The following is a 140,798-nucleotide window of genomic DNA, read 5'->3' on the forward strand; positions in this document are numbered from 1 at the left end:
GGGGGGGGCAGCAAGAAGAATTCGTCACCTCATGGTTCACCTTTATATCTGTAAAGTTAGCAAAACTCACTCTAGTATTATAGTGACAGACTCACACAGTCTGTCACTGTTTATCCCCTGGCCTTGTCTAGCTTGAGAGGGCCTATAATGTTTTATACTCTGCTATCATAGCCCTCAAGAGCCTGGAATCCCAGAATCCATCCTGTGATGAGGCACTAAGACTTTAGTGGAAGATTATTATTATCATTGGGGCAGCCAGGTGGTGCAACAGAGTCAGGAAGATTCATCTTCCTGAGTTCCAGTCTGGCCTCAGACACTTCCTAGCTGTGTGGCCCAGGATAAGCCCCTTAACTCCGTTTGCCTCAGTTCCCACTTCTGTAAAATTGGGGAAGGAAATGGAAAACCACACCACTACCTTTGCCCAGAAAACCCTAAATGGGGTCATGAAAAGTTGGACATGACTGAACAACAAAAACTCTTCTTCTTCTTTTTTTTGGGGGGGGGGGGCTAGGCAATGGGGTTAAATGACTTGCCCAGAGTCACACAGCTAGTAAGTGTCAAGTGTCTGAGGCCGGATTTGAACTCAGGTCCTCTTAAATCCAGGGCTGGTGCCCTATCCACTGCGTCACCTAGCTGCCCCTTATTGTCTTCATATCCTTTTCATTTGCTTTCGAATTGAAACCCTTCTAGATCCCAGGATTACAGATCTGTTGAGGGGACCTCAGAAGTCACATAATTCAATGCTCTCATTTTATAGATGAGAAAACTCAAACCTAGGGAGATTAAGCTACTTATCACACAGTTGATAAGTATTAGAAGTAAGATTTGAACCTAGAACAACAAAGATTATTATCATTAGTGTTAGGATAATACTTATTACAAATGTGTATCCATACCTAAGCACAGAAAAGCATCGTGGCATAGTGGATTAGAGAGTAGGCCTCAGCACCAGGAAGACCCGTGTTTAAGTCCCACTTCTGACACATGCTGGCTACGTCATCTGAGGCACATTCCTTTAGTGCTGCCTTTCTAAAACTATAAGCTGCAGAGGACGAGCTGTCTTACATTGGTAGAGGGAGTTTCCTCATCCAGAGGGCTCCATGTACCCAAGAAAACACAGGTCCACTCCCTCTCCTTATCCATGCTACAGATGGAAATCTTTCAGATAGGCCTAGGTATTCCCTTCCAGGATACCTGTCCTGCAGTGGACACTTTGTAATTGCTGAAAGTAGTGATAGGGAAAGAGAATTGGCCTCATATAATATCCTCTGTGAAGAATCCCTGGATGGTACAGCTAGAGGAGAAGTTTCCAATGCCCTTTCCCCACCCCCATTGAATAGCTACCATATGCATCCTTTCCTTCAGCAACAGGAAATGGTTTCAAAATCTGACAGAAAACTCCCCTCAGAGGAGGAGACAATGAGAAAAAATGAGCCTGAGTGCTCTTAAAAAAAACAAACCCAACAATAACACCTCTTTCTCCCTTTTCCCAAACAAACCATTTACCAATAGTTCATATAATCAGGGCTGACCTATATGTTATAATTGCAAAAGCCCAGCAAAGCCTGTGTACATATGTACAGCAAAATACCTTGCTGTACCTGTCACAGGGGCTGGAATTCAGTCCAGAAGACTTAATTTTTTAAGGATTATCTATTAAAATGTCCTTAGGAGAGGAGTGCCTCATCAGAGATTGGCAGGCAGCAAAGTGATGAGGGAGTGGAGCTCTCAGGGATGTAGAACTTGAGAGATGGGAGGGTGTCAGTTTTGTGCCTTCTGTTGTTCAGTAATTTCAGTTGGGTCTGACTCTTTGTGACCCCATTTGGTTTGCCATTTCCTTCTCTAGCCCATTTTACAGATGAGGAAACTGAGGCAAATAGGATTAAGTGACTTGCCCAGGATCACACAGCTAGTAAATGTCTGAGGCCAAATTTGAACTCTAAGATGAGTCTTCCTGACTCCAGGCCCAATGCTCTAGCCACTATGCCACCTAGCTGCCCATTTAGGGTGAAGGTGGTTAAACCTTTACCTACTTTATATGATGGAGTACTCTTTTCTTCCTTCCCCCAGTGCCTTGAGGTAGCTGATGTCTGTACAAGGGTGTGATGGCAGTGCTGAGAATTCAAGTTGTTGATACTGGCAGCTATTAGCTGTGCTCTAACAGTGGAGAGTATGGCATGATGCCAAAGACTGGCGAGGCTATCAGCCAACCAAGGCTTCAAGATCCGTGGCATCTCTGTCTCTGGTTGGGGAGTTCTCTAGGGCCATGGTACCTTTGATCACAAGGGAGTTATTGTTTATTCTTCTTTTCTTTTCTTTTCTTTTCTTTTCTTACGTAACCATTGGTCACTATCTTACTGTGTGACCTTGGGCAAACCACTTTCACTTTCTTGGTCTCGGTGTTATCAGCAAAATGAATGAGGTAAATTTGGCGATTTCTTCTCGCTCTAACAGTCTGTGATCTCTTTAGGAAATAATCATTCTTCAGATACAAGTTATAAGAAATAATGAGAAGTCAAAGAAAAGAGACTTCTCTGGAAATAGAATCACAACCAATAATCTTTCCTTTTGAATCCTAGATCACATGTGGCTTGTAATATTCACCCTCCCTATTTCTCAGGGTGTTAGAAGTACTTTATAAACCTAAAAATAGCATTGCAATGTGGTATAATGATAACAATAATAATAGTAATAATTACTATTATTTGTTTGAAATTAATCTTATGTGGACTTGTATCGCTTTGAACTGGAATACTAGATAGAGCCCTGGACTTGGAGACAGAAAGATCTGTGTTCAGATCTTGTCTGACACCTGCCTATTGTGTCACACTGGAAAGTCACTTGACCTCTTTCAGGCTGGGTTTCCCAAACAGTAAAATGAGATTAATGAGTACCTCAGTCACAGGGTTTCAATATGTTCAAGGAGATAACACATGTAAAGTGCTTTGCAAACCTTAAAGCAGTCTTAAGTCTGAGCTCTTGTTATCATCTAAACCTTACATTTTTAAAATTTTGCACGTTTAGGTTTTTTTCTCTTCAACTAGACTGTAAGCTCTTTGAAGGCAGGAGCCATATCTTATATTTTTATGGTATCTTCTTCAGTGCCTTGCATATAGTAGATGCTCAATAAAAATATGTTGATCAATAGGCTGAACAGAGTTTCTCATTAGCATAGGGTGGTTTTAATATTCTGTCTAGTAGATAGTGAATTATATCCCTCTAATCTTTCATAGATTCTCTCAAAATGAAATGGGGAGAGTGTTAGAGGATGAATGACTGTAAGAAACAAGATGAGAAAAGGAAAGTGATGGGGTGGCAGTGTGGTACAGTGGAAAGAGCATGGGTTCTGAGGACAGGAGTTCATATCCTTATTTGATGATGTAACCTCAGAAGCAAGTCACTTAACCTCTCTGGCTCTCAGTTTCCTCATCTGTAAAACTAGGAGATCAATTAGGTGGCTTCTGAGGTCCTTTTTTTTAGCTCCAGGTCTAAGAATTATATAAAACTGGCCCTTTTTGCTACATGTGGTAAAAATGAATCAGCTCATTCTCTTCCAGCGGGTACTCAGGTGGTAAAAGGAAGAAAAGTAGAGCCAACATTTATGTATATAATAATGGAAGGTTTGCAATGTGCTTTACACGTACAGGGTAACACAAAAATTTTAGAGCAGTTTAACCTATTAAAGCTTATATCAAGCACAGCTATGTTCCATTTACAAAAAGACTAGTCATTAGATGATAATATTTTATTTTGTTTTGTTTTGGGTCATGGTGGTAGAGTAATGGAAAAGGAGCTAGAAGTCTAAGAATTTCACAGTTATTAGACTGTCTATAGCTTTAAGTTTAATTATTGGTGCTCTTAAGGTATGATCTTAATTCAATGACCAATTAGTTCACATGCCATTGGAAGAACTGAACCATATCCACATTGACCCATTATCACTAAAAATGAAAGCAGAAATTGCAACTGAATGAAAGAATGGTCTTTGAGATCCCTTCAGTGGTTTCACTGAAAGCACAAAAATAATAAGAAACATCATTTAATGGGACAATTCTTCACCTCATCTTTCAGGGTTCACAATGAGAGTAACCAAAAAGCCTAGCAGGAAGATAATTGCAATTTATGTGTCAACATCTGTTTTAGATGATACAGAAATAAAGAAATTTTATGAGGAACTTGACGAGATCCGAAATTGTCAACATGTAATTTAATATATGATAACTTCATTGCAAAAGTAGATGCTATGTTAGGACAATTCTCAATTCAACTAACAGTTTATGTTAGTTATGTTAGCCTATTTTTTCACAGCCTCTTCAGCGTTGACTGCTCCCATTTCTTGTCATTTCTATCAGTTTTAAGGGTGTGAGGTGAAATGTTGGAGTTATTTTAATTTACGTTTCTCTTATTATTAGCCATTTGGAACTTTTCTCATTATGGTTGTTATGACTTGTGTTTCTTCTGAAAACTCTTCATATCCTTTGCTTACATATTTGTTAAGGAATACCTTGAGTATTTTTTGTTTCATTTTTGTTAGCTTCTATTCCCCCTTGCCCTTAAAAAAAAAGAATACAGTATGTGTGAATGTATTTCATCTTTTCCCAAATAACTTATCATTACATGACCATTAGTTCCAAAATTATAGCACTTTTGTTTCTCCAGAGATTGAATCCTTTTTTCAAAATGAATTATAAGGCTCTGGACATGGCAATTGTTGAACAAATCAATAAAATATTAAATTGATATAGCTTAGTGAACAGGAAATGATGAGTTTCAGGCATAGTAGTCATTTCAGAATCAGCTGTTTGTGAGCAGTTACATCAACGACTGGTTAAAGTGAAGGTCAAAGTCAACACCAAGTGAGAGGAAAGAATAAAGATGAATCTAGGTTATTTGTAATTACAGTTTAAAATTTGACCTACTAAAGCAAGTTTGGAAAATGGAAAATGAACAACAACACAGGCAAACTATGACCATCAAATAGTTTCTGGAGAAATTTAACTCATGTGAAAACAGGCACAACAACTGAACCAGTCAGCACCATACTTTATCACCAGGCCAAAGCAGGACGACATGGCAGCCAAGGTCAGTCTTATTTTAGGGTAGCATTTCTTAAATGTTTTGGCATTAAGATTCCTTTGTAGGATCCCCAAAGAGCTTTTGTTTATGTGGGTTTTAGCTATCAATATTTGTGTATTAGAAATTCAAATGTCTTAGTTTTATTATGAAAATAGTTTTGACCTTGTAGACCCAGTTAAAGGGTCTTAGGGCCCCCAGTTTTCCCTAGACCACACTGAGAACCACTGGTTTAGAGCAGAAGTTCAGTTGCTAATCAATCAGTAAAGATTTATTAAGTACCTGCTATGTGCCAGTCACTGTGCTAAGCACTGGGGACATAAAAAGAGGCAAAAGACATTCTTTGCCCTCAAGGAGTTTACAATTGAATGAAGGAGACAACATGCAAACAAATACATACATAACAATCTATATACAGGATAAGGAGGAAATAATTAATAGGAGAAGGCACTAGAATTAATTTTTTTACATATTAATATAGTTTATTTCCGTTTCTAGTCTGTAAAACTTAAAACAAAAACATCGTCAATGCCCATTCATAGTGCATGAACAAACACAGAAAGGACAATTTGCCAAATAAATTATTTATTCCTAAGAGCATCAAAAGTGCAAAATATTCACCTCCTTTTCAGAACTAACTCCTAGGTACAATCATCCTCTCTGCAAACTTTAACTGAACTGACAAGCCTATCCAACAACTATAGGATACTTCTGGCTATGCCATAGTCAGTCTACACTCAATGGAAAACATTAGGATTTGGATGACAGCTACATTTCTCTTTGTTGCAAAGATGTTTTGCATCAGCTTCTAAGAATTTTTATGAAAACCAAACTAAACCAAATAATAGGATCTGTGTATTTCCCTTCTCTATTTCCAAAACAGTCACATTTCCAACATAATGCAAGTCTACTGCTTTTTCAACCAGGGGAGCACTTACATACAAATGGCAGCAATAAATGGATTCAGATGGCGTCGGTGAGATGAGGAGGACTATGTGTAGCTTGCTGTTGCCAGGTAACACTTTTCCAGTCTCAAAGGGAGTATGCTATGATATTTTATAGATGACAGGGTAGCTGTGATCAAGATATTATTGCTCAGGTGAAGTTCATGTCTTTGAAGACTGTGTGTGCAGCAGAAATAAGTGTTTTTTCTTTTGAAATGGAATAATATTCTACACTGGCTTGTTTTAAATTAGTTGTCATGTTCTTATGCATCCATTCTTGGCAGTAGACATATTTACATATAGAACAGAAAAAAGAACCCAACTTTATAATTTGCTTCATCAACTTGGTCATGCTTCAAAATTCAACTAAAGTTAGAAAGCTGGTTTGAATAAACAATTCATCTTTTCTATTGGTATATCTAATACCAGGGCAAATTATATCATATTTGGATGAAAGGCTTAGACTGTCAAAGGGTTCGGTTTGAAAAGAAAAAAGTAAAATCCATATTGTAACAAAAGGAATCACAAAACCGTAAACACAGAATGGTAGGAGTATCCTAATGACCTTAGAACTCAGAATGTCAGAGATAGAGGAACCCCTAGAACATGGGACTCTCAGGAGCTTTAGAACACAGAGTGTCAGAGTTGGAAGGAACCCCTGAAAAACAAACTGTGAAGAGCTGGGAGATTCCTTAGAGATAATTTAGTAAGCTGCTCATTTAAGATATGTGTATATTTTTTTAACTTGACAAAACCTCTCTTCTCAAAAGAGACTTCTGAGGGAGATGTCAGGACTAGCACCTTTCCCGTCAGTAACAGAGGCTTTGTATTAGCAGGGGGACTGGAAGTACATTTGGCCACTTGGTTTGCACTATCTTTGCACCCCAGGCAAAGTGTGAAAAAATGAAACAGCAAGTTTAGGATGAGGTTTTTTGGTTTTTAGAACTTACAGTGAGGAAGCCCATGAGAAAAGAAATTAAAAACAGATTATCTAACCCTGTGCTAGAAGACCATGTGAATGAGCAAGCTTATCTTCTGTAGCACCAGTCAGGTTGGCCCCAGTAGACAATGCTGAACATTGCTGAATCAGAATCAAAATGATTACTTGATTGTTTCTATTCACTAGTTATGAATCAGGTGGGTCCAAAGAAATGGACTGCCAAGACTACTCAAGCATTTCTGGAGGATCAGGGTGAGAATAAGGTCTGCCAGTTTTTTCCTCCTTAATGAATAATATCAGAAGAACCTTGGTTTAAATCATTCACCACTTTACCCCTGTAGGCATTCAGGATGTAACTAACTAGTTCTGGGTTATTTCTAGCCAAATGCTTTACTCTAAACTGACGACAACAAAAAATTATTAAACATTATATAATAATAAGATGAAAAACTACAAGCAGCATTGCTTCACAAAACAGCCATTCTCAAAGAAGAAAATGAGCTTATGAAGGGTTTGGCATAAGAGTCAGTTAAACCATATTTTTCCAAGGCCATTTATACATGAAACTAGTAGAACAAACAGATGTGGAATGAAAGAGAGCTGTTGTTTTTATACTGTTCTCTTCTCACCAACAGCAGTAGGGGAGCCATGACATTTGGACTGTATTACCTTCAAAAGCAGTGTATGGAAGGAAACAATAGAATTTAAGATGATTAAGTTGGGAAGAGCATCTGGACCTGACCAAATACACATGGAAAAGCTCCATGCCAGATGTGACATGATTTTTTTTATTCTTTTTTAAAAATAAATTTTTTTGTTACATTTTAAGCTCCAAACTGTGTCCTTTCCTCCCTCTCCACCCCACACTAGAGAAGGCCACCATTTGACACAGATTCATAAATATATGTAAAACCATACTATATGTACTTCTATTTATCAGTTTTTCCTCTGGAGGTGGATTGTATTTTCCTTCTTAGGTCCTTTGTAGTTAATTTGAATATTTATAATACTCAGAATAACTTGGTTGTTCATGATTATTCTTTGAACAATATTGCTGTTACTGTATGCAGTATTCTCTTGGTTTCTTTCATTTCACTTTTCATTATTTCATGCAAGTCTTTCCATGTTTTTCTAAAGTCAATGAGCTCATCATTTCTTACAACACAGTGGTATTCCACCACAATCATATACCGCAACTGACTTTGCCATTACCTAGTTGATGGACATCCTTTCAATTTCCATTTCTTTGTCACTACAAAGAGAGCAGCTATAAATATTTTAGCACATATAGATTATTTTCCTCTTTCATTGATCACCTTGGCAAACAAAACTAATAGTGATATTACTGGGTCAAAGAGTATACACAATTTTATAACTCTTTGGACATAATTCCAGATTGCTCTCCAAAATGGTTGGATCAGTTCACAGTTCTACCAATAGTGTCCCAAATTTTCCATATCTCCTCTAACATTTGTCATTTTCCCTTTCTATCATTTTAATAAATCTGATAAGTGTAAGATGATATCTCAAAGTTGTTTTAATTTGCATTTCTATAATCAATAATGATTTAGAGCATTTTATATGACTATGTATAGTTTTGATTTCTTCATTGAAAAACTGCCCATTCATATCCTTTGACCATTTATCAATTGGGGAATGACTCATATTCTTATGAATTTGACAGAGTTCTCTATACAGTTGAGATATGAGACCTTTATCTGAGAAACTATTTGTAAAATATTTTTCCCTTTTATATTTTCCTTCTAATCTTGGCTACATTGGTTTTATTTGTGTAAAACCTTTTTAATTTAATGTAATCAAAATTATCCATTTTACGTCTCCCAATGCTCTCTATTTCTTGTTGATTCATAAATTCTTCTCCTATCCATAAATCTGAAAGGTAATGTGTTCGATGTTCTTCTAATTTTCTTATGTTATCTTATATCTAGGTCATGTATCTATTTTTACCTTATCTTGGTAAATGGTGTAAGATATTGGTGTGTACCCAATTTCTGCCAGACTGCTTTCCATTTTTCCCAACAATTTTTTTTACCAAATGGTGTATTTTTATCCCAAAAGCTTAAATCTTTACATTTGTCAAACACAAGATTACTATAATCATTTATTACTGTGTATTGTATGTTTGTTTTGTTCTACTGATCCACCTTTCTATTTCTTGGCCAGTACCAGATAGTTTTAATAATTAATGTCTTATAATATAGTTTAATATCTGGTACTGCTACACAGCCTTCCGTCACATTTTTTTCATTAATTCCCTTGATATTTGACTTTTTGTTCTTCCAGATGAATTTTGTTATTATTTTTCCTAGCTCAATAAAATAATTTTTTTTTGTAATTTAATTGGGATGGCACTGAATAAGTAGATTAGTTTAGGTAGAATTGTTATTTTTATTATATTGGCTCTGTCCATCCATGAACAATAGTATTTCTCCAATTATTTCAATCTGACTTTATTTGTGCAAAAAGTATTTTTTACTTATTTTTATGTAGTTCCTGGATTTGTCTTGGCAGGTATGCTCCCAGGTATTTTATACTGTTTACAAATTATTTTAAATGAGATATCTCTTATTATCTCTTCTTGCAAGGTGTTGTTGGTGATATATAGAAATGCTGATGATTTATGTGGGTTTATTTTATATCCTGCTACTCTACTAAAATTATTGTTTCAAATAACTTTTTGGTTGAATCTTCTTCTTTTTTTTTTTTTTGCAAGGTAATCGGAGTTAAGTGACTTGCCCAGGTTAACACAGCTAGTGTCAAGTGTCTGAGGCTGGATTTGAGCTCAGGTCCACCTGGCTCCAGGGCTAGTGCTGTACCCATTGTGTCATTTGGCTACCCTATGGTTGCCTCTTTAGTATTTTCCAAGCATATCATCTGCAAAAAGAGATAATTTTGTTTCCTCATTGCCCATTCTGATCCCTTCAGTTTCCTTTTTTTTTCTCCTTTTGCTATTGCTAGTATTTCTAATACAATACTGAACAATATTAGTGATAACTAGTTTATCCTCATTACAAATAATGCTTGCTGATGGTTTTAGGCAGATACTTCTTATCATTTTAAGGAAAAATCCATTTATACCTGTGCTTTCAAGTGTTTGTGACATGATTTTAAAGGTACCCACAGACCAGTTCTAAAAATACTGTGTCTCAACTGGGGAAGATGCTGAAGGAATGAAAAAATATCCCAGACAGAACTTAACCAAAGGGAAAAAAAGTGGCTTCATTGATTAGTAACCAAAATGTCTGCCTCTTCAGTTCCCATTCTTCATGAGAATTGTCTATATACAAATTAAATGTAAAACATGAGATGAGAAGAGGCAGACTTTTGCAAATAATTTTATATAGCACAATACATCTTCAGGGTTGTACACCTAGTTCAAAGGTGTAAAAAGTCTAAGATGATATTGGACTTATTGTTTATTTTAAGAAAGCATTTGATTTGATAAAAATCATGTGGCATGAGTGCTGTATTTGGGATTGGGAGAGACCTGGGTTCAAATCCTGCCTCAGATACCTACTAGCTATTAACTATGGACCAGTAAAGCAACTACAAGTATACATTGTTGTTTGTCTTTTGTTTTGGAAGAGGACCAATGACGTCATGGGGTGACATCTTGACTTGTACATGAATTGGATTTAAGTGAGGCAGAGTTGCACAAAGTTGTCAGCCTCACTCTCTCTTCCAGAGTCATTGAAGCCCAGTACAAGTCTTTCCAGGATTTTCTGAAATCTGCTTGTTCATCGTTTCTTTTTGCACAATAGTATTCCGTTACATTCATATACCACAGCTTATTCAGCCATTCCCCAGTTGATAGGCATCCCCTCAGTTTCCAATATTTTGCCACCATGAAAAGGGCTGCTATAAATATTAAAAGGAAACTTTGAAGGCCCTCACCAGACAAGGTGTTTCTCATGCTTACATTAAAATCAATGGCGAATTAAGATGACTTTGTTCAATAATCTGCTGAAGATTGACATCAAGTAATGTCAACATATTCAATGATGTTTAATACAAACATGGAGACATTACAAGAGATTTAGCCCTGTATCTTTTTTTTTTTTAATGGTGAGGCAATCAGGGTTAAGTGACTGGCCCAGGGTCGCACAGCTAGTGAGTATCTTGTGTCTGAGGCTGAATCTGAACTCAGGTCCTCCTGACTCCAGTGCTCTATCCACTGCACCACCTAGCTGCCCCTTAACCCTTTATGTTGAAGGATGTGCTTCAATCCCAAAACAACGGGCTGAATTTTGAAGGAAATTAGATAGACACTCAATAAAAATTTGTGGAATTGAATTGAACTGGATCAAACTAAACCTAGTGCCGTCTTTGAGTCAATTCTCTAGCTATTTAGCTAGTTCGACTAACAGCAGATTCCGTTCCCCTTTTGATTTTGTTTCCACATAATAATAGCAATGCTTTACTACAGGAACACTGACCGACATCTATGGGCTCTCTGCCAGGTTTCAGGGAGGTTCTGAAAGTGACCTCTTGTAACACACTATCCGGTCCCCTTGCTCCTTCTTCTATGGGTTGGAAGAAGTCTTGGATTGTTACATCACTAGGCCGGTGCAAAATGTTTTACTCCGTGCTCTGGAGAACTAAGTTCCTTCCAACAAGCATTTATTTAGCACCTACTCTATGCCAGGTGTTAGGTGCTTAATAATTAAGAGATGCAAAAATAAAAGTGAAACCATCCCTGCTCTTGAGGAGTTTATATTCTTTTGAGAGAAATTATGCAAATGAGGCGAGCAATTATAAGATGTATATAAAGTGGATGCAAAGTAATTGTGTGTGTGTGTGTGTGTGTGTGTGTGTGTAAGCACTAACAGCTGGGGGTGGGAGGAGTAGTGGTGGGAAAAACAAGGAGGAAATAGCTTTGGAGTTGGATTAGAGGATGCCAGGGATTCCAGGAGAGGTAGGTGCGGATGGAGTGCATTCTGGGTTTGAGGCACAGCCTGTGCAAAGACATGGGAGATGCCATATTGTGTGTGAGGAATAGCAAGTAGGTAAGTTTGTCTCTGCTACACTGGGTGAAGGAGATTGATCGATATAAGCCTGGTGATAAACCTGGAAAGGTAGGCTGGAGCCAGGTTGTGAAGGGATTTAAATGTCCAATGGAGGAGTGTGAGTGTGTATTTTGTGCAGAGGCAATGATGAGCTATTGGAGATGAATGATCAGGGGAGTGGCATGGTCACACCTGTGCTTTAGGAATATCAGTTGGTAACTGTGCAGGATGAATTGGTATGGGGAGAGACCTGAAGCTGGGAGACTGATTAGGATGCCGGTGCAATCATCCAGGCAAGAGGTTGGTTACCAGGGCTTGAACTAGAGAGACTGTTGGATGAGTGGAGAAAAGGGAAGAGAGAGGTGAGAGATATTATGGAGGTAGAATCAAGACCAGAAAACAGATTGGAAGTGGGGAGGAGGGAGGGGGAGGAGTCAAAGATGATTTTCAGAATGTGAGCCTGGGTGACTGGAAGGCTAAACATAGGGCTGAACATGTGGCAAAGAATCAAATCAATAAGCATTTATTTATTTATTTTCTTTTAGATGAGGCAACCGGGGTTAAGTGACTTGCCCAGGGTCACACAGCTAGTAAGTGTTGTGTGTCTGAAGCTGGATTTGAACTCAGGTCCTCCTCACTCCAAGGCCAGAGCTCTATCTACTGCACCACCTAGCTGCCCCCTCAATAAGCCTTTATTAAGTGATAAAGACTGTGCTAATCACTGGGGATGTTGTTTGTCCTTCATTCTCAAAGAGAACCAATGACATCACAAAGGAGATGTCTTGACTTACTTGTAAATTGGATTTAAGTGAGGCAGAGCACCGGCCAGGAGAATGGTGCACACCTCTCCTTGAATCATGCCAACTTGGAAGAACTGAGGGCTTGCAGACCTCCAGTACTAGTCCTGAAAAAAAAGCACCTGGAAAGAATGAAAGTCTCTTTTGGAGAAGGGTGGGGGAGATGAGGCTAGGGATGCAAAGACAAAAGTGGTTACATTCTAAGTGGGACGACAACATGAGCCTTTATAAATATACACAGAATATATATACACCCATGGATACAACGTAGGTAGGGAGGACACTAGCTGCTGAGGGATGGGGAGGGCTTCATGAATGTGGTGCTTGAGCTGAGTTTTGAAGGAAATCAGGCAGATACTCAGACATTTAATTGTAGCTAAATGAATTGAACGTCGACAGAAATAGGAAAATTAGGAAGAGGGGTTTGTTTTAAAGAAAAGATAATGTGTTTTCTAATTGTGAAAGGGGGCAGCAAATGGGGTTCACTTCAAGAAGATTCTGCTGCATATAATAGTTATCCTTAGGGACTGCATTTCTACCCCTCTTCTATCCCTCACCCCCTAATTCTGCCACCACCTGCTGAGTGCAGAAGAACCAGTCAGGAGTAGCATCTCACAACCATGTGAACACCCTGTGTATACCTGACTTTGGATCTAATTCAGAAAATTCCTTTTGCCCTCTCACTTCATAGAGCATTCATGCGATTTTGTAAACTATAGTTATCTGAGATTGTGACTCATTGCACTGATAGATGGTGAACAAAATGAGGACAGGGACCCTATCTTATTTAAATTTCATATATTTCACAGTGCTCTGCTTACATTAGGTCAAGTCAAATGAACAAACATTTATTAAGTGCCTACTATGTGCCAGGCGCTGTGCTAAGCTAAGTGCTGGTGATATGCAGAAAGGCAAAAATGCAGCCCCTGCCCTCAAGGAGCTTATATTCGAATGGGTAGACAACACGTATGGAGGTACATCACAAATGTTTTCTGACTGCTGTTGAATGAATGCTTTTAACCTCAGTTACTCTCAGATCTTTTTAAAGCTGCATAGTGCTTGTCGCCCATACCTTTGGCACAAACTTGTTGACTTTCTCCCTCTACTCCCCCATCCCTAGAATATAACCACACCCTTCCCATTCACTGGCACCTTGTAGTGTCAAGGAGGAGAGAGTGATCAACAGCGTCAAAGGCTGCAGAGAGGTCAAGGAGAATGAGGGTTGAGAAAGGGCCATAGGATTTGGTAACTAAAAGATTGTTGGTAATTTTGGAGAGTGAAGTGTTGGTGGGATGATGAGGTCAGAAGCTGAATTACAAGGGGTTAAGAAGAGAGTGAGAAGAAAGAAAGTAGAAGAACTAGACAGTTTTTTCTAGGCATTTATCCACAAAGGGCAGAAGAGATATAGGACAGTAGTTGGGAATGGAAGGATTAAGTGACAGGCTTTTTATTCAGGATGGAAGAGACATGAGAACGAGCCAGTAGAAAGGAAGATATTGAAAACAAATGAAAGAGTGGGGATGACAAAGGGGACAATCTGTTGGAGGAGATTGGATGGAATGGGATTACTTGAACAAGTAGAAGCATTCACCTTGATAAGGAGTAAGGCCATCTCATCATGTAAGACAAGAGTAAAGGAGGAGAGAGGCATATGAGTGATACTGAGAGGAGGAAAAGGCGAAATGGGGAAGCTCATGGCAAATGACCTCAATTTTCTTTTTGTGTGAAATATGAGACAAAATTCTCAGCTGAGAGGAGGGAGAGCCTGGGGAAGTTTGAGGAGGGATAAAAAGGTTTAGAAGAGGGGGACGGTGAATTGATAAGGAAAGTATAGCAGGATTGCCTAGAGGCAGTGAGGACCTGGTTGAGGTTGGGTAACATAAATAGGACCCAGTCGGAACAATTGAATGATTTTCTCCACCTTCATTCAGCAGCATGTATGTAGGAGCAAACGTTGAAGAATGGTGGGAATGATCCAATGTTGAGATTTGGCTGGGCATAATTGGTGATATGTATATGTATATGTATATGCATATGCATATGCACATTTATATGTATGAGGGCTAGGGATTCAAAAGAGGAGGATAGTGTAGAGTTTAATTGGTTCACTAAGTAGTCAAGGTGGGGAGAAGAAAAGAGAAAGGCTTACAAGCCTTAAGCAAGATAGGAATTAAATATTTTTTACATTCTCTCAGTCATCTGTGTCCATGCCTGCCATGGTGCCTTGCACAAATAATATCCATATTAAATATTTCTCTATCCCAATTTGTCTCCCCAGACCTCTAGTCCTGTACTTCTATCTATTTTCTGGATAACTCCACCTACTCCAAATATGCTCTTTTCTCTAAGGGCTTTATTTCTGTTGATAGCATCAAGCCTTCCAGTCACCCAGGCTCAAAACTTCAGAATCACCTTGGATCATTCTAATTCCCCCTTCCCACTTTCTATCTGTTGCCAAATCCTGCCAATTAGATGGCCCTCCATTGCCTCCTTAATAAAGTACAAACCATTTCTCTAAATATTTAAGGTCATCCATAATCTGGTTTCAATATTCTTTTCTGACTTACTTCCTCAACCATCATATGGCATTGCTAGCCATTAATCTGATTTCTCTTTAGCAGGAAGGGCTAGGATCTGTAAAGTCCCATGCTCACCCTAGAAGTTATGGTTCTTTAACCCACTGAGCAGAGGTACCAAGCTGGAGGAAGTATTAAACACAGTATGATTCTCAGATGACCTCTTATCTTCTAATTTTGTCTTTCTCTGGGTGGCTGCACTATTTTTTTCAGTCTAGGGAGGGTGGTTAGTGTAGATTTATTCAGTCAAATTAGCTGTGAGATTCCATCCCACCTTCCTCAATCCACTATATTTCACTAAGTCCTAGTAACAACTGTGGCATAATGGAATCACTCTCAACAGAAATAAATAGAATGTGCTCAACTGTGTGCTTAGCACAGGCAATAAATAATAAAATACATACTGTTAAGCTGCAACCTAGGCTATCCTCAGATGTTAATTACATAGGCTGGTCCAAACCTGGGTATTCTAAGAAATGCATAGTTCAGTTTGATTGGTACCCCATTGTGGCTCTTCCTGCAAGCGAAGAAAAGAGTGTATCAGATGAAGAGGAGAATGTAGGGAAGAGTCTGGATCCACTCCCCCAGCCCCATTTGGAGTGTAGCGCTCCCTTCCGTGAGCTGCATTTTAAGAAGAGAATCGATAAGCTGAACAGCTTCCAGAAGATGGCCGTGCGGATGGCGGAGGCCCTGAAGATCGTGAGATGGGGGGATCAGGTCAAGGGACTCAGGACTTTTAGTCTGAAGAAGAGAATGTATTAAAGAGTCTGGATTTACTCTTCCAGAGTGAGCCCAGCTACATCTCTCCCTCAGGGTTCTAGTGGCAACCCTGAGGTGATTAGGATATTTCTTTCCTCTACCATTCCAATATATTCATCCCAGTGTTAACCACCAGTCAATAGTGCCCAGTTTCATTTAATCAATCAGCAATTAGCTTTTATTTTATTTTATTTTTTTAGGCAATTGGGGTTAAGTGACTTGCCCAGGGTCACACAGCTAGTAAGTGTCTGAGGCCAGATTTGAACTCAGGTCCTCCTGATTCCAGGGCTGATGCTCTATCCACTGCACCACCTAGCTGTCCCTAGCTTTTAAAAAGGGTCAATTACTTTGAAGAAATATTAAGGACAGAAGTTACAAAACATTTTCATCCAACAACTAGAGGCATGCTCTCCCCTGTACCACCTCAGGGACTAGAAAAAGTGGGCTCAATCTTAAAGCAGTTTACTTTATTTTTTTTCTTTTAAAAAAATTTAGATTTAAATACTAAAACTTAAATACAATAAGAAAAGAAAAAGAAATATACTATAAACTTAAATATTAAAATGAATACAAAATTACAAAAGAAAAAAAGCATGTCACGTGCATAGTAGAATGTAAGAGAAGATTCAAAACATATAGCAATAAATTTCCATTTCAAGAAAGCCTATGTCGTAAATAGTATGCATTGCGTTGGGAGTTGTCCATCTTTTCTTTGCTTCCTTGTAAGTTTTCTTTTGTTCTCTTCTGTGCACTTTTTACTTTGTTCTTTCTTCTCCCTTCCTTCCCCCCAACCCCCTGCAGAAGGTTATAATTAAATGTGGATATATTTATTTATAGATTTTTATACATACACATATACACACACACACATATATACATACATACAAACACATACAGACATAGACTTTCCCTAACAAATTCTTCTCATGATCTTTGTTTTTATATTTGTGCATATCTCTAATTTCCTATCCTTCCTGACTCAACTCCTTTACTTTACCTGCTACCTTGCCCTCCTGTTATTTTACCTATCCTCCCTCTAAGTATCCCTTCCTTATCCTCTCACTCCCATAAGTCTAAACACCTTTCCATACCAACCTTTGACCAATTCCTTCACCTTTCCCTTTAGAGATTCCTCCCTTAGCCTCTTCCACTCCCTATCCCCTTAGCGTTTTCTTTCTGGATTTAGAAGACTTTTATACTCTTCTAGATATATATGTGTTATTCCCTCTTGAACCTATTTCTGATGAAAGTAGATTTCCAGAACTAACATCCCTCCTCCTCCATCTAATTCCTCTGTGTCAATTCTTCCTTTCACCCTTCATTTGTGTAAGATAATAACTCTTTTTAGCTGTTCCTAAACAGTTTTACTTTTTAAACTCATATCATAATCAGATCTACCCTAATCTTTCTTACGAACTACCTAATTACTAATAATAATCTCAGACTTAAGTTTTACATTTTACTTACGTAAAAGGTAAACAGTCTATCCTTATTATCCTTATTGAGTCCCTTGTAATTAGTCTTTGGCATGTAACTTATATTTCTCTTGCCTCTTGTGTGTCAAATCTTCTATTAAGTTTAGTTTTTTTTAAACAAAGTCCTGAAAGTCTGACAACTCATTAAATGTCCATTTTTTCATTCAGGATTATGCTTAGCTTTGCTGGGTATGATATTTTTGGCCAGAACCCTAGTTCTTTTGCTTTTCAATATATGATGTTCCAAGACCTGAGGTCCTTTAGTGTCACTGATGCTAGGTTGATGTGATTCTAATTGTGGCACCACCATATTTATATTGTTTTTTTTCTTGTTGCTCATAATATTTTATCCTTGAGCTGGGGTTTTTGGAATTTGACTATAATATTCCTATATGTTTTCCTTACAGGATCTTTCAGGTGGTGATCAGTGGATTTTTTCTATTTCTACTTTCCTCTCTTGTTCTAATACTTCAGGATAATTTTCTTTAATTATTTCTTGTATTATTGTATTAAGATTCTTTTTTGATCATAGCTTTCAGGTGGTCTAATTGTTCTTATGTTTTCTCTCTTTTTTTTAAATTTTAAAAGATTTTTTTAATATTTTATTTCCCCCAATTACATGTAAAAATAATTTTTAACATTCATTTAAAAATTTTTTTGAGTTCCAAATTTTCTCCCTCCTTTCCCTCCTCATTGAGAAGGCAAGCAATTTGATATAGATTATATATGTACACTCATGCAAAACATATTTCCATGACAGTCATGCTATGAAAGAAAACTCAGATAAAAAAATAAAGAAAAATAAAGAAAGTAAAGAAAAAGCATGCTTCAATCTGCATTCAGACTCTGTCAGTTCTTTCTCTGGAGATGGATAAATCCTTCATAAGTCCTTCACACTGGCCCTGAAGTCAGGAGGACCTGCGTTCAAATCTGGTCACAGATATTTACTAGCTATGTGAACCTGGGCAAGTCAACCCTGATTCCCCCCCTTCCCCAAAAAAGAACATCATAAAGCCTTCAGAATTGTCTTGGATCATTGTATTGCTGAGAATAGCTGTCGTTCCCAGTTGATCATCATATAATGTTGCTTTTACTCTATATGATGTTCTCTTGTTTCTACTCATTTCACTTTGCATCACTTCATGTAAATCTTTTCAGGTTTTTATTCCTTTTTTTTAATGGTAATATTTATTTATTTTTTTGTTTTCAACATTTACTTCCACAAGATTTTGAGTTCCAAATTTTCACCCCATCTCGCTCCTCCCCCCACCCCAAGATGGCATGCATTCTAAATACTCCTTCCCCTAGTCTGCTTTCCCTTCTATCTCTCCCCCTCTTCTCTTATCCCCTTCCCCTTCAATTTTCCTGTAGGGCAGGATGGATTTCTATACCCCATTTCTTGTATTTCTTATTTCCCAGTTGCATGTGAAAACATTTTTTTAAACATGTGTTTCTAAAATTTTGAGTTCCAAATTTTTACCCTTCTTCCCTCCCCACCCACCCTCATTGATAAGGCAAGCAACTAAATATAGGTTATATATGTGCAGTTATGCAAAACACTTCCATAGTAGACATGCTGTGAAAAACTGACTCTATTTCCTTTAATCCTATCCCACCCCTCCCATTTATTCTATTCTTTCTTTTGACTCTGACCCTTCTCAGAAGTACTTGCCTCTGATTACCCCCTTTCCCAGTCTACCCTCCTCTTTATCATCCCCCTACTCTCTTGTCCCCCCCCCATTTTCTTGTAGGGTAAGATAGATTTCCATACCCAATTGAGTGTGTACGTTATTCCCTCCTAAAGTCAAATTCTATGAGAATAAGATTCACTCATTCCCTCTCACCTTCTCCCATTTCCCCTCCACTGTAAGAGCCTTTTCTTTTCTGTTTTTTTTTGGTGAGATAATTTACCCTGTTCTACCTCTCCCTTTCTCCTTCTCCTAGTATAATCCTCTCTCACCCCTTAATTTTATTCTCCAGATATAACCCCTTCATCTTCAACTTACCCTGTGCCCTCTATCTATCTATCTATCTATCTATCTCTATCTATCTATCTATCTATCTATCTATCTATCTATCTATCTATCTATATCTATATATACATACATATAATTTTTTCCTCTCCAACTACCCTAATACTGACAAAGGTCTCATGAGTTACAAATATCATCTTTCCATGCAGGAATGTAAAGAGTTCAACCATAATAAGTCTCTTATGATTTTCTCTTTCCTGTTTACCTCTTCATGTTCCACTTGAGTCTTGTATTTGAAAATCAAATTTTCTATTCAGCTCTGGTCTTTTCATCAAGAATGCCTGAAAGTTCTCTATTTCACTGAATGACCATTTTTTTCCCTTGAAGGATTATACTCAGTTTTGCTGGGTAGGTGATTCTTGGTTGTAATCCTATCTCCTTTGATCTCCAGAATATTGTATTCCATGCCCTGCGGTCCCTTAATGTAGAAGCAGCTAAATCTTGTGTTATCCTGATTGTGTTTCCACAATACTTGAATTGTTTCTTTCTGGCTGCTTGTAATATTTTCTCCTTGACCTGGGAACTCTGGAATTTGGCTACAATATTCCTAGGAGTTTTCCTTTGGGGATCTCTTTCAAGAGGTGATCGGTGGATTCTTTCAATTTCTATTTTGCCCTCTGGTTCTAAAATATCAGGGCAGTTTTCCTTGATAATTTCTTCAAAGATGATGTCTAGGCTCTTTTTTTGATCGTGGTTTTCAGATAGTCCAATAATTTTAAAATTCTCTCTCCTGGATCTATTTTCCAGGTCAGTTGTTTTTCCAATGAGGTATTTCACATTGTTTTCTAATTTTTCATTCTTTTAGATTTGTTTTACAGTGTCTTAATTTTTTCATAAAGTCACTAGCTTCCAATTGCTCTATTCTAATTTTTAAGGAAGTATTTTCTTCAGTGATCTTTTGGACTTCCTTTTCCATTTGGCCAATTTTGTTTTTTAGGGCATTCTTCTCCTCATTGGCTTTTTGGACCTCTTTTGCCATTTGGGTTAGGCTATTTTTTAAGGTGTTATTTTCTTTAGTATTTTTTTGGGTCTCCTTTAGCAAGCTGTTGACTTGTTTTTCATGATTTTCTTGCAAACGTCTCAGTTTTTCCTCTACTTCTCTCACTTGCTTCTCAAAATCCCTTTTGAGCTCTTCCATGGCCTGGGACTAATTCATATTCTTCTTGGAGGCTTTGGATGTAGGAGCTTTGACCCCAGGTGGGAAGGACCTGGAGCCTCTCTTCATATAGAGGCTTACAACATGGTTGTCTCATTCTTACATAGCCAGGGAGAAAAAGAGGAAGAGGCTTGCTTTTGTTAGTGCCTTCTGAATGAACTCCAGTTCTGGCTCAGCAGACAGTAAAAAGTCCAGAGGTTTAGATGACTGGAACCAGTTACAGAATGTCTGTGCATGGTCTAAATTGGGGAACAGGGTCCTTCCATTACATGTCATCATGCTTTTGTGGAAAGCAGGATCCCTGGTTGTTCTGGCTGCAAGCAGAGCCCACTGAACACACTCTGAAGATGGAGCTCTCATTGGCTAGTTTCCTGTTACGTGTGCAATGTAATTCCCTGTTGAGGTTTGACTCACTCTATCCAACAAAGCCAATCATTAGGGGAAAATTCAGGAACTCTAGAGCCAGGACTTAGCTTTTCTTCCTTATGTCACGGTATATCAACTTGGGATCTGGTACAGCCTATAATTTCTGATGTCTGACACTTTTCTGTTCAGTGTCCTGTTTCTGGCAGCAGTCTCTGACAGCTTCTCCCTGCTGCTAGCTAATTGCTCAGAGGGCAACACCGCAGACAAGACAGACTGGACGTGGAGAGAAACTCTGTTCTGCTTGTCATTTGCCTGTTTTCCCTTTTCCCATTTTTTTTTTGCTAGGCAATGGGGTTAAGTGAATTGCCCAGGATCATACAGCTAGTAAGTGTCAACTGTCTGGTCTGAGACTGGATTTGAATTCAGGTCCTCCTGACTCCAGGGCTGATGCTCTATCCACTGCACCATCTAGCTGTCCCCCCCTTCCCATTTCTTAAAGTCTTCTGTGCCTGAGGATGAGAAAGCTGGTCCAATAATGACCCTGGACCTGTAGCATAGGGGCTATCCTTCCCCAGGCACTAGGCATATTCTGCCAGGTGTCAAGTAGAACTCAATTCTACCTCTTTCTCTTCCAAGTTGCTGTGGGGGTTTTGTTGAAGTCAGAGGGTATAAATCTGCTGACCTAAAACTTGATAGGCTGAATTTGAAGGTGAACTTCAATGAGGAGACCCTTCTTAAGGCAAAATTAGGTTTTATAAAGAGAGGCATACTGTCCCAGCCTAGGGAAGGGTTAGCTCTGCTTTATTCTGCCTGATCAAACCACATGTAGAATATAGAACCACATTTCAAGAAGGGCATTGATGAGCTAGACAGAGTCCAGAGGATGGCTACCAGGATGGTGGAGGGCCTAAAGATCGTGTAATAGGAGGATAAGTTGAAAGACCTCAGGACTTTTACCTTGAAGAAGAGAATATTCTGGGCCATATGCAAACTGTCTTCAAAAATTTGAAAGTCTGCCACATGGAAAAGAACAGGACATATTTGAAAAGAGTCCAATTTAGGACTGACTTAAAGAACAAACGAAACAAAACAAAACAAACCTCCTAACAATTGGACCCATGTGGGATTGAGCAGCGGGTTTCCTGTCCCTAGATGTCATCTATCAAAGGTTGGGTGACTATTTGTGATGTGAGTTCTAGGCAGGATTCTTGTTTAGGTGTTCTAAATGTCCCAAGTGTCCTCTAAGATGTCCTAAATGACCTCTGAGTCTCCCACACTATTTACTTTGTAATGAGCCCAGCTGGACGAACATGAAATTTTTTTCCCCTTTTCAGGCTCACCCTCCACTACGTCCATAGTGCCTTCAACAAACTCGTCCATTACTTCCACTTCCTCACAAGTTCGGCACTGATTTAGTGCCTAGGAAGTGTTCGGGGGGTAGGAGAGCCATGTCCTTTCCTAAGCCCTGAGATCTATTTGTTCTTTGTCACAGACTAGATCGAGTTCTTAAAGAAAAACATTTGTCCCAAAGATAAAACCCAAAGATGGAGCATTGACATTGGAGTCAGGAAGACCTGGGTTCAAATCCAGCTTCATACACTTATAACTGTGTGATTCTGGGTGAGTCACTTAACCTCAGTTTTTCTCCATTTCTTCCTCTGTAAAATGGAGATAAAGATAGCACTTACCTCACAGGTATGTTATGTGCATCAATTAAGATATCATTTGTAAAATGTTTTACAAACCTTAAGGTGCTATATAAGTTCCCATCACTATCACCATCACCATCACCATCACCATCACCATCACCATCACCATCACCATCACCATCACCATCACCATCACCATCACCATCACCATCACCATCACCATCACCATCACCATCACCATCACCATCATCATCATCATCACCATCCTCCTCCTCCTCCTCGTCCTCCTCCTCTCTGAGTCTTGAGATAAAAATTCCTAAGTCTTCCAGCAGGGGGCTCTCTTCTATTATCAATAGTGTCACCTATGGTTGTAGTGGCAATATGGATGAGTGGGAAATGACCCAACAGACTTTGGCTTGACCACTGGGATTCATTGGAATGGTTTCAGAGATATAATTTAATCTGGGCCAGAAATTCAGCCAGGTCTTCTGATTGTCCAGAAGATATTTCTGCTAATTGGAAAAGCTAATCTGGGATTAGTTCCAAATGTGACCATATCTGGCCTCTCTTCCAGGGTGGCTGCCAACCAAGACCAATGGCCAGTGGCATCATTATGTTGCCACTACTCCCCAGCTGGAGAGTTGTAGTACCTTGGGATTCCTCAGCTTCCACTGAGGGCTATTCCATGAGCAAAATTATGGGGTATTATCATCTATGGGGTATGCAAGAATGGTAAGGCCAGGATGAGAACCTTGTACATGAGGAAGGTAGTGTCATGTGGTGAAAAGAGCTCTGGATTTGTTCAAATGCCAGTACTGCTACTCAGTCCCTGAATCACCATGGAAGAGTCGCTTAACTTCTCTGGACCTTGTTCCCTTATATAAAATGAAGAGCTTGGTCTCCATGACCTCTACGGTCTAGATCCTGTGAAACTATGAGGAAAGTCCACTGAATGGGACAATGGGGGTGGGGATGGGGTACAACAATTACAGGGTTGTTGATGAGGGGAATCTAGAGACTAAATTAGGGAATATAATCGAGACAAGAGGGAATCAGCTGCAGTTGGGAATCAGATTTTTTTTGCTTGCTAGTGGGTTGGTTTCCATGCTTAAAGCCAGGGATCTGAAAACAGTTCTTATGCATGTCATCCCTCCAGGCCAGTGTCTCTAGTGAGTCCTGATACCTGTTCCAGAAGTGGGGTTTGGGAACTGGCCCAGAGTGCCTGAGTAATAGTCGGTTAAAAGAGGGGTCTAGGCATTTAGGAATGGGAGCTGAGTATGACATAGTATCAAAAGTGTTAGATTTGGAATTGGAAGCCTTGGTGCCAGTACTGTTTTTTTTTTTTTTGATACTGCTCGAGTAATCTTGGGCAAATCACGTAATTAAAAGTTACATTAGATCATCTTTAGCATACTCTGTTCTACAGTTCCTTTTAGTTCTGAATCCTATGCTCTCTGATTATTGATCAAGCTGCCTGGTGGGCCTACAGGGAAACAGGGGACTCTTTGAAAGAAGGGGAAAGCTACCAGAGCTTAACCTCATCTCAGTCTCTCCCCTGCCCATCCCACCCTTTATTTCTCCCACAGACAAATGAACAGGGTAACCATCTCTTCTGGCTGATTGATGTATTACTTCCTAAGTGCCAAGTGCTCCAAATCCAGGCCCTCATTCATTCAGGAATAGAGGAACCCCATGAATATCGTCCTGACTCCATGAGAGGCAGTTCCCAGTCTGATATGCCAATAGACTGGTAGCCCTGAATGGTGACTCCCAAGAATCTTCTGCTACAAATGTGATTAGAAGAGTGACAAGAACTTGTATAATATTGGATCTTGCTAGATTTTCTACAATGAAAGAGTTGGATTGGATGACCTTTAAGACATTTTTTATCACTGTCTTTTGTTTTTGTATCACCTACATTTCTCAGTGGAGCTCTCTTGCTCCCATTACCAAAGAGCCAGACTTTGTAATAAAGAATAAAAAAGAGAAAAAAAAAGTTCATCAAAACCAACCAGTATATTGAAAAGTCTGTCATTATATGCAATGTTCTATGCTCGTAGTAGCCCATCTCTGAAAAGAATGGAGGAGGTCCCTTTTGATATCTTTTTATTTGTGGTCAAGATTGGTCATCATAATTTTAAAACATTAAGCTTCAATTACTTTAGTATTGTTTTTCTTTCCATTTACATTGTTGTAGTCATTCTGTATGCTATTTTTTATACTGATTACTTCACTTTACATACATTTTTCCACGATTCTCTGTTTTTATAGTTTCATTGTTACTTATAGCACAGTAATGTTCCACTACTTTCATGTACCACAACTTGCTTAGCCAATCTCCCGTCAAGGGACATCTATTTGGTTTCTTTGCTTCTATAAAAAGTGTTGCTATAAATATTTTAGTATATAATCAGGCCTTTCTTCTTGTTATTGACCTTTGGCAATACATTTTAGCTACCGTCTTCACATAATTTCAAATTGCTTTCCAAAATGGTTGGACCAATTTACAGTGCCATCAAAAGTACATGGATATTCCTAATTTTCTACAACTGCCAGGCATTGGCTATTCCCATCACTTGTCAATTTTGCTAATTTGCTTGCTGTGAGAAGATCCCTTACAGGTCTAAGTCTATGATTCCCTATTGCCAATGGGGGTGGAAGTACACTGTTTGGGCCTGCATAAACCATAGGTTGCCTCAAGTGCGTGGACCCTGTTGTTTAATTCAGTAGAATGTGGCCAACTCTATCTGCCAGTTGGTTAGTTGGATGGATGCTACTTGACTGGGCTCTATGGTTGAACCTAATCCAGAATTCTTGAGCTTATATAGGGATTCTTAAACTGAGACCTATGAACTTATTTTCTTTTTAAATATTTTGATAGTTATATTTCAATATAATTAATTTCCCTTGTAATCTTACATATGCTATTTTATGCTTCTTAAAACATTATTATGAGAAAAATAGGTCTATAGGCTTTACAGACCACAAAAGGGGTCCTTGACCCAAAAAAGTAGCTTCTATAGAGGGATTTTGTTTGCCTGCAGGAAGCTACAACCCTCCCCTTGCATTGAAATTTCAGTTGTGCCATTGACTTGGGGCTTGAGTGGTGTAGCTGATTGTGAAAAGTACCTATACTTCTTGGCTAGCCCTGACACTCAGACCCTATGAGGTCTTTGGTATCAGACCCTGACCATATATCTCCTTGATTGTATGTGTGTGATTCCTATATTATTCATTTAAAAAATGCAGAGTAGGTAATTCTACCTGTATAATAATTATTGAGAGCTGAACATAATTACTATCTAGGGCTGCTGCCTTTGACTTGAATTTCAGATCTACTTGACTGACTAGGGTGGGCTGTGGGATTTGATATGCTCTATTTGGAGCCTTGATCTCACCAGCCAGAGAGTTGGACATGTTATGGGTCGTTTAACTACTACATTATGCTCTTTGTACTTTAAAAATATGCCTACCCATTTCTTAAGATTTTTAATTAACATTTTTCATCTTGAATTTATGAAATGCCTAATAAAATGCACATTTCCATAAATATAAATATATGATAAGTGAAATAGGATTTTTTTATGAAACTACACATTTTTATTATGTACATCTTATTTTTCTTTATAAACATGTAACTTTCCAAACTGAACTTTTTATTTAGGATTCCTTCTGTCTTCTTTGGTGCATTTAAAAGAATGCTTCAATAACACTTTCTTTCTTTGTTCTTTGTTTTCTTACCTCACCTTAAACCTATCTCTCCCACCCATCTTGATCTGTGCTGGGAAAAAAAGAAAAAAAAATAAAAACCCTTGTAACAAATGTATGTGGTAAAACAAAATAAATCCTCTCATAAACCATGTGTAAAAATGTATTTCTTGAGGCAGCTAGGTGGTGCAGTGGATAGAACACTGGCCGTGGAGTCAGGAGGACCAGAGTTCAAATTTGGCCTCAGACACTTACTAGCCGTGTCACCGTGTGCAAGTCACTTAACCCTGATTGCCTCCAAGAAACAAAACAAAATGTATGTCTCATTTTTGCATCTTGAGTCCATCACCTCTATGTCAGGAGCTGACTAACATATTTCATTATAAGTCCTCTGGAATTGTGTTTGGTTATTGCATTGACCAGAGTTCTAAGTCTCTCAAAGTTTTCCTTTCCTTAAGTTTTCCTTACAAACTTGTTGTCATGGTATAAATTCTTCTCCTGATTCTGCTTGCTTCAGCCTGCTTTAGTTTATATAAATCTTCCCAGGTTTCCCTGAAACCTTCCCTTTCATAATTTCTTATAGTACAATAATATTCCATTACATTTATATACCACAATTTGTCCAGCTATTCTCCAATTGATAAACATGTCTACTAGTTTCCAGTGGTTTGTGGATGCCATTTTCTAGGAAGGAAGGAAACAAGCATTTATTTAAGGACCTACTATGTACCAGGCACTATGCTAAGCATTTTACAATTATCTCATTTGATCTTCACAATAAACATGGGAGGTAAATGTAATTTACTAAATTAGCCCCATTTTACAGATGGGCAAACTGAGTCAAACAGCAGTTAAATGACTGGTGCTGAATTTAAACTCAGGCCTTCCCAACTCTAGGTCCAGCTCTCATTTCCATTGTTCTACCCAGCTGCCTTAGCTGGAGTACTTAGTATGATATGAGACTGGACAAGTCTATTGGAACCAGATTATGGAGGATGTTAAAGGCCAGGATGAAGAAGATGATGATGTAGTCTGTTCATTTTAAACAAGATTTAAACAATTCTAGTCACAAACCTAATCCCATTTAATCTTAGAATAGTTTGTATAACTATTAATGATGATAAAACGGGTGATATTTCAGTAGTACTTCATATACTTTATGAAGTGCTATGTTATCTAATTTTCTATGTCATTCACCATCTCATTAGTCTCAACCCACCTCCCTCCCTGTGGAGTAGGTGGGGCTGAAATTTCTAAGCTCTCTTTTGTAGATTAAGAAAAAGGAGTTGAGAGAAATCCAGTGACTCACCTAAGGTAAGGGCATAGTTGTTTTTCTTTAAAATTAGGCCATGCCCATGACTGTAAGCCCTCCCACAATGAACTATAAAGAATAATAGCTTATGATCATCTATATTTACATATTACTTTGATTCATGAAGTGCTCATATACAGCTAGATGGCAGCTAGATGGCACAGTGGTTAGGGTCTGACTTCAAATTCTGCTTCAGACACTTTACTAGCTGTGACTCTGGGCAAGTCACTTATCCTCTCATAGCTTCAGTTTTTCTCATTTCCTCATCTGGAAAATGGAAATAACAGTAGTACCTCCCACCAAGGGCATTACAAATGTTAGTTATTATCATCTCATTTGACCCTGACAACAACCTTGAGAAGTATTTAGTATTACTATCCCTGTTCTGACAGATGTGAGAATTGAGGCACAGAGGTCATATATTGTAACCAGGAGGTGGACGAGTCGAGATTCAAACCCAGGCCTTCTGACTCAAAGTCTAGTGCTTTTTTCTCCAATAATACTCAAATAGATCTGTGATGCCATCAATGAGGGTGTTTCCTCTGTCAAGGCCTCCTTGTCTGCCCATCCCAAGTGACTCACCCTTATCCTCCTATAAAATTCATCACACAAGGCTCGCTCCATGTACTGGAGACCTTCCTCACTTTTTCCTGATATTGGAAAGAGGCCAATAGAACATTTGACCAACTCATTTTCTTCTTGACTCATCTATTTCTCTAATGATATCCTTCACTCCAGTTCTTTTTCCAAGTTTCTCATCAATGATATGGTGCAGCCTACTCACACCCACTCTAGTGTGTCTATTGCCCTCTGCTTGATAATTCATGTTCAATTCTTCTGAAACTATTGTATTCCATTACTCTTATTCATTAAACATGCTTTAATCAAGTCATCTCTTGGTAGTCCAATCAGAGATAAAACCCTTGCTCATATGGGACATTGTTCTGATCCAGTGGGTTGATTATTATGTCCTGATAAAGAGGAGAGTTTCATTTTTGGAAGAGTAATTACTGTTATCTAATTTGGGCCCTGTTGAGGGTAATTAAGCATTCGGCTCTTCTTTGTGGTAAGTGCTGTGGCTTTGAGTCACAGTGACCTCTGGTGAGTAGCTTCTCACTGGAAACATTTCTTCCTACAATCAAATGATTGTGGATAAGAATAAATAGCTCATATGTTTTGTTTAGTATTTTGAGGTTTAACAACTGCTTTCCCCACAACAACCCTGTGAAGTAGATAGTATCATTATCCCCATTTTTCAGATGAGAAAAATCAAGTCCTGGAGAAGCTATAAATATCTGAGCTGGAATTCAAACGAAGGTCTCCAACCTTCAAATTCAGTGCTATTACTATAATACTCTGCCTCTGAATGAATAATGACTTCATTTTGTGTTCTTGAAGGACAATTTCTCTCAGACTTTTGTTGTTAAATTTTTTAAGTTGTGACCACATTTAGGGTTTTTGTAACAAAAACAATGGGGTGGTTTGCTATTTCCTTCTCCAGCTCATTCTACAGGTGAGGAAACTGAAGTAAAGAGAGTCGAGTGACTTGCCCAGGGTCTCACAGCCAGTAGTAACCCTTAGTGGATTTGAACTCAGAAAAGTGAGTTTTCTTGACTTCAGGCCTGGCACTCTATCTACTGTGCCACTTAGCTGCCCTCTCTTGGATTTATTTGTTCCAAGTTTCTCTTAATATTCCTTTTTCTCCATCTTTTTTTTTTTTTTTAGCTCTTCAGGGTTTCCCTTAAACATCTAATCCAGATCAAGGAACCTTCCTATTGAGGTCCTTCGAATTTTCTCTTCCCACCCTATTCTGCCCAAATCATTCAAAGGCCACAGACAAGTGACAATTTCATTTAGGCTTTATATCTATATGTCTATATACACATGTACACACATGAAAATGTGTTTGTGGGTGTAAAACCATCAATCCATCCATTTTCAAAATTAAGAACTGTACACAAAATTTCAATAAGTACAAATACTAAAAATATATTTGATTTTTATATTATGGCCATTTAAGGGGAAGTGGGAAGGGAAAGTGATTGAAGGGAAAGATTGAAAGGATGAGGGAGAAGTGGAGGCAGAAAAAGATAGAAAGTAAGAACAACAGAGTGGGAGGGATAAAATGCATAAACAGGAGAATGACACACAGAAAGAGGAAGAGAGGGGAGAGAGGAGGAAGACTTGGGGAGAGGAAGGCAGAGAAAGAGGAAGAAAGGTTTAGGAGGTTGGATGGTGAACAGTGGAGGTCATATCCTGCTGTTTCTGTGGATTGTGAGATTCGGAGTATAATCACTTGTTATTTACTGATCTTTGATTCTGTAATTCTGTGAGCTGATTAACCATTATTCATAGGTCATCATATTGCTTAACTCTTTAAACCTTCATGCTTAGCAGGAAAGTCACAACAATTCACACTAGGTGAAAGTTATGGGATGCAGTAGCAGTAACCAAAGTAATATCACTCTGAGGACCAGATGAAATCAAGTCTACAGCCATATCTGGTTCATAGGCTAGAACTTCCCTGCTTGTACTCTAAATGCTTTCTAGTCCTAAAATTCCATTCCAAATCCAGTGCATTTGTGGTGCTATCATAGGCTTAGAGTAGAATCATTGACCCTTGGGGAGTTGTAGGTCATGTAGCTGCAGCAGGGTGAAGGTACTCCTTTCTGACAAAGCTTTGTCCATGCCCAGTAATCTCCTTAAGTAGACTGGAGGATTCATTGAAATTGCCTTGGGGGAATGTGCCTGCTACCTAGCCTATAGGATCATGGACTCATGGAATCTCACGAAGGGTCCTGCAAAGGTCATGTATTTTAATATGAACTGAATTGGAATCCACTTCCCCATGTTCCTGAAAATTTTTTTGTTTAGCATACACTGAAGGACATCTGGTGATAAGGAACTCTACTACCTCTAGAGGCAGCCCAGCCCACTCTTGGACAGCTCTAATTATTCAGAAGTTTTTCCTCACCTCTACTTTAAATCTGGCTTTCTGTAACTTCTGCCCATTTTTCCTCATTGCTTCCAGCCCTTCATAGTCAAGTAAAGCAAGTCTAATCCCTCTTCCTAGTGACACGTCACCCTTCAAACATTCTTTCTACCCCTCTTTCCTATCTCTTTTCCTGGCTAAACATCTCTACTTCCTCTAACTGATTTTCCTATGTTGTGGTTTCCAATATTCTCCACCTTCCTTTTCTTTCTTCAGCTCATCAGTGTCTTTGTAGAATGTTGTATACAGGAGACAGTATTCCAGATGAGTTCTCACCAGGTAATTATGACAGCAGAATTATCACCTTTCTTGTCGTGGACACCATATTTTAATAGTTGTTGTTCAGTCACTTTTTTGACACACTTTGTGATCCCATTGGGGGTTTTCTTGGCAAAGATACTGTAGGCCATTTCCTTCTTCAGGTCATTTTACAGATGAAGAAACTGAGGCAAACAGGGTTAAATGACTTTGACAGGGTCACACAGCTAGTAAGTGTCTGAGGCTAGATTTGAACTCGGGAAGATGAGTCTTCTTGACTCCAGGCCCGGTATTTTATCTGCTGCATCATCTAGCTGCCCATATTTTAATTAGTGTCCTCCCCAAATCTAAGCAAATCTGTTTTTGGTTATTGTGGATTACTGCTGACTCACATTGAGTCTGTAATCTATTAAAACACAAGTCTATTTCATATGACTTATTCACATGACTATGCAAATATCAAACCTACTTGTACAGCTGATTTTTTGGGAACCCAAATATAGCACTAACATATCACTATTATCCTTCCTATGTACCAATGTAGTGGTAGTGAGCCCTTAATAAACATTCATCAGCCTGAGTTTTATCTTATTGGATTCAGATCTTAAGTTGATGAAATCTTCTTAGGTTCTGATACTGTCGTCTGATACGTTAATTACCCCTTTAAATTTTCTGTCATTCTTCTGTTTGTTAAGTATGCCATCTATCCCTTTATCCAAGTTATTGATAAAAATGTGTAACAGAGAAGGGAAGGGAAGGGAAGAAGCATTTATGAAACACCTCTCATGTGTCAGGCACTTTACAAATATTATCTTATTTAATCCTCACAACAACCCTGGGAGGTAGTTGAAATTATTATACCCATTTTACACTTAAAGAAACTGAGACAGACAGAGGTTATCTCATCTTTTTCATCTGGAAACCAGATGAACTTGTCTGTGGTTCCTACTGTCTTTGAATGATTGAGAAGCGCTTTTGGCAATAATGCTACTCACATCAGCATTTGTACAGTGCTTTTAACTTTTGAGGGTGCCTCCAAATCCATTCTCTTTTTTCATCCTTACCACAGCTTAGTAAGGTAGATGGGAATTGCTGTCCTCATTTTACAGATGAGGAAAATGAAATTCCGTCTAAATCCTAGTGAGTTAGCAGGAGAGCCGAGACTAAAACATAGCTCTTGGCTCTTTTTTATTAGACCCTACTGCCCTCCTGAAAGAGGTAGCCTGGAAGTGTGGGTGGAAACCAATGGGATAATGCGAAAGATTGTGTGATCTGAAGATGAGTAGGGCCATGGGAAAAAGGACACAATATTTTGTAGACAAAGTCATAAGACATAGCAGGAAGATCAATACATCAGTGCTGTGACTCTACAGGTGTGTTCCCTTAAGTTCTAATGTGCATTGCTTTCTATGCCTTTATCCAAGTCATCGATTAAAAAAAAACCATTGAACAGCACAGAGCCAAGCACAGATTTTCTATGGCCCCAAATCCTAGAGCTATTGTGGGAGTGGAGCTCTTCTCTCTCTTCTGCTACCTCCAAACAGAACTTGTCTAATATATTTGGGAGATTCAAAGTAACCTAGAAGGCAAACAGACTGGGTGGAGAGGAAGGGGGTCATCATCCCAAAGGAAATGACCAATTAGAAAAGGCAAAAAGGGAAAACCTTAGAGAGGTCTGGATGTGGTTTTTGTGTGTCAGTAATGTTTTTTTGGGTCCTCTCATTAATTTAGATTCCCTCTTGAATCTTCACGGAGTTGAGATTTGCTTGACAGAAAGTAAGACTGATAAGGTCTGGTTGTTAGGGCAGTCACCACTACATTGGCTTTTTCTTAGAGGCCAAGACAAAGGGTATAAATGGAGGAATTCAAATGAGAGAGTAACCCCATTAGCTGATCCAGGTTTTTACTCCCCAGATGGTCATTGACAGCATGGTATGCACTGCAGAAGACATTTATCTGTCTCCTTGTGGACCCTCTTACATTCTTCTTGTCCTTATGTTTTCCTCGCTGAGTCACCAGACTTAAGTCACTATAGGATGTGCTATGTCACCCACACTGTCAACTTTGAAGGTCAAGAGAAGGTGAGAATGGCAAGCCCATATGTGGTAACAGGGCAGTGATGATGTGCGGCAAGTGATGAGAAAGTTGGCCTTTGTCATCTGATTTCCTCAAACTAAGGTCATTTGTAGGTGGAATAGTCAGAACACCCACATTTGTTGATTGAGTTTGCCGTCTTATATGGGTGTGGTTCATGGTGGCCCAAAACAATTATATATAAGATCACTGATCACAAGTCACCATAACAGATATAATAATAATGAAAAAGTTTGAGAACTTGTAAGAGTTGCTAAAATGTGACAGAGACACATGATGTGAGCACATGCTGTTGGAAAAATGGTGCTGATAGATTTGATCAATGCCGAGTTGCCACAAGCCTTCAATTTGTTAAAAAAAAATGCAATATCTGTGAAGAGCACTAAAAAGGTTTGCCTATATAGTCATTATTGTACCTATTTTACAGACAATTTTACTAATTGTACCCATTTTACTAAGGTTTCTCTGTGGTCTTATACCTAATAGCAGTAAGTGCCAGGAGTAGAGTTTAAATCTGAATCTCTCCTGATTCTCAGGTACTGTTTCCACTACACCATTCTGCCTTTCAGTGATTAATTGAATTTGGAGTCAGAGGACCTGGGTTTGAATCTGGCATTTACTTGGGTGACATTGGTCCAGTCAAAGCCTCTCTGATCCTCAGTTTCTTTGAGAGGATTAGACTAGATGATTTCCCAGGTCCCTTCCATTTCTAATTTGATGATGATAATGATGATGGATAATGATTAACATTAGTATTTAAGATTAAAAAATTATATATGTTTGATTTATATTAACATTTCAAGGAACACATGCTGTGTTTAAACCATACAGTGTTGACTACAATGGAAAGCTTCCCCATACTCTTATTCTGTTTATGCGTAGTAATAACTTGCACTTTGCTAGTGTTTTAGGTTTATAAATATAAATCACAACAGTCCTCTGTGGGGAATTGGCAGAAAAAGTATTATCATGCCCATTTTACAGATGAAAAGACTGAAGCTCAGAAAGGTCAAATGACTTGTCCAAAGTCACACACCTTATAAGTGTAAGAGCCAGGTCACAAACTAATGTTTGCTGAATTGCTGAATCCACTTCTAAACCTCTGTGTACTCTACCGTGCTGCTTGTGTGTTTTAAAACAGTTCCATGCAGGTAATCAAGGTACAGCAATTATGTCTTTTTTTCTGCTACATTCTTGCCTATTTAGTATAACCCCACCTTGTTCCTGTTATACAGTATGAAGGTGGTCAGAGCCATAACAAAATGGTGTTTGTATGTGTGTAGGGAGTAGTGACAGTACAGAAGATAGTTGGTCCATTGGGGAGGGAGGGAGTAAGCAGCACGCAGTCTCAGTGCTAGGAGGGAGAGATTTGTCCTTCCTGGAGGGCGCTTGCTCCCCACATCTTTGCAAGTAAAGTTGAGAGGCATTACACTTACTCTAGGGAGGAATCATGGAAGCATGCTCTCCCCTTAAAAGTAAGTGGTACCTCATCAACAACATTGGTGCTTGGGGCAAAGGGCTGCTAACCCCATGCTAGTTCAGGCTCCCACTATGGTGGTCTAGCTCAGTGGATCCTGAGCTTTACAAGCATGAGAATCCCCTTTTAACATCCAAACATTTCTTGGATTCCCATGGGCCAGTAGTTGTACTGTTCATTTCAGTTGCTTCAGAAAAGACTCAATAACACAAAATTACTCTGAATTCAGTAACACTTTAAAGTAAATTTGTGTTTTATTGCTCATAGAGAATCTTTATACATTTGAAGAGTACTAATGCATGAATGTGGAGGCATATTACTTATCTAATTGCCAGGAGGTATATTTGCTTATTTATGGATTTACCTACGGATGCATGGGCTTCTTGCAATAACCACATGTAATTCCCTGCCTTCCTCCCCAAATCTGGGGGCAGGGGATGGCCCCCAGGTTGGAATCAGCTGTAGGCTGTATATTCCTCAGTTTTGAGGAAGGGATTTTGGCTAAAAGTCTATGCTGATTTAACCTCAATACTTATCTATACTTCAGCACTTCCATTTCACATGATTTAGAACTGGAAAGTGCTTTAAAGATCACATATTCCACCCTCCCTCATTTATTCTTAAAACTAAGGCTGGAGAAGAAAAGTGACATGTTTAAGGCCATAGAGTTATTAGATGGTAGAGTCTGAGCTTGAACCCATGTCCACTGACTAAGGATTACTTCTTGGGCTTTAAAAGCAACAAAAAAAGAATGTATTGGTGAACTGAAAGCAGACACAGGTACTCACAAATGAACACATATATATTTTCAAACTAAGATTAAAAAAGAGGAGTTGAAGGAAGGAAATCAATGAAAGTGAAAGGTGAATGTGCCAGTGGAAAGCTAGACTCAGAATTAGAAGCCTTGAGTTGGAATATTGGCTTTCCCAATCCTTAGCTGTTGGGCTCTGAGACTCCCTGAGTCTCAGGCTTGCTATCTTTAAACAGAGGATAACAATACATTCACCGCCCATCTTATGTGATTGTTTTTGGGAAAATGCATTCCAAAGTTCTTTGGATTTAGATGGTAGAGCTAGAAGCAAAAGGCAGAAATTGTAGAGACAAACTGAAGCTTGATGTCAGGAAAGACTTCAGAACAATTATAGTGATTTAGAAAGTAGAATGGCTCCCTTAATAAGCAGTGAATTTCCTCTTATTGGAAGTGTTCAAACAGAGACTAGATAACTACTAGTCAAATATAATACAGTGAGAATTCTTTTTCAGGTATGGTTTAGTTAGATAGAGACTAAAGTCCTTTTCAACTCTAAAATTCTGCAGCTCTGTGAAATTGCAAAAAACAAAACAAAAAGCCCCCAAACATATAAATGTGAATTATAAATAATAGTAAAAGAAAACAGATTTTTTAAAAAGAGGGACAGAGGAAATCAGAAGGAGCCACCCAGCTTATGCAAGACTATTAATGCTTAATGCCATAGGTTACATCTTTTGATAAATCCATTTTTCTTAATAGATTCAATGAAAATGCAACATTTGGGGACTGTACTTTTTTGTAGACCCTGAAATCTATTTGATTTGTCAAGTTAAAGTTTGTTGTATAGTACTTAGCTTTATTTAGAGTTAGCATATAACAAGCATTCGATAATTACTTGATGACTGAATGATAGAACCAAAACCATGCTTAAAAGAAAGGCATTGTGGAAGTAGATCATCAAGTTTTAGAGCTGGAAGGAAGCTTAGAGACAATGTGGTGCAATCCTTTCACTTGATAAATGAGGAAATTGAATCCCAAAGAGTGCCTTGGCCAGTAAGTGGTAGACTTTGGACTTGAGTCTAATTTTCTTGCTTCCTAGACCTGTATTTATTTCCTCCCCTTGCTCTTTCCTAAGGCAGAGTCGTGCTCAAATCCTATGACTGGATGGTGTCCATGGTGCTAGTTGAGCTGAGTCTCAAAATGTGCGTTGGCCAGTAAGTGGTAGCATCTGGACTTAAGTCCGGTTCCCTTAGTTCTTAGATCTGTATTTACTACCTTGGCTTGGGGAAGCCAAGGCAGAGCTGGAGTCAAATCCTATGACTGGGTGGTGTCCATGGTGCTGGTTGAACCTTTACCCATTTGGGAAGTAGGAGTAGAATGACGTGCTTATAGCTGAAAAGTTCCTGCATACATGTGGAATGTATGTGTGTGTTTAGACAAGTGATGTCATTGATGTGGGAAATTCCTGGTGTAGAAACATCCTCTATTCAAGTAGATCAACAATTTGTCTGTAATTCATGGTCTTAGAGAGTTTTCTGGTGGCACCAAAAAGTTAAGTGACTTGCCCATGATCACCAAAGCAGTATATAATAATATCTAATACTTAGCATTTATAGAGTGCAAAGCACATCATATATGTTAACTCCTTTTATCCTCACTATAGCACTTTGAGGTGGAGAAAAGTCTGTTAAGTGCTATTATTATCCTCATTTTACAGATAAAGAAATGGATTCTGAGAGAGGTTAAATGACTTATCCAGGGTTAGACAGCTACTAAGTATTTGAACTTAGTAAGGATTTGAACTTAGGCTTTAAGGGTCAGAATTAGAATATTTAAAAGTAGAAAGCAAGATTTGCGCAGATGGTACACTGGTAGCTTAAAGGGCCAGAGGTGGGAGACAGAACCTTTGAATTGGAAGCAAGATCAAAATCAGGTGCCATAGCAAGGTTTAAGCGGGGGTGAGGTGAGGCAGGAAAGTTCCAGGGGAAGGGTTTAAGCTGAAATACTTTGATATTTAGCTAGAAACAGGGTGTTGAATTTCACCAAGTTATTTTGAGTTGCTACACCTGATCTGTGGAGATATTTCCGTTTTTGTGTCTGGCCATGTGTGACTACCCTCAACCTTCAATTTCCTCTTAAACTTATTTAAATGGAGAGTGCCTATTGAGAGCTGATGAGGTCATTAAGAGACACAGTGCATATAGAAAGAAAAGTGGGAAGCCTGGGAGATCTTTACAGACCACCCTGGACCAAATTGAATAGGATGGAATATAATAGGAATAAATAGAACTTTTTCAGATTAAATTTTTTTCCTTCCAGATTTTTCAGATAAACTACTACTTTTCCAGCTTGGACTTGTTTCCTGTTTTCCCATTTCAATCACTTACCATCCTACTCTCTAATCCCTCATCCTGTGCAACCAGATCTCAGTTATTTACACATTGGCAAAAATGTAAATCACTGTGTTACCTCTCCCAGGGCCACTTGCATTTAAACTAGAAGGTCAACCATTGTACTGGAAAGAATACTGGAGTTGGATCAAGTTTTATTGATTTTTTTTAATCCAAGAACAAGATGTATATGTATTATATACATACATACATACACATATACATACATATATGTGTATGTATATATATGTCTATATAAAATTTCTATTCTGTTGACTCCCAGATCTGGATGGTGATAAGTATTATCATCTATGCCTTTATTGAAATCACTGATAGTTATTGATAGCTAAGTGGTGCAGTGGATAGAAAATTGGATTTTGAGTCAAGAAGACCTAAGTTGTAATATAGCTTCAGATACTTACTAGCTGTGTAATTCTGAGAAAGTCACTTAACCTCTGTCTGCCTCAGGTTCATCCTCTGTAAAATGTGGATAATTGCATCTACCTCCCAGGGTTGTTGGGAGGATAAAATGAGATATTTGTAAAGCACTTTGTAAACCTTAAAGTACTAAATAAATGTTCTATTGTTATTATTAATATATACAGCCTCAATTTCCCCTCCACTTCAAACCCCACATCACCAGTTGCTTGTTGATCATTCCAAACATCTTGAACTCAACATGTCCAAAACAGAATTCAACTTCTTCCCTCCCACCCCAACCCACCTGCTTTACAAACTTTCCTATTTCTATTGAATACACCACCATTCTTCGACTCTACCAGTTTCCTAACTTTTGCATTATCCTTCATTCCTCAGCCTCCTTCACCCTACCCATGCAACCCTGGGCCATCACCAGTTGCTCTGACTCTTGTCTTGCCACTGGACTCTGATGACTCTGGAGGAGACAGTGAGGTTGATGACTTTGTACAGCTCTGCCTCACTTAAATCCAATTCACTCTCAGGTCAAGACATCATGCTTATGATATCATTGGCCCTCTTTGAGAACGAAGGACAAACACCAACAATCTATGCAATCAGTTGCCAAATTTTGTCATTTCTATTTCCACATCTCTCATTCAACACCCCCCTCTCTACTCACCCAGCTTTCACCTTCGTTTAGACCCTCATGAGCTCTCTCCTACATTACTGCAGTGGCCTCTTGACTGGCTTCCCTGCTTCAAGTCTCTTCCCACTTCAGTTCCTCTTCCCCACTGCTGCCAAAATGATTTTTCTTAAACATAGAACTAACCATCTCACTCACTCTCTTATTCAATAAGCTCCAGTGTCGACCTATTGTCTCTAGAATAAACACAAACTCTTTTGTTTAGTTTATAAAACCCTTACAATCTTGCCCAAATTATCTTTCCACTTCTCATTGTGCATTACTTTACCTAATTCACTCTGCAATCCACCCAAACTGGCCTTCCTTCTGTTCCTCACACATGGTGCTCCATCTCTTGTCTCTATGTCTTTGATGTGGTTGTCCCCTATTCCTGGAATGGGCTCCATCCTCCATCTCATAGAATTTCCTTTTCCTTCCAGGCAAAGCTCAAGCACCACCTATAGAAATAGGAGGGTCCCCTCAATTGCTTGTGTCTTCCTCAAACTACCTTGTATTTATCTACTTTGTAACTTAAAACATTATTCTGTATATACTTAACTATGTTCTTGTTGTCTCCCCCATTAGATTATAAATTCCTTGAGAGTTGGAATTATTTCATTTCTTGTATTTGTATTCTCAATGCCTAAGGGCAGTACCTGGCACAGTCACTACTTAATAAGTACCTGCTGTTTGATTGATGGATTATTCCTGACTCTGTCATCGTGTATTTGCAAATTTCATTGGTAAAAGACAAATATCCAGGCAGAGAGTCTGGTATTTTTCTACTACTACACTACTCTCCCTACCTTATCACTATAGAATAGGACACCTATGACTAAAATATAATTAATCTCTAATGGGTCCTGAAAATGTAACTCTCATAGAAAAGAAAATACCACCATCTGTTTGGGAAAAAGCTAATTTTAGGTAAAACACCACAGATGGGAATGACTAGGATTCTATTCTCATAGCACTTACTCTTTGTTATCAGATAACATGCTCAGGCAGGGAGAAAAGAAGAGAGATAATAAATCTGTAAGGGAGTATGGATATGGGGGTGGGAGCATGGGGGCACATGTGACACTATGTTTTTCTTATCTCATAGGAGTAAGTAGTAGATCTGTAAGTAGAGGTCAGAGAAAAGGCGTGGGTGATGGTTAGCATGTGTGAAATAATCTGTGAGAAGAATAAGCCTCAGAGAATCTTTCTCAGAGAAATTTACTCCATGACCTAACCTCTACAGATGTCTCTGTACAGACATGGATGGGGAAAAATCCCAAAACAAAAAACTGGGAAATCTCTAATGGTCATTCTTTACTACAAAGTTGAACAATTAGCAAATAAATGAATTTATTCTGTTTATATATATTATGACAGATAATCTTTTGATGATTCTTCTTTTTTAAATATATTTTATTTCCCCCCCAAATTACATGTTAAAACAATTTTTAACATTTGTTTTATAAAAAAATGTTTTGAGTTCCAAATTCTAACCCTCCCTGTCTTCCTCCCTTCCTTGAGATGGTAAGCAATCATATATAGGTTATACATGTGCAATCGTGTAAAACATTTCCATAATAGTAATTCCAAATAGTAATTCCATAATAGTAATTCTAGTAAGAAGACTAGAATAAAAGGAAAAAAAAAGTGAAAAATAGCATGCTTCAGCCTGTATTCAAATAATATCAGTTCTTTCTCTGGAGGCAGACAGCATGCTTTATTATTAGTCCTTTGAGATTGTCTTGGATGATTGTATTGCTAAGACTAGCTAAGTCATTCACAGTTCTTCATCTTACAATATTGCTGCTCCTGTGTTCAACATTCTCCTGGTTCTGCTCACTTCACTTTGCATCAGTTCATGTAAGTCTTTCCAGGTTTTTCTGAAATCATCTTGCTTCTCATTTCTTATAACACAACAATATCCCACCACAATAATATACCACAGCTTGTTTAGCCACTCTGTAATTGATGGGCATCCCTTCAACTGGTACCTCATTGCAGAGGTGAGTTTGGGTTTTCAAAGGCTATGCCAGTAAATCACCAATTGTTAGGACCTACCAGGCTGCAAAGGCTTCAGGTAATACCTAGGGATGAGTTGTGTGTCTGATGTTTAGAGATGGGCCTTGTTAAATGTGCAGAGGATTATTACCTAAGGGCTGGATGCTGAGTGTTGAAATTTTTATTTTTATTTGTTTTGTCACAGTAGCTAAGAAAGACTGAATAACAAAGGTGATTGTAATGACACCTCTGATATCACAACCCTTGAGATATTCAACTAATCACTTGCTATGCTAACCTTAGTGCTTTGATTATGGATGCTGGAATTTGAAAGTGATTCATAATCCTTGGTGTGAAATGCAAGGGTTACATAATTCAAAAATACTTAAGAGAAATTAAAACACATTATCATTTACATATCATTTACTGTTATTTTATTTTATTTTTTATTAGTTAGTTTATTTTTAATTTTCAACATTCACTTCCATAAGATTTTGAGTTCCAAATTTTCTCTCCCTCCCTTCCCTCCCTCCAAGATGGCATGCAGTTGTTCTTTTTTTTTTTTGTTTGTTTGTTTGTTTTTGGTGAGGCATTTGGGGTTAAGTGACTTGCCCAGGGTCACACAGCTAGTGTTATACGTCTGAGGTCAAATTTGAACTCAGGTACTCCTGACTCCAGGGCCGGTGCTCCATCCACTGTGCCACCTAGCTGCCCCGAAGGAATTTTCTTTTTTTTTTTTTTAAGGCAATTGAGGTTAAGTGACTTGCCCAGGGTCAGACAGCTAGGGTCAAGTGTTTTGTCTGAGGCCGGATTTGAACTCAGGTCCTCCTGACTTCAGGGTCAGTGCTCTATCCACTGCACCACCTAGCTGCCTTGCAATTGCTCTTGTTTTTAACAGATCATTTCTTTATAGTTACAAAATTGATGAAAGGTATAGGGAAAGTAGGATCCCATTATAATAGCTTTTCATTGGCCACAATAAAATGAGGCCTGAAAGGTTGTCTTTCAATAAATTGTCTGAGCTAATGTTAGGCTTTTTTTTTTTCCTTGGCTAGACAGTTGGGGTTAAGTGACTTGCCCAGAGTCACACAGCTAGTGAGTGTTATGTGTCTGAGGTCAGATTTGAACTCGGGTTCTCCTGACTCTAGGGGAGGTGCTCTATCCACTGTGCCACCTAGCCATCCCTAGGCTAATATTAGAGGAAGGCCTAATGCTAGCAGTTCAGGTTCAATGTTGGGATAAAATGAAGCCCTCACAAATCGTTGAACAGTTCACAAAATTAGTTTTAAGTACATGCAAATAGGGCATTTCTCTTCTCTGGACTTGGTCCACCCCTGGTCTCCCTATGAAACTGATCCTGGCCAGCAGGGCAGGCAGGATACAGAGCCTCTGCTCCAGGTGAGTGAGGCTTTCTTTTTTTTTTTTTTTTTTTTTTTTTTGGTGAAGCAGGTGGGGTTATGTGACTCGCCCAGAGTCATACAGCTAGTGAATGTTATGTATCTGAGACTGGATTTGAACTCAGGTCCTCCTGACTCAAGAACCGGCGCTCTATCCATTGCGCCACCTAGCTGAAGAATTAGAACCAATAGGAAGAACCACAAAAAAGAAGAAACAAAACAAAACAAACAACAAAAAAGAGAGCAAATAGTGTGCTTCAATCTGCATTCAAACTCCATAGTTCTTTCTCTGAATGTGGATAGCATTTTCCATCATGAGACTTTTGGAGATGTCTTAGATTGTTGCATTGCTGAGAAGGGCTAAGTCTGTCAAAGTTACTCATCGCACAACGTGGCTGTTACTGTGTGCAGCATTCTCGTGAGTGGGGCTTTCTATGCACGTCGGTGATCGAGGGTAGGCCAAAGGAGGCAGGGGCCATTCAAGTCCTAGGGAAAGCTTTGTTGATTTTTAGGCAAAACTAATCCTGGTGGCAGGAGGGAAGGAGAAGGAGTCGGCCTAGGCCATATTGGATGAGGATGTTGGAGGGGAAAGCTTGGGCCTTGTCCTTACGTTGTGGTGAAACACTGGTAGATATTAATTCTGTCACAACCTAGTGAAACCTCAACTAGTCCAGTTCCTCAGGCTTGGGACTAGAATGCAATGAGATACTTCTTGAGCTATACAATATTCAACAAAAAAAATGTTTCCTTAACCATGAAAAGGAGATTCAACGAAGATACAACACTGATTCAAGTGAGTGCTACTCCCTTCTTTCTATGCATCTTCTGTGGAGGCAGCCCCCAATCAGAGAATTAACTGGCACAACAGTGGGAAGTATGTCAAACCTGAAAAGCAAGGATCCCTCATAGGCTGGGCTTTTTGGACCTAAGGTAACCAGGAAGTGAGAGCAGTCTTCTAGACTGAGCAAATTCTGAGAACAGCCTCCTTGCTCCTTTAAGGAGAAACCTCCCAGGCTACACAAAACAGACACCACTTCCAACACACACATACACACAGACATATTGGGGACAGTTAGGGGGTCCAGTGGATAGAGTGCTGGGCCTATAGATAGGAAGATCTGAGTTCAAATCTGGCCACAGTCTGATAGTATAGTTGTTTGACCTTGGGCAAGTCACTTACCCTCTGTTCACCTCATTTTCTTTATCTGTAAAATGGGGATAATAATAGCACATACCTCCCAGGGCTGTTGTGAGGATCAAATAAGGTAATAATTGTAAAGCACTTAGCACAGCCCAGCACACAGTAAGTGCTACAGAAATGTAAAACAAAACAAAACAAGCCCCACCCTCCAACAGCCCAACATAAACACTGGGGGTAACTTTGACAGCCCTCCTTGACCACTAATATTAAACAAAGCCTAAAATAAGGAGAACAAAAGTTGTTTTTTTTTTTAAACACTATTTTCATGGAGGATGTCCTGTACAGAATCCTGATGGAAGAAGGATTTCCTGTAGATGTTGAGGAGGTCCTCCAAATTTCCCCCAGCTGCTACCTCCAGATGTGGGCAGATGGCATGGTGCGGATTACATCAAGCCCCTGACTTATTGTAGAAGCCTCTTAAATGACTCACATAGTCACTCAAAAGTTTGTTCCATAGAGAAGAAAAATGAATGAATGAAGAGTGAAGAATATCTATTGCTGTAATTGTCTGGAAAACCCATGGAACTATATTGTCAGTGTGTGTATACATATATACACATGTATGTACAAATACATATATACACACTTATGTATACATACATACATACATGCATAATATAACTGTGAGGGAAACATGAGGCCATATTTTCCACTTACATCATAGGAATTAAATAGCAATCTGTAAATATACATACTTATGCATATATATGTGTGTATATATAGATGTCTATACATATAAATAGACATTCTTCCAATTGTGGCAAATGACTGAGAGCCATGGCATATGCCAGACTCCAAAGTATTGAAATTGAAGGCAACGGAGAAGTACCTGGTGGGCATGAGTAAGCTGCAATATAAGACCAGCAAGGAATTTTGCAAGAGTAATGGAATAAAGGACCAAAGTTTGGTATTCCTGGGGATAAAAGATGGGCTAGTTATGTAGTGAGAGTGAGAGATAACCCATCAGTCCCTCTCTATAGATGTTGTTTCTCACTAGGCATCTAGGTGGTGCAGTGGATAGAACATAGCCTGAAGTCAGGAAGACCTGAGGTCAAAGGTGGCCAAAGACACTTACTAGCTGTGTGACCCTGGGCAAGTAACTTAACCTCTGTTTGCCTCAGCTTTCTGATCTGTGAAATAGAGATAATAATAGTACCTACCTCCCAGGGGTGTTGTGAGGATCAAATGAGATAATACTTGTTAGCACAGTGCCTGGAACATAGTAGATGCCATGTAAACGTTAGTTATTATTATTAGTAGTATTAGTATTATATTCCATCGGTTAGTTATTATTATTATATTATTATTATTATTATTTTCCATCGGTATCCATGCAATGTGAAGAGGTTTGGACTAGTAACTAGAGGAATGTCCACACCATATTGGTAGATACCTATAGAGGATTTATGGGAAGCCACGCATGGAATCAGCATAGGATGAGAAGGCATGGGTGGGTTGCTATGTGTATTGGAGAATTACGGTTAAAGTTAGTATCCTAACTGAAAAGATCAGAGACCCATTGAAGTATCATTGACTTATGAACACAAATGACTGACAAAGCAAAACATCTTACCTAAAACAAGCGATCATGTGTAATAGCAGATTAAATTTGCCAAGTATTTCCTAAAGAGAACTAACCATTATTCTGTCTAATGCAGATTGCTCCCCACTTGTTATAATGTTAATCTGTTAGGACTTTAGCTGAGGGAGATGTGGAAAGTTCAAAATCAAATTGTGATTCCTGGGCTAGCCAACCTCAGATAAAATTAATGAACTAATCTTCAAATTTCTACTTCATCATGAGGAAGAGCGTCTCTGAGGCAATTTAGAATAGGAAGCTGGGAAACGTTTAACATTCTGCAAGCTCCTTGTTATTACTATCAGCTTCCTGTTATGTAGAGATAGCAGAAAGGGTTGGGTTAAATGTTGCAACGGATGTTGACAATTGGGACACTCATGCAGACGAACCACAAACAACTGAGCTCTGTGTTCTTCAGGGAAACTAAGGATTAGATTTGGAAAAACCAGGATTTAAAGCTAGAAGGGAATGGAGAGGCCTTCTGCTCCAACCTCCTCATATTACAGATGTATAAATTGTTTATTTACTCAGTTCACACGAGTAGTAAGTCAGGATTTGAATTCAGGGCTGTCTCCAAACCTGGCTCTCTTTCCATCATATCTTTCCTACCTGGATGTGGTCTTAAATGAATAGTAGCAGATCCATAGTGGCACTGTACTGTAGTGTGCAGAGAACCAGTCTCAGACTAATGGAGTCCTGGATTCAGGTTCTGCCTCTGACCCATACTTAGGGCTGTGTGACCTTGGGCAGGTCACCTAACCTGTTAGTACTCCCAGGTAGCTCTCTAAGATTAAAAGTGTATCAGTTACAAATCTCTGCTGATAGTCTCAGGGCATTTGTACTAGCTGTGGGTACCCAGAATGCTCTCTTGCCCCACCTTTGCTTCCTGGCTTCTTCAAGACAGCTCAAATCCCAACTCTTAAAAGAGGGCTTTCCGAGTTTCCCCCAGCTGCTACAGCTTTCCCTTTGGAGATTACTCTGCATATATCTTGTATATTCCTAGTTCTTTCCAGATCATCTCTGCATTATGATGTGAGACTTTTAGAGGCAGGAACTACTTTGTCTTTTTTTTTTTTTTTTTGGTATTTCCAGTGCTTAGCAAACTGCCCGGAACATAGTAAGCACTCAATAAATGCTTGTTGAATAATTGACTTGGGATTTCCTTATGCTGATGAAATTACAGATTCTACCAAAAAAAAAAAATAGGGCAGACCCATAGTCTTTTTTGTTTTAATAATATTTTATTTCCCCCAATTACATGTAAAGACAATTTTTAATGTTCATTTAAAAAGAATTTGAGGGGCAGCTAGGTGGCCCAGTGATAGAGTACCTGGAGTCAGGAGGATCTGAGTTCAAATTTGGCCTCAGACACATGATATTCACTAGCTGTGTGACCCTGGGCAAGTCACTTAACCCCAATTGCCTCACCAAAAAAAAAATTTTTTTTTTTATTTCCAAATTTTGTCTGTCACTCTTCTTCACCTCCCTCTTCCCTAAGATGATAAGCAATTTGATATAGATTATATATGTTCAAACATGTAAAACATATTTCTATATTAGTCATGTTGTAAAAGAAGAGACAGACCAAAAGGAAAAAAAACACAAAAAAATAAAAGAAAGTGAAAAAAAGTATGTCTTGATCTGCATTCAGACTCCATCAGTTCTTTCTCTGGATGTGGATAGCATTTTTCATCATGAGACCTTTGGAATTCAGACCCACAGTTTTGAGGCCATGTAAATGTTCTAAAGCTTCTAAAAGGAAAGGGAGAAACAAATTATATTATCACCTTTTCGTGGATGCAGATCAATGATATGTTGATAGCATTGTTGGCCTCTTTCTCCATTTGTAGGACCTGGTTAATTGATTAGCATTTTTTAAGGACCTACTATGTGGTGGGTACTGTGTTAAGTTTCGGTGACACAAATACAAGTGATTGAATTAATTCCCACGTGCAAGGAGCTTCCTTTCAAAAGTGAGGACAGTGGCTAGGGAGATGCACCGGGGTTAGCTCAGCTCCTTATACGCTAGTCTTCCCTTTCCAGAGAGTTCTCCCCGGTGGGATGATAGAAAAAGATGAGCTCTCATAACTATAGCTTTGGGCAAGATTTTGGCCCTTCACAGAAATTGCTTACCAAATGTCAGAGCAAGAATGAACCTCATCTAGTCCAACCCTGCCATTTTACAGATACAGAACTGGAAGGCCATAGAGGTGAAATAATTTATGCCAAGTCGTAAGGATAGAGACTGGAGCTGTGATTGGCATAGAGAATTTCCAAGTAAGAAAACTAACTTGACCGGTTCTAGTTGACATCTTCTCTACTTGTAGTCTTAGAAAGTTGCTCTGAGCGCTGAGAGGTTAGGTGCCTTGCCCAGGGTCATGCAGACAGCGTGTGTCAGAAGCAGGACTTGAACCTAGGTCTTCCTGGCTTTAAGGCCTGTTCTCCATCTACTCTATCTACAACTTGCTGGGAGTCAAACCCAGGTCTTTGGAGTTTTTTGACTATATGTCATGTTATCTTTCCTTGCTATCATTTTTTTTTTCCAGAGGGAATAACTAAGTCTGCTTCGTTGATGAAGCCAGTAGAGTTGCTAGCTGAGCCAGCCTTCTGGGGGAGACTGAGTAGGTGTCTGCCCTCCATATTTGCTTTTGGAGGTAGGACACTCCTCTCCCATTTACCCAGCCAATGCTTGAAATAGTTTTTATAGGGGACAAAGTCATTCATTCAGTGATCGGGGGTCATAGGATTTAGAGCTAGAAAGAACTGTAGACATAGTTTAATCTTACCTTCTCATTTTACAGATCAAGAAACTGAGGCCTAGAGAGGAAAGTGAGCTGCTTATAGGGTCACAAGCTAAGTAAATTGCAAAGTGGGTATTCAGATTCTGGTCTGGGCAAGCCACTTAACCATGTTTGCCTCAGGTTCCTCATCTGTAAAATGATCTGGAGAAGGAAATAGCAAACTACTCCAGTATCTTTGCCAAGAAAATCCCAAATGGGGACATGAAGAGTCAGACACAACTGAACAACCACATCTATCTATCTCTCTCTTTCTCTATTTATTTCTCCTCTCTGCCTCTGCCTCTCTGTCTGTCTGTCTCTCCCTCATGTACAAGTACAGTAGGCACCGTTAGTCTTCCTGCTTCCATCAGGCCGCATTAGCTTTTTGAGGCAGGCTGCACGTCAATATTAATTAAGAGCTAGGGGCCGGATGCTCTGTCAAGCATCATCTGCTTACCTAATATGGTTATTCCTCTTGGTCTATTCACACAGCCACTGTTTATAGGGTTGAGGTTAAAGTACACCTTGAGTGGTTTTAATTCATTTATTTGTTTATTTGTTCTAGAGCCTGATGCTTGCCAGGTGCATGCTGGGTGGAAAAAAGTAGCATGCTGGTGTTTGTGCAGGATACTGAGGCAAAGGAGGTGATAATATTGAGACAGAGGTGTCATTTTTTTAGTCTATGATCTGGTCAGGAGAAGGGGGAAGGGGCCTTCCCTTACAAGCCCAGCCCATGATGATTGATGTCTTTTTCTTTCGAGACCATATAGCCTTTATTGTCTAAAGCAGGAGTTCTTAACCTTTTTCATGGACTCCATGGGCAGTCAGTCTGGTAAAGCCAATGGACCTCTTCTCAGTATAGCGTTTTTAAATGCATAAAATAAAGTATGCAGGATTACAAAGGAAACTAACAATATTGAAATAAGTATATATATATATATATATATATATATATATATATTTCTCATCCAAGTTCATAGACACCTGAAATCTCTGATTGGAACTTTGGGGTTTGTAGACTCAAGGTTAAGAACCTCTAGTCTATAACCCTTGGTCATGAGGCAGCTGATGGCACAATGGATAGAATACTGGGCCTAGAGTCAAGAAGACCCAAGCTCAAATCCAGCCTCAGACACTTACTAGCTATAGGACCATGGGCAAAGCACTTAACCTTTGCCTCAGTTTCTTCAACTACAAAATGGAAAAATAATATCATCTACCTCACAGGGTTGTTCTAGTCAAATGAGATAATATTTGTTAAAAAAAATAAAAGCGCTTAGCATAGTGCTTGGCTCATAGTAGGTGCAACAAAAATGCTTATTCTCTTTCCTTATAACATTCATTGTACTATTAGCGTGGATGGCCTAGTGTTATTTATCTTTTATTTATCCCTATTTATCCCTAGATGGTAAGCACCTTTAGGCAATGACTTTGTGTAATGAAGGATATTCTCCCCATTCATGAGGATATGTTCTAAATATCCTCACAAATAAGGAAAATCTTCCAGATGGATTTCATTATTTTTTCTAGTTCTATAAAATAATTTTTTAGTAGTTTGATTGATATGTTAAAAAATTTTGTAACATGTAATTGGGGAAAAATAAAATGTTATTTAAAAAAAACAAAGAAAATCCCATTTATCTAAGTGAATGAAGGATGCTTATTGTAGAGACCATGACATGCAGTTGGATGAATAACCCACAGAACTGGTCATCAGTACTTGTATCTTGAGTAACCCCCATCAATGGACAATCAGCTGGGCGAAGAACAGAGCAGGAGGTAGAGAGTGGGCTGACTGCCTTTGAGAATGTGCACATGGCTCTTAATAACCCAAGCTCCTTTTTAAAACAAAGGTGTATCTTAATACTAAGGTTCTTCTGTGGATGTTGTATCCCTCTAAGTCATGGAAGAGCATAGCCTCCAAAGGATTGAAGTTGACAGTGACCCAAAGGTTAATGGAGTGGCCATGGTGGGAGTGAGCAAGCTGCAACAGATTCCAAATGAGGAGTTATGTTGGAGAAGTGATACAAAAGATGTCATGAGAGAAACATCTGACTGCAAACAAAGATAGAGACTGGTCATATAATGAGAGTGAGAGACAACTAGTGGGTAGGCCTCATGCTTCCCTGGAAACCCTGCAGTGTGAGGCCATCTCTAGGAAGATCCTTGGCAGGCTGGGTGGACCCCCTGCCCAGGTGACTCCTGGACCTTAGATTTCATCTCGTACAACCACCTCATTTTGCGAATAAGGAAAGGGAGACCCAGAGAGGTTGTTGCTTATTTAAGATCACACAGATGATAAGTGGCCAAGCCAAGTTGGAAGCCTAGGTCCCTTGGTTCCAAATCTGGCTCTGTTTCTAGGGTTGGAGAAGATTTCTTGCAAGATGATGAAGTTCCTGTCAATTAGATTCTGTATGTTCATGGCACAGTGGATAGAGTGCCAGGTGTGGAGTCAGGAAGACCTGAGTTCTGGTCTCAGACTCTTACCAACTGTGTGACTCTGGGCAAATCACTTAACTCTGTTTGCCTCAGTTTCCTCATCTGCAAAATGGGCTGGCGAAGAAAATGGCAAACCGCTCTAGTATCTTTGCCAAGAAGACACCAAATGGGGTCACGAAGAGTCGAACACAACTGAAACCACTGAATAAACATGTTTGCTCTCCAGATACTTGAGTACGGAGCTCATGAGCACTACAGGTCTTCTCTTCTTTGGGTTAACCATTCCCAGTTCCTTAAAGAGAGACTCAGAAATGAGTAGTTGTGGACTTAAACTGATTATGCGTGAATGGGGTAGGGGGATGTGGGAATGGAGAGGAAGAAAGGGGAAATCCCTTTACTTTTGATTTCTCAAGTGGTGATAGGGAAAGTTAACAAATGTGGTAGTAACTGGCAGCCCCGCTAAATTAGCTTTCTTTTTGATGGCTGCCTACTTGGGGTGGGGGGTGCCCCATTATGTCATATTCCTAATTAGCAGTTAATGAGTGGCTTCATGGTTCATGCCTTGTCTACCCTCTTCATCTTTAAGACTTGACTCATCTGTCTACACAGAACTCTTCCTGGAAGTGTTCATGCGCTATTGAATTGTAGAGCTGGGAGGTACCTTGGAAATCATTTAGCCTGTCCTCTTCTTTTTACAGAAAAGGAAACTAATCTTAGAGAGGGGAAGTGATTCATCCAGCATTATACAGTTAGTAAGTGGCGTATTTGGGAGGTACCAAGTGTGGTGGAATTTGGGTCAAAGGCCCTGGGCTTGAATTCATCTCTTCCATTAACTATGTAACTTTGGCCACTCAACCTGCCTCTCTGGGCCTTGTGAGAGGGCTGAATGAAATAGACGACCTCTAAAGTCCCTTCCAGTTCTAAATCTTATGAATCAAACCCAGGACTTCCTACTACAGAGATAGTCCTCTTTTCCCTAAATCACTTCTTCATTATGGTTTGTCTCCTCTCTAATCCATAGGGCCACTGCCTGGCACATAGTAAGACCTCAGGGAAGGCCTATTGATTCACTGAGTGGTTGGGCCAGGGTGTGTTTACCTCCCTAATCTGCGTGTTATTGGTCTAATTTAGACTTTACTCCTGAAGGACAGGAAATATGCCAGGGCCTGTACAATGATTGGCACTGGATCAAAGTTTATCACTATATCTGTTTTTGTTTTGAGGAAAAAAATACCCCACTACTAACAATGACATATGTCCCTATGAGCTTGCTCTTATAAGTCAATGGGGACAACCTTGAAGCAGAAAATTTGCCAAATGAAGCTGAAAAGGAAAAATTAACAAAACCAAGGGCACAAAAGAAATCCAGAAGCTTCTTAGAGCCTAGGCCCTATCACAGGACTCATTCCCCTGGTAGCTCCAGTGAATGAATCCCAGTTCTGTAAAGGTCAGGGTCATTGTTTTCTTGTATTCAATCACAAGATCATATATTGCAGAGTTAAAAGGAAACCTTGGCCTTTATCCAGTCTAATTTCCCCATTTTACAGATGAGAAAACTGAGGATCAGAGAGGTAAGTGACTCCCTAAAACACACAGCTAGTACATGGCAGGGCCTGGGACTAGAATCCAGGCCTTCGAACTCCCAGCTGAATTCTCGCTCCATTGTAGATACTGACTACTGACAAAAGCCTGTAAGCTCTGGGTTGATCTCAGATACACTATGGCCTTGAGCTGACCGAATTATGGTCAGAATCCTTTTATTAAAAAGTAATCCAACTAGGGGGCTTTGTGGGCTGATGGTTACCCATGGCAGCTCTGGTTTTGGGCCTGTCCAGTGTTGGGCATATGTGTTTTCCTTTTATAGCCTGCCCCAGTAGGGGATGAGAATGGTTGGGAATCGTTTAGAGCAATCCGTTGTGAAATCTTGTGATCAGTATAAAGTGTTCCAGGTGCTGAAACTGCAGATACAAATACGACAAGCATTATGCGCTTGGACGCTGACAAAGATACAACATTTACATGAGACTCGATCCCTATTCTCCTAATAACAATAGCTCACACTTACAGCACTTTTGGGGCAGCTAAGTGGTGCAGATAGAACATTGAGCCTTGAGTCAGGAAGACCTGAGTTCAAATGCAGCCTCAGACACTAACTAGCTATACGACTCTGGCCAAGTCACTTAATCCTGTTTGCCTCAGCTTCCTCATTTGTCAAACGAGCTGGAGAAGGAAATGACAACCCCCTTCAGTATCTTTGCCAAGAGAATCTTAAATGGAGTCATGAAGAGTTGAACATGACTGAAAAGACTCAACAACAACAATATGTTATCTCTTTTATTTAATTGATGAATTAATTAATTTTGGGGGGCTAGGCAAGGGGGTTAAGTGATGCCCAGGGTCACTCAGCTAGTAAGTGTTATGTGTCTGAGACCGGATTTGAACTCAGATCCTCCTGAATCCAGGGCCAGTGCTCTCTCCACCGTGTTATCTCTTTTGATCCCCTAGTGGGGAGATGGTACCAACACAGATAACTATAATGAGTAATATTATGTGATGAGTACATTAAAGAGGTAAAAACAAAGTGCTAAGTGAGGTCCAAAAGGGAAGATTTATTGACCAGAGGATTAAGGAATCTTCACAGAGGAGCTGTGTCCCGCACATTGTAGGCCCTTTATAGATATTTGTTGATTGGTTGACTTTGAAGGATGGATAGGAATTTGGAAGGTGAGAAGTTGGAAGGAGGCCGTCTCAGGCATAGGGGACAAAGTGAGCAAAGCCATCAGGGTAGCAATATGTAGGATGTATTCAGGGATAGCAAACAGTCTAGTTTGGCTGGGATGTAGAGTTCATGGACAGGGAATATATTCCAAGCCAGGGCAGGTAGGTGGCAAAGTAGATAAAGTACCAACCCTGGAATCAGGAGGACTTGAGTTCAAATCTGGCCTCAGAGAGTTGACACTTACTAGCTGTGTGACCCTGGACAAGTCACTTGACCCTAATTCCCTCACAAAATAAATAAATAAAAACAAAATTAAAAAGAAAAAAAACCCCAAGGCCAAAAAGGTAGGGGCAGAGAGCAGATTGAGATGATCCTTGAATACCCGGCAGAAGTGTTGGAATTTTTTCTTGGGAGGGCACTAGGGAGCTACTGAAGATTTTTGATCAGAGGAGTATTGTGACTAGACCTATGCATGAGGAAGATCATTCCAGCAGGAATGTGAAACACAGATGGGAGGAGGGTGCCAGTGGAAGTGGGCAGACCATCAGTAGGCTGTTGTATAGCCCGGGTAGGTGTTCACCTGGGTGCCCCTCCTCCAAACAACAAAGCAGCCCTGGACCACGTCCTTATGGGAGCTTTTCTAGGTTATTTCAGGAGTTGCACAGTTTCCTTGCTTTGATTTTCTGGGCAGTGGCCAAGCATTGCTGAATGGGTTCTCATGCTGGGGAAGAGTTCTGGGGTGATGGCAAGGTTAGAGAAAATGCAACCCCCTTGTTCCTCTGTGGACTGATGCCAGGGCTACCTCCAGCTGCCTCCCCAGCTGCTGTGTGGGGCTCACCCTTAGCCCTCCCAGCAAAGTTGTAGTTTCTTTCTCTTGTCAGATATTCACTCCCACGCAGGAAAAAGGAAGCATCTTTTGTCAAATGCTGTGGCCACTTCCTTTTCAAAAGCCTCCAGCCAGCTTTGCGTTCTGCAGACCAACCCGGCTGTGATCGGTAACAGGACTGACTGTACTCTAGGACTCAAGGTCTTAATTTTGTTTTTAAGTTTTAGCTTTGGCTCAACTATTTCTTTAGCTTTGTGCCTACTGACCCTCCTCCCCCTTCCCTAACCTGAACCCAATCAGCTCCTGGTACCGTGGGGCCGCTGGCCTGATCCAGATCGGGGTCCCAGGAGCCCAGGCTAACCCTCCTTCCTCGATCCTCTGTCTGGTTTCCCTCCTGCCCTTCTGGCTGGGTATCCTGAGTCTCAATGCTTATGTCCTTCAGTCAGACTGCCTCTCTGTTGCAATCTCTAGCTCGGTCAAGGAGTGTGATGACTGGGGAGCAGATGGCCTCCTTCCATCAGCCGTCATCCCCCAATGCCCTGGAGCGGCCCCTGAAGATCGGCTGGCTGAAGAAGCAGCGGTCCATCGTGAAAAACTGGCAGCAGAGATACTTTGTGTTAAAAGGCCAGCAGTTGTACTACTACAAAGATGAAGAGGATGTCAAGCCTCAGGTAGGATCCTGGGGGATGTGGTCCAGCAGGGAGACAGGGGTGGAAGGCTCTGTGGAGACCTCCTTGAGTGGGATCTGCTGTAGCATGGGGGGTCTTACACTCTGACTAGAAACCTTGGAAGTAATTAATTCCCCCTCTCTGTTCTCCAGATTTATAAACTGAAGAGCAAAGAGGGCAAAATGACATGTCATTAAGCACCTATTGTATGCCAAGTACTGTGTTAAAATACCTTACATATTTTATTTCATTTAATCCTCATGACAACCTTTGAAGTAGAGGCTACTATCATTCTCATGTTATTGTACTTAGCACAGTGCCTGGCACGTAGCAGATGCTTAATAAATGTTTATTGATTGAGAGAGAGGTTGAGTGACTTGCCCAAGGTCAAACAACTGTATGAAGCTAGATTTGAACTCAGGTCTTCCTTACGCTAGCCCCAGTGCTCTGTCCACTGAGCCACTTAGAAGCAGGGAGAAACACCAGGATGAAAGCCTGGGAGCTTCTAACCACAGCTTTGAGTCATTTTAGTAGGAGCTTAATGTGGTGGCTGAAGAGAAGACAGGATCATAGGATTTTGAGTTGGATGAGATCTTAGAGATAATTTAATCCATGGATTCTTAACCTGGTGACTGTGAACTTTTAAAAATGCAGTTATTTCAATAGAATTGGTTTCCTTTGTAATATTATGTATTTTATTTTTTGCCTCTAAAAAACCTTCTGACAAAGGTCCATAGGCTTCACCAGACCAGCTAATGGAGGCCATAACATGGAAAGAGTTAAGTACCCCCGTCCAGTTTAATTTGCTTATCTTACAGAGAAGGAAACTGAGGCCCACAAAGGGGAAGGCCTAAGGTCACAAAGATAATAAGCAGCTGAACTGGGATGAAAACCATGTCCTCATGACTCCAAGTCCAGTGTTCTTTCTCCAGCCCCCACATTGTTAGCTGGTAGATGTGGGTGGCAGATTAGATGTGGGTCTTGATCCTGAATCTTTAATTACACCCATGTTTTCTCCATACCTCTTAGCACCCACTTCACTTCTTATAGGTTCTATTGGATCCCAAAATGTGACTCCCATTAATTAGGTAATTCTTCTTAACAACTGACTAATGCTGGTCAAGGTGAACCCATGGGTAGGGGAAGAGAGAACTAGACAGGACAACCGAACTTGGCAACTAATGGGAACCTAGAAAAGCCTGGGAAGGGAGAGAAAGAGAGGAAGAATGAAAAAAAGGAGATAATTTTAGAAAGAGAATAGTTCTATTCAAATCCAAATAAAGGAACTGAAAGTGACTCTGTTCACCCACATGCCCAGGCGATTTTGAAGTTGCCTAGCTAAAAAAAATGATATCTGGAGTTGCACCAGCTCAGGGGGAAGGGCAAGACAAGCTCAGGCCTCAGTAATGACTTGCAAAAGGGTAGAACATAGATCCGGGCCCAGCCATCCAACCTAACCCTCCCCACTTGCATGATTTAACCTGGTATTTTGAGGGTGTGTGATGGAAAAAAGTGTTGGTCATGGAGTCAGGAGAACTGGATTTGATTCATTTCACCTCTCTAGGCTTCAGTTCCTCACCTCCTTACAATGGGGATAATTACTCCCTCCCTTCAGAGTTATTGTTCTTTGTAAATCCTAAGGAGCTAATAGAAATGGTAGTCATTATCATGATTTTTGTTACTGTTCTTCCCTTTCTCCGTGAAGAAGCTGGGCGAAGTCTAAGAAAGTGTGTAAGACCATTCCCTAGAATGGTCCCGGCACCCATAATAGGAACAGAGATCACAGAAGTCAGGAGTCAGCCAAACTGATGCCCAGGTTCAGGCAGCATGGAGTCTCCCAAGTGAAAACTTGCGGTCTGTCTGAATGCACTTTCTCGAAAAGAGAGGAGAGAGGACTAGGGAATGTTGTAGAGGGAATTTCCTGGGCGGGTTTGGGCTGGACCCAATAGATAACTCTTCAAGTCCCTTCTGACACTGAGATTCCATGATCCTATGAAAAAGAGAGAGGAGAGAGGGAGTGAGGGAGAAGGGAAAGGAATGAATAGATTGCTCAGATATCCTGACTCTGGGGTTCTACTCTCGGATTTATGGGAACCCGGGGAGCTAACTCACATCGCTGCTCAGCAGCTCGTCTCTCCATTACTAGAAATACAGGCTAAAAATCTCAAAGTAAGTGCTTTATAAATGCATAATTAATTAATTAATTAAGAATCTTTGCCTTTGCCTTCAGGTAGATCGTGGGAAGATACCTGATAACGATACTGACAGATCACAGATGTATAGAAATGAGCATTTAGAATTGAAAGGGGCCTTAGAGATGAAATCGTTCCAAATCTCTGTTTCATAGGTGACAGACTGAAGGTTATACAATTCTTTACATAAATTGTCTTTCCTTTCAAGAGAAACATGTGAAACAGGTAGGGTTTCTAATCTTACTAAGGTACAGACCTGATCATTTCACTTGAAATGCCAGAATCTGAAGGGGTCTTGGGGGCCATCTAGCCCAACCTACAGCTGTTCCCAAATCCCCTCTTCAAAATACCCAAATAATAATAGCAGCTAACATTTGCAGAACACTTAAAGATGTGCAAAGTACTTCACATTTGTTATTCAGTCATTTTAGTTGTGTCTGACTGTGATCCCATTTGGGGTTTTCTTGGCAAAATACTAGAGTGACTTGCCGTTTTCTTCTCCAGCTCATTTTACAGATAAGGAAACTGAGGCAAAGCAAAGAAGGTTAAGTGATTTGCCCAAGGTCACATAGCTAATAAGTGTCTGGGGCTGAATTTGAACTTGGGTCTTCCTGATTCTAGGCCCAGCGTTCTGTCCACTGTGCTTTACATATGTGATGTCATTTGAAGACTAGTCCTCATTCAGTCTTTGCTCGAAGACCTCAGGAAGGGGAAGTCCTCTTTTTCTGAAGGCAGACCAATCTGCTTTTGAATAACTGTCCTCGTAAAACAAGTTTTTGTCTTACATCTAACCTAAGGTTGCATCACGGCAACTTCTCCCTGTTGCTATTGGTTTTGCTCTCTGTGGTCAAGTGGAACAGATCTATTCCCTCTTCTACTTAAGAGTCCTTCAAATACTTGGCCACAACCAACACATGCCCTTCAAGTTTCTCTTCTCTGGGCCAACCATCTCAATTTCCTTCAGGTTCTCTCCATGTAGCACAAATTTGAGGCCCTTCACAACTCTGGTTACTTGCTGGACGTTCACCAGTTTACAAATGGCCTTTCTAAAATATGGTGCCTAGTCCTAAACAGAACTGATAAGTTCTGATAAGGGCAGAGTAAAGTGGCACTCATTCCTCTTCTTAATGCAGTTTAGGATTATACAGCGTCTGCTATACTGTTGACTCATATTGAGCTTGCAGTCTGCTAAAGCCCCCAGATCTTTTCCAGATCTTGCCATATCCTCCATCTTGTATTTGGGAAGCTGATTATTTGAATCCAACCAGATAACTTTACAGTGGCCTGTATTAAATTTCATTTTATTAGACTTGGTCCAGTGTCTAGATCTTTTTGATTTTGACTCTGCCCTTTAATATGTTAATGATCCTTCTTTACAGCTTTGTCCAACGCAAATTTGGAAATCTTAATAACAGCTAGCATTTACATAGTGCTTTAAGAGGTGCAAAGAACTTTACATTTAATATTTCATTTGATCTTCACAATAACCATAGGAGTTAATAACATTAATAATATTTCATATTATTATTATAATTTATAAATGGGTCAGGCACTGTGCTAAGTGTCTTATAAATATTATCTTATTTTATCTTTATAGCACTCCTGGGAGTAAATAATAACGATAATGATGATGATGATTATAGTAACGGCTAGAGTTTATTTAGCACTAACTATGGCAGTCACTATATTAAGCACTTTATAAATATTATCTCATTTAGTCCTTGCAACAATCCTGGAAAGAAGGGGCCATTAATATTCTTATTTTACGGAGGAGAAAAATGAGGTAGACAGAGATTAAGTGACTTGCCCAGGGTCACAGAGCTCATAAATGTCCGAGGCTAGATTTGAACTCCTTGGGGCAGGTAGGTGGCATAGTGGATAGAGTGCCAGGCCTGAGTCAGGAAGACCATCTTCATGAGTTCAAATCTGGCCTTGAACACTTACTAGCCAGCTGTCTGACCACGGGCAAGTCACTTAACCTGTTTGCCTCAGTTTCCTTATCTGTAAAACGAGCTGGAGAAGAAAATGGCAGACCACTCCAGTATCTTTGCCAAAAAACCCCCAATGGGGTCAAGAAGAGCTGGACATGACTGAAATGACTGAACAACAACCACGCAAAAGACTTGAACTCAGGTCTTCCTGACTTCAGATCCGCTGTACACCTGGGTGCCTCAAGGTTTTGGTAAGAATGCCAGCCATGCCTTTATTCAAGTCATTTTTTTTAAAATTTTTGGTGAGGCAATCGAGGTTAAGTGACTTGCCCAGGGTCACACAGCTAGTAAGTGTCAAGTGTCTGAGGCCGGATTTGAACTCAGGTCTTCCTGATTCCAACACCAGAGCTCTATCTGCTGTGCCCCGAGCTGCCCCTATCCAAGTCATTTGAAAAAATGCTCAATATGAAACAGACTTTACCAGAGACCTTCCAACTTGACATCAATGATTCTTTGGGTTCAATCATTCAGTCATTGCCAAGAGGCAGACAGTGTTTGGTTTGGAGTCAGGGAAGGCTGGCTTTCAGATCCTCCTTCATATTATCTGCATCATCCTGCACAAGCCCTTTAGTGTCTCTCACCTTTTAAATGGAGATAATAACAGCACCTACCTCCAAGGGTTCTGAGGATCAGATCAGATAACTTATATACATGTGTATGTATGTATGTATGTATGTATGCATGCATGTATGTATGTACACATATATTGCTTTGCAAAGCTTAAAACACTCTATAGGTCAAATATTTTTATTCTAAATCTATCTAACTGGACACTAGCCCACATCTCTTTATCTTTCCCACAAGAATAGTGTGAGGGATTTGGTCAAATGGTTTTGCTAAAATCTAGGTAACTTTATCTGAGGCAGCTAGGTGGTGCCGTGGATAGAGCACTGGGCTTGGGATCAGGAAGACTCACCTTCCTGGGTTCACTTCCTGGCTTTGAGACCTTGGGCAAGTCACTTAACCCTGTTTGCCTTAGTTCCTCATCAGTAAAATGAGTTGGAGAAGAAAATGGCAGACCACTCCGTGTCTTTGCCAAGAAAACCCCAATGGGGTCACAAAGAGTTGGACATGATTGAAATGACTGAACAAGAACAACAACCGGTACCTTTATCTAGAGCTCTGAGGACCCAGTCCGATACCCTAGTTAACAAAAGAATCAAGGTTAGCCTACGGTGACCAGCTCTTGATGAAGCCATTACAGGGTCGATGGTCACTGTAGATCACTGTAGATGCTCACTGTCACTTTAACAATACATTCTAGAATTTTGCCAGGAGTGAATGATGGAAAAAAGGCATTTATTAATTGCTTACTATGTATGCTAAGTGCTGGGGATAAGAGAAAAATGATCGAGTCCTTCACCTCAAGGAGCTCTCCCATGCTAGTTGGAGGAGTCAGCGTACATCAGAGGGCTCAGGAGCAGGGATGATGGGAAGATCTGGTGTTCCTTAGGGTTCAGGAGCAGGCCATATGGTAAGGCTGATGAGTACTTTTGACGCACATTGCAAGACTATGCTATGCTTTTGTGTTCATCTTGTTACCTGTTTTTACTTTCATCTTCTGTACATATCATTTAAAAATCTTAGGTTGGTTATCAAATTCCTTGTGTAGCCACATAGGTATCTTCTCTCCTCTTTATACCTGTTTTTCTTTGTATCTTCATAATTTTATTCTTGAGAATTTTTCATCTTCCCTGGCCTGACTTCTTCTGTGGAATTTTGGCCCATAGGATCCTATCTATTCCTCTCTTGAACTATTTGAAATCTGCTCTTTTAAAATCTGTGGTGCAGGTCAGGCAATGCCAAGCTTTCCTTCTGCCCCCTAATCTGCTGCTCAGAAATTTTTTGTTCCTTCCTATTGCTTGTAGGATAGAATATAAATAATGTCCCCTGGCATATAAGCCCTTTACCATGCGGTTCCAACCAACTTTTCTAGACATTTCATATTACTCCCCTTTACCCATTTTTGTTTCATCCAAATTGGACTACTCATTTCCTCCCAAACTTGTCATTATATCTCTCATCTCAGGGCTACCCACTATGCCTAGAATGCAATTGTTCCTCACATCTATGTCTCAGAATCCTTAACTTCTTTGAAGGGCCACATTCTAGAGGATGCTTTCCTGATTTTCCATATTCTCATCTCCTCAAATTTCATTATACTATTTACATGTGTCCATATTGTATTCTCCAGTAGAGCATAAGCTTCCTGAGGGCAGAGATGGTTTTGTTTTTGTCTTTGTAATCCCAGAACCTAGCATGGCGCCTTGTACGTGGTGCGTACTTAAGATACGTTGGGTTGTATTTGTTATGGCAAGAAAATTGATGCTCAGAGATATTAAATGATTTACCCAAGGTTATGTAACTAATATTGGCTGAGTCCAGATTCCAGTTCCATCTCATGTGATTCCAAGTACAGGATTCTTTGAGCTGGAAAACTGATGCTCAAAGAGACAAACTGGCTTGTCCATTGGTGACATTGCTTAGAGCTCCTTTCCTAACATTTAAAAGTTTTTAGGTACCATTTATTTCTCTCTGTTCCTACAAGATTCTAAGGACCACTAGGAAAGAAAAATAAGCATATTAGTGAATCAGGATTTGGTTTCTAGTGTGATGATAAATTATTTGTTTCTTTGCTGGATCTGTGATGTTACCTGTGTGAGTACTCTCTACATGGATATAGATTACAACCCATACGTGCTTCCTCATCTTATTTGGCCTTAATCATGTCTTTCTGTACATTTTTTCTTAGGGATTGACCCAACACTTTGAAGGGCTTCCTCTGGATCTTTTAATATTTTGAGCAGCCCAGTTGTTTGTTGGTTTAAGTAAAACCCTCTGTTGTAACGATGCCGCTTATTTAGCCTACATCCCTGCTGGGAAATGTGGAACATTTGAAGTTGAAACAGACTTTGCAACATACCATTTATCTGCTGGTATGGATGGCTTACTTTAATGAAGGTAGAAAATTTTATTTTAGGCAAATCTCTCCCCACATTTAAAACTTTGGTAAAGAAGCACAAATAGGAGTCTAATTAGTAAAGTTGCAAGTTGTTGTTTTGTGGTGTAGATAACAGCAGACAAAGAAGCATCATGTAAGAGAATTCAATTTGGAGTCGAAGGACTTAGGTTTGAATTTGGTGTCTGCTACTCATAACCCTCTGGGTCTCAGTTTTCTCATCTACAAAATGAGGAGGTTGAGTTGCCTTCTGACTCTCAAGCTATGATCCTGTGATCTTAAGGTCTCTTCTAGCTGAAGTTCCCATGATCCTTAGCTATGACACTTAGGTTCTTTTCCATATCAGTGTTTGTAAAATAAGCTTAATCAGTGATTAAAGATATGCTTCTTCACCCACTCATCCTTATTTAATATTAAAATTAATAACAAACAGTAATTAATATTAATATTTAATATTATGAAAGGATTGTTTTGTAATCTCTGTGAAAAAGGCTAATTGAGCAAAACACATGTGGTCCTAATAATGGTCCTACAGTAACACCAGGGATAGAGATTTTTGTTTATTAGGAGAAAAATTGACATTGAATTGCTTTGGATTAACTTCACGGCCTTTAGTTCCTAAAGACTTGTCCCATGCAGCCTCTATATGTATGTTCATCCTTTAAGGAGTTCTGGGCTATGAAGAGAGCCCCAAAGCAGTGAGTGCACACAGATACACTCTATTATCTCTTTAAAGTTCCCTAATTTGTAACCTCACCTCATCCATTGGCTCGTTCCTGGCTGTATCTCCCCCACTGCTGAAAAGCTTTCATGTGGTCCAACCATCCTCTCAATCTATCTTCTTATCTCTCCCCACTTTAGCAGACAAACTTTCAGGAGGAAAAACAAACAATCACCCAAACAACAGAGCAGTTGATAGTCAGGTGTTCTTAACTTTCTCACCTCCCACTCACTTTTCAACCCCTTGTAATCTGGCTTTTGATGGAACCACTAGACTGAAACTGCTTTCTCCAAGGTCACCAATGACATCTTTGTTGTTTGAACCAGTGCTCTTTTCTTAGCTCTCGTCCTTATTAATCTCTGAACTTTTGACTGATAATTACTCCATCCCCACCCTGACCTTTCTGCATATTAACTTGTGCCTGGGTTTTCATGACACTGTTTTCTCTCTGTCTCTGTCTCTGTCTCTGTCTCTGTCTCTGTCTCTGCCTCTCTCTCTCCCTCTTTCTCTCTCTTTCTCTCTCTCTGTCCTTCCAGCTTCTCTCTTTTCCAATCCATCCTCCAACATCTGCTAGGAGGATATTGCTAAAGTATAGGTTTGACCAGCTTACCTCCTTCTAAAATAAACTCCACTGGCTCCCTGTTGCTTCTCAGATCAAACCTAAGCTTCTTTGGCATTTAAATTCCTTCACCGTGTGCCTCCAATCTACTTTTCTAGGGTTAGTATACATTTCAGCCTATTTTCCATTATATATTCACCCATTACATTCTTTACATATTATGTTGCATCCAAACTGTTTTACTCATTGTTCCCCATAGATGATTCTCCATTTCTCACCTCCAGGCTTTTGCATGGGCTATTCCTCAGGCCTAGCAGTCTCTCCTTCTTCACCTCTGTCTCTTAGAATTCCTAATTCTTTTCAAAGTTCAGCTTAAGTGCCACCTCCTTTATAAGACCTTCTTAGATTCCACAAGTTGTTAATTCCCTCTTCCCTAAGATAAGTTTTATATTTATTTTGTTTGCATCCTGTTTTTATTTATTTGAGAACATATTTCATCACCTCTGTAGAATGTAAGCTTCTTGAGGGAAATTACTCTTGCTGTTATATTTGTATCTCCAGCACCTAATACTGTGCCTGGCACATAGTAGGTGCTTAATAATGTTAATTGATTGATTGAGGGGATGGCTTTTTTCCTTATATATTTGTATTCTCAGTACCTAGCAGTGTCTGGAATATAGTAGGCCCTTAATAAATGTCTGTTGCCTGACTGCTAGATCCATGCAGGACTCTGGCTCTTAGGTTGACCTTTCAAGCAGGCATATAACTAGATGACATAATTTCTGGATTAAAGGGCATAGGATTTAGAACATACTGCTCAACTAGTTTGGCCTTCTTATTTTATGAGTGTAGAATCTCAGACCCAGAAGTAAGGTGATTTGTTTAAGCTCATGAAGGTAGTAAATGGCAGAATCAGGATCTGAATCCAAGTCTTCTGACTCCAAATTCAGTGTTCTTTCCATTCAGTGTGTCGATGAAGGCATTCTGATGCCAACTCTTCCCAAAAATGCCACTGTTTATTCTTACAGGGCTCCATGTATCTACCAGGAAGCACCGTCAAAGAGATTGCCACGAATCCAGAAGAAGCTGGGAAATTTGTCTTTGAAGTCATTCCAGGTGAGCAGCTGTGTATCAGTAGGACCTTCCCTGTCAGTAGCCCCAAGTCACTTATTTCATTATAATTTAACTGAGCATTGTGTCAAAGAGTACTTTTTAATAATAATAACTCACATTTCTGTAAAGTTGTATAGTTTAGAAAGCACTTTCTGTGGATAGAGCACTGGCTCTTGAGCAGGAGAACCTGAATTCAGATTCAGCCTCAGACACTTACTAGCTGGCATGAAAGAAGGGCCGGAAAATTTTTACATGGATTTTCCAGATCGAGGGGGCACTCATCCCTAACCCCAGTGATATGGAAGGGATAACTATAGAGATTACTAGCAAACAATGCTAAATCAATTCAGATTAAGGGTTTATAGGTGCATGGTTAGGGCTATATGAAGGGAGGTAGAAGGATCAAAGAATCCAAAGTTAGGAAAGGTTTCAGGGGTCATCTAGTTTAACTTATAACCGAGCAAGAATCCCTTCTGTTGTTTTTTAGTTGTGTCTGACTCTTCATGACCTCATTTGGGGTTTTTTTCACAGAGATACTGGATTGGTTTGCCATTTCCTTTTCTTGCTCATTTACAGATTAGGAAACTGAGGCAAATAAGATTAAGCGACATGCTCAGGGTCACACTGCTAGTAAGTGTCTGAGGCCAGATTTGAACTCAGGTCCTTCTGACTCCATGCTTGGTGCTCTGTCCGTGGTGCCACTTAGCTGCCCATAAGAATCCCTTCTACTATACTCCTTAAGAAATGGTTATGCTGCTTTCTCTTGAAGACCTCCAGGAGAATTTACTATCTCCTAAGCCATTCTTGTCCAGGTAATCATTAGACCAGGATCTCCTATCCAGAAGCACTAGGCTCCATAGAAACTGTCTATCTAGAACCACTATGAACAGGGCAATGTGTTTTCTTAATGGGATTTTAAATAAAGAAACAATGATGCCAGATACTTAGACTTAGTGTTTGTTGAGACCCTATATTCTAGAACAACATGCTGGATACATACATACATACATATATACATATGCACACACACAACATATACCTTGACATTAAATTGATCCTGATATTTGACCTGACATTTGATTTGACCTTGACATTAAATAAATAAATAAATATGTACACATTAAATATATGTATATATATTTTGTATATCTAGATACAGATATGTATCTAGATATACACACAATACATACATATATTTTTTATTTAATGCCAGGGTCAAATCAAATGTCAAGTCAAATATCAGGATCAATTTAATGTCAGGGTCAAATGAGGAGGATGCATGTTTCAGTGGATGGTGTGTAGGAGTGTGGCAGTCAGGGCTGGGGTCTCAGCTTTGCCATTAACTTCCTTTGTGATCACAGACAAGTCATTTTACTTCTTTATATTTTAGTTTTCTCATCTGCAAAATGAGGATAATAATTTCTATCTTACAGGAATTTGGTAAGGATGTAATAATGTAAAAACTGTAAAAATTCTTTAAAAAGTTTTAAAGTATTCAAAAGAGTTATAGTTGTCATTTCTTGATTTTCCTAAGACTTTTTTAAAAAAAAATTCTACCCATTAATTTCTTCTCTATGTAATTAATTAATTTCCTCAACTTACATTTAATCAAAATGAGAAGTTGGTCAACTCCCTTGGAGATGATCAGAGCATCATACATTTAGAGAGCTAGGAGGGATCTTAGAGGTCACTGAATACAATTCCCTCATTTTATAGATAAGGAAACTGAGACTCAGAGAAGTTAGGTGACTTGTCTAGGATCACCCAGCCAGTAATTAAATGAGGTAGGATTTGAACCCATGTCTTCCTGATTCCAAATCCAGAATTAAAGCCACTATGTATGCTACCTGTGGCATCTGGAGGCAGGAGAACCCCAGGTTTGAACCCCAGCTCTAAAGTCCCTTCCAATTTTGTCTCTAATTCTATGATCCAAGAAAAACAGGTAAGGGGCGTCTACCTTCCTCTTATGAATTCTATGTCATATGACTATAGAATTAGAGCTGTAAGGGACCTTGGATGTTATCTGTCCAACATCTTCATTTTAGAGATGAGGAAACTGAGGCCCAGAGATGTGGAGTGACTAACCTAGGGTCATATAGGCAGTAAGTGGTAGATGGAATTCTCTGTTCCAGATCCAGTGGGCTTTTCCTCTGTGCTGTCAGAGTTGGAGATGGACAGACCAAGATAAACACAGAGAGAGAGAGAGAGAGACAGAGACAGAGACAGAGACAGAGACAGAGAGAGACAGTCAGAGAGACAGTGAGAATGGCAGACACACAGAGAGACAGAGAGATAGAGACAGAGAGAGGGAAAAAGAGCAAGGAAAAGAGAGATGGAGAGAAAGAGAGAAAAAGAGAGACAGAGACAGACACAGAGAAAGAAAGAGAGAGGAAGAGACAGAGAGAGAGAAAGAGTAAGAGGGAAAGAAAGCAAGGGAAACAGAAAGAGACAGAGACACAGAGACAGACAGAGAGGCACAGAGAGAGAGAGGGAAAGAGAGTGAGGGAAAGAAAGAGATGGAGAGAAAGAGAGAGAGGGAAAGAGAAGGAAAAAGAGAGAGAAAGAGAAGGGGAGAGAGAGAGTTTCACTTGACAACTGCAATTTAACAGAGCTTTATTAAACATTTGCTGCACTCCACTAGGTAGCTGGATGAGGGCAGAGGGAAGAGGTTGACTTATCACTTCCTCTTTCAGCCCTGTAGATACCAATGAGATCATGGCTTTTGTGAGAAAAGCATTTCGTAAACCTCAAAGTGCTGTGTGTGTGAGAGTGATGATGATGATGATGATGATGATGATTATTCTTTGGCTTTACATGGGTGAGCCAAAAATTATGTGGGTGGGGTATAATTTCTCTGTATCCTAATGTCATAAGCCCTTGATCCATCAATCAATTAATAAACATTTATTAAGTGCCTAATTCAGTCTTCTCTTCCTTTGCTGGTCCTAATGCCTCACGATTTTTTTCTTCCTGCAGCCTCATGGGACCAGAGTCGAACGGGACAGGACTCCTACGTCCTCATGGCCAGCTCACAGTCCGAGATGGAGGAGTGGGTGAAATCTATCCGAAGAGTCACTGGGGCGCCATCTGGAGGTAACTGGCCACTGAGCGTCACTCTCGTTCAGAAGACGTTTGATGAGCCCTGTCCATCATCAGGGAATTATGGGGATTTGGAGGAAAGAGAAGCCAGGGCCACAGGCTTTTGAGAAACATATAGTATAGCTGAGGGGACAAAACATGGATCCAAGACACAGTTGGAGCATATTTCCCTGTTATTTGTTCTGATGTGAGCTAAAAGACTTGCTCCCTTGCTAAAAGATTTAAAGTTTGTCAAAGTGCTTTTGTTGCAACCTCCTTGGAAGGAAAGTGAAGATGCTGCTATCTTTATTTTACAGTGAGGAAACTGAGGCCCAGGGAGGTTAGGGACTTACCCAGGATCACCTAATTCATAATTGTTACAGCCAGGATTTGAACTCAGGCCTCTCACCTCTAAGTCAAGGCCTTAGTGGAAGGTTTTTTCTGGGTTACTGTTGCCCAAACTGGTCACTAAACCGTATCACTGGGTAGCCACCCGAACTTTTTGAAATTTGGCTAGCAAGGCTGTGTGCATCCAATCCAGGGATCTCTCGCCGAATAAGAATGGGAGGAAGGAAATAGGATCGTAGCTTTAGCACTGGGATGGACCTCATCTAGTTCAATCCTTTCCTTTTTATTGTTGAGTAAACTGACTTCCCCAAGTAGACAAGGTGTGATTTGAACTCAGATCCTCTGATTCCAGTACCATTGCTCTTTCCAACATACCAAACTGCTTCTCTTAGAGTTAATTTTGTTCTATAGCCCTTTTATCCATTATCCAATATCCAATACCCAGGATATTATTAGAAGAACAAATCCTCAAGGAGGAATACAGTGCATATAGATTAGTATTATCACTTAACAAATATGAAATTGTAGTGGAGAGATCTAGTGTGTATCTAGACCAATGACATCAAACTCTAATAGAAATGGAGGCCACAAAATGATACCTAAGGATCCCTGAAGACTGCATATTGACTTAGAAAACCACATACTACTATTACCTATGTTTTTATCATATTTTATTTTGTTAAATATTTCCCAATGTCATTTTAATCTGGCTCAGCTACACTCAGGAGTGTTGTGGGCTTCTGTGTGTTTGACTTTTGGTCTAGACCAACATTTTCATTTTACAGACAAAGAAATAGACCTAGAGAGATAAAGTGAGTTACCCACACGAGTGATAGTTCACTTTTCTAGAGCAATCTAAAATTACTTGTTGATTGGCTTTTTTCCCGCCCAAAGTAGTTTAAGCACTACAGGATCATTCTTTTCTTTTCTTTTCTTTTCTTTTCTTTCTTTTTTTTTTTTTATAAATGAGGAAACTGACGCTCAGAGAGGCTGAGCACCTTGCTGAAGGTGCCAACACTAGTGAGTGTTGGAACCCAAATATGAACTCAGCTCTCCTGACTTCAAGAATACTCTTCCCTAAGAATAAAATAAAATAAAATAATAAAAATCCCCAGAACAAAAATGGAAATTTCACATGTGGTTTCCCGAGTTTTGTAGTGTTACATTACACAGAATGGTTTGGATCTGAGACACAGCGAGGACAAGCTCCACAGAACGACACCCTTGTGTCTGTTATTCGTGTTCGTGCTCTGGTTTTAGGGCCTACATTAACAGAACCCCCTGTTCAGAAAACTGAACTTAGTAAGAATGAATTAAGGAGTGAGGTTCTTAAAAGGGCACTTTGTTTTCCCCAAGACATTAAAAGCTTCCTCATTCAATTTAAAAATGTAATTTCATATGACTCTTCAGGAACATATCTTCTATGAAAAATGCAATATGCTTACATAGGCTTGGGATTTTAGATATCATTTAGTTATGATATTATAGGACTGAGTGGAAAAGACCTTTGAGGTTATCCAGGTGATGAGGGAGCTTCCTTGATCAGCACTTTACACAAATATCATCTTCCATTTTGTATGTAAGGACTTGAGCCAAGGTATTTACTATACACCTACAACTGTTCCTATCCTTTGCTTGGGCCTTGAATGTGTCTTCTCCTGGAAGGCGAGATCATGGCCCTTAGTGCCTTCTTTAAGGCTGAGTTTCACTGATCCAGGCTAACTCCAAGGTGAACTGGTCAGTTCTGGCTAGTGTGGGATAGACTATTCTGGGAGCTGGAATCCGTTTGTGCTGGCCAGTAAAAGGGATACTCCAAATCCTTTCGGCCTGCTCTTTCCTTTTTGTCTTTCTTTTCATTTTTCTTAAGATCTTAACAGTACAGCAGAGCTAAGAGCATGGCTTGGCCTAGGTGGGGATCTTCCCAACTCAGAGTCGTTTATCCCATGCTTGGGGCAGAAGCACCTGGGAGCTGCCTATGCTCTCACCCCTGTGGCTCAAGAGGAGAGTTTCTAGGCAATTGTCAAGTTCTTGGCATTAGCCTTGGAGAGGCAACAGCTAATTGGTGAGTTCCTGAGGATAACCCTTCTAGCAAAGCCAAGAGTCCTGGTTTCTGGCCTTCCAGCTGGAGAAGGGGAGTTTTCTGGGCAATGTGATTTCAAAATCTAGCCTTTCAATCAGATAAGGAGCATTTATTTTAATAGTGCCATCCTTAGGAGTTGCCTCAAGAGTAATTCCAAGGTCAAGAATTTCACCATCTGTTTTAAGGTAATTTCCTTAGCAGTACAAGAGGAGAAGATTGTCTACTTGGCCCCCACTGCCAGGAAAAGCAGTCACATGGGTCTAAAGTCATGATAGGGGAGGAGCAAGTGATGTGGACTTTACCTTCAACTGTTACCTGGGATGGTGGTTATCTGTGTAGTGGCCTTAAGTGTGCTTCCTTTTGGGGGAGTCCAAACCCTCAGAGTAGTTATGTAAGGATGAGTATCTCTATAGGTTTCTGTGGGATGAAAGAGGGGCTCTTTAGGCTATCAGCAAGTTTGTTGCCCTTCTGGGGGAAGTCTAAGCCATAGGGTGGTGCATTGAATTGGGGAGGGGGTCTGCATGCTCTCTGCAATGTGGCAGCCTTGGAAAGAGGAAATTTAGGCATACATAGTGAGAGTTTCTGAGGAGTGCATCTTCTTGAATTCTGAAATTTAAGTGTCTGTGAATCTGGATTACTTAGATAGGAAAAGCTAGGTTCTTGGATTTTACTGTCCCCAACCCCCAGCTTCTCTGACTAGGAGGCCAGATTCTGAGACCCATAAACTTAGGACTTCTAGATTTCCAGAGAGATACCCCATCAGGAGCTTTTACCATTTAGTCGCATGGTTCCCTTCCTCATGATGGTCATGTGGTTGATAGATTACATCACTGTTCCCCAAGGCTATGGCTAGGGACTTTCCCCTTAGGCCATATGAATAAGGGTCAGGTAACTACCTTATAGGGTTGTGGTAAGGATTACATGAAACCATGTGCATATAAAGACTTTGTGAACCATACAGCCTTCTGTCTATATCAGCTAGGGCCCCTAGATACCCTTGGTGAATTCATGTCAACAGGTTTATTCCCAGTATGCTAGGATACTGAAGTCACATATGATTGTTGAACCCCTATCAGTGATCTTTGAAAAAACATGGAGAATAGGAGAGGAACCACAGGATTGGAGAAGGGCAAATACTATTCAAGTTTTCAAAAAGGGATGAGAGTGAAGGCTGCAAACTACAAACTCGTGAGCTTGACTTTTATTTTGGGGAAATCTTTCAGATGCATTATGAAAAGGGAGTAAGGTAGAGTAATGGGGGCCTTACTCTAGTCCCTGCAATGGTGTGTGCTGATCCATCTCATGGGCGTGAAATCTCCCTCACTGCATATCCCTATTCCAGCATTGAAGAAGACTTGAATTAATTGTTAATTGATTTTTCCTATAAGGATTAAAATTTGGAGTCAAGCAAACAATCAGTCAATAAGCATTTGTAAAGGGCTTTTTAGTTATGAGGGAATGGGTTAGGCTCTGGGCATACAGAAACAAAGTCAAAACAATCATTGTCCTTGAAGAGCTGACAGTCTATGGATGAGGCAAAGTGTGGATGTACGAATACATATACACTCATACATTTGAATACATACACGCATACAAATATATGAGGTATGTACATATAGAGATATATGCACATATATAAAGTATGGATATGTAAATGTATAAAGTATGTATATATGTGCATATAAAGTATATGTAAAGATAATTTATAAAGCATATATACATACACACACACTATATACGTATATATAGTATTTACAAAATAAATATGAGGGATTTTTTGGGGGGGAAGGCAATAGCCACTGGGGGAGGAGAATCTGGAAAGGCCTTCTGAAGGAGACAGTGCTTGAAATGAGCTTTGAAACTAGGAATTCGAAGAAGCAGAATTGAGGAGGGGACAGTATTCCAGGCATGGGACACAGCCTGTGCAAAGGTCCAGAGATGGGAAATTGAATGTTATGTATGAGGAACTGCAAGTAAGCTACTTTTGCTGGACCATAAGGTACATGAAGGGGCAGCTAGTTGGCACAGTGGATAGAATGCCAAACTTGGAGTTAGGAAGATTCATTTTCCTGAGTTTAAATTTGGCCTCAGACACTTATTATCTGTGTGACCCTGGGCAAGTCCCTTAACCCTGTATGTCTCAGTTTCCTCATCTGGGGAGGGGAGCTGGGGAAGGAAATGGCAAACCACTCTAGTATCTCTGTTATGAAAACTCCAAATGGGGTTATGAAGAATCAGACACGACCAAAAATAACTGAACAATAACAATAGGACATTTGGCTAGAGACGTCCAATAGGTAGTTGATGATACAGTACTAGAATTTAGGGGAGACACTCTGGCTAGTTGGAGGCAGTTTGGTGGTGCAGTAGATAGAGTACTGAGGCTGGAATCAGGAAGATCTGAGTTCAAATTCAGTCTCAGATACTCACCCGCTGTGTGATCTTGGGCAAATCACTAAACAATCTGCCTATCTCAGTTTCTTCAACTGTAAAATGTGGATAATAATAGTATCTATCTCCCGGGGATGTTGTGAAGATCATATGAGAGATTATTTGTAAATTGGTTGGCACAGTGCCTGACACATAGTAGGTGTTTAATGCTCATTTTCTTCCTTCCTTATAAAATCTGGAAGTCTTCTGTATAGAGATGATAATTAAATAAATGTGAGCCCGTGAGGTTACCAAGTAAGAGAGTGTAACTAAGGCTTCTTAACTTGGGGTCCATGACCTTGTTTTGTAAAATATTTTGATAACTGTATTTCAGTATTGTGAATGGGAAAAATTACATTTAAAAATTTCAATACAACTGGTTTCCTTTGCAATGCTATAGATTTTGTTTTATGCATTTAAGAACATCATTCTGAGAAAGAATTCATAGGCTTCACCCAAATGCCAAGGGAGTTCATAACAAAAAAAATGGTTTAGAACCTATGTGAATCCAGGATAAAGCCTTGAGGTATAGCCACAACTAGGGGGTGAGATCTGGAAGATGATATGTCATTGGATACTGAGGAGAGGTTAGCCAGGTAAAAGGAGAACCAAGGGAGATCAGTGCCATGAAAATCTATCAATGAATATTAATCAAGTTGCAAACACTATGCTAAGCACTGGAGATACAAAAAGAGGCAAAAGACAAGTCCCTACCCTCAAGGAGTTTACAGTGTAACAGGGGAGACAACATCAAATAAATACATACAGAGTGAGTAATAGAAAAGATAAGTAGGAAATAATTAAAAAAGGGAAGTTACTGGAATTAAAACAGGTTAGGGAAGGTTTTCTGTAGAAAGTGAGACTTTAGTTGGGATTTAAAGGAAGTCAGGGAGGTCAGTAATCAGTGCTGAGGAGGGAGAATATTCCAGACATGGGAAACAACCAGAGAAAATGCCTAGGACCAAGAGATGGAGCGTCTTATTGATTGGACTGGTAGGCGACTGGATAGGAATCCATGTTTGGGAGGAAGATGTAAGAAGACTAGAAAGGTTGGAGAAGTCTAGGTTATGAATGTCTTTGGATGCCAAACAGAGCATTTTGTATTTGTTTCTAGAGGTGATAGGAAGGTACTGGAGTTTACTGAATTTTATTGAGTAGGGGAGCTGGTAATCAGGATGGTCAACAGTGACAATTGCTGCAGAGAGGTCAGGAAGGATGAGAAGTGAGAAAAGACCATTGGATTTGGCAATGAAAGGATCATTGGTAACTCTGAAGAGGGCAGTTTCAGCTGAGTGATGAGCTCAGAAACCAGACTGCAGAGGGTTTAGAATGTGAATGAGAAAAGTGGGGGCAACGAGAGATAGCTCTGAGTCCAGGAGTTTTGCCAAGAAAAGAAGAAGAGATTGGACAATAATTTGTGGGGCAAAGTGATCTTTCTTTTTCAAGGATGTGGGAAATCTGGATATGTTTGTAGGCAATTGGGAAGGACATCATAAATAGAGACAGACACTTCAAGAGTTGGAGGGTACATTGGAGGAGACTGGAGAAGATAGGATCAAGGGATACACATAGAACTGGTGATCTTGGTAAGAATAACCACCTTTTCATCAGAGACTGGAATAAAAGAGGAGAGAAGGGTTTTGTTGGCAAGGGGTTTTGAGATATGATGTAGAGGAGGGTCTGTCCATTTAACAAGCTCTGAAAATATGTAATTGCATTAATGCCTAGTCAGTATCTCTCTGTCTTTTCTACCAGAATAGCTATGAGGGTCTTTATCAAATACTTTGCTACACTCCCTTCATAGTATTCAGCATTCCTCCTATCTGCTGGCTCGTGATCCTGTCAAAAAAAGAAATGAGGTTAGTGTGATGAGCTCTGTTCTTGAAGCAATGCTTACCTTTCCAAATGTTCACTGTTTTAGGGAGCTATTTTAGGAAAAAGTAGAATGATCTAGACTACAGCTGGGAGAAGATGGGTAGGTAGAAGAAGCTGGCTTTTTTTTTCCTTTGATCACTCCAAAGCATCCCCGAGTCTGGTTTCTGTAGCCTTGCATGCACAAGTCCTAAGACCTGATTACCCTCGTCATTTGCTTTCTCTACTCATACTCACACGCTCCTGAATAGGGGTATAGGAAGTCATGCAAGCATGTAGTTCGGCATGTTCCTCATGGTGGCTATTCTAAATCTTTTCATCTCTGCTCAAGCCTCCCACACTGCCTTGGCCCCCATTTTCTTAGCAAAGGACGTCATCTCATACTTCACTGAGACAACAAAAACTACTTGCCTATGACCTCCCTCTTTTCCCTTACTCTGTATTTTTGTTGTTCAATTGTTTTAGACATGTCTGACTCTTCGTGAACCCATTTGGGGTTTCTTGGCCAAGATACTGGATCAGTTTACCATTTCCTTCTTCAGCTCATTTTCAGATGAGGAACTGAGGCAAACAGGATTTGTACTTAGGACAATCAATCAACAAGCATTTATTAAGCTCTTCCTGTATGTCAGACACTGTTCTTGGCCTTGGAGATATAAAGACAAAAATCAAACATTTCTTTCCCCTAAAGAGCTTATATTCAATAAAAGGAAACAATGTGTGTATGTGTATAATATAAATATATGTATGTATTTACATGTATAAACAGAATGAATATGTGGTCCAGCCCTTCATTAATATATTAGCGTGAATGTGTTGGCAAGATCCTTTCCTGAGAACAGATTTTGATGAGGAATGTGAATGGTTGTGGGCGCTGGGCACTTAAAGGAAGCAAAGATGAGGTTTATGCCAAGAGAGGTGGAATAAGGGGGCTAGGTCATGGACTTGAAAGTTTTACTTAGGAATAGCAGCAATATAACCACTCACATTTCTGTAGCACCTATAAAGCACTAGCCTCACTATAACCTTGAGGCATAAGTAGCACAAATAGTATTACCAACTTTTTGTAGATGAGGAAACTGTGGCTCTGAGAGATAAAGTGTTTGCTGTAGGTTCCTAGCTCCTAAGTCAGAGGTGGATGTGAAATCTGGAAGTTCATCCCTCTTCCTTCTCTACGAGGCTGCCCCCTTGTGATAGGCAAAAAGAGTGAGGTGAGAGTGTGTCCTAATTCATGATCTTTCTTCTTTACTTTCCTTGAAATCCCTCCATCCACTGGTCTCTGCATTCCCTCTGAATTGTAAAGCTCACCCAGGGTCATTCGAATTAAAATGAGAATGTGGTCAGTCAGGATGAGAAGAACACTGCTCCTGAAGTGGGATAGAGTGGAGGGCTAGATCCTAGGCTCAGATCTCTGTTGTCCCAGGCTTTTTGTTTTGTTTTGGGATGACAACTATATAGACAAGATCTAGGAATTCCAAACCACTGAGTAAGTAAGTTTAGGAAGTGTAACAAATCCTGACCTGGAAGAATCATAAGGGAAAAATATGTTCTTTAATACATGAAGATGAGATAAATGTCTTCCCTTGTCAGGAAAGAATGTGTTCTGAGTTTTTTTCTGACTTTGGGAAAGGCTTCACTCTAACCCATGCTTTCACTTGGTCCCCCTTGAGCATATATCTGGGAACCAACCGGAGGAATTTAGGGAGGTCAGTTGCCTTTTGTGGAAAGGATGCTGGGTTTTGAACCAGGAGACTTGAGCTCAAATCTTAGCTTGGCTACTTAACCACCTGTGTAATGTTATCCCTGTAAGTCTCATTTTTCTTATATGTAAAATAGGACTAATAATACCTATACTACCTACCTTGAAATCTCTGTATCCACTGGTCCTTACATTACCTGTGAATCTAAAAGCTCAGTCAGCATAATTTGAATTAAAGAGATTATGGTCAGGCAGGTTGAAAATGGCACTGAGTCCTGGAGTGGAATAGGTTATAAAGGATTTTTAAGTGGCCCAGTGGACAGAGTGCTGGACCAAGAGTCAGGAAAGACAGCTTCAGACACTTACTAAGCTGTGTTATCCTGGGCAAGTCACTTAATCTCTCTGCCTCTGTTTCCTCATCTGTGAAATGTGGACAGTAATACTAACTACCTGCAAGGGTTATTATGAAGATAAAATAAGATAGTATTTTTAAAGTGCTTTGTGAACCTTAAAGTGCTATATAAATGCTAACTGTTCTTACTATCTCTGTGTTAAAATTATATCTTGTTCTGGTCCCCCCCACCCCAACCCAGTCCTAGCTTCTAGTCAGTAGAATAAGTTTTAGTAGGAAATAAGATTTCAAAGGGGAACCTTTTGTAAGTCACATACAAACTGTCCCAAAAAAATCAAAGGAACATAATTTACCAATTGTATCATATATTAATGAAAATTCTCATCCTGGTAATATGTACTGAATCAGGGGAAACCATTAGGTGCTGCTTATCAAGGTTCTGGTCTTATGATATGTAAATACCTGACAAATTCCAGACCTGCATAGTTCCAGACCCACAGAATATCAAAAAGATGCTGATAACTTTGAGATGATTTTGGACATGTTAATGAACTAATCCTAAGATGGCATAGATAAGAGTTGATCTGTTTCCCCCAAAAACCTATAAAATGAGACCTCAAACTCCTGTTCCCCCCATGCCCAGCACTCTTCCATCTCCATTTGGGTCCATGTTGCTGAGTACTCCCAACTCTAATCCATGGTTACAAGAGTGAAATTCTCTGCCTTTCCTGCTCCTCATCCTCTTCCTCACACTGCCTCCCTTTACCTTCCCATTCCCCGGCGCCGAGCTATGCCATCTGCCTCTGTACCAGTTTTACCTACTCGTCTCTATGCCTTATTAAATAGCTGCTGGGCCGATTCTTTCTGTCAATTATGGTCTTTCTCAGCAAGTACCCAAAGAACTGGGTGTTTCTGCCCCCATTTCATAATTTCGTAATTTTTTTTTTTTTGTTTTTAGGCAATTGGGGTTAAGTGACTTGCCCAGGGTCACATAGCTAGTAAGTGTCAAGTGTTTGATCTGAGGCCAGATTAGAACTCAGGTCCTCCTGACCTCAGGGCCGGTGCTCTATCCACTTCACCACCTAGCTGCCCCCATAATTTCATAAATTAATTATCAATTCAATCTCACAGGATGCTGTGGGGAAAATGCTTTGTAAAGTTTACTAACTAGAAATCCCAGCCTATCTAGAACTTTGCCTGAGGCTCAGAGATTTAGCCATAGTTACTTCACAACAACACAGGATGGGCAGGATTTAATCACAGCTCTTTCTGTCTCCAGTGCAGCATTTTTTATCCTGTCAATGTTTTGTGAGCTCTTGTGGTGGTATTACTATCCCTATTTTACAGATGGGGAAGCTGGACAAACAGGGGCCAAGTGACCTGCCCAGGGTCACACAGGTAATAAGTATCTGAAGCCAGATTTTAATTTAGGTCTTCCTGACTCCAGGCTCAGCCCTGACTCCACTGCCCTACCTTGTTGCCTAGGAAGTACCTCAGAAAGGAAAATAACTATGCCTTCTGGGCCTCAGAGGATGTGCAAAAAGGAGTTCCCCTCCAAAAGTTCTTGCTGCAATTGCACATTTTCAAGAGAGTGAAAATGATTTACGGAAACCAAAGACATGTATAGCATACAGACTGGCTGATGGGGATACTGCCCCAGGGAACCAGCCATGATGCCTTGAAGTGGATCCTTGTCTTGGCCTCTTTTAGCTTGGTTATCATAAAACAGTTCAGTCAGTTAGTTGGTCAATCAACAAGCATTTATTAACTGCTTACTGTGTGCAGCTAAGGCAGCAAGGTAGTGCAGTGGTTAGAGTACTGGACCTGGAGTCAGGAAGACCCAAATTCAAATCCAGCCTCAGACACTTACCAGCTGTGTGACCCTGGGCAAGTCATCGAACCCTGTTTGTCTCTGTTTCTCATCTGTAAAATATAAAATCAGTATCTTTGTCAAGAAAACCCCAAAATGGGGTCACTGAAAGTTGGACATGACTGAAACAACTCAACAACAATGAAAAGTGGAGGAGATGGATGATTGGAAAAAGCCAAGGATGGATGGGATTTGGCAAGGCATGAGTGGAGCAAGGGTTTTAAGAATAAGACATGGTGTAGAGAGAGTTGAATTGGTGAACTAAAGGGTCAAGACTGGGAAGGGAGGAAAGTGAAGTCGGAGTCAAGGTGATGGCCCGAGAAAATACTGAAGGGCGCAGTGAAGGTCTTGATGAAGATGAAGAGCAGATTGAGGAGGGAGAGATGTAATGATAGGAGGCTATTATCAGATAAAGGAATTCTAGAGCTTTTGATCTTGGAATACGAATCCTTGTGAATGATGACAAGAGTAAGTACATCTGATCATTTTCAAGTATGGCAGAGTTGGAGTGGCGGAATAGAAAGTCACAAGAATTGAAAATGGTGGAGTAGGAGGTTAGGGTATTTGGGAGATAGTCAAGGGGTATGTTGAAGCTCCTTGGTATAAAATCAAAAGTTGGAATGGATTCTTAAGGTCCCTTCTAGGTAGGGACTGTTTTCACTTTTGTCTTTGCATCCCCAATTCTTAGCATATATAATATTAGTAAATAATGGTTGAATGACTGAATAAATAAATGGATCATTAACAGATGCTCCTTAGGAACAAACTATGTTGTGTAGTCATTAAGGTAGAATCTGGGGATGATAATTATTTCCATATAACTATTTCCATAGTATTTTATGGCTTACAAAGGACTTTCTGTACACAGTAACCCCCTGAGATTACTATCCTTACTTTACAAAGGTGGAAACTGAAGCTCAGTTACTTGCCCAAGGCCATGGAGCTAGTGAGTGTTACAGAACTCAAAACCAGGCCCTCTGATTGTCAATTCAGTGCAATTACCTGGGCCCATGAACTTGTCTTAAAATTTTTTTTGGTAATTGTTTCAATATGATTTGTTTCCTTTGCAATTATATGTATTTTATTTTATGCATTTAAAACATCATTCTGAGATGAGGGTCCACAGGCTTCCCCAGCCTGCTAAAGATATTCATGGTATTAAAAAAGTCAAGAAATTATAACCATGAGACGTGGTATAGAGCAAAGGAAGGAGCATTGGAATTGGAGCCAAGGGACCTGGGTTTGAGTACCAACTCTACAGCTTGCTACCTGTGTGGATACCAAGATTTGCACATTGCCTGGCACATGGTTGGTACTTAATAAAGTTTGTTGATTTTATTGATTGACCTTTGTGATCTTCAGTAAGTTTCCTCCCCTCTTCGGGTGCCAGTTTTCTCTTCTATAAAATAGAGGTACTGAATTAGATCATTTCTAAGGATCCCTTGAGTTCAACAGACTATGTTGGCATTTGGGAAGGGGTAGGTGAAATTGACAAAGCAAGTTGACCAATTCATTGAGAGGAGACCAGGACTAGGAGATTTTGGAGTTGGTGGGCACACCCCATTTTTGCTTTTTCTCTCATCAGTGGTATTTGGTCAGCGACTGGATGAGACTGTGGCATATGAACAAAAATTTGGGCATTACTCAGTGCCCATCCTGGTAGAGAAGTGTATGGAGTTCATCAGAGAACATGGCTTGAATGAGGAAGGTATCTTCCGACTGCCTGGTCAGGACAACTTGGTGAAGAAACTGAGGGATGCCTTTGATGCTGGGGAGCGACCCTCTTTTGAACGGTAAGTCCAACCTTTCCTGAATGCTCATCTGCACTTGGATTAGGAGACAGAGCTGTTGTGTACCATTTGTACTGAGTAAGATGAGAAAAGAGTGGAACTACAGAGTGATACCAGACCTTGAAGGACCCTGAGTGCCAGGTTAAAGAGTTTAAGCCTTCCTTAGTCAGCCATAAGGCACACTTCAGATGTGTGCTCCCCAAATGAACCCTATTGGAACAAGCTAGGATTGTCTCTCCCTCGCTTATTCCTTTCCTTTCCTTATTTCTCCCTTCCTCAAACATTTTTTAAGTGCATACTGGGTACAAAACACTGTACTAGTTACTAGGGGAGAGATGAACAGGGGTGTGCTAGAATCAACTCAGACTGGTTCAGGAGAGCTGATTGTTAAATTTTCAGTATGACTACTTATACTTTGGAAGTGGAAACAAATTAGGATTTGGTTATTGTTTTGTTGATTGTCTTTAGACTTAAGGAAGGGATGGAGAAAGTGTTAATAATGCAGATTAAATTTATTTTTTTCCTTTTAAATTATTTTAATTAATTAATTTCTGGTTTTAAACATTTACTTCCGTAAGATTTGGAGTTCTAAATTTTCTCCCACTCCCTCCCCGCTTCCCTTCCCAAGGTGTGTAATCTGATATAGGTTCTACATATACATTCATATTAAATATGTTTTCATATTAGTCATGTTGTAAAGAAGAATTAGAACCAATGGGAGGAACAATAAGAAAGAAGAAACAAAAAAAAGAGCAAATAGTATGCTTCAATCATGCAGATTAAATTTAAAAGAACATCACTCATGCATTTTCCTCCCAAAGAGCTGTTTTTTAGACATTTACCTGGCACATTCCTGGATTTAAGGTTTAGATAAAACAGTGAATTGTAATGTGGCGCTTGGCATCCACTTTGCTGGTGATCAGTGGGCTCTTTAGAGGACCAAGAGACATTACTTTTTGCCAGAGCAGATCTAGGGGTCATTACTGAACTAAAAGTCTAGCAGGAAGAAGAAAAAAAGTTATCTAAAAGACATAATAAATGATAAGTCCGTAGAATTTAAAGCTAGACAGGAATATAAAGATCATTTAGTCCAATACCCTCATTTTATGAATTGGGAAACTGAGACATTAAAGAAATGCAAAGCACAGTCCTACATGAATTCCATTGGAAGAAGACTGTTTCTGACTTGCAGAAGAGGGTGTAGGTCCAGGGAAGGCTCCTGGAGGAGGTAGTATTTCACTTGGGCTTTAAAGGACAGGTAATAATTCAATAAGTGATGAAGGAGAGAGAGGACACTGTAGACAGAACAGGGAAAACAAAAGAATGGAGATAGTCAAACATAGGTGTGGTGAACAGGTAGGAATAGACCAGCTTGACTAAGTTACAGAGTATATAGCAGATAGTAATGTGAGAACATGTTGGAAGGCCAAGTCAATCAATCAATCAAGAAGTATTTATGGAGTGCCTGTTAAGAGCTAGGCCCTGTTCCAGGTGATTGGAACACAGGGATAAAAATGAAGTAGTTTCTACCCTCAAGGAATTTATTTTCTTCTTGGAGATAATGACTTTGAACTTGATTTGGTAAGTAATAGGGAGCCACTGGATATTTTTGAACAGAGTAGTGACGTGAAAAGATCTATGCATGAGAAATATTCTGGCAACAAAGCTCTAGGCCACTGGATTCAGTACCAGGCACTTGAGTTTTAGTCCTGGCTGTTCCACTAACTAACTAGATGACTTTGGTCAAGGTGCTCAAGCTCTCTGGCCATTAGTTTCCCTAACTGAAAAATGAGGGTATAGGATTAGACAGTTGTTAAGATCTTTTCTAGACCTCTCAAATGTTTTTATTTCTATGAAACAGACAGTTTAAATTCTCTGTCTTTGCTGGGTGTGCCAGGCAATAAGTCACCAGTTTGCCTAGGGAAGCAAACAGTGCCCTTGGGCAGGGTCCATCTCCATGTCCACAGAATATGTGAGGTTTATCCTTTTGACTGAAAGGTATTGGTAGAAGACCTAGCCTTGTGTTGGAGGCAGGAGTTATGTGTGAGAACAGGGAAAAATCCTTCAGCTCATTAGGTTGAGTTCACAGAATTGAGAACTGGAAGCAACCTTAAAAATCATATAGATCAGTAATGAATTAGATTGTAAATTCCTTTTAGATTGAAACCTCCTTGAGGTCAGGGACCGCCTTTTGCCTCTTTTTGTATCCCCAGAGCTTAGCATAGTGCTTGGTACTTAACAGACCCTTAATAAATACTTAATTGATTGACTGATACAGTTTGACACCCTCATTTAACCCAGGGGGCGCAGAGAAAGAAAAAAATTTCCCTAAGATCATGCAACTGTTGTACAGCAGAACTAGAATTCCAGCCATAGGTCTTTTGACATAAATCTACTGCTCTTTCCACTGAAATAGGAAATGGTTAGATCAGTTGTCTCCCCACCTCAGTGTTCTTATTCTAGGATTGGTGCTATAGATCGAGGACTTTGTGGTGATTGCTCTTAGTGGAAAGATCTATGATGTTGAATTCAGAGGACACTAGCTCAAATCTTATTTATGAGCTGGGTGATCTTGGGTAAGTCATTTAACTTCTTTTGAACTCAGGTTCCTTATCTGCAAAACAAGGGAATTGGACTATATATGGAAAGTCTATGAAGTAAGCTATCTAAAGTCAAACAGCATGTTACTATCAGAACCAGAGCTAGAGACCAGGGCTTGACTCTTGACTCCCAGCCCAGCGCTCTTTCTTCAATTCAAGATAGTCTCACTGTCTTTTTAGATTTTTTAGATTTATCTAGTTTTGAGAGGTGGAGGTTGAGGTCCCGCACTAATATCGTTTTGGTGTCTATTTCTTCCTGTAACTCCCTGAATTTTTCCTCTAAGAATTTAGATGCCGTACCACTTGGTGCATATATATTTAGTAATGATATTACTTCATTGTCTATGGTGCCTTTAGCAGGATGTAGTTCTAGAGAATAATCTTCTGCCTCTCTAGAATTGTATCACCATCTCACTAAATAGTCAAGAAGATAAATTAGATGACCTATGTCCATTTCAATCAATCAATTAACCAAATATTTATCAAGACATACAACAACTTAAAATTGAGTGGTGTGTCTGGCACATGGGATTCCCAACACAGAACACAGAGGTGATAAGTTAGCATGCCACCACCATGAAAGGATACTATCTTGGCAGAGAAGTTGCATGAGAAAGTGACAGACAGTGTGGTAGGGTGGAGACCTGTGTTTAAATACTAGCTTGGACCCTGACCAGCTGTATGTCCACTTTCCCTCTCTGGGAACATAGAACAGGACTACTTACCCTCATGGAACCATCTGCCTCACAGGCTAATGTGAGGGAAGTGTTTTGTAAACCGATAAATGTGAGTTATGTTATAAGCTGGCACCTTTGTGTGAGTCCTCCCAGACTCTGTTCCCTGGTTTTGGATCAGTGCTACAGATGCCTCTTTCTCCTGCTTAGCCCTTGGAATTGGTTGCCCTGCCTCTCTATGCCTGACCTGGCATGAATTCTTGTTTATTCTCTCAGATCATGATTCAGAGACCACATCTTCCTTCCTTAGGAGGGTTTATTCTCCTGGGCCCTGTTAACTGGCCCCCAATCATTGGCATGGTGCCCCATCTCCTCCCTTTGGGGAAAAGCACTCAAAGCTGGTGAGATGAGATTAACACTCAGGACGGAATTAAAGAATAATGAGGCACCAGACTGAGTGGTTCTGGCTTGGTACCATTGGGATTTGGAGAACGGAGAGATGAGTGTGGCCTCATGTAGCCAGGAAAGGATCACAGAAGATCTGGAAGGGACCTTAGAGGTCATCTGATGTCCTCATTTTATAGATGAGGAACCAGAGATGTTAAATGATTTCCCCAAAGTCACACCGATAGCATGTGGAGGAACTGGGATTTGAACTTGAGTCATCTGATTATAAATCTAGTTATGTGGAGGAAGTGGGATTTGAGCTGTGCCTTGGAGTACAGGTAGTAAGATTTGGATGGGTGAAGGACATTCCAGGCGGATGTAAACTTAAAAATTTATGTGGAATTCATAATCTCTTAAATCCTTACCAAACTTTAGCCACCTGCTTAATTGGACAATGCTCCTGGGCATAAGAATGAATGAGGAGGCCCATTCTTTGTCCACAGGATTATCTGTCTGCAGGACCACAGAGAGTTAGAACTAGATGAGACCATGGAGATTCATTAATTTATGCCCCTCATTTTATAGATGAGGACAAAGGCTTAGAGGGGCCTTGAGAAGTAGGTGTGTGACCTGAGAAGCAGGAAGTACAGTGGAAAGAAGACTGGGTTTGGAGCCAGAAGACCTGCATATAAATCCTAGCTCTGACACTGGCTGTATGACCCATGGACGAGACACTTCACCTTGCTAAGCATCAGTTTCTTCATCTGTAAAATAAGGATACAAGTTATTTCCACTAGCTACTCACTGGATTGTTGGGAGGAAAACGTTTCATAAACATTAAAGTGCCCTAGAAATGAGACATTATCATCCAAAGCTTCACAGAAGTTCATGGCAGAGCCAAGACAAGGACCCAGGCCTGCCAACTCTCAGTCTTATCCTCTTTCCAGACCACAGACTTCAAAGGTTTAATGCTAAAATGTTGGGGCACCTTCTTTTGCAAATGTGAGGGTCCAGTAAGTGTGAACTACATCCTAGACTTCATAATCTTTTTGTCACATTGCACAAATAACAATATCTCTATACAAGTTCACTCATGGATGTTGATAACCAAGGAGAACCATATATTTCATGCTTGGCAGTCTTCTGTCACGTAGATGGTTTTCTGACCCATGTAGTTACCATATCAATCTTTTACCATATTTTATAAGACACTGTAGGGACCATCATACATTGATTGGAATGACTTGCTCTGGGTGAGATGGATTTAAAAAAAACATTCTTGCTGTTATAATAGAAATCAAAATAAGGGAGTCAGAGTAGATGGTCTCCTAGGCTACTTTTAGCTGTAATGTTCCAGATTCTTTGTTCTAAGGGCTCCTCTGGATGACATTCCACATTCTATAGTTTAAAGTCCCTCCCATCTCTAGGATTCTATGACTCTGAGAGTGAATTTAAATGTTTCCCTTTAAGTCGAGGGTACCTGTTATCTTACAGAGATACAGATGTCCATACTGTGGCCTCCCTGTTGAAGCTCTACCTTCGAGAACTCCCTGACCCCGTGGTGCCCTGGAGTCAATATGAGGGATTTCTGCTGTGTGGCAAACTTATGAATGCAGATGAATCAAAGGTATTATTGTATTATTGAATCAAAGGTATTATTGTATGGTCCCTGGGCCATAAGGAAAGTAATTTGCTCATAAAGGAAGTAATTTCTTTACTGGGAATTATTCTAGGAGTTAAATATTGCCCAAATTAGTCCTAAAGCAGGTCCATTTTTAAAAATTCCATTTAGCACAAAATGGCAGCTACTTATTACTTATGTGACCTTGGATGTCTTCTCTTAGTTTATAAAGCAAAGGGACTGAACTCGACCTCTAAGCCTTTCTGGCTCCAAATTCTGTGGTTGTATGAAAGTCTACACCTATTTACACATCTACATCTATGCCTATCTATATACATATACACATACATATATAATATATAATTTTTCTATAGAATTCTAGGAATTAGAATTTTTTGAAAAATGACCCCAGACTTTCTTTTATAAGGAAGAGAATTCCCCCCCTGCAGTAGAAAGTTCTACAGGGGTCATTAAATCTAAGGGATTATAAAATCATAGGCCCTTAGAGGCCACTGAGTCCAACCTTCTCATTTTTACAGATGAGGACATTAAAAGGCTTAGAGGGGTTAAGTGATTTTCTGAAGGTCACACAACTAGTAAGTGTGTGAAGGAGGATCTGAACTCAGGTCTTCTTGACTTTAAGCCCAGCACCTATCCACTGTGAATTTTTTAAAATGTTATTTTATTTTCCCCCAATTATATGTAAAGACAATTTCTAATATTCATTTGTACAAAATTTTGAGTTTCAAATTTTTGTCCCTCACTCTCTCTTGGTTACATATGATCCACTGTGAATTTGTCACTTATCTGAGCTGTAATTAAAATGGGACTGATTTTTTAAGCAGCCTTTCCTCATACAGAGCCAAAAGCTGCTTCTCTTCAATTTCCATCCTTTGTTTTGCTCTCTGGGGTCCAGCTGAACTAATCTGACTCCCCTCTTACCATCTGAGAGACCTCTGAGCATTTGAAGACATCTGTCGAGTCTCTCTTGGACTTCTTCCTGCTGACATCCCAACGGCAGGTGCTTCCTCACCTTCCTCTCCTTCTCACCAGCTCACTTGAACGAGAAGTGCAGCCGCCTCCCTCCTCCAGACCTGTCACAGAGCCCACCTCCCTGCTTTCTCCAACTTCAGCGAAGGACAAGCTCAGGAACTCTTTTCTAGCGTTATGGGACCCTGGTAGTCACACTCTCCTCTGCATCATCGCGTCACTCCCACCCCCACTACCAACTGGTTCTGTTTCAGATGAAAATATTTCTCATTGTGGTTATGACCATTGTAACTGGGTATGAGCACTCACAGCCTCTAGCAGAGTCAAGGGAACCATGATTACTTTGGTTTCTTGCTATTTACTGGCAATGAAGTTAATGAAATTAAAAAGGGAGAGTGGGGGATTTGTGTTAAATAGGCAACTCCCTATATGTAAATTGCAATGAAAAGAACTTGTGGCATTGAGTGGGGGGTCCTGGGGTCTAGTACCAGCTATGCTGCTCATTTACTAAGTGATCTTGGATTTAATTCTCTGGTCCTCAGTTTCCCTCACTATAAAATGAGGGGATAGGACTAGATCAGGGGTGGGGAACCTGCGGCCTCAGGGACACATGTGATCCTCTAGGTCCTCAAGTGTGGCCCTTTGACTGAATCCAAACGTCACAGAGCAAATCCCCTTAATAAAAGGATTTTTTTGTAAAACTTGGACTCAGTCAAATGGCAGCACCCAAAGACCTAGAAGGCCACATGTGGCCTCGAGGCTGCAGGTTCCCCTTTCCTGGATTAGATAATCTTTAAGCTCTCTATCTGATCAGCCCATTATCATCCTAGATCCTATGGTGTGATAACTCTAAAATTATAGCTCTTTGAGAAGTGAAAGGAACAGCTGGAGGTGAGAGAGAGCAAACTGTGGTTTTTCACAAGCAAAGAGCTGGGTTTTTTTTTTTTTGATCCTTGATAAATTCTTTTAGCTCATCTACTCATGAGCAACAATAACCTCATTGTAGACAGGTCAGCAAATTAACCACAGACCCCTCCCCTTCCCTCCCCCCCTTTAAAAAAGACTAAGTTTGCCCAAAGGAAGAAAGAGCAAATTCTCTCCTTCTCATGACATTGGCAGATTTGGAGAGTGGGTTTTTGTTTTTTTCCTTCATGTTGTTGATCCATTTTGATACTGGGTCCCCATAACAAGATCTTTGTGACTACGAGGTAAAGTATGAAGAGCCTGGGGCCTGGATTCTAGTCCTCTACTTCACCATCAAAGAAGAGTTTTAGAGCTAGCTAGGTTAAATAGGTAACAGAATTTTCATGGCTGGATTTGTTTGTTTTTTGTTTTTGTTTTTGTTTTTTTTACTGCCACAATGAATAACCACAGACTCAGAGTTAGAAGGGGCTGTGGAGTTCATCTCCAACCCCGCCATTTTATAGGGGAAGAAACCTAGGGACGGGGGGAGGTCACTTGCTTTGGATCACTGAGGAAGTAAGGAGCAGAGTTGAAATTCAACCCCAAATCTGATCAGATCTAGTGGTCTTTTATTTCTACCAATTACCTCACAGGACTCTTGTGAGGAAAATGCTTTTCAGCGGTATTAGAGATTTTCAGGAAGTGCCTTTTATTCACTGGACCATACTAGTTTGGTTTTTATTTCTTGCATGAAGCAAAGTGTAATAAATTTTGAAGAAACAACTTTCATTCACCTTCCCAGTCCACCTAATAATAAAACTATTTTGCATTTATTTAATTTGCAAGTAAAATGACTTGCGTTTGGAGGCCAGCAAATTGTCTTTTAGGGGTCATTACTATGTATTAGTTTATTTGCAATTCAAAAAAGCCCTGGCAATTCAGATATTACCATCCCCTTGAAAGACAAGGAAAAGGGACAGCTTACAAAGGGTAAGTGATTTGCCTGGGACCGAACAGCTAAGTGGTGACTCTTTGTGGTCACTCTTTGAAGGTTTGCAAAACACTTCCTTCTTCGCAGACCTGTGAGGTAGGTAGTGCAAATATTTTTTGCTTTAGAGGGCACATAAGATACCCTGGGGTCACAGGGTATCTTACTGGTAAGCTTCAGAGTAGGAATTCAAAACTTGGTCCAGCAGACCCTCCATTATATGATGTTGATTACTCCCAATAAAGTTTATAAAGGGCTTTCTTTCTTCAGACTCCAGCTCAGTATTCTAGGGACCTGTTTTTGGCTTGGTGTTGAATGCTTTTTTATCAATGTCTTGGATCAGATGATGCAAAAGCAGGGGTGGGATTGGATGTGATTACCTCACACACTGGATGATAAGAATCAGGATCCAAAATGATATTGACAGGATGGAACATTTTGGTGAATCAAATTAGATGAGAATGAACAGAGAGAAATAATAGAATAATAGAATGCTATTCTATTATTAGAATGTAATATTAGAATTAGAATTACATTAGAATGTAATATAACTATTAGAACAGTTGTAATATGATTATTTTAGAATAATTTGAATAATGCCTTTCTTGAGGACAGGGACTGTTTTGCTTCCTTGTATTTATATTTCTAGCCCTGGTGTATAGCAAATGCCCTTTCCATATTCTCTGCCTCACTGGGCTGCTGTGAGTAAAGTATTTCATAAACTTTCATTCAATTCGATTTAATCAACAAATCAGAGATCATAGGATCATAAGACTGCAGGTAGAAAGCTGGAAAACGCCTTAGAGATCATCTAGTCTAACCTTCTTATTTTTCAGATAAAGAAACTGAGGCCCCAGAGAAGTTAAATGACTTGGGTACTAAGTAACAGTGTCAAGATTCCACCCCAGGTCCAATCCTCCTGTTTACCACACCTCTCTGCCTACGAATTCAATTGAACCTGTGTTCATTGTGTCTATTATGTTCTGGACACTGGGGATACAAAGTAAAAAACCAAACAGCTCCTGCCTTCAAGGAGCTGACATTCTCCTGAAACTTCAAAACACTAAGGAAATGTGAGCTATTGTAGTATGAGCTTTAGGACTTGGGATATATATATAGTATATATATGTGTGTGTGTGCGTGTGTATGTGTATATGTATATATATGTGTGTGTGCATGTGTATGTGTATATGTATATATATGTGTGTGTATATGTATATATACATATATATCTATATCTATCTATCTATCTATCATCTATCTATCTATCTATATTCAGGTTTCTCCTTTGTAAAATTAGGAAGTTGGACTAGATAACCTTTGAGGTCCTTCCAATTCTGCTCAATGATCCTCTAACCCTTCCTTCTAGAATAGATACTAAAACCCTGACTGATTGTTGTGACCTTATTTTAAAAGTTCCTGGAGTAATAATTATTTCACTGTTTCCCTTGAGGAATCATTCCAAATGAGTCCATGGAGTATGTAATTTATATGTATGTATATATATACATATACACAGATATATATGTATGTATATGTATGTATATATATATACACATATACACACATATATTTGTATGTCTATTTGCATTTTTCATTTTAATTCTATCTAGGCTCACCAGGAGCTGATGAAGCAGATTTCCAGTCTTCCCAGAGACAATTACAACCTTTTGAGTTACATCTGTAGGTATGTATTTTACTGGCTTGGCTGGGAAGATCAGCACCCAAAGATACAACATTCCTCATTTTTAGTGAGACCAACAGGAACTAAATTTTTTTTTTGTTAATAAAGGGGCTAGGTAGCATCAGTTTGAAGTGTTTGAGGCCCACAGTGATAGACCCCATAGAACCTCCATGATCTCTCATGGCCTCTCTACCAATGGTAGCCTTCTAGCACAGGCTGGATGACTAGGTGTCAAGATCGTAATAGAGAAGGATCCGAATGTAAATGGGGGTTAGACTAGATGATATCTAAGGTCTCTTCCCACTCTAAGATGTTGTGTGGTTTTGGTTGGCTACCTGGTTGGGTCTATTCCTTCCCCTGCAGACCTTACCCTAATGCTACTTATGAGACTGAGATCCAAAGACTGACGTCCTGGGTTTGAAAGGCAATGTCAGAAACTCAGAAATCTCAGAAACCAGAAAGGTCTACTTCATCTCTATAGCAAAGGATTTACAATAGAGGTCCTGGGTTCAAATCCCATCTTTGCCATTTACTATTTGTCTAACATTGGGCTAGTTACTCTGCCCTCTAGCCTCATGTTTCTGTTTTGTAAAATTAGGAAGTTGGAGTAGATGACCTTTAAGGTCCTTCCAAATCTAGCTCTGTGATCCTATGACTCTGACTGATTGTTGTGACCTTATTTTAAAAGTTCCTGGAGTAATGATTATTTCACTTTCTCCCATGGGGAATCATTCCAATGTTCATAGTAAATCTCAAGAGTCCTTGTCTTGAGTTCATGGAGTATGTAAAATATAATACTTAATAATGTATTGTTGTTTAGTCATTTTTCAGTTGTGCTGGACTTTTTGTGATCCCATTCATGTTTTCTTGGCAAAGATACTGGAGGGGTTTGCCATTTTCTTCTCTAGCTCATTTGACAGATGAGAAAACTGAAGCAAACAGAATTAAGTGACTTGCCCAGGGTCACAGAGCTAGTAAGTGTCTGAGGTGAGATTTGAACTCAGGAAGATGAGTTTTCCTGACTCCAGATCCAGCACTCTATCCACTATGGCACCACCTAGATGCCATTAATAATATATTGTTATTGATATTACTAAATTATTAATCTATGATACTTAGTAAATATGGTATTAAATACTTATTGAATGTTTCATATACCAGATGCTTCAGAAGATCTGGGCTAGATTGGCTAAGTATTCTTAAATTGAGGTCTCTAATCTCGGTGATCACTCCTTAATTTTCCCTTCCTATCTCCTCCAAGAAAAACAAACAAACTTTTTTTTTTGCTTTTTGGTGAGGTGATCAGGGTCAAGTGACTTGCCTAGGGTCACATAGCTAATAAGTGTCATGTGTCTGAGGCCAGATTTGAACTCAGGTCCTCCTGATTCCAAGGCCGGAGCTTTATCTACTCTGCCACCTAACTGCCCTAAAAACAAAACAAAAAAAAAACAAAACAAAAAAAAACCCCTTTCATTCACTATCATTTCTGGGTTTGAAAATGAGAGAGCTGCTAAGGAAAGGATGGGATATGGAGGGAGGGATGGAGATTATAAAAGTAGATGAAAGGCCAGTTGAGACCACTCTTCCCTTTCCTTTTCCCTGTGTCTGAATGCCATCTCTGGGTATTCCATGCTGGTACCAGCACTCCCAGAAGATTCCGAATTAGGACTAGAGTCTCTCGTACTTCTCATTAGTGAAATTAAAGCCATCAGTGGTGAGCTCAGACCTGATACCATCCTGATACTGCCTGACAAAGAACTAGGCAAGACTGGCTATATTCCAGAGACTCGGAGGAAGTTGGGGATCACTCCCTGGGATGTGTAGACACCATAAAGGTTTTCTTTTACCAAGCTTCCAGTTTTCCCTTGTGGAACGTATTTTTTGTCAGGTTCCTACATGAAATCCAGTTGAACAGTGCCATTAATAAGATGTGTGTGGATAATCTGGCCACTGTGATTGGTGTGAACCTCATCAGGCCCAACATAGAAGACCCTGCGGTGATCATGACAGGTAGGAATTGGTTCATGAGCTAGAGGGCAACTCAGAAGAAAATCCATATATACATAAACCTATGAACAATATCTGTTACATCTATAAAAACAAGCGATATAAAATAATTTACACATTACCACTTGCTTCTCATATTCAATGAAGATAAAATCATTTATGCCCTGCTAAAATAATGAAAGTGTCACTTATCTCTAGTATACATTTATTTTGCAAACTCTAGCCCCATAATCTGTTTGATACACACACATATACACTTTCTGCTCTACCATGCTTCCTTCCATGGCTAAGAGGAACATGACCTTTTGGTCATGAAAGTGAAAACAAAAGGAAACCTCCCTTTTAGACTCTTCTTACCCATCAGGCAAGAGCTTGGCTGGTTCCACATTCCTTGAGGGAGCATACATCCCGCATGAATGGGGAATGGTGCCCAGGAGCCAATGAGGAGTCAGAGCATCCTGGGGGAGGACTGCTACTGGGTTTTCCTCTATTTGACTCGTATTATCCCCTTAGTCTTAGAGATGGTTTAATCTTATATGAAATTGGTAAATCTTTTGGTGATGTGGAACCTGGACCCTAATTTATTGGTTTCCTTAATTTGGATTTTCTAATATTGGGTTTTCTTAAAATGGGGCCCAACTGTATCTACGTGGGTGGGCAAATGTACACCTAGATCACAATTTTAGATTGCAGGAAGACTACCAGAAGAACATCTTAGCGGCATTACTAGGATTCAATCCAGTTCTATGGATTCAGGACTGGTGAATGTGTGTGTGTGTGTGTGTGTGTGTGTGTGTGTGTGTGTGTGTGTGTATGCATGTGCATGCCTGGAAGTACTTTGTCATCCCTTCTCCTTCAGGGACTCTCCAGATCCAAAGAGTGATGACCATGATGATTCGGGACCATGAAGTGCTCTTCCCCAAATCCAAGGACATCCCCCCATCTCCACCTGCTCAGAAACATGACTCCAAGAAGTCTCCAGTCCCTCGGAGCTCAGTTGGCTGGGATGCTGCTGAGGATTCCTCCATACCTCGGGCAGACAGTTTTAATCAGACGGTAAGGTACAGTTTAATCTAGAGTAGAAAAGCTCTCATCTATTTTACTTTGATCAATCCAATACTTTATTCTAAATAGTCCAAAATAAAGATTCCCTATAACTCACTATTTTAAGAAACACATACCTCATCACCTCTGGCCTGGATGAGAGATAATCTCCTAAGTAGTCTCCCTGTTATTAGCCTCTCTCTTTTCTAATTTACTTTTCACATAATTGTTAAAATCATCTTCCAAGTGCACAACTCTGGCCATGTCCTCCTTTCCTTAATAACCTCCAAAGGCTCTTTATTGAACAAATGGGGATGGATGGATGGATGGATGATAAAGTATTTATTAGGTGCTTATTATGTGTTAGGGATTGTGCTAAATGATGTATATAAGTAAAGAATACAGTTCCTGCTCTCAAGGTGTGTAAATGGGTTGTGTTTCGCTTTAGAATAAGGGAAGACAATACATAAAGGGGAGCTGAAAAGTGGGGAGGTGCTCCAGAATGGATTCAAAATGGTGGCCAGAAAGTGATGTGAAGATCTGGTTTCAAGAAAGATAAGGTAAAAGCTTACCTATTGGGGCAGCTAGGTGGCGCAGTGGATAGAGCACCAGCCCTGGAGTCAGGAGGACCTGAGTTTAAATCCAGCCTCAGACACATAACACTCACTAACTGTGTGACCCTGGGCAAGTCACTTAACCCTATTGCCTAGTAAAAAAAAAAAAAAAGCTTGTCTATTGGAACTCAGGGTGCTTGTAGGAGCTCAGTCCTATTCCATATAGGAAAAATACTAACTCCTTGGTCTACCATTTAAGCTGCTGCACAGTTGGACTTCCCACCAACTTTTCCAGGCTTACTTCTTATTACTACCCTTTAGGAACTTTACATTCTAGTTGAATTAGATTATTAGTCATTTTATGCATTCTATGCATTCTATGAATGCAAAGCTTCATTAATTTCTTAAAAAGTTTTTTTATTCTCAGTTCCAAACTCTCTTCCTCCTTCTAGCCTTTCCCCACTCATTGGGAAGGCAGAAAATACAATACCCAGTGTACATATGAAATCATGGAAAACATATTTCCTCATTAGCCGTGTTGCAAAAAAACCCCATGAAAAATAAAAAAGTGAAAATGAAATATGCTTCAGTCAATTTCTTGGGAATGCTCACAAGCTATTCTCCATCTCTGCAATGCACTCGCCTTTTAATCTGCATTTCAGAATCATTGTCTTCCTTCAATATGAGTTCCACTCAGGAATTAGCTAGCACATGGGATAGAACACCTTCTCTGTGAAGCCTTCCTTGTGCTTCCTTCCCCAGGTATTAATTAGTGCTGTCTCAAGTGTGATAGTCTCTGTTCCCAAGTTTACATTCAATTGGTGGAGATACATGACATGTTCATAAATGAGTATAATACAAAGAAAACTAAGAAAAGAGAAATCAATTGGCTAATTGATAAACATTTACTAAGTACCTTCTATGTGCCAGGCACTGTGCTAAGTGCTGAAGATACAAAAGGGGGCAAAAGACAGTCAGTCCCTGCCCTCAAGGAGCTTACAGTCTAATAGGGGAGACGACATGCAAAGCAAGCTGTATATAGGACAAACAGGAAACAGGAAAAATACTAACACCTGGGTAGATCCAGGAAGGTTTCATAGAGGAGATGATTCCTTAACCGGGCCTAGAAGGAAAACAAGGATTCCTAATTTTCCTTGTATTATGCTTATCTTTGTACCTAATATATGCCTCCAGTGGAAGGTGAGATCTTTGAGGGCAGGGGCCATTTGATTGTTTTCTTTGTATACTCAGCACCTAACACAGTACCCTGTACCCAAGGGCAAAACAAATTTCCTCGGCCACCAGTTCCCCAAACGTGCTGGATTCTGGTTTCTTCCTTAAGTTCCTTTATTGGCACTGATTGGTTTCCTTTCATATTTGTATAGAGTTTGAAACAGTAGCATTTAATAAATGTAAATTCCATCCAATTAAAAAGTAAAAAAAAAAAAGACTTAGAAATGTAATTCTTAGAAGCAGTCAGGGGAGTCAAACTCAGATAGAGTTGGGGCCCACTAAACTGTGTATAAGGAGACCTGCAGGTGCATACTGAATTAGGAAACCACATGTTAATATAATTTTTGTTTTATTGTATTTGTCATTTTTGGTTAAATTTTCCTGATTACATTTTAATACTGTTCAGGTTGCATTAGGGTATGTTGTGGGCCGCCTGTGGCGTAAATTCATTTGAACAAAACTAGGCAGCCTGCTTGTCTTGTGTTTGCCTTATGTTTTACTGGGGGCTTTCATGTCTCTAAGATCAGTCAGCCAACATTGGAGTAATAGAAAGTGCTTATTTCCAATTTAACCTAAGAGGATATTCTTCGAAACTTAGTTTGCAAAGGTTTGGAAAAACACAAAACACAAAAACCCCAAACCAAACGTACTCTGATGTCAGTGCCCCAGCTGAAAGCTGCCACTCAGAAAGGCAGAAACAATTCATTGGCAGTTGGTGGTGGTGATTTTTCATAGATTTTTTCACCACTCATGGAACTTTTCCTGTGACAGATCAGCTCTTCATGACCATTTCTTTGGCTGCTCTTTCTCCAGCTTGCCAGTAAGTGTTCTATGTCCTTGGTAGAGCAGAAGTAAAGGCTTTCCAAAGTCTTCTATTAGATCATAGTATTTAGACAGGAAGGATCTTAGACAGTATCTAATCCAAATCCCTCATTTTATTTTTTTTTAAAATTTTTTCATATTTGACTAATGCCTTTGTTTTTATATCACTTTTATTTCTGAATATGTCTTCCCTCTCCTTCTGCCAATTAGACTTCCCTTTTAACAAAGATTTTAAAAGAAAAGAGAAAAAAAGCAATTCAGCAAATCAAACCCATCAGTCTTCTCTGACAACATATGTGACATCCCATACTCCCAATCTCCAGTACAACAGATTTTAACAGATGAGGAAACAGAGGCTCAAAGAAGGCAGATGACCTGCCCAAGGGCATACCCAGTGAATTGACAGTGGTGATCACATTCAGATCCAGGTCCTTTGACTCAAAACCTGGTACTCTTTCTACCACAAGATCTTTCTCCTAAGACAATGGCTGGAGCTCTAGACACTGATGCCCCACAGCCTTCTTTGATCCTTTTCTCTTTCTATCCTTCTTTTAGGCTCCCTTTCCTGATCTTTCCTTCCTTGTGGTCTATTTTCCCAATTTATTTATTTTTTTCCCTTTGTGTTCTTTTTATTCCTTCATTCAGCAAATGCTGATGATTAACCTGTGTGTAGGGCAGGTGGTAGATGGTTAGGTGTAGGGAGAAGATACCAAATTTAGATAAAACTTGAGCCCTGTCTTCCTGGAGCTTATGGTCTAGGACCGGCTTTCTTCCCTGCCTGTGTTTTGTTGTTGTTCAGTCATTTCAGTTGTGTTCAACTCATAGTGCCCACATTTGGGGTCTTCTTGGCAAAAATACTGGACTGGTTTGCCATTTCCTTCTCCCACTCATTTTTTCAGATGAGGAAACTGAGGCAAATAGGGTTAAGTGATTTGCCCAGGGTCACACAGCTAATAGTGTCTGAGGCCAGATTCGAATTCAGGAAGATGAGTCTTCATGACTCCAGGCCTGGCATTCTATCCCTTGCACCAGTCAACTGCCCTTTACAGTTAAGCTTTCCAGGAGGCATGGACACAAACACAGGCACACACACATTCCCTAAAAAACTCTACTATCACTCAAAGAGGTCTAAAGAAGTATGATATTTATAGAATCACAGAATTTAGAGCTGTGAGGGACCTTCTTGAGATCATTTAGTCCCAACCCATGATTTTAAAAATGAAGAAACTGAGGCCCAGAGTTAAATGGCTTATCAAAGCTAAGGGACCATAACTGGCAGAGTCAGGATTCAATGAAGAAAAGCAGTTATTATTAGGAGACCCGAAAACAATGCAGTCAGGAAGGGACATTCATTTCCAAATTTCTGATTTTTATCTTTGCACCGCAGAGTTGGATAAAATCCAGTTAACATTGGAGGCTTTATTTTTCAGACCAGTGATGCCGATAAAAGCTCCACCGGCCTAAAGGCAGCTGATGGACCCCCGGAATTGGAGACCTGTAAAGAGACTAAGGAACCGTCAGGATCGTGGAAGCTGCAGTCTCGAAAAAGGACTCAAACGCTTCCGAACAGGAAGTGTTTCTTAACTTCAGCCTTGACCAACAGTAACAGCAAAGTGGAGATCTTCAACACAGAGTTCTGGTCCCCCTCCCCTGAAGGCAAAGCCAGCGGGCACAAAAGAACGCTGTCTCAAGATCTGCATCGCTTGGCAGACTCTGAGCAGACTTCCACGTGCAAAAGCATCCTCCCCAGTTTATCATCCACTGGGGACAAAACCAGCCTGCCCGATTCCCAGCCAGCCTCCACCTCCAACGCCCCGACCAGCATAAGCCCTGAGGAGAAAGGGTCTGCTCAGGAAGACCAGGAGTCTCTGCAGAAGGTGATTGTAGAGCTGAAAAAGGAAATGGAAGAGCAGAGCCGGGTCTATGAGGAACGAATCAAAAGGTAAGACCTGGGGAAGGTGGCTCGTGGCGTTCACCGGGCTGGCTGTGCATGTGAGCACTACCATTTGTCAAAGGGGGTCCAGACGTCATTATCAGGGCACGACACACACGAAAACCACAGCATCTGGGCTAACTGCAGGAAAAGGTCGCTGTGTTATAGAATGTATTTGCTTACTTCGAGATTCTGGGACAGCCCTAACCGGCAAATTTTGTGTCTGTGGCAAGCCCTGCAAAAATACCCTAAAATGCATTTTTTAAAAGACTAATAATGTTGGGTGGTAGGAAGGGACCTTGAGATATTCTTTTCCCTAAAACCCTCTTCTCTTCCCAACTTTCCTATTACTGTTGAGGGAACCTCAACCTCCCATCCTCCCAGTCACCCAGGCTCACAACCTCAGAATCATGCTGGATTCCTCTTTGGAGCTCACCTCACATATCCATTCTGTTGCCAAGTCATTTTTACCTTCGCAACATCTCCAGTACATGTCCTCTTCTCTCAGTCACAACCCTTGTTCAGGCCCTCATCGCTACACGCATAGACTATTTTTAAGGTAAATTTATTATTTTATTTTTTCTTAGTTGCGTGTAAAACCAGTTTTCAGCATTCTTTTTTTTTTTTTTTACATTTTGAGTTCCAAATTCTCTCTCTGTCCCTCTCTTCCCTCCCCCTTCCCTGAGACAGTAAGCAGTTTGGAATGGGTTATACAGTCCTGGGACTATTGTAGTAATCTTTTCTAACTGGTCTCTCCACAAGTCTCTGCCTCCTCTAGTTCATACTCTATAGTCCACACCTACTCCAGTCCATCTTTCTTTCTTTCTTTTTTTTTTAAGGCAATTGGGATTAAGTGACTTACCCAGGGTCACACAACTAGTAAGTGTCAAGTGTTTGGTTTGAGGTTGGATTTGAACTCAGGTCTTCCTGACTTCAGGGCTGGTGCTCTATCCACTGTGCCACCTAGCTGCCCCCTCTAGTCCATCTTTCTAAAGCTCAGATCTGGCCATGTTCCCCTTCCCCACACCTCAATAAACTCCAGCATTTCCTTATTCCCTCCCAGATCAAATATAAAATCCTTTGTCTTTTAAAGCCCTTTATAACCTGGCCCACTTTTACATTTCTAGTCTTTCTATACTTTACTCCCCAGCACCTACTCTATGATCCAGTAATACCTGCTTCATGCTGTGCTTCACACAGGAGATGTCATCAACTAATTATGGGCTTTTTCACTGGCCGTCCCCCATGCCTAGAATACTCTCCCTCTTCCCCCCCACCTCTTGGTTTTTTTCAAAACTCTGCCCAGATTCTGCCTTCTTTAAGAGGTCTTTCCCAGTCCATTTGCCTTTCTCTCACCCTCCAATACCTTCTAAGACTACTTTTCTTTTACATTGTTTATCTATCTATCTATCTATCTATCTAGTATTTATAACTTTTTTTGCATATTGTCTTCTCCAATTGAGTGTGAGCTCCTTAGGATCAGGGATGATATTTTTTGCCTTTGTTTGTGTGCTAAGAATTTAAAACAGTTCCTGGCACACAATAAAGATTGAATAAATGCCTATTGACTGACACAAGGTCCTGAGATGAAGGAAGAGAAACTCCAGAAGGCTTTGATACCACTTCTGGAAGAGTCTGTATTTGGAAGTAGGTGTGAGATTAAGATAGGACCCTGCCAGAGGGAAGGAAGCATGTCATCTGGTAGCTTCCTATTTTAGCCAATTATTCTTGTCAACTAGATTCTAAACCAAATAGTTCTGATTCTGCTGAAAGAGTGTAAGTGAACCCTTTAAATTTCAGTGACCTGGGGACAAAGCCTTAGTTGTCCCATCTTGGTTATGGCTATTATTTGATTTCAGAAGTTCAGGTATTCCTTTCACCCATAGCGATTGCAACCCCTCCTTTACAACCTTAGTAGATGGCTTTATAACAGAAAAAAAATCATCAGCTTGTGGCCAAACTGCTGGTGTTGGACCTCTCTGACTTTAGAGAGGCAGTCTCTGAGATGACAAATACAGAATCTATCCCCAGGCCCTTACTCAGAACCTCTCCAGCTTGATAGGTCTTGTCAGAGCCTGAGCACTGTTGATATAACCTTCCAGAACACATGATCACCAATACACCTTGATGAGACATCAGAGTAGGACTTCTGAGCTGAAGACTATGCTTAAGGAAGTAAAGTGTTAATATTCCTAAATATATATAGGAAGTTAATGAAGTCTTGTGAAGTTCTTAATGAGAGTTACAAAGTTTGGATCCTCCAGGCATCTCTGTTAGTGTTTTCAGAAGAATCACTAGTAATTGATATAGCAATTATGCATGAATATAGAATTATGCATGAAAATGATCTATGTTGTATAGGGAAGGAGCACTTTATGCTTGTATTAGCACCTGCCCATTGGACAGTGATGTCTCTAAATGGAAGTCCTATATGCATCTTGAAATCAACATGACCAAAACAAAGCTTATTATGCCTCTCCTCATCTCCCCCAGCCTCCATCCTCTGTCCCTCTTGCTATCTTGTAGGACCATAGATGATGGAGATAGCATTTTTTTAAGGATGGGGTAGACTTGGACATGTTTGAGAGAAAGAACCAGGAGATAGGGAGATAGAAAGATTAATGTGATGACCTTTTTCTCAAGGACCTTAGAATCTAGTAGAAGGAAATACATGGAAAGAAATAACTGTGAAATGAAGGAGAATGAGGTGAGTATGAAGGAGAAGTCCAGGCAAAGTGCTATGAAAAGTATTCTATTCAGAAGTCTTTGAATGGGAGATCTCAAGTACAGTAGAAAAACTCAGCTGAGATGGTGGGAATATCTAGAAATATAGAGGCCTTGAGAACCCCAACACATTGATGTTGCCTTAACCAATCCATCGAAATGATTATTCCTTGAGAATTTACTATGTACAAGGTACTATATTTAGTGTTCTTGGGGTTCCAAAAATATATAGGACCTGGCAGATATCTGTTCACTAGAAGTTTATGTTGTAGTTGGGGAGACCAAGCACGAACATGTGAAAAGGGACAGAAGAATACAATACCTGTCAAAATAGCATAAACATGGCAAATGTGTCATAGACAACTAATAGGCTTGTGAATTCACAGGAGGGAGAGAGTACCTTAAGCTGGGTGACTCTGGAAGGGTCTGGAATCATAAAACATCAGACCTAGAAGAGACCTTAGGACATAGAACATAGAATTCAATGAGAGCTTTGAGTACCCACTATGTGCCAGACACTGGCCTCGGTAAGTACTGAGGATACAAGAAAAGGCAAAAGCAGTCCCTGTCCTCAAGGAGCTCATAGTCTAATGGATAAAGACAGCATGTAAATAAATAGGTAATACAACATGTAAAGAGTAGGTCAGAAACAATCTTAGAGGGAGAGGAATTAGCAACTTAATGCAGAAGGTAGAATTCGAGCTGAAGAAAGTTAGGGAAACAAAATAAAGGTGAAGAAACAGTATTCCAGGTATGGAGGCACCATTTGCAAAGATGAGGAGACAGGAGAAGCATCAAACTCAAGGATATCTAAGTAGGTTAACATGGTTTGAGTCAGAGGTTCCTGCACTTATTTGACCTACCACCCCCTTTAAAAATTATTACTCAGCACCACCCTGGAAATCTACTTTCTTTAACCCTTTAATGATTTTTTGAAATTTGCATCACCCTGCCCATGAATTCGGGAATGGCTGAATAAGTTGTGGTATATGAATGTAATGGAATACTATTGTGTTATAAGAAATGATGAACAGGCTGACTTCAGAAAAAGCTGGAAAGACTTGTTTGGTCTGATGCTGAGTGAAGTGAGTAGAAGCAGGAGAACATTGTGCACAGTAACAGCCACGTTGTGCGATGACTAACTTTGATAGACTTAGCCCTTCTTAGCAATGCAAGGATCTAAGACATCTTCAAAAGTCTCATGATGGAAAATGCTATCCACATCCAAAGAAAGAACTATGGAGTTTGAATGCAGATTGAAGCATACTATTTGTTATTTTTTTCTTCTGTTTTGTTTTGTTTCTTTTTTCTTGTAGTTCTTCCTATTGGTTCTAATTTTTCCTTACAACATGGCTAATGTGAAAATATGTTTAATAGGAATGTATATGTATCACCTATATCAGATTGTGCACTGTCTTAGGGAGGGAGGGGGAGAAAAATTTTAAACTCAAAAGCTTGTGGAAGTGATTGTTGATAAATCAAAAGAAATTAATAAAATATTAAAAAAAAAGAAATTCGCATCACCTGAGGCTACTGCCGCCCACCTGGATTGTTCCAGCACCCTCCAGAGGGTGGTATTGCCTACTTTGGGAACCTATGGCCCTTGATTCTACAGTTCATGAAAAGGAATAAGGTATAAGGCGATTGAAAAAGCAGGCAGGGGCCAGGTTATTAAGCTTTGAATGACAAAAAGAAGAATTTAAATTTTATCCTGGAAGAAATTAGGGGAAGAAATCACCTTGGCAACTGAATTGAGGGTGGATTGGAGTAGAGAGAGACTTGAGGTAGGAAGACCCAGTTAGAAAATGTTTTTGTAATAGTTTAGGCAAAAGGTGAAGGTCTGAACTAGGGTTGTGGCTGTGTGAGTGAAGAGAAAGGGATATATACATATATATGTGTGTGTGTTTGTGTGTGTGTGTGTGTACACAAGACATTTTCTGACAGTAGAAATGAGAAGACTTGGATATGTAGAATGAGTGAGGGTGTGAAATCAAGGATAATATGGAAGTTGTAAGCTTAGGTGACTGTGAAGATAGTGGTACTCTTGATATTAATAGGAAAATTGAGAATTCAGGAGGTTTTGCAGGAAAGAAAATAATTTCTGTTTGGAGATGTTGAGTTTGAGATGCCTATGGTACATCCAGTTCAATGTGTGATTATAACTCAGGAGAGAGGCTAAGGCTGGACATGTAAATCTGTGAATTATTTGCATAGAGATAATGGAACTCCTAGGAGCTGATGACAGCATTAAGTAAAATAGTATAGAGTAAAAAGAGGGTCCAGGGCACTTTTGGGGAACACGCACATTTAGGTATGACATGGATGAAGAAACAGCAACAAAAATGAGGAGTGGTTGGATAGATGGAAGGAGAATCAAGAGAGAGAAAAGTCATGAAAACCTAGTGAAGAGAGAGTGTCTAGGACAGGGGTGGGGAACCTGTGGCCTCGAGGCCACATGTGGCTCTCTAGGTCCTCAAGTGCGGCCCTTTGACTGAATCCAAACTTCACAGAACAAAGAGCTGCACTTGAGGACCTAGAGGGCCACACGTGGCCTTGATGCTGCAGGTTTCCCACCCCTGATCTAGGAGGAAAAGGTGATTAATAGTTTTAAATGCCAGAGAGAGGTCAAGAAGTGTTAGGATTAAGAAAAGGTCATTAGAATTGGGCAATTAAGAGATCCTTCTTAATTTTGCAGAGGACAATTTCTGTCAAATTATTAATCCAGAAGCCAGTTTGCAGAGGGTTAGCTATTGTTGTTTTATAATTTATTTGTTTTTGCAAGCATTTATTGTCTCTTCCCCGGTGCCTCCCACCATTGAGCAATTTAAAAAAGAGAAAAACAAGATCTTTGTAACATATATGCATAGCCCAGAAAAGCAGCTTTCTGCATTGGCCAATTTCAAACTTGTCTATCTCATTCTTTATTTTAAGTTCATCACCTATTTGGCAGGAGACGGGTGGCATGTTTCATCTTTGGTCCTTGGGACTCATGGTATGTTACATTGATCAGTGTTCTTAGGTTTTTCAAAGTTGTTTTTCTTTATAATGCTATCATTGTATGAATTGTTCTCCTGGTTCTGCTTACTTCTTTCTATATCAATTCACAGAAATCTTAACAATTTCCTCTGAAACTCTTCATTGCATCATTTCTTATGGCATAGTAACATTCAGTGCAATCATATTTCATAATTTGTTGAGCCATTCCCAAATAGATGGGCACTCTTTTAAGTTCCAGTTTTTGCTACTATAAAAAGATCTTTCATAAATGAATGAATGAATTTATGAATGAATGAATGAATGAATGAATGAATGTCCTTTTCCTTTTCTTTGATCTTTGGAGTATAGGCCAACTAGTGGCATAGCTGGGTCAGAGGGTAAGCACAGTTTAGTAACAAGTTCCAAATTGCTTTCCAGAATGACTGGACCAATTCACAACTCCACCAGCAGTGTATTAATAGTCCATTTTCCTGCAGTCCCTCCAATATCTGTCATCTTTGCCAATCAAATAGGTGTGCCAAAATCTTATATTATCTTTAATTTGCATTTTCTAATTATTAAATATTTGGAACATATTTTTTTTCAGATTTTGTTGTCAATAACTTTGATTTCTTCCTTTGAAAACCGCCTGTTCATACCTTTTGAACATTGGGGGAATGGCTTTTGTTCTTCTAAATTTGAATCAGTTCCTTACCCATCTTAGATATGAAACCTTTATCAGAGAAACTTGCAGCCAAGATTTTTTTTTTCCAGTTACCCGTTTCCCTTCTAATATTAAGCCAGAGGATTAAAAAAAAGACAGTGAGACTCTGATTTCCTTGAAAAGAGGGACTGTCTTTTGGCTTACTTTTTATCCCTAGCCCTTAGCAGAGTGCCTGGCACATAACAGGCACACATAATAAATCCTTGTTGAGGGTCTGACAGAGGAGGAGGCACTGAGTGTTGATGGGTTTCTCAAGAAACTTGGTCAGTAAAGGGAGGAGAGTATAGGGAAGTAGCTAGCAAGGGTGGTAGGATGAAGTGAGATTTTTTTTTTCTGTAGGCAACTTAGTCAATTTTGTTTCCTTTGGAGCAACTCAGCACTAACATGGACTCTTTTTTTTTTTTTTAAACACTACCTTTTCTCCCTATCCTTCCAGTCGGTTGGGAAGCATTTTTATTTTTATTTTTTTGAAGTGAGATTTTTTTAGAGGTGACAGGAGAATTTTTGTAGGCATTAGGGAAAGAACTAATTGATAGGTAGGGGACTGAATATAAAAAAGAAGGTGGGGATAACCATAAGGGCAATTTGCTAGAGAGGTTGGGAAAGCATTTACATATGCTCTTTACATACATATTTACATACATATAAATGTAATTAAATTCAAAATAGATACAAAGTAATAGGGAGGGATGGAGAGTTAAAATTGAAGGAATCAGGCCAAGCTAAAGTGTACTTTACTTAGAGCATCGAACATCGGACCCCAAAGGGATTTTAGAACATTAAGCATGAACTGTTAGAGTGGAAATAGGCATTAATAATCATCCCCCTCTTCTTACAAATGAAGAAACTGAGCCTCAAAGAAGATATTTTTGATCAAGAGGTGGCAGAGTCTGGATTTGACCTTATATCTTCCTACTATACTGGTCATAGAGGAAGTGGGAATTTTGCTAATCACCAAAGTATGGGTAGGCTTTGGCTGTATGGGCAGGGGCAGGATAGAGTCAACACTAACAAGATGGCAGTGGTACTGTTGTTGAGGGACGGGGAGGTCGCTGGTCTAACAAAGGCATAGGAGAGGGTCTCTTGGGAAAAAGCTCAGGGAGAGTCCAGAGACAGTGCCTCAGATCTCTCACCATTTTCCTTCTTTCCACCTCTGCAGCCTGGAGAAGGAGAACTATGACGTTTGGGCCAAAGTCGTGAGACTGAATGAAGAATTGGAGCAAGAGAAGAAGAAGTTAGCTGAGCTGGAAATCAGCTTTCAAAACATGGAGCGCTCACGGCAGGACATGGAGAAGAGGAACAAGGTCCTGGAGGAGGAGCTCAAAGAGTGTGCCAAGTTGAAGTTGACGAAAGAGCCCAACTCAAATGCGTGATGTTGGAGAGGGCGGACGGTGCCTATTTAGGGCACAGGCTGTCTTCTGTGAGGACCTGGGATGTGATGCAGGCACAATTGCCTCTCATTCCTATTAGAGGACTTGGAAGCAAAAATACTCCCTGTGAGAGTAAGGACCTCTTGGGAAACAAACCACAAAGAAAGAGCCTTCACTTGTCCCAGGAAGTTACCTTGGTGGCCTATAGAAGATGTGGCAGAAAGGCTGCTGCATGGATGTCCCTACTGGATGAGTCTGGAAAAGGATAAGGCTTTTTCCTCTGTATGCTAGGATGAGTGAAGATGACATTTGTTCTTCTAATAATGAGTGAATATTTCTGACTGAAAACATTCTGAGCAAACTGAAATCAGGAGAGCTCAGAAAGCCAGCTGCTTCTGGGCCATGGGTCTTGGTTTCCTGGCTCTCTGAGTCCTGAGAGACAAGAGACACACAGCGACAGTCAATCAACTCTTCTTTATCTGTAGTAGGATTGAAGTGCCTTTTGAATTCCTAACCATTACTGCCTTGAATATGAGGCAGTTTGACATAGTGGGACTCAGGACCTGGGTTCAAGTCTCATCTTTGACACATACTGCCTGTGTGACCCTGGGCAAGTCACTTACCCTCTAAGCGCTCTATGCTACTCTCTAAGACTTGTAGTTGCAGAGATGGTACTGATTTGCTTTGATAAATTCAGTTTTCTCATCTAAGTATTCCTTATATCAATGAAATAAAAGATTTGGTTCCTGTCCTTGATAGTGCCTAGCAAGGTCCTTGGGTTACTTCCTTATCTTTCAGCCAATATGTTCTCAAGGATTGGAAACTACCACAGAAAGGCAAAACTGGGACTTTAGGGTGTGTTTGGTGCAATTTATCATTTTACGGAAGAGGAAACTGAGGTTCAGGGCAGAGATGTGCTTCCTGATGTCATAGACCAAGTTAGTGGCAGAACTGAGCCTATAACCCAGGTCTCTTGGTTTTCCATTCAATGTTTTTTCCATTGTCCCACATTGCTTCTGTAAGGAGGTGAATTTGTGGGAAGAAAATATAAACTATTTCAAAGCTAAAAAGAAGCACCTTTTGATTATCTATTGCTTTTATTATACAGGGCACTCACTACCTGGTTTTGGTTCATTATAAGGAGAAACATACTAACAAAGAGAGCTGTGGAAAAAGGCTGATGAATTGCCTTGGGATGTAATGAATTCCAGTCATTGGAGGTTTCCAAATGGAAGCTGGATTTTTGTAGAAGGGCATTCCCATTGGACTAATGACCTTTAAGAGAGCTGAGACCTTCTGACTCTGCAATAGTAATAATGCATATAAGTGAACAAGCACTTATTAAATACCTACTATGTTCCAAGCATTGTGCTATAAATATTTTGGATATACAACCTAAACTAAAGCATTTGTGTCTTCAAGTTAACAAGCATTTATGAAGCACCTACTGTGTGCCAGGCACTGTACTATGCCTATTTTGGGGAAATAAAACCAAAACCGAAATCATCCCTGCCTTCAAGTCAATAAAATTTATTAAGCACCTCCTCTGTGTCAGACACTGTCCTATACATATTTTGGGGATATGCAACTTAAACCAAAGCATCTGTGTCTTCAAGTTAACAAGCATTTATTAAGCACCTACTGTGTGCCAGTTACTGTGTTAAGCACTAGGGATATAAAGAAAGACAAAAGATGACCTCTGCTCTCACTGAGCTCGCAGGAGAGATAATAAGCAAACAACTATGTACAGACAAGATATAGACAGGATAAATTGGAAGTAATCTCAGAGGCAAGGCAACTAGCATTAAGAGTGGATTCTATTCTAGCAGTTTCATGTCATTGTAGCCGAGTGGGCCGGTTTGTCTCTGCTTTGGTAAGAAGAATTAAGGGCTGCATCAGGGCCAAATGATGGTGGGGGTAGTTTGTCTCTAGCACCCATGCCTTGCCTTTATCAGCCACTTAATCCATTCTGGTAGTACTGCCTCTAAATTCACTGTACGTATTTTCCCCATGGAAAATTTTCTTAGAACAATTTGATGTCTAGGTGATTGACACCTTGGTGGGAATTTGGGTCCCCGTATTCCTTCCTCTTCCCTACTACCCCAAAGGTGTTTGCATTTTCAGTCCAATGGACTTTGTCCCCTCAAAAGACTTCCAGGTTTTAGATGAGGGAACGGGGAGCTAATGGGCAACTAGATGGTGCAGTAGATAGAGCACTGACCCTGGAGTCAGGAGGACCTGAGTTCAAATTTGGCCTTACACACTTACTGACTGTGTGACCCTGGGCAAGTCACTTAACTCTGTTTGTCTCAGTTTTCCTCATCTGTAAAATGAGCTGGGGAAGGAAATGGCAAACCACTTCAGTATCTTTTCCAAGAAAACCCCAAATGGGGTCACAAAGAATTGGACACCGCTGAAACAACTAGAATCTCTTTTGTCAATCCTGGAAATGGCACCTCGCTTGTGGAGATGTTAGGTCCTTTACTGTTCAAGCATTCTAGGCCTCTATGAAGATAGGTAGGGCCTGCTTCCCTGATGGCTTATGGGCTGTGTTCTCCGGTTGCTGTTTCTCTAGTTGGCCACTAGATGTCAGCAGGAGAGCAGAGCTCCAAGGGAATTCTTTGGTGCTCTGGTGATGCTGAGAGGTCTCCAAGGCAATCACTGACGACACTCCGCCATTTTCCACTCCGGGTGCTTCTTCGCTCTTCCTTTCCCTGTCCTCTAAACGCCCCTCTTCTGGTCCTCCCCTCTGTAGAAGGCAGCTTGGCTTAGTGGAGAGGGCGGTGGACCTGAAGTTAGGAAGACCTGGTTTCGAGTTCCTTCAGTTACCTATCAGCCTTGGCCTGTCATTAACCCCGCTCTGCCTCCATTTCCTAATCTGTAAAACGAGGCGATTGGACGTAATGGCTTCTGAGGTTGTCTTCCTGCTCTACACTGATGATCCTATAATAAGAGTAACAATTCACATTTACAGAGCACTTAAACATTCACAAAGCACTTTCCTTGAAACAATTAACCTTTTTTCAGGAGTTCACCCTAAACTAAGACAGAAATTTGCCAACTCACGTTGCTCCCAGGGGACTGGGGAGAAGGGTGGATTGTTGTTGCTGTTGTTTTTGTTCAGTCGTGTGTGACTTTCCGTGGCTCTATTTGGGTTTTTCTTGCTGCTCTAGAATTTGTTTAGAGGCATTTTTTACAGGTATTTGGAGGGATTTGGGGGAGAGCTCAAGCAAGTCACTCTATTTGGGGTTTTCTTGGCAAAGATACGGGATTGGTTTGCCATTTCTTTTTCCAGAGCATTTTACAGATGAGGATAGTGAGGCAAACAGGGTTAAGTGACTTGCCCAGGGTCACACAGCTTGTAAATGTCTAAGGCCAGATTTGAACTCATGTCTTCCCAACTCCAGGCCTGGCCCTCTATCCAAATAATCCCCATTTTAAAGATAAGGAAACTGAGTCTCAGAAAGCAGAAGTGATTTGCCCCAGGTCACTCAACTGGTAAGGGTTAGAACCAAAACTTGAGCTCAAGGCTTTGGATTCCAAGTCCAGGGCACTTTCCATTATGCCACACTAACCTCTATTTTTTCTTTTTTTTTTAAGAAATAAATTTTCATTGAAATATTTTATTTTAAATCACCTACATTTCCATATGTAAGCCCACCTTTTTACTCCTCCCAGACATCAATCCCTTATAACAAAGAATAAAAAAGAAGGTGGAAAAACAGTTGAGCAAAACCTAACAATCTTACCAAAAGAGTTTAACATTGTATGCAGCATTGCACACCCATAGTCCCCCACCCCTGTAAGGAGTGAGCAGAGATTCCTTCTCCTATCTCTTCCTTGCAGCCAAGGTTAGTCATTAGGATTCCACAGTATTCAGTTTTGTCCTTGTTCTTTCTGTTTGCATTCTTGTTGTCCTGCATGTTACTTTCCTAGTTCTTGGCACCCCACTTTGCATTAGTATAAGCGTCCTCCCTTATTCCTCTGCATCCGTCATTTTCATAGTTTCTTACAGCACAGTAATATAGCATTACATTCACACACCACAAATTATTTAGCTGTTCCCCATTGGTTAGTGTCCCCTGTGTATCCACACTTCCTTTGGCCTGCTCTTCTTTCTTCCCTGGCTATGGTTTTAGGCTGTTTTGGGGCATCCCAGGGATCCTAGGATTGGTGGCAGAAAGGATTCATCGAGTCAGAGGTAGCTTGTTAGACCTGCAAGGGAACTTGGAGACAGTTCAGTCTAACATCTTCATTTTGGAGATGAGGAAAATGAAGCCCAGAGACAGGAGATTAATATTAATAATGATAACCAAGCTTTCTGGAATATTTACTGTGTGCCAGGCGCTGTGCTAAGTGCTTTACAATTATTATCTAATTAGATCCCTGTATAGCCTGGGCCTTTGAACGTGCCCAGTTTGTCCAACAGGGAGCCGAGCGTGCTTCCTACTAAGTGGGTGGGATTAGCCTCCTTGATTGTCACCTGTGTCTTTAAAAGTAGTGAGACCACATCCATTACTCTCCACCATCTTTCAGCTGCCCTCTTTTTGGCTAAGCATAAACACCACGAATTGACCCAGTGGGAAGGTGATACCAGCCTCCCACCGCCATCCTCTTTTTTACCCCAGTTCCAAGACATGGGCTTGGGGGTGTTTGTTTCTGTTCTGTGTTGCTTATCCTCGCTTTCAGGTGCCAGATGTGATTCTCATGGATCTGGGAATTATATGGCAACATTGGAGCCAGAATTGTGGGTGGGGGTAGCGGACAATATGGAAGCCATGAGAAACCAGGGTGTCTGGAACCAGCCCAGGGAGGACTTTGGACTTGGATTTGGAATGGTGGTGCTCTCTAGGAACTGAGCCAATGAACCTAGTCTCCTCCCCCTCCCCAGAGACTGAAGTGGTACACAAGGGGGAGGGGTGGGGTCTAAGTAAGTCACTTGACTCAATGGGTTTTCCATCCTTTCTCAGTCCTCCAGGCTCTACCTGGATTCAGATGAATGAACAAAAAAGTTTTTATTAAGTATTTGCTGCATTCAATGCACTGTGCTAAATGCTAGGGGTACAAATGAAAACACAAGATACTATTTGTTCTCAAAGAATTCACATTCTAAAGGGGGAGACCACAAGTAGAGGAGGTTTCAGCTCAGAGTCAGATAGAAAGACCTGGTGTTCCCCAAGGGTATGGGGGATAGGGTGGGGAAGCTCTTGGGCTTACCTATCCAGTGGCAGTTTGCCAAGGTGCTTGGTGGTGATAGGGATGGGGATGGAACCCTTCTCCACAAGGGTTGCTGCCCTTGATGATGATGGTTGTGGGGACCAGGCTAGAAGGAGGACCAGGGTTCTGGAAGTAGGATGAAATTCCCTTGGTTTGAGGACTCTGGGGCATAGGCCATTTCTATCAGGGTCTGAGAGGGTGGTAGTTGCTTGGTGTTCTTACATATTAATAAAGGGATAGAACACTGGACCTGGAGTCAAGATGACTAGAGTTCATAACTGCCCTCAGACACCAGCTGGGTGACTCTGTCTAAGTCACTTAAACTTTAGGTCTGACTCAGTTTCCCCAAATGTAAAATAAGAATAATAATAGCACCTATTTCCCATAATTGTGAGGACCAAATGAGATATTTATAAAGCTCTTTGCAAAACTTAAAGCACCATGCAAGTTTTGGCTATTATTATTATTATGACCTACTGTATGCATGGCAAATGCTGCCTCCTGTCTCCCCGACACCTTGCTATCTGATCAAGGCTGGCTTGCCTCCTTTTGTGTGTTGTCTTCCACCATTAGACTGTAAGCTCCTTGAAGGCAGGGACTGTCTTTCCTTTTCATATCTGTATCCCCAGCACTTAGCACAGTGCCTGACACATAGTAGGCACTTAAAAATGTTTATTGACTGCCAGTTAGTCCATAGGTGGTGGTGGTGGTCGTGGTAGTGGTGTTGTTGGGGGTGGTAGGCTCTTTCTCCATAAGATTTGTTCCCTTCAATGATGGGAGACAGTTTAGGGGCAAGGCTGGTGGTCTGGGGGGGTCAGTGAGCCGGGGGGCACTGCTATTCCCAGGGTTCTCAGGCTTATTGTATGTCTATGGCAGTTAGGTGGTAGTTGTGGTTGGTGATGGTGATTGTAGGAATGGTTGGCTCCTTCTCCAAGTCATTCATGTGGTACTCCATACATCCCTCTACCCAGGAAGTACTCAGGAAATTCTTTTATTTACCATCCTCCATAGGCGGTAACAAACAGTCATGCTTACACTAAGTGCCCACCAACAGGGGCAAGGCCATCCCTTCACATACTTTACCTCTTCTAGGGTCCAGTTTTCACTCTTTCCCTTCTGAAATGGCATGGAAGTGGGATGGTGTTGGAGGACCCCTCATATTATAGCAATACAGTGTTTTGTTTCCTTAGAGGTGCTTGTTTTTGGTAGGAAGTTGAGCCCCTGCATTGATATTTATGATAAACTTTCCACTCGCCCAGCTCTGGACAGGCCTTTGTAATTAGTTCTCTCTCATGGTCAACTTGTGAGTCATGAAGGAAAGGAAGGGAATACCTTCCTGTTCAGGAAGCCAGAATCTGCATTTGCCTTATTGGGTGAACTTGAAAAAGCAAGGGTCCAAATAGCAATCCATGATGTCAGCAAGTGACTCATAGAATCTTGGATTTAGTCTCATAGGCCATGGAGCCTGACCCCAGCTTGTTGGCTGGATCTCCTCTTCTACCTTCCCAGTAAGCAGGCACATAGCCTCTTCTTGAAGATCTCTGGTGGGGACCAATTACCTCCTAAGGCAACCCATTCCACTTTTGAATTCTGTTGAATTTTTCCTTATATCAAGAAAAAAATTAACTAATTTTCACACATTGCTTCAGTATTTAACCTCTATCCCCAAGTAGATGAAGTCTTCTATGACAGTACTTTATTTTATTTTATTTTTTTGGTGAGGCAATAGGGGCTAAGTGACTTGCCCAGGGTCACACAGTAAATGTCAAGTGTCAGATTTGAACTCAGAACCTCCTGACTCTAAGGCTGGAGCTCTATCCACTGTGCCACCTAGTTGCCCCCCATGACAGTACTTTAAAACAATGATATGCCTCTACTAAGTCTTTTCTAGGCTACTCATCCTCATTTACTTATCCAATCCTCATTTGACATAGTTTCAAAGTGCCTTACCATACTGATCATTTTCTTCTGGATTCTCTTTAGCTTGTCAATGTCCTCCCTAAAAATGAAGCCCTAGAAATGGCTTCAAACTCCATTTGAAGCTTGATCAGAATAGGATATAATAGGACTCTCAACTCCTTTATGTTTTTTTTTTTAGTACAGAATAAGATTAAATTAGCATTTTTTTACTTCCATGACACATTGTTGACATATATTCATTCATCTTGCAGTCCAATCAAGTCCCTACCTTAATTTTTTTTTTCCATTTATCAAGCATTTCTCCCCCTTTCTCCTACCCCCACCACCAGGGGAAAAACACAAACCCTTGTAACAAATATGCATGGTCATGCAAAACAAGTTCCTGTACTGTCCATGTCCCAAAATGTGTGATTCATTCTGCGTATTTAGTCTATCACCTCTCTGTCAAGAAGTGGGTGACATTCTTCATCAATGGTCCTGGGAATAATGGTTGATGATCGTGTTGATCAGAGTTCTTTAAATCTTTCTAAACTGTCCATTTTCATAATATTATCCTAGCACAGATTGTTCACCTGGTTCTGTTCATTTCACACAACTTAGGTTTCTCTGAAACTGTCTCTCATCTTGTCTTATAGCACCATGATCTTTTATTACATTTTTGTGCCATAATTGGTTCAGCCATTCCCCGTTTGAAGCGCACCTCCTCAGTTTAAAGTTCCTTGCTGCTAGCAAAAGAGCTGCTACAGATATTTTAGATATTTAGAATCTTTTCCTCCTTTTTTGATCTTTTCAAGGGTGTGGGCTTAATCGTGGTATTACTGGGTTAAAAGGTATGCTCAATTTAGTAACTTTTAGGGCATAGTTCCAAATTGCTTTTCAGAATGGCTGGACTGATTCACAGCTCCACCAACAATGCACATGCCTGTTTTCTAGAAGCCCCTCCAGTGTTTGTCATTTTTCTTTTCTGTCAACTTTGCCAATCTGATGGGCGTGAGGTAGGACCTCAGAGTGACTTTATTTTGCATTTCTCTAATTATTAGTGGTTTAGAACATTTTTTTATATAGCTATAAATAGCTTGGATTTCTTCCCTTGAAAATTCTTCCACAGTAGTCTGTGTTCTGAGCTCGTTTCCAGATCTATTATGTTCCAGTTCTATGTTCTAAGTCCCCTTTCAACTCTGGTATTCTCATCTGGGTTCTAAGGATCTTTCCAGCTCTATTAGAGCTGTTCTTCTATGTTCTAAAGTCCTTTTCAAAACTGACATCTTATGGCCTGTTTCCAGTCGGATTCCTAGGAGTGAAGGACTCTTGTTGGCCCATTCAGAGGCCCTTCCCACTCCTAGAAACAGCAAATGGGAAGCAGCTTGGCAGTCTCAGGGCCCCTTCTGGGAGGGGCCAGCTTGGTGACAAGGCAGAGTCAGCCTTCGTTAGGCTTTCCAAGTCTTCTGAGATGTAGACAAGTGCACATTACCGCAATATAAACTTCCACATTCCTTCACTTCCTTTGCAGATAGGAGCAATGGAACTGTGTCCTGGAACAACTGTTTTCTGAGCAGCAGAAAACAGAGGAAGTACCGTAGGGCCCTTTTTCTTCCCATTAAAACAGACGGGGTTTACAAGAATCCTTCATGGCACCCCACTAGCCAGAGCAAGCCGCTCCAGCTGACTCCAGATGCAGCTTGCTATTCAGAGAAGGCGATCAAGATGAGTTATTTTGGGACTCAGGGACATTGAAGAACCAGCCAAATTGTCCTGAATTGGGAAATATGGCTCCTTAAAAATTCTGGGCTGATCTTTTAAGGGAAACTTTTAGTTAGGAAATAAGAAGAAAATTTCCAAATGAAAGCCCATCTTTTGTCTCATCTACCTTTTAAAACACTTGTGATCTCTTTTAGAAGTATAGACTGACAGAGCTGGACAGTACTCCAGACTTCTGTACCCCAAACATTTTAAAGTTGGAATCTCTCTCCCTGATCAGTCTCTTCCATTCCACAACTCCTCCTGAACCCACTATTTGTTTTTTATCTTGACTTCTGGTCCCTCAAATCCTTTTTGTTTTTCAAATTTATCAGATGTATGGTCAGTTCAATTTAATCTAACTGAATTCAATTCAACAAGCCTTTATTTAGCACCTCCTACACTTGCAGGCCAGGCGCTGTGCTAGTTATTATTAATACCAAGAAAAAAAAAAAGGTCCTGCCCTCAGGATGCTTACACTCTACCAAGAAAAAATAGGTACATGGATAAGTAAATCCAACATTTATACAAGTAGATACAAGGTAATTTTGGCAGAGAGGCCATTGTAAGATTTAGAACTGGAAGGGACCCTATGATGTACTAGGCCACCCCTTCCTTCATAGCTGATGGAACTGTGACATAGACAGGTGAAGTCACGTGCCCAAGGTCCATTGAGGCAGAGCTAGAATTTGAACTCACATGGTTTTAACTCTTCCCAATCCAAAGCTCTCTTTACTGTACCGCAGCTCTCTCCCAAGATGGCACTTCTCTGCCATTTTGTGAACGGAAAACACTGAGATTCAGAAGAGCTAACTAACTAGCCTCACATTAGGTTAATAGCAAACATTTATACGACCATAAGATTTGCAAAGCGATTTCCACATGTGATCTCATTTGATCGTCACAAAAATCTCTCAAAATAGCTACTATTATTATCCCTATTTTATAATTGAGGAAACTGAAGCTATGAGAAGTTGTGACCATTTTTTTTTTGGCTTTTCTTTGTATCCTGAGGTACTTAAGAAATGCTTGTTGACTGATGTGCTCAGGGTCACCCAGCTGGTGTCAAAGGCAATATTAGAATTCAAGTCTTCCTGACTCTGAGTCCATTGTTCTAGGGCCTAGACCACTTAACTGCTTACCCCAGAAGAGGCAGCGGATGAGTTATGAGTGAAAATCAGGGTTTCTTGTATTTATACATTTTCCATTACTCCCTAACGTGTCCTTTCTCTCAAGGTGCAGCAAAGGTTAACCTCATATATAGACTGAATATGTGGTCACTTACATGGTGTGATTTAAAGGATACTGGGCTGTAAGTGGGTGCAGAGTATAACTGTGCCTGGCATACCCATCCCATGCTCTATGCATATCTATAGTCCTGGGAAAGGCCCAACGTAAACAATTTCTCCATTGGGTGGCCTCCCCTACTCAGGTGTCAAATTAATCTTCCAAAAATACAGATCTGACCATGTCAGTTCCTAATCAGTAAGCTCCAGTGTCTTCCTACCACCCTGAGATCAAGTATAAAATCTTCTTTTTGGCATTCAAAGCCCTTCTAAATCTGTCCTTCTCCTCGACCTCTTACCCCTTACTCCTCCCCTCTGATGAAGTACTATGTGATGCAGTGCCACTGGCCTCCATGCTATTCCTCACCTGAGACACTGTATCTCTGTGCTCCAGGCAATTTCCCTGATTATACCTGTCCCCAACAAGCCCGGAATGTTCTCCCTCTTCATCCCTACTTCTTGGCCTCCCTGGCTTCCTTCAAGTCCCAGATAAAATTCCATCTTCTATGAGAAGTCTTTCCTGATACCCCTTAATATTATTGCCTTCCTTCTCTGTTGATTATCTCTAATTCATCCCGTATTTACCTAGTTTGCGCATAGTCATTTCATATTGTCTCCCTCAGGCAGCTAGGTGGCACAGTGGATAAAGTGTTGGGTCTGGAGTCAGGAGGTCTGAGTTCAAATTCAGCCTTAGACACTTACCAGCTGTGGAACACTGGACAAGTCATTTAACCCGTCTACCTTGGTTTCCTCAGTTGTAAAATGGGGATAATAACAGGGTTGTTGTGACGATCAATTGAGATAATATTTCTAAAGTGCTTAGCACAGTACCTGTAGCTAGGTAATCAATGCTTATTCCCTTCTCTTTCTCCCAATTAGACTTTGATTTCATTAAGAACAGGAATTGCATTTTACAATTCTAGTTCTAGTGTTTAACACAGTGCTTAGCACATAGTAGGAACTTGTTGCCATTTAGTCATTTTCAGTCATGTCTGACTCTTGGTGACCCCATTTGGGGTTTTCTTGGCAAAGATACTGGAGTGGTTTGCCATTTCCTTCTCCAGTTCATTTTACAGATGAGGAAACTGAGGCAGACAGGGTTAAGTGACTTGCCCAGGGTCACACAGCAAGTAAGTGTCTGAGACTAAATTTGAACTCAGGTCTTCCTGGCTCCAGGCCTGATACTCTATCCTCTGCACTACCTAGATGCCTGAGTAGGAGCTTAATAAATGCTTGTTCACTAACTTAATGCCAGCAATTCCCATCTCATGGGTATTCTATAGCTCTCACTCCTTTTGCTGTGATAGAAATTCCCATTCCTTTGGTTACATCGAAAGCAGTTAAAATTACAGCATGATATAGGAATTATAGTTGCTTGAAGGCTGACAAAGACCCTCCACAAACACCTTCAGGTAGGCAAGCCATAAATAATCACTAACACCTTGGATCAGAGGAGTTTATCAATCTCTAGCAGATACCAGGGCAGCCAGGTGGTACAGTGGATAGAGCACCAGGCCTGGAGTCAGGAAGATCTGAGTTCAAATCTAATCTCAGACATGTACTAGCTGTGTGACCCTGGGCAAGTCACTTAACTCTATTTGCCTCAGTTTCCCATCTGTAAAATGAACTAGTGAAGGAAATGGCAAACCACTCCAGTGTCTTTGCCAAGAAAACTCCAACTGGGGTCACAAAGAGTCAGACAGGACTGAAAAACAACTGAACAACACCAAGAAGCAGGAATTAGGGCCCTGAGGGAATAAAACCCAGGATGGGTAAAGTTCCATGGTGGGGGTTGAGGGGGAGGGGAGAGTAGAATGGGACTTTGGGTGAGAGAGTGTTTGGGGCTAAAAAGAAAGGAGAGATTACAAGGCACGTTGGAGGATCAGCCCCACTTTGATTTAGTCAAACTGTGACATAATTGAGGTTTGTCTTGCTAATCTTCCCCTTCGCCTCCTTTTCTCTCTCTTTCATCCTTCTCGTCTCAGCACCCTTTTCTCCCTAGAATTCTTTTCAGGAAAGAAGGTGATCCAATAAATTAATGGGATCGTAGGATTTAGAACTGGATGGGACGACTGAGGACATCTAGTCCAACCTACTAGATAGAGATGAGGAAACTGAGGCCCAAAGAAGATGAGTGGGCTTCACCAAGGTCTTACAGGAAGCAAGTAGCAGATGCAGGACCCAAGCCTAGCTGCCGTACCTCCAAATTCACCTCTTCACTCCACACCGCTGTGTAACAACCAAGGTGGTGGGGATGACTTTTGTCTTTTAAAAGACATATCATTGTCTACCCGGTGGCACTCATTTTGGGCTTCTTTGGCTTCTCCACTATGCCCACATGCCAGGTACCACCCCTTTCGCCTTTCCTCTTTTCCTCTTTTTTTTGGTGTATTGTTTTCCCCTGTCAAATTGCATGCATTCATGTTGTTGTATCACCAGCACAGGGCCTGGCACAGAGTGGGTGTTCAGTAAATGTTTATTGACTGACCGACTGAACCTGAAAAGGGCAATGGTGAGCCCAAAGAAATGAAACTCTAATTGTGGAATTTCAGGTCATTTGGTGGAGGAGGTGAGAGGGGCCTTCACAGCCAATCTGAAGTTCCACCAGGGATAATATCACCTATCCTACCTGTGTATAAAGTTGGCTTTGGGCTTCAGAGGCTATGGGGAGAATGGGAATGGGGTCAGAAAGACATGGCGGCATTTGGCCCAGAGCTGGCTCTGAGCGTACCATCCCGGACACCATTAACCTAAGCACCTACTGGATGGAAGCTGCAAAAAAGCAGCTTTCAATCCTATGGGAGAAAAAGCTTCCTAACAATACTGGAAGGGTTTATCCTTTCAATTAGAACTTTCTCTAAGTGGAATGGGCTACCTGTGGAATTAACAATGACAATAACAACATTTACACAACACGTTAAGGTTTTACACAGTGCATTTCATATGTTAATTGACGTATTTCATATGTCATTTGATCCTCACAACAGCTCTGTTAGGGTGGTACTATTATCCCCATTTTACAGATGAGGAAACAGAGGCGAGGAGAGGCTGCATGACTTGCCCAGGACCACACAAGGAATGTGTCTAAGGCAGGATTTGAACTCAGGTCTAGTCTAAGTTCAGCACTCTAGTCACTGTTCCATCTAGCTGTCTTAATTTGTGAGCTCCCCTTCATTGGAGGTCTTTAGTCAGAAGCTTGTTGGAGACATTGTAGAGGGGATCCCTATTAAGGTATGGATTGGGTCAGAAGACCTCTGAGATGATTATCTGACTTGAAGTCCTGTTTCTTGCTCTAAGAATCATAGAACTGGAGCAGTTAGGTGGCACAGTGAGTAGAGCATTGGCCCTGGAGTCAGGAGGACCTGAGTTCAAATCCTGCTTCAGACACATAACACTTACTAGCTGTGTGACTTTGGATAAGTCACTTAACCCCAATTGCCTCACCAAAAAAAAAGAAAAATCACAGAATCTCACAATTCAAGTTTTCCTTGTGGTAGTTTTAGTTTCACTAACTTATCTCTGAAACAATATCTCATAAGCCCCACCCCTCCCACCTTCCCCTATTTTTCTCTGACTGTCCCTTTATTCTCATCCTCCTCTTCCCCAAATCTTGAGGTACCAAAAGAGGAATAGATTGCTCTGGGTTAATGAACTCCCTGGGAGGAGCGGGGCTGAGAAGGGGCATCATTTCCACATCTTTCTTTCCTTCTTCTCAAACCCTGATCTGGATCTCCAGAAGCTTACTAAGATTGGCTCATCTTAACCAGTGGGTTGCTTGTTAGAGCCTTTGAGCCTAGGATGCTGGAATGACTTTTTGTTGGCATGAATCTTCTCAACAAACTCTTGGGGAAAACAGAGAAGCCCGGAAGCTGCTTTCTCACATGGCTACATTGGAAATAAGAAAGCCTTGTCTAATGATCCGTTTATACAGATTTGACCTTTCCTCCTCGACTTTTATCATTTGGCTTGAAGACAAAGGCTTTTTTGCTCTTAGAAGCAGCTCCCAGGTGCCCAAAGGGGAAGGATGGCTGTTGTTGAGTGAGGCCAGCACGTGGGAACCCAGCATGTGCTTCTGTGAGGGATGACTTCAGTAGGACACCAGAGGGGGTCAGTGAGAAGTGGAACAGAGACACACAGAGCAGGTGGCCTGGATTGGGACACTTGGCTATTTTGAGGTCCAGGATTACTTTTGACAGAAAATCGACACAAATAAAACATCTCTTCCCCTAAGCCCCCACCCCAGAGAAAAGACTGTATAGCCTTTTCTCCCTAAAAATACTCTCTTCCACAGCATACCATTAATTAGTTTACTCACCCCCTGAAATTCTGGTCATTCAACTGCTTAGTATGTGTGAGAACAGGGCTTTTGTCTTCCAGACTCCTCCCTGCTCTGGTCAGGATGATTTAAGCATCTAATATATTTATTTCATCAGTTCTTATCAGGTTGACACAGGCTGGTTTGGCTTCCTGTCACTGCTATTGAGATAATTTGTGTGGATGCACATACTACTTGATGCTCAGTACCACCTTCTTACTTTTTAGGGGGAAAGGATTCAGGAATCAAAGAAATCAGGAATCTAGTTCCAAAGACCTCTGGATAGCTGAACAATGCAAAACATGAGATTCGTGATTTTGGCATCATCTTTGAATTTCAGTTTATAAGCATGAAACCAATCTTTTTACACCAACATTCAGTGATCTTAGATAGCTAATAATCATAAAACCCCATGATTTCATAGAATAAAAATTGTAGCTTGCTGAAAGGGCAACTGGAATGCATGGTTACATACACAGACTCTGCTATCTTATCAATGATGTCTGCCTTCAAGGATTTGAAGGGCTATCAGTGGGAAGGAGGATCAGACTTGTTCTGCTGGGTCCCAGAGGGTAGAGCTAGGAGCAATGAATAGTTGTAAAGAGGCAGATTTAGCTTGAATTCAGGAAAAAATTTCCTCATAATTAGATCTGTCTTGCAATGAAATGAACTGGGCTGAGAGGCGGTAGGTGCCTCCTCCTTGGATGTCTCTAAGCAGAAGCAGTATACCCATTTACTGGGTTTGTTTTTTTGGGGGGGGAAGGGATTCATTTTCTGATATGGGTTGCAGTGTATAGCCATTGAATTCTCCATGCAACTATGAGACTTTGTGATCCTGTTTAGTGGATAAAAAAATTATCATTTCTTGGACATCATCCAAAAAATTTATGATGAGAAAAGGAGGTGAGCAATTTGAGAGCAAGAGAGAACAGGACAATTAAAGCGCCACATTGAGATCCGTGGAATTTTTTTAAGTGATGGTCTTTTTTTAATGTTCTTTAAAAAAAAATGAACTCAAAACATCGATGTCAATTCTACATGATGCTTATCCCTTCCCCGGTAAAACTATCTCTTGTAACTCAGAGATACAATTAAGTAAAATCTCAGTCCCAAAGCCCATTGGTATGGAACTCTCTCCTCCCTGGTGTAGATGAAGTCTCTGCTCTATGGGAGGGACTAGGTAGAGTTGAGGAGAGCAAGAGAGGGGAGAGCTCTTCAATTTTCTTTGAGATTCTCTTCATGGAGGTTGCTGGCTCCTCTCATGCTCCTGTTTTTCCCAGAGTCTTTTCCTTCCGCAACCTGCACCAGAGGTGGCATTTTCCATTTCCTCTCTTAAAGCTGGAAGCCAGAAGCATCTGAAGACAATGCAGAGCCCAAAGTGACTCAGTTATTTGAAGGAAAACTCAGGGCTCTCCTCTCACAAATTTCACTCTGTCCCTCATATAGGGTAGGGCATTCACCTCTACCAATGAGGAGAGAGTCCCGTACCAATGGGCTTTGGTGGATTGGGGTTACACAAACAAATCCAATTAACACATTGGACATATCTGGAAATGTATGAATTATTCCATACCTTTTGTCACTTACTCCTTTTCTAAGAGACAGGAGATTGCCATACTGTTGATGACTCTGAAGTCACAGTTGGTCATTGCACTATCAGAATCCCGAAGTTTTCGTTGCTAGTTTCCTCTATACTATTGTGGTCCCCTTAAAAATTATTGTCCAGATACTATTGTGCTATAAGAAATGAAGAGAAGGCAGACTTCAGAAAAACCTGGAAAGACTTGTTTGGTTTGATGCTGAGTGAAGTGAGTAGAACCAAGACAATGTTGTACATAGTAACAGCCATGTTGTGTGATGACTAACGTTGATAGCCTTAGCCCTTCTCAGCAATGCAAGGATCTAAGACATCTCCAAAGGTCTCATGATGGAAAATGCTGTCCACATCCAAAGAAAGAACTATGGAGTTTGAATGCACATCGAAGCATATTTGCTATTTTTTTTTTCTGTTGTATTTTGTTTCCTCTTTGTGGTGGTTCCTCCTATTGGCTCTACTTTTTACTTACAACATCACTAATGTGAAAATATGTTTAATAGGAATGTATATGTATAGCCTATATCAGATTGTGCACCATCTTGGGGAGGGAGGCAGAGAGGGAGAGGGAGAAAAATTTAAAACTCAAAAGCTTATGGAAGTGATTGTTGATAAATCAAAATAAATTAATTAAAAAAAATATCGTCCTGGCCTACTTACTTTGCTTTGCATCAGTTCACACAAGTCTTCCTATGTTTTTCCGAATCCTTCATACTCATAATTTCTTATGGTACAGTAATATTCCATTCCAATAGAATAATGTTACACTAATTTTATCACAATTTGTTCAGTCTTTCTCTGATCTCCACAGAATGTTTAAAGGCCTAAAGGAAGACCTCCATTACATTGAGTAGATCCTTTATGAAAGATCTATTGGGGAACATGCACAAACATCACAAAAGATGAGAAGTCATGACTAAACTACAATCCATACCAGTGAAGGAAGGACCTCAATCCATAATATGATGCATACATCGAAGTAATGAAGTATAAGAAAACAATTTCATTATAATAGGTATCTTTGCAAAGAGGTGGATTAGCTGGATGATTCAATTTCTGGTAGGACCCTTAATAGAGGGAAAAGATAAAATAAGATGAAAGGATTAAATACCATCTTCAGCTCCTATATTCCGCCATTAATTAGCCTTTTAGAAAGAACGATTTGCTTGATGCCAAAAGAAAAAACATCCAGGCTGTTTCTATGGGATACCAAAACAACTTGTCAGTTAAGTCAGGTCAGTCAAGCCAAACAACTCAGTGAAAATAAAATCAGTCAAACTAGTGGTCCTGGCATCAGTTGAATACAGAATGAAGCTTGACATTTATCTATCTAGAGGGAATGAAGGAAGTGCTAGACTTGGAGGAAGGAGATCTGAGTTTGAGTCCTGATTAAATTAAATAAACATTTATTAAGGATTTATTATGTGCCAGGTACTGGACAGGGTACTAAAGATGGTCCCTACCCTCAAAGGGTTTACATTCTTACAGGGGAGGGGTGTGGGATAAGCTGTGTAAGTAAATAAAAGTATATGCAAACAAGGGTAAATTGACTGGGGGAGGGAATAAATTAGGGGCACCAGGAATGGCCTCTTGAAGGAAGTGGTATTTGAGTTAATCTGTGCTTTATCTGATCATAATGTTTTATTGTTCCATCTTTCCCTGTACCTTACAACCTCTAACCTTATTCTTCATCCTTACTATGACCTCCATTCCCTCTACCCTCAATTTTTTCCTAGGCCTTACTGCAGGAAAGCAATCGTTCTATATCTCCCTAATATGTTTGATATCTAACTCTCTACCTCAGTTGTACCAATTCAATAAGCATTTATTAAATGCTTACTTGTACTGGGAAATGTGCTAAATGCTGAGGATACAAAGAAAGGCAAAAAAATAGGTCTTGGCCTTATGAAGCTTACAATCTAATGGGAGAAGACAAGATGCAAATAACTATGTATAGGGGCAGCTAGGTGGCGCAGTGGATAGAGCATTGGCCCTGGATTCAGGAGGACCTGAGTTAAAATCTGGCCTCAGACACATAACACTTACTAGCTGTGTGACCCTGGGCAAGTCACTTAACCCCGTTGCATAGCCAAAAACAAAAAAAAGTTATGCAAATAACTATGTATAAATAAAATGTATGCAGGATAAATTGGAGATAATCCTGGAGGAAATATACTAGTATTAAGGGGGATTGGATAAGACTTTTTGTTTTCACATTTCTTCCAAACCTTCTTCTTTCTTCTCTAGTCTTCCTTCCCTCCCCTAGTTGAGATTATCATGCTTAATTGAAAAATTGAAACTATTTGTGGAGAGCTCCCCTTCTGCTCTTCTCACATCACTTAAATGCCTTCTGCCAATATCTCTTCAGCTTCACTGATGTCTCTCTTGAAGAGGTGGCCCTTCTCCTTGCCAAGGCTAACCTCTTCCACATTCCTCCCTTGATTCTATGGCCTCCCATCTTCTACGAAGATTGACCCTGCTATCATCTCCATTCTTTAATCTTCAATATCTCCCTATCTACTAATTCCTTCTTATGCCTAAAAATACCCCCATGTCTTTCCTATCCTAAAAAAACCAAACCAAACCCTTTCTTGATCCTACCATCCCTTCTAGGCAATTCCCTCTGTCTTGCTATCCCTTCTTGGTCAAACTCCTTGAGAAAGGCATCTACATTCCACGCTTCCACTTTCTGTCCTCTCACTTTTCTTCTAAACTATCTGCAATTTTGACTCTTACCTTATTACTCAACTGGAACTGCTTTCTTCAAAGTTAACAGTGGTCTCTTATCTGCCAAATTTAATGGTCTTTTCTCAGCACTCGACACTGTTGATCACCTTCTTCTCCTATACACTCTCTCCTCATTAGATTTTTGTTACTTCTGCCCTTTCCTGATTTTCCTCTTCTCTGTCTCTCTATTCCGCTCCTTTGCTTGTTTTTCATCTAGGCTGTGCCTAGATAGCCATGGATGTCCCTGAAGGCTCTGTGACCCTTCTCTCTTAAACTTCTATACTAGTTTAGTTGGTGATCTCATCCCATGAATTCATTATCTCCATGCAAATGATTCACAGATCTATTTATCTACTCCTAATCTCATTGCTGACTCACAATCTAGGATCTTCAACTATCTACTGGATATTTTGAATTGGATGTCTTATGGACCAGAAATCCCAGACTTCATCCATTCCTTTTGGAAGGACTGAGTCCTGGATTTCAACGATATGGTCCATGTGGTGAGTGATGCCAAATCCTGGCAATTCACATTAAATCTTCTGATGTAAAATTGTGATGATAAAAAGGAGAACTAAGACCATCAGGTACATAGCACACGATAACATTTCCTGCCCAATCATTGATTCTTCAGAGTCATTTATAGTAAATAGCTAAGAGGTCATTAAACATGAGATGGAAAGTTCTCAGGATGGCTACCAGGTTGTCTAGGGGATCACTTTTCTTCCAGGTAAATTCAAGATGAAAACAATGATGCAGTTTTATCTCTTTCATGTTATTAGAAAACAAGTCACTTCCAAATACCTTTATCCCGTGCTCCCTCAAACTTCTTGTAGGAAAGAGTTATATGAACTATCTCAAGGAAAAGGAGATATGCTAATTGAAGTGGATCTGAGTTGTTTCCTCAGGGTATGAGGAACCCCCTGAAGGAGTAAGGACCTTGAAGCCTGGATGATTACATGCAGAGGATGGAACAAAAAGAGCCAGGACTATTTCTAAAATCAGTCCATTCTTATCAGGAGGGTCTTTCTGGAGTCTGGAACTGAGAAACCATTAGACCAAAGAGCTTGCCCCTTCCTAGGGTTGCGTCAATTTGTTGAGAACACAAGTTCTTGAAGGTACAATACCTAGCTATGATAGTCAAGTGCATAATGAGGAAGCAATAGTTTGAGGAGTCCATTACATAATTTGACAATGCCATCTGCCTGAAAATAGTACAGGAGGTGGAACACCCAGTGGAGATGATGATGGCAGAGCCAATCTTGAACTTCCCTAGAGGTAAAGTTGGTTACTGATGAATGTCAATGATGAAGTGACAAAGATATGATCTATGAAAGCTTTGATAGTGACTACCGTGATAGTGAATTTGGTTGGTACAACAGCATCATTTTGCAAGTAGATATCAAATATAATAAAGGCAAGCATCTTACCCTGAGATGGGAGAAGGGACCAATAGTATCAATTTGATGGTTAAAGGCAAGTCAGGAGCCATGAAGGATCATGACATATTGGTCTTTCAGAGATGGATGACCCAACTGGCAGAAAGAGCACTGTTGAGGGGAAGTGGCTGACTCATTTTCAGTTAGGGGGTTCAAATGGTCCTGTATATAGGATTGAGAAGGGAATGGTTGTCCTTCTGAATTATAAATTCCAAGTGCCAGTCAACTCTCAAACCATTATTACAGTGAGATCACTGAGAAAGCAGAGACCTTTCAGGTCATTCATTGGCACTCCAAATCATCTTCCCTGACACTGTTAGTATAGACTTCATAAATTGCTTTCTTGACCCAAAGCCCATTTACATTATACTGCATGGTGGGCAACTATCCTGTCCTGAAAACTGAAGGTTTCAGATGCCTTCCCAAGACGCAAGCAGTTCAGCTGCATGATGTGCCTCTGTCAAAGGACTTAAGGTGAGAGAAGGAAAGGGGACTTCAGTCCTGATCATTTTCCCCCAACCAATGCCTGACTTAGACTTTGGGGAAGAAGAAGAGGAAGAAGGGAGATTGAAGGAGGGCAGTAAAAGTTGAAAGAAGAGGTAGGAGATTGACTTCTAAAGCAGTTAGCACTAACTCTGAAATTTGAAGTCGAATCAAAGTTAACCAAATTATATCAGTACTAGCTTGAATTTAGAGAGTCAGTGTTTTTTTTAAATTTTATTTATTTAGTTTTTGATTTGTGGAATACAACAAACATTTCCATAACATAATATAATAAAACAGATGATTGCACATGAAACTGCAAATCTATTATTCCTTTTACATATATAACAAAGTTATAATGTGACTTTCTTTTTTCCCCTCACCCCAGCCCTAGAGACGGCTACCATTAGATACAAATATGTATATACGTAAAATCATTCTATATATTCTTCTGTTTATCAGTTCTTTCTCTGGATGCAGATTTTGTAGCTAATTGGGGTATTTATAATAGTCAAAATGGCTTATTTGCTAAAAGTTGTTCTTAAAACAATATTGCTGTTACTGTATACAGTGTTCTCTTGGTTCTGCTCACTTTGCTCTTCATTATTTTGTGCAAGTCTTTCCATGTTTTTCTAAGATCGTTGAGTTCGTAATTTCTTATAGCACAGTAGTGTTCCATCACAATCATAGGGTTTAATAATAGAAAGGTCATTGGCTTTTGAGTCTGAGGACCTGGACATAAATTTCAGCTTTGCTACTTTCTCCCTGTTTGACCTTGGGCAAGGCTTTTCACATCTGTGAGTTTCAGTTTCCTTGTTTGTAGAATGGAGGCATCCAAATGTGTCATTTGTGGGGTATTTCCTATCTCAATTCTTGATTCCAAGAGTTTTAAGCTGATGAGGAGCCCAAGCAAGAAGGCTCTCCCTTTAAGAAGATTTTCACAGACTCTCAGAGTTGGAAGAAGTCTCCATGGCCTCCTAGATTAACTCATACCTGAAGAAGAATTCTCTCTCTAACACATGGTCTTCCAGCCATGTCTTGAGGACCTCCAAAAGTCAAGGACCATCTCAGATTGGGACAGCCCCAAATGTCTGGGTCACAGTCTGCCTCTCTGCACCTTACACCCATTGATTCTAGTTCTGTCCTTAAGCTCTGTATGCCTGAGACCAGTGCTGGACATCTCTAATTAGGCATAAGGCCCATTCCCATCTAATCCCACCCAAGTTTTAACTGGCAAGGCTGTCCTTCATACAAAATATTTCATTTCCCCATCCTGTTCATTTGTTCAGATAGTCCCCCATGGCTGGAATGCCTTTACTAATCTCACCTTTGCCCCTTAGGAGGTCCAATTCCATAAAATTTTTCTTGATCTCCCAACCCCCGTTGTTAGCAGTACCTTTCCCTCAAATTATTTTGTATAAATTTTGTATTTATTTATCTGTCTACATGTTCCTGCCCCATCCCAGTAGAACGCAAGCTCCATTTGGACAGAGACTGTTAAATTTTGTCTTTGTATCCTCAAAGCCTGGCATAGTCTCTGGCACATAGTGGGCATTTCATCGCTGCTTTTTTAATGCAGTTGAATTGTATTGAACTTGGGAGAAGGCAGCCCTGGGAGGGGAGGGGGGTCATGAGGGGGGAATGACAGTAATATCATCAGTGGCTGCTGGTCCGGCTTGTGAAAATGTGTTTTATCATGCGTAAAAACATGATGTGAGATTTCAGCCCTCTTGACACAATGTAGGGATAACAAGCCCTCGGGACAAGGGAATGTGCCTGTAATCACTTCAGCTGGCTGGGGAACACCATTCCTGCCTGCTGGCTTCCAAAAGTTATTTTCAAACCCAGCCACTTAGTGTGGCCGGAAACAGCTGGGAGAGGTGGAGAAGCCAGGCTTCTTCTGTGTTCAGAAGCCTGACATGAAAGTCTTATTTTTCAAGGCTGTCACATCATAAACAATTGCCTTTTAATGAATAAAATGAATAAAATTACCTTTAGTTAGTAAGTGGGGGTGGAAGGAGGCAGTTTCCCTGTAGTGTCACAAACACTGAGCTTGAAGTCAGAGATTAGAATTTACTTGTTGGTTCTAACGCTTTCCAGCTCTGTGATCTCAGACTGGACATTTAACTTCTCTGAACCTCAGTTTTCTCACATGTAAAATGGAAATAATGACATTTGCTCTACAAACTTCATGGATGCTGTTTAGAAAGTGCTGTATAAATTTGAACCCACTATCAACTCTCACTCGGCTCATAGAGTTAGGACTGGTAGAGACTTTATAAGTCATCTACTCCTTCATTCTACAGGTGAGGAAACTGAGGCCCAGAGAGGTTAAGGCAAGGGAACAAGTATTTCTTAAGTTCTAAGCATTTATTAAACTCTTAGTATATGCCAGACACTGTTCCAAGTACTGGAGATACAAATACAAGCAAAAAGAAAGGTGGCTCTTGCCCTCAAGGACCTTACACTCTAATGGGGGAAGTCAACACATGAAAGGGAGATAAGATGAGAGGACTCATTTGGTGGCATGGTGAGTCAGAAACAAGAGCAGCTGGGTGGGGAACGAAGCACGGCCAGCGTGGCCTGGCCCCAGATGGAGGCCTCCTGGGAGAAGCTCATCAGTGGGGGATGGGGGGCAGCATGGCAGAGGGCTGTTCAAAGGTGAGAAGACCCCAGGCCCTGAGGGAAATTCCGGGGTGAAGAGGCATCTGAATCACGGCAACAAAGTCTGAAGAGTCAGAAGCACAGTCAGGAAGCGAATGAAACTTGGATGTCCTGGACCCATCCCTCAACTGGAAATCCTCCTTTCCCAACCCCTCCTGCCTTTCTTCCAAGTCAGTCAGTCAATAAACATTTATTAAGCACTTACTGTGTGTCAGGCACTGTCAGACTGAGTAAGGTTAAAGTGACTTGTCTAAAGTTACATGTGTTAAAATGGGAAAGGCAGGATTTTAATCTGTTTTCTTCTGACTCCAAATTTAGGGGTCTTTCCACTGTACCACCTGGGTAACTATTTTATACTTGGGAAAATAGGAACCTTAATCCTCTGCCAGGAGCCTAGTTTACAATGTCACATCCCCTTAATCCTCCCACTCTATTGCCAGATCCTCCTTCTTATACTTGTCAAATAACCCTCCAGCAAAATAGATTTCCCCTTTCCTTTCAGGTAGTTCTCTGCTGGTCTTTTTTTTCTAATATTTTGGTCACAAGGTTGTCCTGCCCTCCCCACTCCTCAACCACGCTACAATAATTTTTTTTTTTTAATAAAAAAACAAACCCAAAGCTTATGGCCACAGCAGAGGACTCTAATAATACCAGAGGTAAATAAGCTATTCTATAATCTTAGAACTAGGAGATGTAAATGATAGTTCTGTTTCCGCTGCGGGACTTGAGAGACGTCACTTAACCTCTCCATGCCTCAATCTCCTCATCTGTCAAATAAGAGCATCAGTGTCAGCCCTGTCTCCTACTTTGATGGATCTGTGATTGCATCAACGTGGCAGCTCATTCCAACAATACAGAATGTAACCCATCCATGGCTGCCTGACCTGTGTGACTCTTGTTCATGTCCTACTGAAAAATTCACTGCCAGGAATCTATTCAACATGCTGGGGTCCTTGCCCTAGTTATCTTGACATTGCCTAGATATCAGTGGAGTACACACATAGGCTATACATTATCTCTTGCTTTTACTACATGGCCAGACCATCTCTTTCTCCAACCACACATTTCTTTGATGACATTCATTATTCCACTTCTTCCATGTTATTCCTCATTTGCAAAGTGTTGCAAGCTACTCACTCCTAATATTTCTTTTCTAACTGTCTTTTCAAGTTAATTCTGCAGAGATTATTTTATTCCATGACTCGAAAGCCGTATGACATCATCAGAAACACACTGGAATTCAAAATCTAACTCATAGTTTTTGGAACAATTAAATGTGAGGGAAAGTGCATTTTAAAATAATCTTTTTTAAAAAAGTCAACCTAACAAGCATCAATAAACATGTACATTTCAAAAACAAGGAAGAGAAAACAGAATTGTATATGGAACTAAAAAATTCAGTCGTGTACTTTGTGAGTGTGTGTGTGTATATATTCACGCACACACATATATTCGTACACACATATCCATGTATGTATATATGTGTGACATATATACACATTATCTATAACCATATATATCTATATATCTCTCTCTCTCTCTCTCTCTCTCTATATATATATATATATAACAATAATAACAAAACAGTTCTGCCTGCCTGTGTCCTTTTCTGGACTTCTACTCTTCCATGTAATTTTTAAATGTTTCATTGGTACTCTCTTCTTTCTTCTTCTTTTGTGTCACTATCACTATCCATACCAACTCCTCCTAACCCTCCCCTCTTGGAAGTCTTCCTTTATGTAACCAATAATTACAGTTAAGTAAAATGAATTATGACATTGACTGCATCTTTTTCTGCACATCTCTGCTAAGAGTTAGGAAGCATGTTTCAATATCAGTCTTCTGAGTTCAAATTAGTCACTGGATTGATTAGTGAGGTGAGTGCCAGGTCTAAAGTCAAGACAACTCATCTTCCTGAGGTCAAATCTGGCCTCAGACACTTACTAACTGTGTGACCCTGGGCGAGTCACTTAACCGAATTTGCCTCAATTTCCTCTTCTGTAAAATGAGCTGGAGAAGGAAATGGCAAACCACTCTGGCATCTTGGCCAAGAAAACCCCAAATGGGGTCATGAAGAGTCAGATATGACTAAAATGACTGAACAACAACACTGCTCAGAGCTCTGAAATCTGTTGAAATTGTTTTTCTTTTTATTATTATACTCATCATGTAAATAGTTCTCCCAATTCTTTTCACTTCACTCTGTATCAGCTTATGAGAGGTTTCCCAAGTTTCTCTGATTCTGTCATATTTCTTATGACATAGTAACCTTTAATTATATTTGTATATTATAATTTCTTTAGGCATTCCTTAATTAATGGCATATACTACACTTTACTATAAAAAAGTGATGCTGTAAAATTTTTTTGTACATATGAGAACTTTCCTTATGTACGTAATTTCTTTGGGGTCACATATATGCCGAGTACTGGTATTGTTGAATCAGAGAGCTTGTATGCCTAGGTTAATGACTTTTGGGGTGTAGTTCAAATTACTTTACAAAATGGACCAATTCACAGCTCCACCAATAGTGCATTAATGTGACTGTCTACCCACAACCTCTCCACCAATTACTATTTTCATTTTTTTGTTGCTTTTTGCCAATCTAGTGGGTATAAGATAAACCCTTAGAGTAGTTTCAATACATATTTATCTTATTATTAGCAATTTGAATAATTTTTTCATATCAAAATTGATAGCTTACATTTCTTATTACCAGTGTAGTTTATTGCAAAAACTTCAATACTTCAAAGAGCCATGAGTTCATGTGTGTTGGTGCCACCCTTTGGGCTGGAGTGGAGACCCTCTGGGGCTTCTCCCCACCTGCTAGACTGTCCTCAGACAATATATCAAGTGTTCATTAGTGGGATCCCTCTGGCAATGATCACATCCATTCCTTGATAAGTCATCAGATGACTTTAATGATAGCCATTACATTGATTATTACAATAGCCTACTTGCCTCAAGTCTCTTCCCACTCCAATCTGTCCTCCAAGTAATTTTCCTAAAGCACCGGTTTGATCACCCAATAAACTCCAGTGACTCCCTATTACTTCTAGGGACAAATGCAAAATCCTCTGATAAAGCCTTTCATAACCTACCTTCCTCCTATCTTTTCAGTCTTCATACATTTTAATCTCCACCAAGAACTCTGATCTAGTGAAAGCATGGGCCTCAGTAAAAGAAAAAGCATGGGCCTCAGTTTCCTTATCTGTAAAATGAAATCTCTTCCAACTCTAACATTTTTTAAGTGTCCCTTCCAATTTTGACAGTGTGTTCTGAAGTTCTATCGAGCTCTAATATTCTATCATTTTTTATGACAGTTATATCATCACACTCCTAAGTAACAGGAAACATATCCTCCATGGGGAAAAGGGGCTTACTATTGCGGCAGTTGGAGAGCAGAAGCAAGGGGGAGCAGATCAAGTAGCTTAATCCTTCAGTGTTTATTCAAAGACACATAAACATATAGTAGTTTTGTCATAAGGTCAGCCTTTCTCTATCTCTGCAATGTCTATGAAATATACAATTCTGTAGAAATTTCCTTTTCTAAAGCTGGATGAGTCAGTTGGGAAGAATGCATTATTCATAAATCAGCTGACACTCAGCCATTCATTTGGTCCTTCTTCCCATCTCTCAAGTGACATGGAAAGCGAAGTTCTCCAGAGCCTGTGGGGGATGTTCTTTGAGGCCCATAATACTAAAGGATTGTTGTCCCTCCCCTTCTCTGCAGGAAGAAGGGAGTGCCTCCTTTGTTTAAACTGTCTTCTGGGTGTCTGAGGCTAAGCTCATTAGTGGGGTCCAGAGAAATAACTCCACACCATCCCCATGCAATAGCTCACGTAGAAAATATAGGAGGTGGCCATATTTATATTCTATTTCCTACTTAGATAAGAGCAGAATTGAAAAGCCTTAAGTCATATATTGAATCAATAGAACCCAGCAACATGTAGCCTTGGGCTTCCCTGCCACAGAGTAGTGGCCTGGGGTCTTTCCCCCTACAAGGTAATATTCAAGGTCTGTCTCCCTATTAGTCAGTGTCTTGGAGCTATCACAAACCTCTCTCCAAGGGCTTCTGTTAGGTTCTCCTCTCCTCACCTTGCCTCCACCATGGTTGAGGTCCAGTTTTTAAAGCACACACTCACACACAGATGATAGATATCTTTTGTTTTTATTTCATGCTCATTTCTGAATATATTCCTCTGCCCTCCCCTACACAATGAGCCATTCCTTAAACAGAGAACAAAAAAAAAAGAGGAAAAAAGCAGTTCAGAAAAACCAATAAATGAAATAGCCATTCCTGCTAGCAATATTCTTATCCATAGTTCTCCACCTCTGCAAAGAAGGGAGAAAAGGACATTTTCTCGACTTTTCCCTGGGGCCAGATTTGGTCATTATAATTATACAGCATTTACTTATCAATCAATAAACATTTATTAAGCACCTACTATGTGCCAGGCACTGTGATAAGTTATGTTTTCTATCAAAGAGCTGGGGTTGATCAAGGGAATCCAGATTACTTGACTTCCTCCAACCCACCTGTTGAAATAACAGGAATTAAAGCATAAGCAATAAAGACAGAAGATGTAAGAATTCTCCCCATATAGACTTTAAAGTGGCTCATTTATACAGGGTCTGATTCTTTCAGACCTTGATTGACTAGTAGAAAGAGCTCCCTTTAGGAAGAGTGAAGTTTTTCTCTCTTTTTTTCCTCTCCCCTCTGTTTTTCCCTCTTTTTCTGTCAAACCAGTGTTTCCTTGTGGCAATGATAAGCTCTGTGCAGTGGAGAGCAGACCCAAAGAGTATAGCTGCAGAGTTAAGTTGAACTTCAGGGAAGCCCAGGGAGCCCAGTGACCTGCCCAGTAGAAATACTGCATTTAGTGGGAGCAATGTGAGGCTACAAGAACAGAAAAGATCAGTTCCTGTAGTGCCACAGATGTGAGTTGTCTTAGTCATGTGTGTTCCCTGTATGTATGACTCTCTACAAATATATTCTGTATGTCTGACTATTGAGGGTAGATGCATAGGTAGGGGCTTGTGAGCTACATTTTGAAGAAGGTAGACTCATAGTGATGTCTTGAAGGTGGGGTAGTCATCCTCTAGGGGTCCCAATCTGTAAGTACAATTTATGAGGATAGCTCAAAAGGATACTTTTTGTTGTTTGTTTTTTTTCTGTTTACATTATTGTTGTCAATATGTATATCGTTTTCTTGATTCTGCTTAGTTCATTCTGTATCATTTCATGTAAAATTTTCTGTATTATCATAAATTCTTACTCATTATTCTTATGGCATAGTAATATTCCATTGCATCCATGTACTTTCCCTAATTGGTGGGCATCTACTTTGTTTAATTTGCTTCCTCTTATAGACTGTAAGATCCTGGAGGACAGAGTGTGCTTCTGCTTCTTCTTTTTGTTTGTTTTGTTTTGTTTTCTTTAGGCAATTGGGCTTAAGTGATTTGCCCAGGGTCACACAGCTAGTAAGTGTTAAGTGTTTGGTCTGAGGCCGGATTTGAACTCAGGTCCTCCTGACTTCAGGGCTGGTGCTCTATCCACTGCGCCACCTATCTGCCACCTTCTTCTTCTTTTTGTCTTTGTATCATCAAAGCCTAATAGTGTACTAGTAATATGTAGTAGGTACTCAATAAATGCTTTGTTGACTGATTGATCGGTTAATTAACTGAATTCAAGTCTTGTTCCTCCAAATCCAGTGTTCTTTCATCAACACTAAGTTGTCTTCATTCCTGTCCTTCACAATTACTAAAGTCTAGTATCACCATCGTAGGGGATAGGATTATTCATCCAAATCAAATATATCCAAAGGCATCCTTGATCCCCAGACAGAATTCTAGGAAAACAAAAGGAAAGCAGAACAGAGTCAATTTCTTTTCCATCAGTTGCCTACTTCTCAATAGAAACCCTTCCTCTCCCGCCATTTCTCTCAGTCAGCCATGAGCCAGTATTGATGTTTTATTTTTACTAGAAACAGCTTGAGCAAAGATTTTGGCCCAGATGACAGCTCTCTTGGCAGCAAATGACTATATACACTGACCCTATATACTGACCTCTGGCTATGTCTCATTTGTTCTTGGGAGAAAAAAAGACAACATCTATAGACTTTAGAGGATATAAAGCTTAGTGCTGCTTGAATGAACACCAAGTTTATGTTCTGTAACCTAAATCAGGTCCTCAATGCTGCACAACAGTCCTTATCTTAATCATCTGTCATTGGTAATCTCTCATCTCTCTTTATCACATTCCCCACAATGGTGGTTATAAATCTTATCCCCTTCTGCAGTTCCAGAGAGTCAGGCAGTAACCTGCCCAGGAGAGATGCTGCACTCTAGTATGAGATACTACAAGAATAGAAAAGACATCTGGGTTCTGTGGTACCAGAAATGTGAATTATCTTGGCCACGTGTGTGGTGCCATCATCCCCCCCCTCCACTCTCAGCAGATGACCTCACCCACTTTACTGAGAATATTGAGACAATCTGATGTGAATTCCTTCAACTCATGTACTTGATGACTCAAAACCTCTGTCTTTACCATTTTTCTCCTCCTTTGTTCTAATTGGTCATTCCACATTTCTCTTTTTCATTTCTAAGCTCCTAGAAATAGTCATCTATATTGGATTTTTCTACTTCCTTATCATCTGGTTAATCTTCAGTTCCTGCCATAAGAATTTGGACTCACAGGTCATTGGATTTAAATTATATGACTCTTTCTTAATCCACCTTCTTCTTGACCTTTCTGCAGCATTCACAATTGATCATGACTTATACCCAAATACCCCATATTCCATTATTTCCTGTGATACTCCTCTTTCTTGTTTCTCTTCCTGTCTGACCATTCTTAAAGTCACCTTCACTGGTTCATTGTCATTCTCATGCCCCCAAGCCAAGGCTTTTTCCTTGCCTCCTTTCTCTTTTTATGTTCTTTCACTTGGCAACCTTATCTACTCTCTTGGGTTTAATTATCCCCTCTGCCCAAATGGCACACTTAAAATGTGAAAATAGACTTGTAGGAAGGCTCTCAAACTTTTAATAGGATTTTCTGTGGAGGATGTATGGAAGAACCTACAAAAAGTTGAACAAGACAAATAAACATAGGTGAGTGGAGATTGGAATAGATGGAAGGAGTACCTATATCACAAGATTGTGTCTCCATTGTGATTAAAGTAAGTATTAAATAAGTGAGAAATTATTAAGTTTCCTCAGTTTTAATATCCATTCACATTTCACACATTTATACAGACACACAGATATACAGTCATACAACAGGAACTTACACTATCATCCTTTCCTATGTTTGCATGCTACAATCTAATAGTGAGCTTACAAAGGAAAGTGAAGTCCCGTTGGAGTTTCAGTGGAATAGGTGGGTGGCAGGACATTAAGCAGCTTCTGCTCTATGTACATTGGAGTCTTCATTGGATGTTCCACTTCACAAGAGAGATTATTCCACTCCAGTTCAATCAACCCACCCTCATTTGCATTTTTTTGTCTCTATATCCTTTAGTGTAATGTGTTAGGATAATGAGTCATCTCAATATATTGTCTCAAATGTGACTATAAGCTGGGTTGAACCCTATCATGTTACTTAGTTCTCATCCTGGGTGGGAGTGTGTCTTTGTTGAATTTAAAGCTCTTTTCCTTATCTTTGTGCAGTTTTCTGAATGTTATCTATTTCCTGGCAATTTGGATAATTTGATAGCAAGGATGATTTAACTTAGGAATCTCTAGCTAAGTGCCTCAGGGAATCTGAGCTTGGCCCTATGCTATTTAACATTTTTATAAATGTCTCGAGTAAAGATGTAAATGGTATGCTTATCAAATTTGCAGATAACACAAAGCTAGGATGGATATTTAATGAACTGGAACACAGTCAGTATTCCAAATAACATTGACAGGATAAATCAAAGGGTTAAGTCAACTGAGATGAAATTTCACAGGAAGTAGTTCATCTAGAAAAGATGTGGGGGCTTTAGAAGACTGCAAGCCCAATACAAATCAATAGTATGATGTGACAGCCAAGGAAGCTAACGAAATCTTAGACTGTGTTAAGAAAAGCATAGCTTCCAGGAATAGAGATAATACTTCTGCTATTCTCTGCCCTAGCTGGACCACATCTGGAGTATCGTAATCAATTCTGAGCATCACATTTTAGGAAGGATATTGATAAGCTGGCAAGTAGCCCAAAGAGGGTGACTAGAATTAGGAATCTTGAGTTAATACCATATAAGGGTCAGTTAAAGGAACAAGGGAAATTGACTTAGGTTGGATATGACTCCTGTCTTCAGTATTTGAGGGGCTGTCATTTGAAGGAAGAATTAGTATTGTTCTTTTTTTACCTAGAGGGCAGAGGTAGGAGCAATATGTGAGTTACAAAGAGTTAAATTAAGGATTGATGTTAGAAAAAAACTTTATAACCATTAAAGCTGCCCAAAGGTGAAGTGGGCTGGCCAAGGAGGTAACAGGCTCTCCTTTGTTCAAATGAAAGTTGGAGGACTACTTGACAGGTATGTCGAGGAGGAATTTATTTTTCAGCTACAAATTGAACTGGATGATCACTGAGGTTCATTTCAAGTCTATAATTCCTTGTCATGTTTTAAGTACTGTCATTTGGAAGCAGTATTATTAGACTTGTTCTGAATTCCTTTCTCCCCAAGACAGAACTATGAGCAATGTCTATAAGTTTCAAAAAGGAAGATTCTGGTGCAGTGTGAGGAAAAATGTTCCTAACAACCTGAGATATTGCAAAGCAAAGAATAGAAGCCACTCACTGTAAGTTCTCTAGTCTCCAATACAATACAACTCTGCCACCTTCCCCCCAATGTCATCCTTCATTCTCTCCTACTCTGCACTTATCAGATCTATGGGTAGACAAACAATTTATGAATAAACAAGATATGGAGAACAAAGTGAGGTGCAAAAATAATTTCTGTTACATTAAATTTAAAAGGTTTTGTACAAATAAAATAAATGTAGCCAGGATCAGAAAAAAAGCAAAAAATTGGGGAAAAATTTTTATACACAGTTTCTCAAATAAAGATCCATATCTCAAATATATAAAGAACTTTGTAAAATCTATAGGAATACAAGTCATTTCCCAATCAATAAATGGTCAAAATATATGAACAGGAAGTTTTCCAGTGAAGAAATCAAAACAATATATAGCCATATGAAAACAATGCTCTAAATCATGATTGATTAGAGAAATTCAAATTAAAACAACTTTGAGATATTTTACACTTATTAGACTGGCTAAAGTGATTGAACAGGAAAGTGACAAATGTTGGAGGAAAGAAATGTGAAAAAATTGAGACACTAATTCACTGTTGGTTAAACTGTGAAATGATCCATTTATTTAGATATATTTGAGTTGAGGAAATATTTGTTTGAGGAATTTGTTTGAGTCGAGGAAACTGAGGCATGGAGGGAATTAAGATGAAGCCCGGAGTTCTGGGTCCAAGCCCAGCATGATTTCCACTCACTACACCATTGCTGCTTCTTGCCATGGCAGTCTCTGACTGTAGCCCACTATCTTTCCACTTTTCCCAGTCACTCACTCATACTAATCCTCCTCTTCACTCTCATTGTGCTCATCAGTCCCTTGACCTTTTCCCATTCTCCCAGTCTATCTCCACCACTCTGGCTTCACGTATCTCCCTATCAAGTCTTGGCCATGTAATCAGCCACTTCAATAGTTTTCTAGCCACCACCTTGGAATCCCAAATCCCCTTGACCTTCAGCTATTCTCATCTTTCTAAAACTCAACTCTGGATAAGTGCCAACCTCTGATTTCTCTTAGTGTTGGACAAAATCATGCAATCATGCTGACTACATTCATTATATCATATGGTGTGGGATCTTAGCTGACACTCAGCAATCCTATTATTGAACTCTTAGGAAGTCCCAAACACATTTATAAGGGTTCCAAACCTTTCCCTCTCCATTCAATCAATCACTTATTAAGAGCCAATTGTATGCCAATCACTTGAGTCCTGTGGACACACAGGCAGTCCACCTTGGGGTGCAAACAACAAATTATGTCAGCTCAAGATGGAGATGAGGGTGGTTTCGTCCTTGATACGTGGTCAAGGCCTCTTGCATACTTTGGGTTCAGTGTTTCTGGAAAATGTGGCAACTCAAAAGGACAAGTTCAGGGGACCCCTTAACATTACGTGTTAGCAATAAAAGTACAAAAATGAAATAATATATGGTCCCAAAGAGCTCACGTTTTACTGGGGTGATACAACATATTCACAGATCAGTAAATGCAGGCTATGCGCCAAATAAATACAAAGTGGTTTTGGGAGCAGGTGGTACTAACTACTGAGGCAATCAGGAATATACAAAATGCCTTTTGTAGGACAAGCACTTGGGCTGAGCCTTAAAGGGAGTTAAAAGTTCCAGATGGCAGAGGTGAGAAGAGAGAACAGTCCAGTTATAAAGGTAGTTTATACAAAGGCATAGAGATAGGAGATGGAATACAGTTGTTTGGGGAACAGAAAGTAGGCTAAAGAGGAGGAATTTCTGAATCTTAGTTTCCTAGAGGAGTGTCAGAAGATCTTGAAGTTTAGTGGAGGGATCATTTCTGAAGAGTTTGGGGATCCAGCGTCTAAGATAGAGGAGAGTCTGTTTCTTGAACAATGACAATTCTAGAAGAACTTAACCTTCTATAAACTAGGGAGAATTTCTGGGTGGCTCTAAGCCCCTGAGAAGCAGAGGATCATACATGTGGCTTTGTAGTCAAGGATAAACAAGGGACAGATTGTGGAAACAAGACTTCTTTACCCTCTGCAACTATCTGAGTTATTCAGACAGTACACATCTGATGTGATTGGGGGTATCTTTTTAGTAACCCTAATATTGTTTTCCTTTTAAGGAGAGTCCAAGCTCTTAGGGTGGTACTACAATGCTAGAGACCTTTATAGGTCCCTAGGGCAAAGAAGGGACTCACTAGAATGTCAGGAAGTTGCCTTTCTAGTAACTCCAAATTGGTTTCCCTTCTGAGAAGAGTACAAATCACAGGTGTGCTGCTATGAGTTTGGGGCAGTTAGGTGGTGCAGTGGATAGAGCACTAGGCCTGGAGTCAGGAAGACCTGAGTTCAAATCTGGCCTCAGACACTTACTAGCTGTGTGACACGGGGCAAGGCACTGTTTGTCTCAGTTTTCTCATCTGCAAAATGAACTGGAGAAGGAAATGGCGAACTACTCCATTATCTTTGCCAGGAAAACCCTAAATGGGGTCACAAAGAGTTGGGTAGGACTGAAATGACTCAACAACAACATGTCCCTGGGCAGGGAGGAAGATGGAGCTCATCGGAGAGGATGGGGAAATTATTTCTGTTGTTTATGGGCTCGTGTGTGGTATTAACGTGTTTTCTGAATTTTCTATGGGGTAAAATGAAAAATGTCTTCTACCCAATATGCCTCATTACTTTGAATGTTACATAGAATCTTGGAACTCTTTATATAAATACATGGAGACCTAAATGCTTGCTATATTCAAGAAAAATTTTACAACTTTCCAAAGTATCCTTTCAATGGGAATGAAATGAACTAAGGAGAAATGATTGTCTAGGAGACATGCGTTTTTTATTTATTTTGTTATCCTATTGGGAATTATTAGATCATTTTCCTATTGGGAATTATTAGATCATTTTTCACATTTCTAAGGAGTCCACAGAGGAGGTTTTGTAGAATTACTGGGCTTGATGTATTTAGTATAATATCATATGCAAATAGATTCATTTATAGAACCTTATCATCAACAGATGATCCTTTTATTTGGATTTTATGTAGGATGTCTTCTATAACCTTAGTAAACACTTTAGTTGAATTGGAAGTGCAAAATAAATGAACTGAAAAGGACTTTAGAGATAATCTAACCTAATTTTGTATAAGAGGATATGGAAATTGAGTGGAAAAGATGAAATTGCTCAAGGTCATACAACCTATATTTAAGGTCATACAGCAGAGTTAGGTCATGAACCAGATTTTCTAACTTCAGGTCTAGTGCTCAAATGTTTCCCTATAAGCATTATGGCCACAGTATCCCCTAACACAATCTTATTAACTGGGGTTAAAATTAATTGTGATAAAAACTCTAGAAAATTCAAACTAGTTGCATGCAAGAAAACAACCCTATCTTGCAGTCACATACATTAGAGTAGCAATATACAATAGTGAAAAGAGCCCCTTGATTTGGAGTCATTGTGAGAAAAGTGCTCACTAACTCTTCTGCATTTATTTTATATTTATCCTGTATATACTTATCGATGTCTTTGCTGTCTTCTCCAATGGAATGTGACCACCTTGAGAGGAAGGATTCTTGGGGCAGCTAGGTGGCGCAGTGGGTAGAGCACCGGCCCTGAAGTCAGGAGGACCTGAGTTCAAATGTGACCTCAGACCAAACACTTGACACTTACTTAGCTGTGTGACCCTGGGCAAGTCACTTAACCCCAATTGCCTAACCAAAAAAGAAAAAAAAAAGTAAGGATTCTTTCTTCCTTCCTCTCTCTCTCTCCCTTATTTCCTCTCTTTCTTTCTTCCTTTCTTCCTTTCTTCCTTCCTTCCTTCCTTCCTTCCTTCCTTCCTTCCTTCCTTCCTTCCTTCCTTCCTTCCTTCCTTCCT

General features: G+C 40.1%; 2 protein-coding genes across 3 annotated transcripts in view; one reads left to right on the plus strand and one right to left on the minus strand.

Moving 5' to 3' along the window:
* Nucleotides 1–6,018: 6,018 nt before the first annotated feature.
* Nucleotides 6,019–106,318, plus strand: ARHGAP25 (Rho GTPase activating protein 25). Of its 2 annotated transcripts, none has more exons than XM_027865200.1 (11): nt 6,019–6,088; nt 54,290–54,489; nt 63,937–64,024; nt 66,998–67,114; nt 79,336–79,543; nt 84,696–84,828; nt 89,317–89,390; nt 91,276–91,397; nt 92,254–92,450; nt 96,478–96,989; nt 104,564–106,318. In XM_027865200.1, exons 1-11 carry the CDS (start codon nt 6,031–6,033, stop codon nt 104,775–104,777), a joined length of 1,923 nt encoding a protein of 640 aa, XP_027721001.1. In that variant the 5' UTR covers nt 6,019–6,030; the 3' UTR covers nt 104,778–106,318. The 2 variants fall into 2 exon arrangements, with proteins under 2 accessions (XP_027721001.1, XP_027721002.1); XM_027865201.1 differs by lacking the exon at nt 6,019–6,088 and adding an exon at nt 53,900–54,019.
* A 27,631-nt stretch (nt 106,319–133,949) lies between these two features.
* BMP10 (bone morphogenetic protein 10) overlaps nt 133,950–140,798 on the minus strand; it is a 32,997-nt gene continuing 26,148 nt past the window's right edge. Inside the window, exon 3 of the transcript XR_003569351.1 lies at nt 133,950–134,005. The gene's annotated coding sequence lies outside the window, so the exon portion shown is untranslated. The remainder of the gene's footprint in view (nt 134,006–140,798) is intronic.

This window comes from Vombatus ursinus, unplaced genomic scaffold (assembly GCF_900497805.2).
Source record: "Vombatus ursinus unplaced genomic scaffold, bare-nosed wombat genome assembly UNPS02014778.1, whole genome shotgun sequence".
Classification (NCBI taxonomy): domain Eukaryota; kingdom Metazoa; phylum Chordata; class Mammalia; order Diprotodontia; family Vombatidae; genus Vombatus; species Vombatus ursinus.

Coding starts and splice junctions, on each gene's coding strand:
- ARHGAP25 (XM_027865200.1), top strand. CDS start 6,031: ATGGATTCAGATGGCGTCGGTGAGATGAGGAGGACTATGTGTAGCTTG. Junction 6,089..54,289: donor GTGTAGCTTGCTGTTGCCAG/GTAACACTTTTC, acceptor TGCAATCTCTAG/CTCGGTCAAGGAGTGTGATG. Junction 92,451..96,477: donor CAGACAGTTTTAATCAGACG/GTAAGGTACAGT, acceptor TTTATTTTTCAG/ACCAGTGATGCCGATAAAAG.